Genomic DNA, 144,179 nt, shown 5'->3' with positions numbered 1-144,179 from the left:
CATGATTGGTAAGGTCTCATAGAGTAAGCTATTAATTGATTATCTTGGTTCCACATCTTGTTTAGTGTACAAGTTAGTACTGTCCTACACAGCACCACTTTCAATTTGATGCTTTTACACGAGTTGCATTGCAAGATCTCACCTGGAGTTGTCATAGCAACTGCTAGGTATGCCATTCATGACATATAGAGAGACAAACAGGCATTCTAATAGGTGTTGGATGGTAAAATGGGGCCCTTAAAATATCGAGATATCACTTCTCAGTTATATCCACAAGTGGGAATCTAATCAGTTCTCTGGGTTCATAGCAGAGCCCTTAAGGCCACTGCACCAAGGCCTCACACATATTTGATTTAGGAACTTCATATCTGCAATAAAAAATATTTTATACGGTTGTCTACAACTATAATTGTGATTGAAAATACAATAGAAAGCTAAACAAGAGAAAAAACACAGAAAGCGCCTGCTAAACTAGGTGCTATCTCGTGTTGGTGTAGAAGCTGGTCCTGTCCTATGCCTAACTCCGCAGCTGAGTCAGCGTCACTTTCAAGTGTTTTATCTGCGCAAGTTGCGTTGCAAGATCTCACCAGGAGTTGTCGTAGGAGCTGCTCCCATATTATGGTGAGAATATATGTAAAGAGACACAAACACGATAATGTGGTGTGATATTAATTGATGAACTCTGTTTCTCTTCATGATTAATGAAGACCACGTGCTGGCATATTTCACTTCAGTATGATGGACATATATTTGATTGTTAGGGATCGATCTCCCGTCTTTAAACATTTCAACGAAGATACCATCACTCTGTAAACGTCTGTATTCTTTAATGGTGCACAATTGATCTCATCTCTCGAGAAACTGTTGGCTGTTGAAGGTAAAGAAGATGCGTGAAATAAACTAAACCACAAGGTGGTGCAATTTTTTTGTATTCATAGCCAACCACAAGCCTCCAATTCTCTCTTTTAATTGACATGACTGGTAAGGTCTCACAGAGTAAACTGTTAATTGATTATCTTGGTTCCACGTCTTGTTTTGTGTACAAGTAAGTACTGTCCTACACAGCCCTTCAGCTTAACCGGGATCACTTTCAATTTCCTGCATCTACAGGGGTTGCATCGCAAGATCTTGCCTAGAGTTGTCGTAGGAGCTACTCCGTATGACAAAGATGACTTGTAAAGAGAATAACAGACATTTTAATTGGTGTTGTATGGTAAAATGGATTCCTAGGAACTATTGAGATATCACTCAGTGATGTTGGCTCCAGACGGGAATCTGTCTCAGTTCTCTGGGTGCATAGCATAGCCCTTCAACCCATCAAGGCCTCACACCATATTTGATGTATGAACTTAATATTACGAATGCTTATTTTTTAAACGCTTTAATACAGTTGTCTGCAGCAATCATTTTGATTTCACGATACAATGGAAAGCTATGTAGGATAGAACAAAAAGCAAGTGCCTGCTTAAGTTAGTCCTGTCCTATACAGCTCCTTAGCTGAGCCAGCATCACTTTCAATATTCTGTCTGTACACAAGTGGCGTTGCAGGATCTCACCGGGAGTTGTAGTGGGAGCTGCTCCATATGACGGTGAATACATGCAAATATAAACAAACACGTGAATATGGTTGTGATTAATAACGTCTGAAATCGATTACTTTTGATCATTTATGCAGAATGTCCTAGAATATTACACTTCAGCGTTTGTGATGGTCCCACAGTTACAAAACCCTCCATTGAAACATTATTTATTTCCAAACGTCTTTGGAGTCGGAAATGAACTTTCCACGGAGGTTGTTGGCTGTTGCAGCTAAAGAAGATACGAAAAAATAACCATCGCTTAATCACAGTGTTGTGAGTTCTATTTTTATTGTGAAATTACCAAATCGCACCTGCAGTTCTCAATAAAAAATAGATGGGAATGTTGAGGTATAATGGAATAACGTATTAATCGATTTAATTTCATAGGGGTGAGTTTCAGTTTAAAAAGGTTTGTGATGTTATTATTTTTCGGAAATATATTGATATCATTGAACATTTGGTTATATTGCCCTGTTTTTTTATGTTTATTTGTCTTTCAGCAAGAATGTTACTTAATGCCGTGTGACACCATTTTAATTGAGAAAACAACAAGACCACGTCCTGGAATATTTCACTTCAGTATGATGGACATATGTTTGATTGTTAGGGATCTAGCTCCTGCCTTTAAACCTTTAAACTCATATACCATCAGTCTATAAACGTCTGTATTCTTGAATGGTGCACAATTTATCTCACTTCCAGAGAAACTGGTGGCTATAGGTCAAGTAGATGCATGAAATAAACTCAACCACAAGGGGATCCATTTTATTTGTATTCATAGCCAATCACTGGCCTCCAGTTCTCACTTTTAATTTACATGACTGGAAAGGACTCACAGAGTAACCTGTGAATTGATTATCTTGGTTCCACTTCTTGGTGCTGTACAAGTTAGTACTGTCCTACACAGCTCTTCAGCTTAGCCAGCATCACTTTCAATTTGCTGCACCTACACGAGTTGCATCGCAAGATCTCACCTGGAGTTGTCGTAGGAGCTGCCCAATATGACAAAGAGGACATGTAAATAGACAAACAAGCATTTTACTTGGTCAGTTTAACACGTAGGCTTTCGCGACCATCACACCGCACATAAATCTACTCTTATCAAGACGCTCATTCATCGAGCTAAAAAAGCGTCAGATGGTTACAGTCTGAGAAGTGAAATTCAACATGTTAAAGAAGCGCTGCAAATGAACGGTTACAATGATGCACAAAACAACAGGCCACTGAATACCAAAACCAAATAAAATAACAAGAGCATTGAAACTGCGAGAGTAACTGATAAACTATCCAGATGTTTGGAAAAACAAAACATCCGAGTAAGATTTGGCACGGTACATAAAATACAGAAATTAACATCGGGTACAAAAGATGTATTACCGAAGCTATCAGAAGGCGTGTACAGGATTAACTGCAGGTGTGGTAAATGTTACGTTGGGCAAACAGGACGAATGATCAGCACGAGACTAAAAGAACATCAGAGAAATATTAAATTCTCTCAAATGCAACTGTCAGCAGTAGCAGAACACGCGCGCCAACAAGGACACTCAATTGATTTTGATAATGTTGAAGTTTTGTGAAAAACTAGCTACTACTGGCCAAAACTGATTAGAAAATTTATCGAAATTGAAAGAAATCAAAATAATTTTAACCGTTCGGATAGCTACCGCCTTAGTGCTGCGTGGAAGCGAATCATCAAATAATAAATAATTAAATACATTCCGACAAAGGGCAACGAACCTCAATAGCGATTACCGTTGGTAGGGCTATTATAATAAACACAATAGACAGGAAAGACAAGTTCAAAGGGCTCGCATAATGCACATGCATAATGTACTTTGCCTTAGTAATCCCCCCCCCCCCCAACATTGTGCAAGAGCGCAGAAGGGAGGTCAAAACATCTACGCCTCTATAAAAGGAACGAAACAGGTGGACTTCTCCACAAATCTGACTGTCGCCTGATGAAGCTAGTTGTAATTACTGGTGAAACGTTGTACTCAGATTGTAAATGTCGTGGCTTGGCTCTCCAACACACCAGTGCGCTGTACTAGTATACTACACTATACACTACACTATACACTACACACTAGTGCTGTACTAGTGACGAATTGGCACGTTTTGTTTACGTGACAACCCTTACTAGTTGGCTGTGTCAGGTGGTGGTGGGTTTTAACGCCACATTTATAAATTTACGCGATCTAACCTAAAAACCTCTATTGTGGATTTTAATTGGTGTGGGATGGTAAAATGGGGTCCTAGGAACTATTGAGATATCACTCAGTGATGTTGGCTCCAGACGGAAATCTGACTTAGTTCTCTGGGTGCATAGCATAGCCCTTCAACCCACCAAGGCCTCACACCATATTTTATGTTTTAACTTAATATTACGAATGTATATATCTTTTTAAATGCTTTAATACAGTTGTCTGCAGCTATCATCTTGATTTCCAGATACAATGGAACGCTATGTAAGATAAAAAAAAACAGCAAGGGCCTGCTTAACGCAGCGCCATCTCTTGTTGGTGTAGAAGCTAGTCCTGTCCTATATAGCTCCACAGCCGAGTCAGCATCACTTTCAATATTCTGCATCTACACGAGATGTGTTGCAAGATCTCACCAGGAGTTGTCGTAGGAGCTGCTCCGTATGATGGTGAATATATGTAAAGAGACACAAACACGTTAATGTGGTGTGATTATTAATTGATGAACTCTGTTTCTCTTAATGATTAATGAAGACCACGTCCTGGAATATTTCACTTCAATATAATGGACATATGTTTGATTGTTAGGGATCGAGCTCCTGGCTTTCAACTCAGATACCATCACTCTATAAACGTCTGTATTATTGAATGGTGCACAATTTATCTCGCTGCTAGAAAAACTGGTGGCTATAGGTAATGTAGATGCGTGAAATAAACTAAACCACAAGGGGTCCATTTTATTTGTATTTATTGCCAATCAATGCCTTCAGTTCTCACTTTTAATAGACGTGACTGGTAAGGTCTCATAGAATAACTTAGCAATGGATTTATTTATATCCCCATTAATATTGGTTCCACATCTTGTTCAGTGTCGAAGTTAGTGCTGTCCTACACAGCACTTAAGCTTAGCCAGCATCACTTTCATTTTGCTGCATCACAGTAGTTGCATTGCAAGATCTCACTGAGATCTAACTCAGTTGTCTGGGTTCATAGCACATCACTTCAGACAACTAAATAAAAGCCTCACACCATTTTGACATGTAAACTTAACATTACAAATGTATATTTTAAATAATCTTTTAATACAATTGGATCCAGTTATAACTTTAATATGAACATACAAAGGAAAGCTACTTAAGATACAAAACATGGCAAGTCCCTGCGTAACTCTGTGCGACCTCTTGTTGGTGTTGAAGCTAGGCCTGTCCTATACAGCTCCTGACCCCGGCGAGCGTCACATTCAATATTCGTTATCTACACGAGTTGCGTTGCAAGCTCTCACCAGGAGTTGTTGTAGCAGCTGCTCTCCACGACAATGCAGACATGTAATGAGACAAATAGGCATTTCATGGTGAAATGGGAACAATGCAGATATCACTACTCGGTGATGTTAACCATGGACGGGGATCTAACTTGCTTATTGAGTAACTGTACAGGTTACTGATAGACAGCCAGTTTTGTTTTACCATGTTTAGCTTATTTTTTCACACACTGGTTTCCTGCTATAAATTTTACCCACCAAGCAACATAGCAGGAAGCTGTTTATTCCTGACCTGCTTTTGTGCTTTTACCATCTACATGGCAGAGGCTCGGTCTCATTAGCAGCAGTTGGACTTTAAACAACTCTGGCACCCCCCCCCCCTCTCAGCCAGTCTACATAACAAAGGCTCAGTCCTTTGTTATGTAGACTAGCCGTAGTCTCAAGCCGCACCTTACCATAATAAAGGCTCAGTCCTTTGTTATGTAGACTAGCCGTAGTCTCAAGCTGCACCTTACCATAATAAAGGCTCAGTCCTTTGTTATGTAGACTAGCCGTAGTCTCAAGCCGCACCTTACCATAATACAGGCTCAGTCCTTTGTTATGTAGACTAGCCGTAGTCTCAAGCCGCACCTTACCATAATAAAGGCTCAGTCCTTTGTTATGTAGACTAGCCGTAGTCTCAAGCTGCACCTTACCATAACAAAGGCTCAGTCCTTTGTTATGTAGACTAGCCGTAGTCTCAAGCCGCACCTTACCATAATAAAGGCTCAGTCCTTTGTTATGTAGACTAGCCGTAGTCTCAAGCCGCACCTTACCATAATAAAGGCTCAGTCCTTTGTTATGTAGACTAGCCGTAGTCTCAAGCCGCCCCTTACCATAATAAAGGCTCAGTCCTTTGTTATGTAGACTAGCCGTAGTCTCAAGCCGCACCTTACCATAATAAAGGCTGAGTCCTTTGTTATGTAGACTAGCCGTAGTCTCAATCCGCACCTTTCCATAATAATAAAAAGTGGGCCGTTCCTGGCCCATCACCCCCCACCCCTGACCAGTATATATACGGGGTAGTATCTCTTGGAATCTCTCATTTACTTGATACAGCAAGCGTGCTGTGACGGTTCCACCTGAAGATGGAAGCTTGTGTTGCCTCCGAAACGTCGTGATTTTAATTTTATTAGACTTTTATTAATTTTATTTTTTACCTACGTGACTTTACCGAAAAAACCTAAGAATATCTAACTTGCTTCGCTGGATACATCGCACCATATCCCCATACCAGATTTCACAAATTATCGCAGAACCCGAGGTACTCTGGCTGTTGTAGGTAAAGAAGATAAGTGAAATAAACTGAACCACAAGGTGATCCGTTTTACTTTCATGAATAGCCAATCACTAGCCTCCAATTCTCACTTTTAATTGACATGATTGGTAAGGTCTCATAGAGTAAGCTATTAATTGATTATCTTGGTTCCACATCTTGTTTAGTGTACAAGTTAGTACTGTCCTACACAGCACCACTTTCAATTTGATGCATCTACACGAGTTGCATTGCAAGATCTCACCTGGAGTTGTCATAGCAACTGCTCCGTATGCCATTCATGACATATAGAGAGACAAACAGGCATTCTAATAGGTGTTGGATGGTAAAATGGGGCCCTTAAAATATCGAGATATCACTTCTCAGTTATATCCACAAGTGGGAATCTAATCAGTTCTCTGGGTTCATAGCAGAGCCCTTAAGGCCACTGCACCAAGGCCTCACACCATATTTGATTTATGAACTTCATATCTGCAATAAAAAAAATATTTTATACGGTTGTCTACAACTATAATTGTGATTGAAAGATACAATAGAAAGCTAAACAAGAGAAAAAACACAGAAAGCGCCTGCTAAACTAGGTGCTATCTCGTGTTGGTGTAGAAGCTGGTCCTGTCCTATGCAACTCCGCAGCTGAGTCAGCGTCACTTTCAATGTGTTTTATCTGCGCGAGTTGCGTTGCAAGATCTCACCAGGAGTTGTCGTAGGAGCTGCTCCATATTATGGTGAGAATATATGTAAAGAGACACAAACACGATAATGTGGTGTGAATATTAATTGATGAACTCTGTTTCTCTTCATGATTAATGAAGACCACGTGCTGGCATATTTCACTTCAGTATGATGGACATATATTTGATTGTTAGGGATCGATCTCCCGTCTTTAAACATTTCAACGAAGATACCATCACTCTGTAAACGTCTGTATTCTTTAATGGTGCACAATTGATCTCATCTCTCGAGAAACTGTTGGCTGTTGAAGGTAAAGAAGATGCGTGAAATAAACTAAACCACAAGGTGGTGCAATTTTTTTGTATTCATAGCCAACCACAAGCATCCAATTCTCACTTTTAATTGACATGACTGGTAAGGTCTCACAGAGTAAACTGTTAATTGATTATCTTGGTTCCACGTCTTGTTTTGTGTACAAGTAAGTACTGTCCTACACAGCCCTTCAGCTTAACCGGGATCACTTTCAATTTCCTGCATCTACAGGGGTTGCATCGCAAGATCTTGCCTAGAGTTGTCGTAGGAGCTACTCCGTATGACAAAGATGACTTGTAAAGAGAATAACAGACATTTTAATTGGTGTTGTATGGTAAAATGGATTCCTAGGAACTATTGAGATATCACTCAGTGATGTTGGCTCCAGACGGGAATCTGTCTCAGTTCTCTGGGTGCATAGCATAGCCCTTCAACCCATCAAGGCCTCACACCATATTTGATGTATGAACTTAATATTACGAATGCTTATTTTTTAAACGCTTTAATACAGTTGTCTGCAGCAATCATTTTGATTTCACGATACAATGGAAAGCTATGTAGGATAGAACAAAAAGCAAGTGCCTGCTTAAGTTAGTCCTGTCCTATACAGCTCCTTAGCTGAGCCAGCATCACTTTCAATATTCTGTCTGTACACAAGTGGCGTTGCAGGATCTCACCGGGAGTTGTAGTGGGAGCTGCTCCATATGACGGTGAATACATGCAAATATAAACAAACACGTGAATATGGTTGTGATTAATAACGTCTGAAATCGATTACTTTTGATCATTTATGCAGAATGTCCTAGAATATTACACTTCAGTGTTTGTGATGGTCCCACAGTTACAAAACCCTCCATTGAAACATTATTTATTTCCAAACGTCTTTGGAGTCGGAAATGAACTTTCCACGGAGGTTGTTGGCTGTTGCAGCTAAAGAAGATACGAAAAAATAACCATCGCTTAATCACAGTGTTGTGAGTTCTATTTTTATTGTGAAATTACCAAATCGCACCTGCAGTTCTCAATAAAAAATAGATGGGAATGTTGAGGTATAATGGAATAACGTATTAATCGATTTAATTTCATAGGGGTGAGTTTCAGTTTAAAAAGGCTTGTGATGTTATTATTTTTCGGAAATATATTGATATCATTGAACATTTGGTTAAATTGCCCTGTGTTTTATGTTTATTTGTCTTTCAGCAAGAATGTTACTTAATGCCGTGTGACACCATTTTAATTGAGAAAACAACATGACAAAATGTTATTAATGTCACTTCCCTTTCTGGAATAATCCCCAAAAATGAAATTCTGCTTCATCTCAAAACGGATCTCAGCATGATTTTCATATCCCTATATCCTTCCATGCCCATTCAACTTGAATCCAAATTTTGTTGAGCAAAGATGCTCATCCCGTCCTATGCGTCTGCTCGGCCGAATCAGAATAGCTTAAAACGTGCGACGTAGACACGAGTTGTGGTGCGTGATCTCACGGGGAGTCGTGGTTGCTGCTCCGTATGATGGCGATTACATGTAGAGAGACACAGACAGAATAATATGCCTTGTTTATTCATTCCTGAATAATACTGCTATTCATGATTCATACTGAATATATGTCCTAGAATATTTCACTTCAGTGTTATGTACAATAATTTTTTGACAGGGAAAAACGTTTATGCCTCGACAAAACTAAAAGCTAAAATACCATTACTTTCCAAATGTGTGCTTTATGGATCATAAACAAACTATATTACCACCAGTGCAAATAGGGGATGTTACAGATAATGAAATGTGCAAGCATAAAAAAGTCATGATCACAAGGTAGTGCATTTCCTTTTTTTTATGATTGTTGAATGTGAGTCTTCAGTTGTCAGTAGTAATACAGGTAATTGTTAAGGTGTCATGGAATACCCAATTAAATATATTCTACAGTGAGGGAAAAAAGCATTTGACCCCCTGCTGATTTTGTACGTTTGCCCACTGACAAGGAAATTATCAGTCTATAATTTTAATGGTAGGTTTATTTGAACAGTGAGAGACAGAATAACAACAACAAATCCAGAAAAACGCATGTCAAAATGTTATCAATTGATTTGCATTTTAATGAGTGAAATAAGTATTTGACCCCCTCTCAATCAGAAAGATTTCTGGCTCCCAGGTGTCTTTTATACAGGTAACGATCTGAGATTAGGAGCACACTCTTAAAAGGAGTGCTCCTAATCTCAGCTTGCTACCTGTATATAAGACACCTGTTCACAGAAGCAATCAATCAATCAGATTTCAAACTCTCCACCATGGCCATGAGAGCTCTCCAAGGATGTCAGGGACAAGATTGTAGACCTACACAAGGCTGGAATGGGCTACAAGACCATCGCCAAGCAGCTTGGTGAGAAGGTGACAACAGTTGGTGCGATTATTCGCAAATGGAAGAAACACAAAAAAAACTGTCAATCTCCCTCGGCCTGGGGCTCCATGCAAGACCTCACCTCGTGGAGTTGCAATGATCATGAGAACGGTGAGGAATCAGCCCAGAACTACACGGGAAGATCTTGTCAATGATCTCAAGGCAGCTGGGACCATAGGCACCAAGAAAACAGTTGGTAACACACTACGCCGTGAAGGACTGAAATCCTGCAGCGCCCGTAAGGTCCCCCTGCTCAAGAAAGCAGATATACATGCCCGTCTGAAGTTTGCCAATGAACATCTGAATGATTCAGAGGATAGCTGGGTGAAAGTGTTGTGGTCAGATGAGACCAAAATGGAGCTCTTTGGCATCAACTCAACTCGCCGTGTTTGGAGGGGGAGGAATGCTCCCTATGACCCCAAGAACACCATCCCCACCGTCAAACATGGAGGTGGAAACATTATTCTTTGGGGGTGTTTTTCTGCTAAGGGGACAGGACAACTTCACCGCATCAAAGGGACGATGGACGGGGCCATGTACCGTCAAATCTTGGGTGAGAACCTCCTTCCCTCAGCCAGGGCATTGAAATGGGTCGTGGATGGGTATTCCATCATGACAATGACCCAAAACACACGGCCAAGGCAACAAAGGAGTGGCTCAAGAAGAAGCACATTAAGGTCCTGGAGTGGCCTAGCCAGTCTCCAGACCTTAATCCCGTAGAAAATCTGTGGAGGGAGCTGAAGGTTCGAGTTGCCAAACGTCAGCCTCGAAACCTTAATGACTTGGAGAAGATCTGCAAAGAGGAGTGGGACAAAATCCCTCCTGAGATGTGTGCAAACCTGGTGGCCAACTACAAGAAACGTCTGACCTCTGTGATTGCCAACAAGGGTTTTGCCACCAAGTACTAAGTCATGTTTTGCAGAGGGGTCAAATACTTTTCCCTCATTAAAATGCAAATCAATTTATAACATTTTTGACATGCGTTTTTTCTGGATTTATTTGTTGTTATTCTGTCTCTCACTGTTCAAATAAACCTACCATTAAAATTATAGACTGATCATTTCTTTGTCAGTGGGCAAACGTACAAAATCAGCAGGGTATCAAATATTTTTTTGCCTCACTGTACGTCTTGTTTCGTGTAGAGGCTCGGCCTGTCCTAGAGTGAATATTCACAAGTTAGTGATCACGTTCCTGCCTCTACACAACCACTGATTGACAAACACTGAGCGGCCGTGCTTACTAGCAGTCTATGTACATGATTAACACAAATATACCACGTAATAAATACAACAATTTACATACGTATTGTTTGATCATCTGTATAACTAATACATTTTTATCGATTAATAATGCTAATTTAGACGTATATCCCGGTGTTGTGGCTGCACGTTGTTTTACTAATCACGTTTCCTTCTTTACAAAACCTTTATAAGATATAATAATATCAACTTTAAACGCCTTCTCATCCACTGCTGAGGAAAGGTTTAATTCATATTTATAACCCTGAAAATATTGTTTAAATATATCATACGATTTCATTTTCAAATCCCACAAAGATAACCATGGTAACTGAACTTATCTGTGGTTCATATATATTTGCAACAACATAGAAGCATATGCATCAATAAGTGCAGTAAGAACCATACTCACCACAATCCGGGCCATAAAAGGCTCCGTAGCAAATGCACGAGTAGGGGAGCCAAATGTCCCACTCAAACGTCCACCCCTCTATGCAGTATCCTCCGTATTGGCACGGGTTCGATGCACACGCAGGGACTGCAGATACAGGTATCACAATAATGCCATGGATCTGGTTATTCTTTGCATCTCATAACGTCGTTGATTCGATTCTCTGTTGCAGCATCGGTTAAACTTGACAATTTGAATCACTCAATACTTATTTCGGCCATTGTCAATCCAAAGCTGGAATAAAAAAGTCTGACTGTATTTCACCATGCTCGTCAGTGTTGCATGGTAAAAGGAGGGTGGGTCTGGGAAAAAAATTTCAGGATCGCATCAACGATGTTAGCCATGGTCTGGGGATCTAACTCCGGTCAATAGGTTTATAGCACAGTCCCACGAATGGACCGTATTTGCCGCCCATGTATTAATTAACTAGAAAAATTGGACAAGTCCTCTACGTTGTCTATTGTCAGAGAGGTGAACTTTTACATCTAATACAGAGCTGTATAAGAAAAGTAACTGCCAAGTGCCTGCTTAACTCGGTGCTATCTCTTGTTGGTGTGGAAGCTAGTCCTATCATACACAGCTCCATAGCTGAGTCAGCATCAATTTCAATATCCTGTCTGTACACAAGTTGCGTTGTAAGAGCTCAATGGAAAATGTACCTTCAGCTACTCCATATGATGGGGAAGACATGAAAAAACAAATCGACATTTGATGGTGCAATGGGAACACCACCATTTCAGACATCACTCGATGTTTACCGTGAACAGGGATCTAAAGTGGCGATACAACGCCACCTATGAACAGAAAGTGCGAGGGAAACAACAGCAACAACAACAGGGATCTAACTCACTTCGCTGGGTTCATCGCTCAGTCCTGCATAGCACTGCATCAAAGCCCCCGCACTGCATCTGCTTTCCGAACTTAATATCGCAAGTCAACATTTTTTATGAATCTTGTTTTCTACAGTTGTCTAGAGTGATATATGTATTTTGATATATACAGAAGAGTAATATAAGGACAAGAATCCGCAAGTGCCTGCTAAGTGCTATCTTGTTGGTGTAGAAGCTCGTCCTGTCCTACACAGCTCCATTAGCCGAGTCAGCATCACTTTCAATATTGTGTCTGTAAACAAGTTGTTTTGCATGAACCCACCAGCAGTTGTAGTGAGAGCTGCTCCATATGGTGAATACATGCAAAGAGAGACAAACACGTACATATGTCTGAACGCTATAACTCGTCATGATTAATGCAGAATATTTGTCCTAGAATAAAAAAACTTAAGTGTTATATGCCAAGGTCCCACAGTGGCAAAACACTCTATTGAAACATCATTGCTTTTAATGTATTTTTGGAGACGAGTGGAAAAATGTAAAATAATCCAATATGCCGAATTAATTGGGTTCCACATCTTGTTTGACATACAAGCTAGTCCTGTCTTACGCAGCTGTTCAGCTTAACAAGCATTACTTTAAATAGTCTGCATCTGCAAGAGTTACATTACAAGATCTCACAGAGAGTTGTAGAAGCTGCTCCGTATAACACTGAGGACATGTAAAGAGACAGACGCTCTAATTGGTGTTGGATGGTAAACTGGGGTCCTCGGAACTATTGCGATATCACTCCCATCAGTAATGTCGGCCACGAACGGGAATTTAGACTCTGGGTTCATATCACAGCCCTTCAAGCCACTACATCAAGGCCTCACGCTATATTTGATTTATGAACTTATTAATTTAAATGGAATTTTTTTTTATTCTATTGTCTACATCTATAATTGTGATCGGACGATAAATTGGAAAGCTGTGTAAAAGAAAAGAATATAGCAAGTGCCTGTGGAAATAGGCGCAATCTCCTGTTGGTATCGAAGCTAGGACTGGTACACAGCTCTTGAGCTGAGTCAGCGTCACATATAATATTCTTGATCTACACAAGTTGCGTTGCAAGATCTCACCGGAAGTTGTCGTAGCAGCTGCTCCGTACAACAATGAAGACATGTAATGAGACAAATAGGAATGTGAGAGTGAAATGGGAACATAGCACCAATTCAGATATCACTACTCAGTGATGTTAACATGGACAGGAATCTAACTCACTTTGCTGGGTTCATCGCACAGTCCTGCAGAACATTGCACCACAAAAAATGTTTAAATGTTATTTTCTATAGTTGCCTATCGTAATAGACGTTGTTTGAAAATGCAATGGGAAGCTAGATTACAAAAAGAACCAGCAAGTGCCTGCTTAACTAGGTGCTACCTTGTTGGTGTAGAAGCTAGTCCTGTCCGACACAGCTCCATAGCTGAGTCAGCATCACTTTCAATATGCTGCATCTAAAAGTTGTGTTGCAATATCTTACCGGGAGTTGTTGTAGCAGCTGCTCCGCATGATGGTGAATATATGTAAAGAGACACAAACATGTTCACATGGTGTGATCATTAAGTGATGAACTCTAGTGTTCCAAAGGATTTATGTAGAAAATACGTCCTAGAATACTTCAGTATGATGCTCATTCTATTGCTCGGGGTTGTGCTCCTGCTTTTGCAAACCTTTCAAGTCAGATACCATAACTTTATAATCGCCCGTTTTCGAGAATGGTGCACAATGTATCTGACCTCCCAAGAAACTGGTGGCTGTAGGTAAAGAACATGCAAAAAGAAACTCAACCACAAGGTGGTCCATTCTACTTGTATTCGTAGACAATCACTGCCTCCAGTTCTCACTTTTAATTGACATGACTGGAAAGATCTCATAGGATAAGTCCATGGATAAATAACCATGGACTGGAATCTAACTCAGTCCTTTAGACCACTCATAGCACAGTCTTTCAGACCACTGCACCAAAGCTCCAAAACATGTTATTATATCATGGGACCCTTTTGCCAGTATCAAAATAAAAACAATAAGAATAGGTTTTACCCTTTCTGACAATACAACAGGTGTTAAGATGTCCACACACCAAATATTAACCTTTGCAGGGAATGAAGTCTGTATTAATCACACGTTCTTGTGGTGAACGTACAAACATGCTCTAATAATAGATGGCTTTGTCTTTGAAACTGATTGGCCTACACCAGAGACAGCCTTCTCTATGGCCTAGCTTCACCAGCGTTAGACAAGAGAATGCCAAAAGGCGAAAAGTACAAAGACAACGCACATATCGGAGCATTTATACGTTTTTTTATGAACATATTTTCTAAAATAATAGTTTTTCTTATTATTAAACTGTCGTATGCAAACTTTGATTTAAAGCTTTCGTGACTGCAGGGATTCATATTCTTGGTTCTTTCGGTAAAGTCACGTAGAAGGGAAATAATAAAATAATAATACAATTATAAAAAATATTGTTTTATATTAAAAAAGTATATAAAAATATTGTTTAATATTTGTATTATTTTATTATTTCCCTTCTGCGTGACTTTACCGAAAGAACCAAGAATATGTCGTATGCAATTGCCTATCGTTACAGATGTGAACTTGAAGATACAATGGAAAGACATGTGAACCTTATGGCGGGACCCCGGGGTCCCATAAGCCCCCGGCTCTCGCATAAACTGCGTTGCGACGTCATTTTGTCTGTTGAAGGCGAACGATACGAACAATCTATTCCTCTCGACGAGCTCTACGCGATGCGCTCAACAAGGTTTCAACGTTTTGTTTCTTCTGCGCATTCGTCCTCGCTGCGCTTGGACGACATGACAACAGAATGATCCGCACCAGGTGGGTCGCGGCGTTTATGTGCATGGTGGGGCGGAGTCGCCAAAATACATTGACTAATTACGATTCTGACTTCCGTTTATTCGGAACCCCAGGGTCGCTCGTCCTGTCCTACACAGCTTCTCATCTGAGCCAGTGCCACTTTAAATATGCCGTGTTAACACACGTTGCATTGCAAGATCTCACCAACAGTTGACCACGGAGCTGCTCCACATGACGATGCATACATTGTATTGCAGTGTCTAGACGAGGAAAGGGAGCCCGAGGACCAATTCAGATACCACTCGTCAATTATGTTAACCATGGACTGAAATCGCAGTCCTTGAGATCATTAGTAGCCCAGCCCTTCAGTCCCCCACACCAAAGCTCCAGCCCGTTTTTGTTTTATGAACAGATTGCCACAAATTTCCATTTTCTTTAAATGTTTTATGCAATTTCAGATAGTTCTCGGTGTGAATTTGAAGCAACAATGGAAAACCTTGTCAAAACAACTATCAACATGTGTCTGCTTAACTAGCGATATGTCTGGTTGATGTAAAACAGGGGTCCTCAAACTACGGCCCGCGGGCCACATACGGCCCGCCGAGGACATTTATCCGGCCCATGGTCACTAATTGGGCTGCGCTTGTGAGCACTAATTGGGCTGCGCTGGTGAGCACTAATTGGGCTGCGCTTGTGAGCACTCATTGGGCTGCGGTGGCGAGCACTGATTGAGCTGAGGCGGTGGGCACTGATTGAGCTGCGGCGGTGGGCACTCATTGGGCTGCGCTGGTGAATGGTTCAATGGGCCAATTGACTGGACTTGCCCCCCAGGCCTAAGGCTGCCAGCCCTCCCCTGGCTGCGCTTGACTGGCTCTCCCTCCCTCAGCTCCCTCACTTGCCCCTCGGCTCCACTCCCAGTGATATTCCTGTGTGCTGGGGATGTACTGCGATCTGTGAACAAAACTGCAGGTGTAATTAACTTTTTAATGGCACCCGCACCAGTGTGAGCCTGGGGTAAAAGCGGAGTTCCCCCAATCAGACTGCATTGATGGGCAGTGCAGTCTGTATGTCTCTGTGTGGGCAAAGTTATTGCTGGTATATTGTTTTTGTAGCGCTGTATATATATTGGTATTTTACTAATAGCAATTTTGAGTCCCTAGGAAACAATGATGTCAAGAAAGAGAAAAAGTAGACTCGGAGTGTAGGATATTCAAAGAAGAGTGGACTTATGATTACTTTTTCATGCAGTACAAGGAAAGAGCTGTGTGTCTGATATGCCAGAATATAGTGTCTGTGTTCAAAGAATACAATTTACGTCGACACTATGAAACTCAACATAAAGATAAATATGATTGTTTGGTCGGAGAAGTGAGAAAAACTGAAAAATACATTAACAACTCAGCAAAATACTTTTGTGAAGCAGAAGCAGCTAAATATTTCATCACTGCGAGCAAGTTTTCAAGTTGCCAAGCTAATAGACCATTCGTGGAGGGAGAATTTGTTAAAGAATGCCTTCTTTCTGTTGCCAAATAGATGTGTCCAGAGAAGGTCGATTTATTTAGTACAGTGAGTCTTTCAGGACCTACAATTACACGGAGGATTGAAGAAATGGGAGACAATTTGCATCGGCATTTGCAAAACTCCACAAAAAAACTTTCCTATTTTTCCTTGGCACTCGACGAAAGCAATGATGTTCGTGATTCTGCACAACTTCTAATTTTTATTCGTGGGACGAATGACTATTTTGAAGTCACAGAAGAGCTTGCTGCACTGCAAAGCATCAAAGGAACAACTACAGGAGAGGATATCTATGAAAAAGTTTGCCAAACTGTGAATGGTTTGGAGCTGAACTGGGCTAAACTAGCCAGTGTGACAACTGATGGTGCTCCTAGCATGGTGGGGTCTAAGAAAGGAGTAATTGCTCGCATTAACCAAGAGATGGACAAACATAACCATTCTCATCCAATAGCCATATACTGCCTCATCCACCAACAAGCACTGTGTAGTAAATCACTGAAGTGGGACTCTGTTATGAAAATTGTGGAATCTTGTGTTAGCTTCATTAGAGCTCATGCACTAAACCACAGACAATTTCAGGAATTTCTGTCTGAACTAAATGTTGACTATGAAGATGTTCTGTACCACACAGAAGTCCGTTGGCTGAGTCGAGGGAGAGTTTTGAAACGTTTCTATGACTTACTTCCACAGATTACAGCTTTTCTGCTTTAAAAAAACAAAGAAGTACCAGAGCTCAATGATGCAGAATGGAAATTGCACCTTGCCTTTCTGACAGATGTAACAGAGCTACGCAACAGTTTCAATGTGCAACTTCAAGGAAAGGGGAAGCTCATCTGTGATATGCAATCACATGTCAAAGCATTTGAAGTAAAATTAGGCCTCCTCATCAAACAAGTTAAGGAGGAAAACTTCTGCCATCTCCCCACAACTCAAAATCTGTTAGTGGAAAAACCATTGGTTGCGATTCCCAAACAAAACATGTGTGGATTCACTGGAAAAATTGCAAAAGGAGTTCCAATTTAGATTTAAAGAGCTTCATCTCCATGAACAGGACATACAGCTTTTCCGTAACCCATTTTCTATTGACATTGAAAATGTGGATACAATTTACCAAATGGAACTGGCTGAACTGCAGAATTGTGACTCTGAAAGACGCATTCAAGTCAAGCAGCCTTCATAATTTCTATGCATCTCTCCCCTCTGAGACATATCCTCATCTCAGGAACCATGCACTCAAAATGGCAACCATCTTTGGCAGCACTTATGTCTGTGAACAGACTTTTTCCAGAATGAAACATTTGAAATCTCCAACCAGATCTAGACTAACGGATGCACACTTGCATCACTTGTTACGACTAGCAGTGACAAATATGGAACCAGACATTGACCATCTCATTAGCCAAAAGCAGGCCCATAGTTCCCATTGAAATACTGGCAAGTTTGTTGATTTAACTTTACTTGTTCTTCATTTTAAATATTGTATTTGTTCCCGTTTTGTTTCTTCACTTCAAAATAAGATATATGCAGTGTGCATAGGAATTTGTTCATAGTTTTTTTTAACTATAGTCCGGCCCTCCAACGGTCTGAGGGACAGTGAACTGGCCCCCTGTTTAAAAAGTTTGAGGATCCCTGATGTAGAAGCTTGTCCTTCCTACACAGCTCCTCATCTGAGCCAGCATTTTCATAAGATGCATTATTGCGTTTTGCCTAAGATGCATTGCAAGGTCTCACTGGAAGTTGAAGTGAGACCTTCTCCGTAGCATGGTGGAAAAATGTTTTATTTTATTTCTAACTACGTGACTTTACCGTAAGAACTAAAGAGTATGGTGTGCTTGCTATTGGATGACAATACAGTTAATCATTGCTCAGCACGGGTTCTGGATTTGTATATTCGCGAGTTACAAAATGGATACGAATTCCTTATTCGCGACCTGCCAGGCTCGAGTATGCACGAGTGTACGTAGTGCCAGACCACCAACACCGGGGAGATGCATGTGTAGTGGTGACACGCAACGTTTTATATTTGAAACTATCTGCGAAGATTCGGCATGCCCGCTCGGCTGCCCACTTAGTCGTGAAGTCTCGCAGTGATCCCGCTCTGAACTCGCTATTGTGCACTTTTACTTTATAGGTACTTACAGTCGACTCGTTTATACATTTTGGAATAAACGAGTCCACTGTGAGGTCTATTACAAATGGGAATGCAATCAAGGAAGGTGTTGCGGCTAGCGCTTCCCAGTGTTAAGATTATAAGAACGAAGCATTGTTATCAAACACCTGCATCTCCGGAGCAGTCATCCTCTTGAATTCCTCACCGTCACCACCACCACCACCGTTTCAAATCATCATCATCATCAAAGGTGTCCCAAATACTGTGTCACTCCATCTAAAAATCTCAGTTCATCATATTATCTTTCAGGCCTATAGTAAACATTGCAAGCATAATTTGTAAATGTCTATATATATTCCTTGATTTGGTTTTAATATCCTACAAAGATAAGTATGGTGACAGTTAAATTGTATTTCTTTTTTACGTTTTAACATGACCTAACACAAAATATCCCAATTATTAATTCTAACTCTGGACTTGGAGTGACCACGCCCGGCCGTCATTGTCTCCCCAGTGGTGATATTCGAACACCACACTAGTTACTCGATTGAGGCTGAGTCGACATAGGGGAAGCCCAGGACCGGTTAAAATAATCGTCAACGGTGGTGGCCGTGAGCGGGAATCGAACTCGGCTCGCCGGATTCGTAGGGCAGCGAGCTAACCACTACACTACTGCTCCCCCCACACACACACACGCGCGCGCGTCCATGGGTACACATACACGCGCGTCCATAGGTACACATACACGCGCTTGCTACAAACACACACAACTTTCAGGGTGCGTACGGCAGTAAACGACTGAAATAATAAAGCAATGCTGCGCGAAGAACGCCTTAGAGCTGCAACACGCGGAGGGTTGGGGGGGGGGGTGACATGAGCAGGCACACTCCGTTACTCTTCCGCATACGGGTCACATGACAGAGATGAGACGTCACAGCTCACTTGGCGTGCAAAATATATGCATTATTGCGCCCCCCCCCCAAAAAAAAATATATACAAAAGTGTCTTTTTATAATATTTGTATGGTGTACAGTCTGGAAAGTACCCACATGGCAAATTTAAAGTTGTTTGCATGTCGGGAAGTCCACTAAACATTTTGAACAGACACACATAATCACAAATTTCCCTTTTATATATGTAGATTTACAAAAAGACAAACACTCATGCACAACGAAGTACAACTGGAACCATACTCACACCAATATTCACAATCCGGGCCAGACCAGAACATGCTGCAGTAGCACCAGTAGGGCCGTGGAGGGTCCCACCCGAACGTCCACTCCGCAATGCAGGTCCCGCCGTTTTGGCACGGGCTCGATGCGCATGCAGATCCTATACATACCGGTACCACAATTATGCTTTGGATCTGGTAGTTTTTTTCATCTCATCATCAGTTCACGCAGTATGCTGTCTGTAGCAGCGTGATTTAATCTGACAATGTCAGCCTCTTAAAAGTAGGAATAAATGTCAGAGTTTGTCACTCCACTGCTTGATGAAAGCCTCGGGGTTGTCTGACCATACCTCACCGTGCTGATCAGTCATGGTTGGTGACCAATGCAGACATCACTCATCACGGATTTTAGCTATGGTCAGGGATATAACTTAGTTGGCTGGCTTCATCGCACAGTCCTGTGAACCAGTCCACCACTGCCGCCAGGGCTGTCCGTAGGTGGGGGGGGGCGGGTGTGGGACCCGGGGAAAATGCCACTGTCTGGGTCCCCCGACGCCTTCCAACTAAATTGCAATGATTACATCTCACACCATGACTTCGAAACGCGGGACCCCCCAAAGCGCAGCGCCTAGGGCGGTCGCCCCGATTCACCGTACCCGAGGGACGGCTCTGCCTGCCACCCCGCCCCTTCCATTACACTCATATTTGTTTTATAATTTTTGTAAATTAAAACTATAGTAAGCTACATTCATTTACGCACAGCCCCTCAGACCACGGTACCAAGGCCTTAGAGCGTATTTTTTTGTGAAATTTACATTAAAAAAAGTTTTGGTTTTAGATAGTTGCCTCCAGTTATACATGCAAATTTGAAGATGCAATGAAGAGCTATGTATGAAAAACAACCAGCAGGTTCCTGCCTCTAACCAGGTGCTATCTGTTATTGGAGCAGAAGCTAATTCGGTCTGATACAACTCCTCAGCTGATCCGCAATCACTTTACATTATCTGCGTTTACATCAGTTGCATTGCATGAACTCACCGGGAGATATCGTGGGAACTGATCCATATGACGGCGAGTGCATGTAAAGAGAGACAAACACATTAGTATGGTGTGATTATTACATTCTGACCTCTACTGCTCCTCATTATTTATGCATCATATTTGTTCTAGAATATTACACTTTATTAGATATGTGCAAGTATTCTCGTGTTATTGATCAAGCTCCTGTCTTCATACAAACTGTCAGCTGAAAAAGCATGACTTTCCAAATCCAGGAAAGCCGCACTGAGTTGTAAGACTCTTTTTCAGGAGGGTCCTGCTGCTGTATTGGGTTTTCATTTTCAGATGTTTTCATCCAATTAATGATGAGTTGTGTTTATTATACAAGTGGGGAGTAAACCGGAGAACCCGGAGAAAACCCAAAGTGACAATGTTCTATCTCTGTACAGATGGAAACAGATGGTGATTAGTCCTAGTTGCTATACTGCCTTCTCCTGGCGAGCTCGGGTATGGCTCCTCCACGCCCACTGGAATTGAGTTTTACAAATCTCTGTTTCATGATGTGTGCAAATATGCTCACCACCAATGGTATTGGTGGCCATTGCAGCCAATTAAGATACATAAAAATAACAAAAGAATAACACGAGTTTGTAGTTCTCATCGTGAAGATGTGATTGAAGTCTCATGGAATGACATGGATGCTATTACATGCCCATTTAGCTGGCTTCCAATGCTAGTTTCGTATAGAAGCTCGTCCTGTCCTACACGGCTCCAGATCTGATCCAGCATCACTTTCAATTTGCTGTTTGTACACAGGTTGCTTTCAGACAAATCTGTAACTAACGAGAAAACCTATCATAGAAACATAGTGTAGGCCAGAATACCATAAGTTAAAAAACACTCAGAAATATGTACAATAAGCACTGAGCCTTTATGCACTATGTAAGAACTATATCAGAAATTCCTGGAGAACTGCTTTGTGATTCTCTTGTCGAGATGTTAACTACCTCGCGTGGTTTACAGGAGGTCGTGGGTTCGATCGCGACTAATGCCTGTATATTGGGAGATTGCATGTTCTCCCCGTGGTTGCGTGTATTTTTCACCATTATTCACTGCTGCCAAGTGTGGAAACAATATATGTAGAGTCCCTACGTTTACACTATGCGACCCATTAACTTGTTTGAGAAACGTTATCCATCCTGTGATTTAAGGCAATCATCTGTTTGGATGATGTTCATGATGTCCCTTTGAAACGTTTATTTTTCTAGATCAATATTTTATCTCCTATCGCTACTCGTTAATCCTGTTATCGGTCTCAGTATGGCTATTTCAAATATTCCTCACATCTGGTTGACTTCCTCTTTCAGTGTCTAGGGTTTTGCATTGTACAACGGTTAGTTTCAAAGAACACACAAACGTCTACAAATTGTGCATCATGAAAAAACCATGAGCAGTTCCATTGTGGTTCCCTCTTATCTGAGGTCACCAGCAAAATAAATTTGAGCAAATGTGACCCGAATGACAGACAGCAGTGATACAGCAACGTAAACTCAAATGTATTGTGATTGTGACCTATTACAAGCCAACCAGAATTCACTTCTTCAGGAACTGATTATGTTTTTTGCATGCTGTGCAGAGGCCGAGCACTTTTTTCACGTTTGTGTTATTGAAACATGTTTTTTTGGCCTGCACAATTGTTCTATTGATGGGTTTTACTCCTCGCTTACAGATATGATGATTGTACAATTGGATGGATACAAGAAAGATATAATATAGCCTAACGTTTAACTTCCTTCCAATTTATTTACCATCCAAAATAACTGCAGTGACAGTAAAACATTATGTATAGTTAATTTAAGACGTACAAAAAAAAGGAAATGCACTATAATGTACAGTATAAGTGCATACTCTTAGTTTTTTCGGTAAAGTCAAAAAACTAAGAGTATGAATCCTTGCAGTCACGAAAGCTTCAAATCTAGAAGTATAAGTGCACTTACCGGGATTTTCGCAATATTGTCCATACCAATCTGAGGGACAATTGCACCAGTAGTATCCTGCGAAAATCCAGTCTAAATCTTGGCAGGTTGCTCCATTGAGGCACGGGCTTGATTGGCACCCCACGGCTAGAAACGGGAATCATAACAAGGTCAGCCGCTTAATGAAGGTAATTACAGTCATAAGAACTGACCCGTTCCCATCGGCTGGTCAGTGTAGCTTAGTTCAGATATCACTGGTCACTGGGTCACTGATGTTAAACGTGGCCTGGGAATTTAACTCATGTCGCCGGATATTCACAGTGCAGTGCATTTACTATTATAATGAGTACAGAAAGCTAAAATCAGCCTCGTCTGGACTGACATTGGTGAAGCAAAATATTGTTTTACCACTCGGGACACCAACGTATAAAACCGAAATCGGTTAACTCAATTCCACGTCTGCACTCAACAATATAAATCAATAGAGGGAGCGTGGGGTCGAGTAAGAAAAGTGGGCGCAGAGGGGGGCGAGGACAGGCGTTGCGTGGATGGCAGCATGGAGGACAAGAGGGACCGGAGACAAAGCAATCACCGAGGAGAGTTTGTGTGTGTGCACGTGTGAGCACGTTGTGTGAAAGTGTAAATGTCAACACTGCAATGCAGTATTCAATTGTTAAACATTCTTACCCTGCAATATCCCCTGAGCACCCTCTGCTATTTTACCGATCCTGCTGATTCCATGAATGGCAGAACCAGAGATACTGGGAAATCAGAGGCCATAGTTTACGTGCGATGAAGGCGGCTTTTAATTACCATACTTCACCATGCTGGTCAGAGCGGGCTGACAAACATTATTTGCTGGCAACGGAACTCACCATGATAGACAAGCCAATCTCCAATGTACCCTACTCTAGTATTCAAGTGTGGGTTATTCTTTCTCTTCAAATCATGTAATAAATATCTACAAACTCTCAGTGATCTCCAGTATTATTTTTTTCCCTTCATTTATTTTACAATGTACTTTTGTCTTCATGGACTCCCTGTAATCCTTCCCATTCTACTCCCACGGCCATTTCGGTCTGCACAAACTATCAGTCTTTGTTCAGGTACATCCATGCACTAATTTTCGAAAGGCCTCCATAATTTCATATTTCCTGTTCACTACAACCTGCCTGCATGGTGCGTAGCCTTATACCATTTTGAGCATTCCATCTTCAGTATTTCATGTCACCAAAATCAAGCTTTGATCCACCCTCTACATCTATCATATCCTATTTAAGTTACTTGCTTAGAATGACTCCCACTTGAGCTTTCCTTGTAACCACATCCTTTACCCTATCTCCTTTATCTAAGCTCCATTCCACCTGGCGTCTTGGATACATTACACATTTATTGTACTTTTGAGTACATCAAAAATCTCACAATCCTTACCAAACTTCACACATAACAACTGCAATTTCCAACTCAAGAATATATTTCGGTACATTCGTGACATAACCATGGTGCACATTTTGGTGAGTGATAGCACTCACCGCTGGGGGTGAGAGTTGAAGACGCTGCTTCAGAGAATGCAGTGAAGACGTTTCAAATAGACAAGTACACAAACACATGGCTATGAAGTTAGTACAGTTTTATTATAACTATCAGGAATCGCTAAAAAATGTATGATACTTACGAAGGTTCTTTTTGACAGGGAGTGAATTATTTGTATGTAGATGATACAGTTGTTGTCAATCCTACGCGACAACGAATATTGAAATGACGTAAAAGTCAATTAAATTTAAGGGGAGTAGATGACTGATACGAGAAAGGACGGATGAAGCTGTCAGCGACGTAAGTGTGGGTTGAGGCAATGCACATCAGGCAGTGATGTTAATAAAGTGATAACGTATTTGCGAATAGGACGTAAAAAGTGGAGACATAAATCTGAGTATTACTGCAATGTATCAAGGCTCAGCCACGCAGCTCAAGAAAGGAGTCGTCGTCGATAGCTCATAAACCGCGTTATAGGGGGGTGCGTTCTGCGTCGCGTGAAGTGGAAACGCGTTGTGTGTATGCATATCCCCCATGATTTTTAGTTTCTCGTGATAAGCATGTCCTACTTTTTCAGTGTTTTGAGATACAGCTACATTTAGACACTACTTGTATATTAATAAGTATGGTACTGTATTGTCTTTACAAAATGCCCAGTTTGATATACATCCTTGAAACTGCATGAAAACTCTTACCGGTAGTTTGAGCTTCTCCAAATGAAGGTGGATGCATATGAAAAACACAAACACGCATACAGTGATCAACGCGATACATTTATACATTTGAAAGGGCTACGAAGGGAGGCTTTTATATTCTGTATATACCGTGAACGCCTGACTCTCAATAATCTGCTTCAGGAGGGTCCTGCCAAGTATTCACAGTAGGTGGCGATGTTGCTATGTGTCATCCTAAATGAGTACGGTAATTTTTGAGCATTGGGATGTTTGACCAATACCAGTTACCTTGTATAGTTTTTTGTTCATATATATGGGAGGAAAATGGAGAATCCATAGAAAACCCATTCAGAACAGCGGTGGGGGGGGGGGGGGGGCGCTTACAGCCCTCTACAAAGAAGGCGTCCAAGTCAGAAATTCAACCCAGGCCCTTCTTATAGTGCCTTATTAATTATACAGTGTCCAAAGTCGTGTATAGCAGCACTACGCCCCGCTGTTCAAGTGGGTACCACGTGTGCTCCACTGGCCATCGTCTGGCTGCTCGCGGCACTTTGGATTGGCGGGCGCGTGGGTGGGAGACGACGCTGATTGGTGGAACGGTTTAAAAAGGCTCAAAGCACGGGAAATGTAAGCAGAAAGTGAAGGGTCCTTTGATTGACTAATGGTGAAATCTATTGATAAGGTTCAGCCACGCTGGAGACGGGTATGTAAGGGTTTGAATACAGCATATCTGGGCTCATTCGGGACTGTACTCCATTTTCGTTGTTAACTACGTGCTTGGGTCTTTGCACATTTGTCAGTCAAGGCCGTAATTATAATATATATTGGGGGGACACATCCCCCCCCCCCCAATATTCAAATATGCTCAAAATGTCCCCCCCAATATATTGCTATAAAAAATGTGCTTTGCTATTTAAATAAAGACAACAATTTGCTTAACCTTGGCCACAATATCTGGACTTGTCTTCACATAAATCAATGCGTAGATTTCTGTTTATATGATTGTGGTTATGGTTGTACTTTATGAATCCCTAATCTCTGCCATTACAATGAAACAAGAAATGGTAAAAAAGTAAAAACAGAGCAATGTAATACAATACACTGTTAGACATAATTGTTAAAAAAAGTCCATCCCATGTGTTCGTGAAGTTTAAAATATTTTAGGCAGGAAATTAGTTTTCAAATGTAGATATTTTTCTGGGTTGGGACCCCCAGACACCCTGGAAAGTTTGGTCCCCCCCAATGTTGACTCCATGGCTACGGCCTTGTTGTCAGTTATAGTATGGTGAAACGGTCCTTAAAAATGTCAAGGTTTCACGTAAAGGAGGCCTTCATCCAGCAATGGATTGAGCATGGATAATGATGATGCCAATGTCACTTTAATGTTGAGCGAATTAAACTACACGAGGATGGGAATTATCGCCAAAATTTCCACCATTTGTCGAAGAGGGGTCCATCCCATGTTAAATGACATAATGGTTATGTATCACGTGTGATGTCACTACGGATTGATGGACTTATCCTTCAGGCTCATTGTGTGTGCAGTAGTTTCCGCTTGTGATTTAATGACGTGAAAGTCCCACCCACTACACACAGAAGCCCCGCCCACTACACACGGAAGCCCCGCCCACTACACACAGAAGCCCCACTACACGCAGAAGCCCCGCCCACTACACACAGAAGCCCCGCCCACTACGCACAGAAGCCCCGCCCACTACACACAGAAGCCCCGCCCACTACGCACAGAAGTCCCGCCCACTACACGCAGAAGCCCCGCCCACTACACACAGAAGCCCCGCCCACTACACACAGAAGCCCCGCCCACTACACGGAAGCCCCGCCCCATTGTGCAACTTGTTTCAGTCATTGGGGAGGGATTCTCGACTCGACCTTGGCAGGGAATTCGATTTCACGCCCTGTACGATCTTGTTAACTGTGCTCTATCCAAATGAGTAGCTACTGAGCTTATGCAAGAGGGTATGCGTAATGGCATGTATGTGCCCCCCCCCCCCCCAATGATCCGATCGAAATCCCTCATTACGATCTGATCAATGGGTTTATTAGTAATAGATCAGAATTTTACGACCCCCACTGCCACTTTGTAGCATATTATTACGTGCCAGGGACTCTATGAGATAATCGGACAATAGTCTGAGTCAATTGGCAATAAGTAATGGAAAAGCAGTTGTAAGTGACTCATAATTGTGCGCAGTTGCGTATACAGAGTGCACGACTTCCCTGAAGGCAGCAAACACCTTCAGCGAGCGCGATGCCGATCACACAACATGGGTAGAATTCGACCCTCGATCGATGGCTGCGCCATCGCCGCACACGCGGCGAATACAAAGCAAGGGACAAGTCCTTACTTACTAACAACTCCTTACTTACTAACAACTCCTTACTAACAACTCCTTACTCACTAACAACTCCTTACTCACTAACAACTCCTTACTAACAACTCCTTACTCACTAACAACTCCTTACAACTCCTTACTAACAACGCCTTACTAACAACTCCTTACTTACTAACAACTCCTTACTCACTAACAACTCCTTACTCACTAACAACTCCTTACTTACTAACAACTCCTTACTCACTAACAACTCCTTACTCACTAACAACTCCTCTATCATTTTTCATTGCTGGAGGGGTTGCCCCCCTCCCTGAAAATCCTGGCTCCGCCATTGTATGTGCCAACATGTATTTCGTGGGATACTTTAAATTAATGATAATACTTTACTGCTGAATTACACCACTTTAGTCGCGCGCAAAAAACGTGAAAATGATCACACAATGTCGAATTCTTGTCGACGGAAGAAATAAGTTATTTAATAGTTGTGTTCGTCTGCTCAGTTGTATTGAAACAGTGCGATGGGCGTTATGTGACGAGACGAGCAATCCATTGGGAACTCTCGTAGCTGCGCAGGAGGGCACACTCGTCTATGAGACGATGAGAGAATGGGCAGTGGGCCATTGCACGGCGCTGGTGCCCTATGCTCGAGATGTCGTGCATATGACCCTCATCATTACAGTCGTGTTATTATGACAACATGAGACCGTTTTGTTATTCCTCCCACACAAGGCAGAGCACACTTTCCTACAACCGGCCTGCTGCTTGAGTACTCGACTCGACTCGGATACATTCTCATTTGCGATCCGAACAGGTGGTGTGAATTTCACAGCTGTAATGTAACCCATTAAACGTTTTTTTTTACAATAATAGCAATGTGTGCTATAATCATTGGTAACCCGGTTAACCATCAACTCACTCCACTTAAGAAGCGGTTCAATCAGAGTTGACTGAAACTCGCATTTAACCCCGGTAACTCAGTGGTGGTTGCTGATTAAGCGCCCTAACTAAACACTCTGAGCTACACAGGCACCTCGTATCTCAACAGATGTCGACATGCATCTGCATGAATGCTTTTGTAATATGAGGATATATCCGGCTCACTGACGTATCACAAATCGTCATGGTGATTGGCTCTGCCGGTCCTGGTTTACAGCCAATGGGGGGAAGCCTGGGGGCATGGCCCTGACGTGATGGAAAGGTGACAGCTATAAGGATTGGTTTTGCTGGCTTTGGCCACAGCCAATGGGGAGATGAGTCAGGGGCGTGGTCCCGGGAGCTGACGAGGGAGCCTGGAAGATTCCATGCAGGCTAACGAGGATTGGCGGAAACGTACCACGTGACCCGGGTATTAAATAGGGGTGGAGACGAACGACACGTGGTCAGAACGGGAACGAACGGAGGAAGGGGGCCACGCGGGAGCGGGGCTCCGAGTTGTCACGTGGCAGTGCATCTCTCTCTCTATCTGTCCCTCTCACGCTGCCTATCAGCAGCGTGAAGTAACTGTAACATAAGTTGAATAAAAGACGGATTCCAGAAGTCGTTTCAACGAGCATTATTACACTTTCAACAAGACATCTATTGTTATATCGCTGCCCGAATAGGGATGTTGGTCGTCGTTAAGCCGCTCTACACCCCTACCGACCCCGCTCACCACTACGCCTGACCCCGCCCACCACTACCTGCTTGGCCCCGCCCACCACTACCTAATGGCCCCGCCCACCACTACCTGATGGCCCCGCCCACCACTACCTGCTTGGCCCCGCCCACCACTACCCCTGACCCCGCCCACCACTACCTAATGGCCCCGCCCACCACTACCCCTGACCCCGCCCACCACTACCCCTGACCCCGCCCACCACTACCTAATGGCCCCGCCCACCACTACCCCTGACCCCGCCCACCACTACCTAATGGCCCCGCCCACCACTACCCCTGACCCCGCCCACCACTACCTAATGGCCCCGCCCACCACTACCTGCTTGGCCCCGCCCACCACTACCTAATGGCCCCGCCCACCACTACCTAATGGCCCTGCCCACCACTACCCCTGACCCCGCCCACCACTACCTAATGGCCCCGCCCACCACTACCCCTGACCCCGCCCACCACTACCCTGACCCCGCCCACCACTACCTAATGGCCCCGCCCACCACTACCCCTGACCCCGCCCACCACTACCTAATGGCCCCGCCCACCACTACCCCTGACCCCGCCCACCACTACCTAATGGCCCTGCCCACCACTACCTAATGGCCCCGCCCACCACTACCTAATGGCCCCGCCCACCACTACCCCTGACCCCGCCCACCACTACCTAATGGCCCCGCCCACCACTACCTGCTTGGCCCCACCCACCTATTTCTCCTTAGGGGCCATCCATTTAGTATGTACGCAAAAATCTGTCAAAACTTGACCCCTCCCCTCCCTGTATAAATGCGTACTTTTCGACCCCCCCCCCCCACCACCTGTGTACGTATTCCACGCAGAAACGATCAAATATTTCCTCATCCACATCAATTCCATACACCCAGCCATCAAATTCACCATGGAGGTGGAAAAGAATGGCAAGCTACCATTCTTGGATGTTTTAATCGAAAAGAGACCAGATGGCTCAATGGGCCACTATGTGTACAGGAAAGCCACCCCATAAGGGTGTCATTATGGCAGAACACTGTCCCGGCATAATGCTACGCTTTCAAGTAATCTCGATTCACTTCGGGGTTTTGTTTTACAAAGGACATTATACGAATTGTAAAGCGCATCATTTTCATTCACACATGTAACTAATAACGTGTAACTAATAACATAATATCTACGAACAGAGAACAATAAATGCACCTCTCGCTAATGGCTCGTGGATACTGCACCCATGCGATTGATTAGAAGTGATTCACAAACACGAGCGTTGTAATCTTTCATTTAAATTACCTACGTTACACATGTATACATACAAAGACAAAATACCCTGTTACAGCCTTATATTTTTGGGGCAAGTGCTGTTAAGCGAGCACATATGAAGGCCGGAACGGCACACGAGGGGGTGGGTCGCCATCACCACGCCCGGCCGCCTTTGTCTCCCAAATGTCAATGTTTACACACCGCACCAGGTACTCCTTTGAGGCTGAGTCGACAAAGGGGAATCCCAGGACGGGTTCAGATAATCATCACTGGTGTTGACCGTGAGCGGGAATCAAACTCGGTCGGCCGGAATCGAATACAGCGCGCTAACCACTGCACACATATACATATCCACACACATATATATGCACACACACACATATACACACAAATATATACGTTGTATTGAAGCCGGCAGAAAGTGCGCTGTTGTTGGTTGCATATAAAAGCCCGTGAGTTGTATGCGCGTGTGTGCATCTTTACCTGCCACAGCACGAACCACCAGGACACAGGTGAGAAGGCACTGGACGAACCACATCGTTGATAATTAGTCGAGTAGCTGCGTTGCACCAGTCAGTGTTTGTTGGAGGTAAAATATGGAACTGGGTTGAAACTGAGCGCGGCTTTTTTTTATAATACCTCACCCCTGCACCCCGCCCCACCCCGAAAGACTTCAAATTACAACATCGGTGTGGGTGCGCGTGGTGTGGGCCACGTTTAAAGGTCTTGGAAGATTTGCGTGAAGTAAAAAAATGGTAACCACGCAGGTAAACACGATATTTCGAAATCCGTGTAACTACTCCTAATGTGCCGTGGGTGTTCGGCGTGATTAATCAATTGCCGTCATTTAAACTGCCTCCTCCGCCTTCGGCGGGGAAGTTGAAAAAAATAAATAAAGTCACAGTGCGCATTGCGGCGACAAAATTGCGGCCCCTTTTTGCAAGCCCTAAAAATATTTCACGCACGCTTAGTCCACCGCATGGATCCATTTCCACAAGCCGCTGTGCGAGTTCATTCAAAAATAAGTCTTCACGACATTTACATCAATACTAATTTAACTATACAAAAACATACAGTATATAAAACCTTAAACTGTGGGTTCAATTCTGGCCTTGTATATGATGCAGGCAATACGCACAGCAGCTAAATGCCAAAGTCGAGGTCTGCTGCTCGCCACAATGAGAGGGCGGCAGGAGAGAGAGAGAGAGAGTTCCTGTCGCTTCACTGCTCCTGCTCCATTGAAGGAGCGCAGGCTGCAGGGGGCTTATTGTGTGATCCATTGTTTGTGTTGCATGGCCACAACCACACTACTCTGGCTTGTGTCTTTAATTTTCCACCCAAGAAGGAGATGTGCGCATCGGCCAGCGTTGTGAGATGCAGTTTTTCATGAACGACGCTATTTAAAATGTTATTATCATTATTATTTACCGTTCCACCAGTGTCTTCCAGGAGGAAAAAAAGCCAGGAGGTGCGATGTTTGTCTCTCGAACGAGATGTTTAAATTTGTATTTTCACCCTTATTTGAATAAATTTTAGTTCTGAGAATTAATATATATCGATGGGATTGTCATGTGTCAATCTCCCAGTCGAGTGGAGGGGCAAGTTGCGATACCTGCCCTGTTGTGTAAACAATGAGAGAGCCGGTGACAAATCTTCTACCCATGCATTCTACGAACTGCCGCTAGGCATGCGAGATTATAAACATTCTTTCCGCTTTAGTGGATACAAACAAGTCGACTTAATTGATTCAGAGCATGAGGACAATTACTTTTAATAATGATAATGTAGTGCAATTACGTTCATCTTGCAGTGACAAAACAGTGTCCGATAATTGTTCACATTATTTCGTGATGTAAGTTTTTTTTTTAACCAAGGGTGATAGTGGCTCTGGTGATGGCGATGGTGGTGCCAGTCGTGGTCGTGCCGTCGGTAGTGAGAGCTGCTCCATACAATGATGATTTACATTTTCAGTAGAAAAAAACACGCGATAAACTCAATTCCAGTGATAATGGCCTTCCAACCAATCACCAACAGGCAGGGCAGCATTGTCATCCAGGCAGTTATGTTTGCGTGTGTGGAAAATACCACAACAATAATAATCATTCTCAACACTTTATCAATATACTGCTGGACTCCTTCATTGACGATTACCACTATGTAAAAATAAATACTGGTCCTATTTATTTAGACGGTCCTGGCTATAGGATAGCAATAACGTGGAATCTACTCGACTGGCTCATGAGGACTATTTAATAAGTGATGGCCTGTGCTCGTTCGAACACGAAGATACGCTGAATTATTGGACGGTTGGACAAAGAGTGAGGTATGCATCTACTGCACGGGCTATTTTAACTGTGTGTAGTAGTGGTGGCACAACAGCAAACTGATCTCTGAATGCGACCTCAATTCCATTCCCCACCCAAGGCTAACACAAGTGGCGAAGTATATCTGAACTCCCCCGGCTCTGCCACCACGACGCCCCCCATCACCACCCAACTTATCAACAACCCTCACTGACCAGCATGGTCAAAGTATTGTCAACAACAACAACCGCCGTTCGTCATAAAGTGGCGGTGACGTCACCACGGCGCTTGAGTATGGTCAAACAAACCTCATGACCAACAGGTTATGAGGAGGCCGTTATCCTTAACCGGAATGATGGTGTGCAACCAGACAGTGCAGTATTGTTTACTTCATTATTATTTAAATATATTTACGTGAATGCATACCACGTTAGGTGTAACCTATACCACATTGTGCTCCAAAGAATCTGTGTAATGTATACGGCATTGTATAAAACTTTAAGTGGCATCCTTTCTGGCATCCTCTCTGTGTTTGGAACGAGCGAATCGCATGTTTAGATTCCAAGTGTATGATATAATTGGTTACATTTCACAACCACAAAACGGTGTTGCCCAGTACATGCAGCTATCATTACAACCCTCATGTCAACGTCACTTGATGTTAAGAGGTCTTACCGGCAGTGGTGACAGTGCTGCTGCTGCTGCTGGTGGCGACGGTGGAGGTACTGCCAGTGGTGCTGGTGGTGGTACTGGTGGGGGTGGTGCTGGTGGTGGTACTACTGATGGGGGTGGTGCTGGTGGTGGTACTGGTGGGGGTGGTGCTGGTGGTGGTACTGGTGGGGGTGGTGCTGGTGGTGGTACTGGTGGTGGTGGTACTGGTGGGGGTGGTGCTGGTGGTGGTACTGGTGGTGGTGGTACTCGTGGGGGTGGTGCTGGTGGTGGTACTGGTGGGGGTGGTGCTGGTGGTGGTACTGGTGGGGGTGGTACTGGTGGGGGTGGTGCTGGTGGTGGTACTGGTGGTGGTGGTACTGGTGGGGGTGGTGCTGGTGGTGGTACTGGTGGGGGTGGTGCTGGTGGTGGTACTGGTGGGGGTGGTACTGGTGGTGATACTGGTGGGGGTGGTGCTGGTGGTGGTACTGGTGGGGGTGGTGCTGGTGGTGGTACTGGTGGGGGTGGTGCTGGTGGTGGTACTGGTGGTGGTGGTACTGGTGGGGGTGGTGGTGGTGCTGGTGGTGGTACTGGTGGGGGTGGTGCTGGTGGTGGTACTGGTGGGGGTGGTGCTGGTGGTGGAACTGGTGGGGGTGGAGGTGGTGGTACTGGTGGAGGTGGTGCTGGTGGTACTGGTGGGGGTGGTACTGGTGGTGGTACTGGTGGGGGTGGTGCTGGTGGGGGTGGTGGTGGTGGTACTGGTGGGGGTGGTACTGGTGGTGGTGGTACTGGTGGGGGTGGTGGTGGTGCTGGTGGTGGTACTGGTGGGGGTGGTGCTGGTGGTGGTACTGGTGGGGGTGGTGCTGGTGGTGGAACTGGTGGGGGTGGAGGTGGTGGTACTGGTGGAGGTGGTGCTGGTGGTGGTACTGGTGGGGGTGGTGCTGGTGGTACTGGTGGGGGTGGTACTGGTGGTGGTACTGGTGGGGGTGGTGCTGGTGGGGGTGGTGGTGGTGGTACTGGTGGTACTGGTGGGGGTGGTGGTAATGGTGGGGGTGGATCTGGTGGTGGTGGTGGTGCCAATGGTGGTTGGAGCTGCTCCATATGATGACGGTGACATTTGCAAAAGAGAGAAACAGGACAGACTCAATTCACATACTCTTTGGTTCTTTCGGTAAAGTCACGTAGGTATAAAAATAAATAATAAATCACGACGTTTCGATCGCAACACAAGCGGTGGTCATCAGGTGGAAAGATACAGCAGTAGAACTGCTGAACAAGAAAGGGCTGCTGCAACACGAGGTTATATATAGGTTTGAGGTGGGTGTCACCCAAGGATAAGTAGGCAGGGTCAGAGATGGAAAGGAGTTCCGTCACCGCACGCACGCACAGCAGCTGCGTTAAAGGGAGAGATTGGATTCATGCAGTCACAAAAACTTCATATCAATTCACATGTTAATAGCCTTCCCAACTATTGCACAATGCAGAAGAATATTTCCATCCGGATAGTGCTGTTGTCCTGTGTGGACATGATGCATTACGAATGACAACTTTCAGCCAGTGTTAGTCCACTTCTGGAGGAAGTCCCCCCCCTTGCCCCGCCATGGTCGTATTAATCATGGTGGTTTGATTGACTATACATCACCACGCTGGCCAGTGGAGGGATATCAGTTGAGATATCACTGGCCACAGATGTTAGCTGGTGGCGGTGATTGAACTTGTTGCTGGATTAAAAGTGCAGTGCCGATCACCATTACGCTAACACCATTGCCCACAGGGACATTGTAAGAATGTGTGGACGTAGTGCTGTGAAATATTGATTTCGTTAGCAACAGTGGACAACTTAAACTTATTAAATGTCAGGAAATGTTAAACGCTTTCTTTTTTCAGAACGAGCAATAAATAGATGGTGACTCAATGCTCAAAGGAGTCTTGGGTGCAGTTCATCTTCTTCGCCATCCCTGAGGCAGTGGTGGACATTTCACAACCCCACACAACAAATTGGTACTCTGCAATCAATGACGACTATTCAGCGGCCTTCTGATTGGGATTTTTAATTTGGAACTTACAGCTAGAGTTGCGGCGATATGATTTTCCAAGATTTTCACGCTACACCTCTCATTGCAATACAAGTTTCCCATCACTTTTAGAAATAAATATCGCTATTTTATTGCATTTACTTTCCAGTTTTCTGTGCTTCCAGTACAAATAATGAAAATAATATTGTTTGTCTTTTCATATATAGCGGCGTCGTTTATGCAAATTGTATCTCACAATCGTTGAACCATAGACAAGCTGAAAGACAGCCAGGCGGTGAGCTAGCGCCAATAGTTGCCCAAGCTTTACAAACCTCGATATATTAAATTATTTAATTTAATTTCTACCTTCGTGACTTTACCGAAAGAACCAAAGAGTATGAATGAATGAGTGTTTATACATATGGCAGGAAACCAGAGCAAGCCAGAGTATGGCACCTCCTCGATGCCCAGAGGAAGGAAGTTTCGCAACACGAGTGTGATCACCAACCCTCACTGCCCCTCCACAGTGCTGAGTTACCGGCCATTCGGATAACCTAAATATTACATACTTAAATGTTCTTCGACTGCAGGTATTTCAATCATTCCAACTATACATCCTGAATATAGCTGCCGTTTACTCAGACTTTACCAGAAGTAGTGCGAAGAGCTGCTCCGGATGATGTCGATGATGTAAGCCATTTGAAAACGACACGCACACACAAGCTTGTGTTAATAATTCGCACGAACATTGAGAACATCATCCCGTTGCATTGTGGAAATATTTGCCTTCATTGATGCGCATCCATTGCTCAGGTGAAGGAGTGGCCTCAATGTTAAATAACATTATCCTATGGGTCAACCTTAATGCCATGGGTATGATTAAGGCAATAAAATATCAATGCAGTAAACAATATATACAATGTTGTGTATGCAATGAACATTCATTATGCAAGTATGATCCATTTATATGTAAATACCGGCTGAATAAATGTGACATTTAAACTGAAGGCTAGCAAGCTTTAGCACGTAGGCTTTCGCGACCAATTTTTTCCACCTGATAGGCACACATTGATGACATTATCTTGCTCTATTTAAGACCGGAAGCAGGAAGAAGTCTTCACAATTCTGCCAAATTGCCTGATTAAGCTGGTTGTAATCACCAGTTAAACGTCGTACTCAAAACAGTAAATGCTGGTTTACTCTCCAACACACCGATGTGCTGAAGGAGTGACTAATTGGCACGTTTTGTTTACCTGACAAACCTGACTAATTGGCAATGTCGGGTGGGTTAAGGACTTTATTTTATTTACGCGATCTAACCCAAAAAACTTTAATATGAATAAAGGCTTGTAACTTTATTTTTATGTGACCAGTGCATGACTATTATTTTGTCGACAAATTGAGTTTTAAATGGCAGTTTCTTATGGATTGTGAACATAAATACATAATTGAAGATCAATACCGAGTGAGCAGACGACGGAAGCATCTTCCACATGGCTGCAGTCGTGCGTGCCCCAGCCGTTTTGTCTGCACTGCGAGAGTTGAGACTCGGAACCATTGCACTGCACGTTGTCCATCCAGATCCGGCCGCTGCCCGCTCCGTACCGAGCATTTCCCGGAGCTGACACGGCGGAGCCACAGCCCAGCTGACGGCAGACCACCTCGGCATCCTGCAGCTCCCAAAAGTCGTCGCACACCGTGCCCCAGAATTTTTTGTAGAGCACCTCCACGCGGCCCTGGCATGCGTTGCCTCCGCCAACCAGGCGGACTTCAACGCCTGAAGAAACAAAAACACACACATATTTCCAACGGACCACATTGAACACAATATGCCTGGAAACTAATATAAGCCTCCAAGGTGTCATGCTTGTGGTAATGCCACAAGGTGTGGATTGAAAGATAAAATAAGCAAATAACATGTCGGTAATTATACTTTAATAAGAAAATTTTTGAATTATGTATATAAAAATCTCTTCCAACGCGGGTTCATGGAATGCGTGTTTCGGCTGTACACAGTTTACCTAATGAGGTCTGTTGTCCGGAACACGCGAATGATGTTTCGGCTGTATGCGGTTTCACGCTGCTAAGATTATCGTCTCCGCGTCGAAAAGTAGTACCACGAGGGTGCTGCATCCGTTGGAAGTTGTGAGTGAATCGACTGAGAACTATTTATGAACCATATATGTTCTGTGTAAGTGTTTTAGTGTGACAATGTAACACACTCAACACGCACAATTGCACAACGCAAATGTTCACACATTGTATATATGTATCCATGTTGAGCTTCTATCGCACCGTACCTAGCTAACCGTGCTAATCGGAGGTGCGGGGGTTGGGCAACAAACTAAACACTTAACGCAGTTGTTAAAGAAATGAGTTTTCAATTGCTACATCCATTTAGCCGTCCAGATGTTGAGGAGGTTAGGTGGACGCCTCAATGGTGAATCGTTAACATTCAAGTGACAGTGTCAGGAGCAAGTGCTGAGCGTGAGTGCCCCGGTGCAGGAAGAGTAATGGAGATGGGGGTTTTGTGTCAAGGTGAAGTTGAAATAAAGAGTGCGCACACAATCAATGTAGAGCAATTCAGCATCCTTTAGTACAATAACAACGGTGGAAATCGTGTAGAGACATTTAAACAAAGAGGGAGAGGGTGATAATTTCGGACCCAGGAACACAACCCTATTTTGACCATGCCTATAATTTGTCAAATGCAGTTTGCCCAAAACGGTATTTTCCAGGAGCACAACGCCCACTTTCAGCAAGGTCTGCCTGTAGTAATCTATGAAGTATGGTCAAACAACCCACACGACCCACACGGCATGGGGAAGACATTCATCCAGCAGTAGATTGACGACTCTCAATTAGAATCATCGCCAAGATAGAGTTAACAGTTGGCAGACCGTATTAGGTAGACAGTATTCTAGAAACTATCTCATGTAAAAAGTGGATCAGTTGGTGGATTTTAATTTCTATGAGGCTTCTTATGGTTTCACACTAAAAAAAAACATTTTACAAGACTTGTGCAAAAATATCTCATTGTCCACGACAATCGCAACACCTCGTGAGCAGATGACGGAAGCATCTTCCACATGGCTGCAGTCGTGAGTGCCCCAGCCGTTTTGTCTGCACTGCGAGAGTTGAGACTCGGAACCGTTGCACTGCACGTTGTCCATCCAGATCTGGCCACTGCCCACTCCGTAGAAAGCGTTTCCCACAGCAGACACAGCAGAGCCACAGCCCAGCTGACGGCAGACCACCTCGGTATCCTGCAGGTCCCAAAAGTCGTCGCACACCGTGCCCCAGAACTTTCTGTAGAGCACCTCCACGCGGCCCTGGCATGCGTTGCCTCCGTCAACCAAGCGGACTTCAACGCCTGAAGAAACAAAAACATGCACATATGTTTCCAACGGTCCACACTGAACACAAGATGCCTGGAAACGAATATAAGCCTCCAATGTGTCATGCTTGTGGTAATACCACAAGTTGTGGATTGACGGATATAAGAAACAAGTAACATTTCGGTAATTATACTTTAATAAGGATATTTGAAGTTTTCGTGACTGCAATGATCCATACTCTTTGGTTCTTTCGGTAAAGTCAGGTAGGTGAAAAAATAAAATAAACTAAAAAATAAGAATACAAATTAAAATTAAAAATAGAAATAATCAAATTTAATCACGACGTTTTGGAAGCAACGCAAGCGTCCGTCATCAGGTGGGACAACCACAGCAAGAAACAAAAAAATACTGTAGTGGGCAAAGAGAGCTGTTTGTGACAAGCGATTATATAAGGTAAGAGTGGAGGAGGAGCCAGGGTGGAGAGATGCAGTGGGCTCTCATGATATTGTTTTTTTCCGAGACCAAGATACTCTGCAAACCTTCAGGCTTTACCGAAAGAACCAAAGAGTATTTAAAAAGGAGATTTTTTTATTATGTATAGGAAAATCTTTCCCAACGCGGATTCATGGAATACGTATTTCGGCTGTACACAGTTTACCTAATGAGGTGTGTTGTCCGGAACACGCGGGTGATGTTTAGGCTGTATGCGGTTTCACGCTGCTAAGATTCTCATCTCCGCGTCGAAAAATAGTGCCACGAGGGTGCTGCATCCATTGGAAGTTGTGAGTGGATCGACTGAGAACTATTTATGAACCATGTATGTTCTGTGTAAGTGTTTTAGTGTGACAATGTAACACACTCAACACGCACAATTGCACAACGCAAATGTTCACACATTGTATATATGTATCCATGTTGAGCTTCTATCGCACCGTACCTAGCTAACCGTGCTAATCGGAGGTGCGGGGGTTGGGCAACAAACTAAGCACTAATAGCAGTTGTTAAAGAAATTAGTTTTCAATTGCCACATCCATTTAGCCGTCCAGATGTTGAGGACGTTAGGTGGACGCCTCGATGGTGAATCGTTAACATTCAAGTGACAGTGTCAGGAGCAAGTGCTGAGCGTGAGTGCCCCGGTGCAGGAAGAGTAATGGAGATGGGGGTTTTGTGTCAAGGTGAAGTTGAAATAAAGAGTGCGCACACAATCAATGTAGAGCAATTCAGCATCCTTTAGTACAATAACAACGGTGGAAATCGTGTAGAGACATTTAAACAAAGAGGGAGAGGGTGATAATTTCGGACCCAGGAACTCAACCCTATTTTGACCATGCCTATAATTTGTAAAATGCAGTTTGTCCAAAAAGGTATTTTCCAGGAGCACAACGCCCACGTTCAGCGAGGTCTGCCTGTAGTAATCTATGAAGTATGGTCAAACAACCCACACGACCCACACGACATGGGGAAGACATCCATCCAGCAGTAGATTGACAAAGACTCTAAATTAGTATCATCCCCAAGATGGAGTTAACAGTTGGCAGACCGTATTAGGTAGACAGTATTCTATAAGATATCTAATGCAAATAGTGGTCCAGGTGGTGGATTTTAACTTCTATGAGGCTACTTATGGTTTCACGCAAATAAAAAAAAAATACATTTTACGAGACTCGTGCAAAAATATCTCATTGTCCACGACAATCGCAACACCTCGTGAGCAGATGACGGAAGCATCTTCCACATGGCTGCAGTCGTGAGTGCTCCAGCCGTTTTGTCTGCACTGCGAGAGTTGAGACTCGGAACCGTTGCACTGCACGTTGTCCATCCAGATCCGGCCACTGCCCACTCCGTAGAAAGCGTTCCCCACAGCAGACACAGCAGAGCCACAGCCCAGCTGACGGCAGACCACCTCGGCATCCCGCAGGTCCCAAACGTCATCGCACACCGTGCCCCAAGACCTTCCGTAGAGCACCTCCACGCGGCCCTGGCATGCGTTTCCTCCACCAACCAGGCGGACTTCAACGCCTGAAGAAACAAAAACACACACTAACGTTACAGCGATCACCATAAGAGTAACGGAGTGTATCCCTGTGATGGTGCCTCTTCCTTCATCTTGTGAATCGGGGAACTGAGTCGTTATATGTTCGACAGTTCTGTTCTGTGTGGTGAACACAGACTGCTGGAGAGATTAAAATGCTCCATTTGTGTATCATCATCAAATAATGGCATTTACCAATGAATCCAAAATCAGACGCCGTGATTAAATTATTTTCCGAAACTTCGTCGCAGTGTAGAATTCAAAGATGTACACAATGCGTTCTGCTCGTTTCCAAATGACCAATGCATGATTAGATGTTTAACTGATACTTTAGTAACGACTCCGGCAGATTGCACTTTTGCATGAGAGTTCTGCAAACAGATATTTGACCATTTAACTTTCGCTGCAACCGGAAAAACACTTACGATGAGCACACGTGTCCAATGCTGACTGGATGCAAGGTTGCACGTTTGATTTTACATCATGCAATTATGATTCTTACACGTGACAAACTTGTCTCTTTCTTTAATATTTTCAGTCACTCATTTAGTTCACACCACGTGAGCGATTTTCATCGTTGCTAGAGGGAAAACACAAGGGTACGAGGGCAAATTGCATGGGGTAGGTAGCTACCTCACGCATATACCGCAGTGGTGATGTTAACTATATTGCCTGGTGTACAGGAGATTATGGGTTCGATCCTGACCCTGGCACCTATATATTTTGAGTTTTCGTTGCCTCTCTCCCTGTGGTCGCATGGATTTTTCTACAAGTCCTCCAGGTTTTCCCTCCACATTTAGAAACATGCGTTCAGAGTATTTGGCTGCTATAAATTTCCACGTGATAGGCCACTTCGTTGAGCTATCATTTGTGGCCAGGTCGCTTCGGAAAAAATAAATATATATCTCAGTGGGTCTTACCTAGTAAAATAAAATAAAAAATTGAAGCCCGAGACAGACCTCGGTACAGAGGAGAGCGCAGGTGGCGATACGTGCAAAAGGAGTGAGCATTACCTGGAGCTAGAGGTCATGGCCCACGTGAGACCATGTGGACCACCCCAGAGACGCGACTGGGTGCACAGTGGCCGTGTGCACAGTGGCCGTGTGCACAGTGGCCGTGTGCACAGTGGCCGTGTGCACAGTGGCCGTGTGCACAGTGGCCGTGTGCACAGTGGCCGTGTGCACAGTGGCCGTGTGCACAGTGGCCGTGTGCACAGTGGCCGTGTGCACAGTGGCCGTGTGCACAGTGGCCGTGTGCACAGTGGCCGTGTGCACAGTGGCCGTGTGCACAGTGGCCGTGTGCACAGTGGCCGTGTGCACAGTGGCCGTGTGCACAGTGGCCGTGTGCACAGTGGCCGTGTGCACAGTGGCCGTGTGCACAGTGGCCGTGTGCACAGTGGCCGTGTGCACAGTGGCCGTGTGCACAGTGGCCGTGTGCACAGTGGCCGTGTGCACAGTGGCCGTGTACGAGGAGCAACACACGAGCCAACTGAGCTGCCACAACGGGGTTGCTTTCTCGTGGGCAACGCACGTGTCATGCGATCGGTGTTTTTGAAGACTTTGAGTAAGGTCGTACACACAGCAACGCCTGCGAGGGCATCAAGGATCTGGACTTGGTCGAGACGATTGGTTAAGAGAATGATTGGGACCATTGCAATTTTATGCAGAGTCACATGAGTGTTGGAGGGTTGTGTGTGTGGGATGGTAGCGTAAGTGCAACAGTCCGCGCACTGCGCTACGAACCTAGTGAACGGATTTTAATTTCCCGCTCGCGAATATTTGAACCACGGTTTCAGGCCACCTCTAGGTCGACTTGGCTACAAATGGTGCGATGTGTAAAACATCAACACTGGGAAGACAAAAGCGGCCGGGCCTTGTGCTGGCCTCCCACCCCGCTCGTGTGCCATGCCGGTCTTTGTAGGTGCTACACGCTAACTGCACTTGCCCCAACAGTCTGTTGTATGTATGTTGAACTTCTTTCGCACCATACGTAGCCAACCATAATAATTGGAGGTGCGGGACATCGGAGGTTAAAGGCAATATGGGAGCTATTTCTCTTAGAGTGTGCACCTTGCACGGGTGACACTAGTTGTGGGGTTTCCCCTTGGTGTCAGGAAGCCTTCAACCGCCCATTAACATTCCTAGCACTTCCTACTCTGTGGCCTCTAAGCGTGTTGTTTTTTGTTCCGTGGCCTGTCGCGATGCGCTATCAGATGCCGTCCCACGCAAAACGGGCACCGTTTCAAGCGTAAGTAACCTGATAACCCTATGGCATTAAATAATAAAAGATGACGATGCTCTACGACCTCTGACCTAGGTCAAAACATCGCGACTAAAATGTTTTCACCATGTTAATCGTACTGACGAGCGTGGTGAAGTCTGAACAAGTCCCATGCTCAGTGAGGCATAGAGAGGGCTATAAGTTATCCTTCATTGCAATTGTGGTATACCAGTGGGTAGACAAAGCAGTGTTCACTTTAATCAAAAATCTGATCACTCGGTGGACTGGGAAAGCCAATAAGGCTTCATGTCACTCCATTGATGGCAGTTTTATTAAATTATTGCGAATTGCAAGCCACCCCATCCATATAAACGGGATGGTACCAGCTTGCTGGCACACGTGCAGGGACACCTTTTACGAGGCGCCTGATGCAAAGATGCACCATAATTAATTAATAGCCACAGCAAACGCAACACCTCGTGAGCAGATGACGGAAGCATCTTCGACGTGGCTGCAGTCGTGAGTGCCCCAGCCGTTGTGTCTGCACTGCGAGAGTTGAGACTCGGAGCCGGAGCACTGCACGTTGTCCATCCAGATCTGGCCGCTGCCCGCTCCGTAGAAAGCGTTTCCCAGAGCGGACACAGCAGAGCCGCAGCCCAGCTGACGGCAGACCACCTCGGCATCCTGCAGGTCCCAAACGTCGTCGCATACCGTGCCCCAAGACCTTCCGTAGAGCACCTCCACGCGGCCCTGGCACGCGTTGCCTCCACCAACCAGGCGGACTTCAACAACTGAAACAACAGATACCATGACTTTCAATTTACATTGCTTAAAAGATATACATTTACAAAGCATATATATTGATGTGGGTCGCATAGCTCATTGATGAGCATCATGCAGCCTTGTTATAGGGCAGAGTTGTCTTTGGGTGTTAACATTGAAGGTGTGATTCGCAATGTCAGCGAGTCACGCTGCTCTGTGGGCTTCCCAATGGATTCGTTGTCTCACAACACGATGCCAATATCACACCTTGGATGCAACTGCAAAAAGCAGCAACAACAAAATCTCAGAACGCGACTCTTGTTGAGTGTAATCTCGACCATACTCTGCACTGACAAAACTTATGATCATGTGTCCAGCCATGTAAACGGTACCTGGACCATAATCTATAGTGGCGCTGGAATGCAACCTGATAGATAATGTCATGACAGAGACTGGGTGTTCTACAACAGCGAAGTATTGTTCTGAAAGAGTCCGTACTTATAAATGAACTGCAGTGAGTCAAACGTGAGCTTCCTTACCAGATGGGATTGCAGTAGGGGCTGTTCCAGTCACCAATGGCCGACATGTTAAGAAAGACAAATCACACACGGTTAAGATTGCCGAGTTTATCTTGTGAATTGATGTACAGTCTAACTGATATTCACTAACTAGATAGCATATATGATACGTTACAGATTCATTATATCTGAACCTGCGCCACCGCTCGGCGGAGAGAGGCGAAAATTTATATCCACGTCTCCAGAGTCATAACTGAACATTTTTGGTTGCCCTCAGCTACGGCAAATCCATGCTTATCTCTCAACATCCGTAGAGCTGCCTCGGCCTCGAACACAGGTGGCCGGGATCAGAGTGGCAGTGAAACCAAAAAGTGCCAATCTCTCCACTCCCCGATATTATATCGCTGCTCGCCATTATGCCACCACTCCCAAATCCAATGATCTACCGTAAAGATTTTTCAGACTTGGGGCAAGTACTGTTAGCGACGACCTATCAAGGCTGGCACGGCACACGAGGGGGTATGTGGTTAACCCCACGCCAATTTCTCTCCACAACGCATCAGGCATTCACTTAAGGCCGACTCAACCTAGGCGAGGCTCAGGACTGTTTCAAATATCGCCATTCTCACACTGAAGTTAATCAATCACGCGCACTAATATATGCACACGCACGCGCGCACAGGCAACCTTGTGAGCAAACGACGGAAGCATCTTCCACGTGGCTGCAGTCGTGCGTGCCCCAGCCGTTTTGTCTGCACTGCGAGAGTTGAGATTCGGAACCGTTGCACTGCACGTTGTCCATCCAGATCTGGCCGCTGCCCGCTCCGTACCGAGCATTTCCCGGTGCGGACACGGCGGAGCCACAGCTCAGCTGATGGCAGACCACCTCGGCATCCTGCAGCTCCCAAAAGTCGTCGCACACCGTGCCCCACGCGCCGCGGTATTGCACCTCCACGCGGCCGTGGCACGTGCCGCCACCTACCAGGCGCACCTGGACATCTACCCGCACCCCCACCAATCAAAAGTTTGATCAACAACATTGTGATAATTTATTCTTTAAGTTCATTGTTTATCTATTATCATTGTTCATATACATGTGTATTTTTCCTTCTCAGATGACATTTAAAAATGGGGGATATTTTTTTTACTAAAGATTAACGATATTCTTTGGGTCTTTCGGTAAATACTCTTTCGTTTTTTCGGTAAAGTCACGTAGGTAAAAAATATTATATAAATTAAAATGAAAACAAATAAATTAAATTACGACGTTTCAGAAGCAACACAAGCAACCGTCATCAGGTGTTGACTGCTCCAGCAATATTACTGAGGCGTATGAAGAGAGTTATTACGAGACAACGTGTTTATATGGGGTGTTAGGGGGGGGAGGAGTCAAGGGGTCGGGGGGGGGGGGCATGTGGCAGGCCGTGTGGACGGTTGGGCACGGGATTAGCATGAGTTAAGCCGATAGATAACCATCTGTGTTCTTTCGTGATGTCAGGGGAGGGGAGTTTGTGCATCAGTGCAGTGCCTGCACGACAAGTGATGGTGGTGTATCAGGCTGGGAGTAAAAAACTGGAAGAAATGGATATGGCTGTAAAATTATAGGGCAGCTAAAGTTTGACTTGGTTGATGACATCTTTCCAATGATTGCTTAATGTAAAACCATCCTCTCGGTTGAAGTTGTGTCTATGTTTGTATATCTGGATGGCTTCATGGACAGATCTTTGGTCGTATCCGGGAGGTTTACAGAGTACTTTGGTATCGGAGAAAACAATATCATGAGAACCCGCTGTAATGAAACAATGATCAGCTTCGGCAAAAAAAATCGTTCTGCCGTGTTTCAAATCTGACTTGTGCTCGCGAATTCGGTCAGAAATATGTCGTTTCGTCTCCCCGATATAGCAATCACCACAGGAACAACTCAGTTTGTAAACACCGGGGAAATGTAAGTCAGGAATGACATCCTTTACGGATGGGATCAGATCACGGATTTTGTGTACTGTATTGAATCGGACCTGGATCTTGTGTTTGTTTAGAATTTTGGAAATCTTTTTGGTAATGCCTGCTATGTATGGCAACGTGATGATTTTGATCGGAGTTTCAGGAGGTTGTTTCTGCATGGTGGGAGAAACAGCTTGGCGGATAGCACGGTCTGAGTATCCGTTCATCTTGAGGGCCAGATGTACATGTTTTAATTCACTGGCCAGGTGGTGTTGGTCAGAGATGCAGGGAATTATTTTGAGCCGGGTGGTGGTGGGAATCAGGCTTCAAGTAGGAATCTGTGTGGGTGGCTTTCCTGTAGACAGAATGTCCCAAAGAGCCATTCAAACAGAACATCCAAGAATGGTAGCTTGCCATCCTTCTCCACTTCCATGGTAAATTTGATGGATGGGTGTCTGGAATATTTTGGTTAAGACACGTAGAACAATTTTTTTTTACAAAAAACTACGAAGTTTCGATCGCAACACAAGCAATTGTCATCAGGAGAAAAAAGAGCGGGAAGCTACTGAGGCAGGCTATTTTAAAGGTTTGAAATGGGTGTAGCCCGACGGTCATAAACGAAGTGGGCGGGGTTAGTGATGTTAAAGTGAGAAATTTGCATGTAAATATAAGATCAGAGAGCTACCTCCACGATGAGCTGTCATCTTTAAAAAAAAGTCTTAAATTGATTTCGAAAGATAATTAATGCATCATGCATGAATGTTTATGGAAGTCAGTTTGAACATTTGTTAAAATAAATTAAATAACTCTCTGTGATTTCTTCAAGTAAATATAATTACCATGAGTCCTGACTTTTGGGCCACCTGTATAGCGGGGAAGGGTCGCTCTACTGTACAAGAAGCGTGTTTATTATTTTTTTCAATGCTCTCAATAGTGATGTTTGTTCCTGACCGCTTTACACTAGAAGCTGTTGGGCCTATGGCCAGCAACAACAGTGATGTTGTTGATTTAATATCTCACCTGGTGGTGACGTCACAGTAGCTGCTCCAAACCAAGTGGCGATGGCATTTGAAAGACACACAAAGCACGTGTTGGTCAGTGTGCACATCTGGTCAATGCATTATTAGACCTCGCTTAGCGCTCAAGATGCGTTCCTGTAGATGTAGGCGCTAAGGTCTGCCTGTATTATAATTGCGTAATTAGTATGCATATAAAGTCAACATCTGGTTGTAAAATATCTATGTTTTGAAAACGAACGCCATTCAAAATGTAAAAAAACCCTCACGTTTCACTACTTAAGCAAATATACAATATAATAATTAGCGTCGTTGGTGAGAATATACATGTGCTGTCAGGGAACACCGATGAAGGCCGGAGGGGCACATGAGGGGGTGGGTGGTCAGTACCGCGGCTGGCCGCCTTTGTCTCGCTCGTGGCGATGTTTACAGACCGCACCTGGCTGAGTCGACCTAGGGGAGGCTCAGGGCCGGTCCAAATGTTCCTCACTTGTGTTGGTCGTGAGCGTGAATCAAACTCGAGTCGCCGGGTACGTGGCGCAGCGCACTAACTACTACACTTGCCACTCCCTACACATGAAGCCAACACACAGCACACTCTGCACACTCAGCACACTCAGCACACTCAGCACACACAGCACACTCAGCACACTCAGCACACTCAGCACACACAGCACACTCAGCACACTCAGCACACTCAGCACACTCAGCACACACAGCACACACAGCACACTCAGCACACTCAGCACACACAGCACACTCAGCACACTCAGCACACACAGCACACTCAGCACACTCAGCACACTCAGCACACACAGCACACTCAGCACACTCAGCACACACAGCACACTCAGCACACTCAGCACACACAGCACACTCAGCACACACAGCACACTCAGCACACTCAGCACACTCAGCACACTCAACACACTCAGCACACACAGCACACTCAGCACACACAGCACACACAGCACACTCAGCACACTCAGCACACTCAGCACACACAGCACACTCAGCACACTCAACACACTCAGCACACACAGCACACTCAGCACACTCAGCACACTCAGCACACACAGCACACTCAGCACACTCAGCACACACAGCACACTCAGCACACTCAGCACACTCAGCACACACAGCACACTCAGCACACTCAGCACACTCAGCACACTCAGCACACTCAGCACACTCAGCACACACAGCACACTCAGCACACTCAGCACACTCAGCACACACAGCACACTCAGCGCACTCAGCGCACTCAGCGCACTCAGCACACTCAGCACACTCAGCACACTCAGCACACTCAGCACACACAGCACACTCAGCACACTCAGCACACTCAGCACACTCAGCACACTCAGCACACTCAGAACACTCAGCACACTCAGCACACTCAGCACACACAGCACACTCAGCACACTCAGCACACTCAGCACACACAGCACACTCAGCACACTCAGAACACTCAGCACACTCAGCACACTCAGCACACTCAGCACACTCAGCACACACAGCACACTCAGAACACTCAGAACACTCAGAACACTCAGCACACACAGCACACTCAGCACACACAGCACACTCAGCACAATCAGCACACTCAGCACACTCAGCACACTCAGCACACTCAGAACACTCAGAACACTCAGAACACACAGCACACTCAGCACACACAGCACACTCAGCACACACAGCACACTCAGAACACTCAGAACACTCAGAACACACAGCACACTCAGCACACACAGCACACTCAGCACAATCAGCACACACAGCACACTCAGCACACTCAGCACACTCAGCACACACAGCACACACAGCACACTCAGCACACTCAGCACACTCAGAACACTCAGAACACACAGCACACTCAGCACACTCAGCACACTCAGAACACACAGCACACTCAGCACACTCAGCACACTCAGCACACTCAGAACACTCAGCACACACAGCACACACAGCACACTCAGAACACTCAGCACACTCAGAACACACAGCACACTCAGCACACTCAGCACACTCAGCACACACAGCACACTCAGCACACTCAGCACACACAGCACACTCAGCACACACAGCACACACAGCACACTCAGCACACTCAGCACACTCAGCACACTCAGCACACACAGCACACTCAGCACACTCAGAACACACAGCACACTCAGCACACTCAGCACACTCAGCACACTCAGCACACACAGCACACTCAGCACACTCAGCACACTCAGCACACACAGCACACTCAGCACACACAGCACACTCAGCACACTGAGCACACTCAGCACACTCAGCACACTCAGCACACACAGCACACTCAGCACACTCAGCACACTCAGAACACTCAGCACACTCAGCACACTCAGAACACTCAGCACACTCAGCACACACAGCACACTCAGCACACTCAGCACACTCAGCACACTCAGCACACTCAGAACACACAGCACACACAGCACACTCAGCACACTCAGCACACTCAGCACACTCAGAACACTCAGAACACACAGCACACACAGCACACTCAGCACACTCAGCACACACAGCACACTCAGCACACTCAGCACACACAGCACACACAGCACACTCAGCACACTCAGCACACACAGCACACACAGCACACTCAGCACACACAGCACACACAGCACACTCAGCACACTCAGCACACTCAGCACACTCAGAACACTCAGCACACACAGCACACTCAGCACACTCAGCACACTCAGCACACTCAGCACACTCAGCACACTCAGCACACTCAGCACACACAGCACACTCAGCACACTCAGCACACACAGCACACTCAGCACACTCAGCACACTCAGCACACACAGCACACACAGCACACTCAGCACACTCAGCAAAACAACAACGACGACGACGAGAACCTTGAGAGCAGACGACGGACGCGTCCTCTCCGTGGCTACAGTCATGAATCCCCCAGCCGTTTTGCCCACACGCGGAGAGTTGAGATTCGGTGCCGAGACACCGAACGTTGTCCATCCATATCGGGCCACTGCCCTGTCCGTAGCGCGCTACGCCCGGGGCCGAGGAAGCGGAGCCGCAACGCAGCTGGCGGCACACGACCGCGGCCTCCTGGAGATCCCAAAAGTCATCGCACACTGTGCCCCACGTGCCGTTGTAGAGCACCTCCACCCGGCCATAGCACGCGCCACCATCCACAAGCTGAACTTGACCATCTGGTTTGAATCATTCAATCGTACGGATAATGGAGGCTGTTAAGGTGCAGTTCAACGTGTGCGCGCGTGCATATGAGATAAGTTGACCCCCTCCACCCATCCAACCTTGCAATTGTGGGACCAGCGATTTTTCCCAAGACACAGCACAACGCTGTCCGGTCGGTCATCTCGTCGCCCCTTTGGATGCCGTTTCCACGTATAGCGCTTCTTGGCCAAACTCACCCGCAAATCGCCAGACTTCATCATATCTCATCAGCTATGGAGCCTGAATAGCGGCTGGATGCGCGATCACCGTGCATAACAGGTATTATAGGCTGTGGGGGCTACGCGATGTGTAGCAGATTTCAGTACGTAAACATCACTTGTTGTATGGTAACGTATGCGCTTCCACGTGTACGCCCCACCCTGTTTATAAAAACCCGCACTGACAAGGGTGGTGAAGTATGGCCAAATACCCCCCATGACCCACACGGCGCGGAGAGACTTTATCAGGTACTCATTTGAGGCTGAGTCGACAGAGGGGAGGTCCAGCACCGGTCCAGATATTTGTCACCGATGTTGGCTTTGAGCGGGAATCGAGCTCGCGTCGTCGAGTTTAAAGCGCAGTGAGTTAACCACTGCACTACCGGTCCCCACAAACTGGATAAATATCCACACACATTTACATATTTAAAAAAATACGAAGACACAAACACGTACACATCTACACACCTACGGGATAAATAGGCGTGCTTAACGCATGTCCCAGGTGCATTTATGGCGCGCGCATACGCCGTGCCTGCGTGCGACATTACCTGTTGCTAACGCACGTGATACCAGGAGACAGGTGATGAGCAGCCAGAGAGCGCGGCGCCAGCTGGCGACCATCACCACGACCACCATCATCAATCACTCTGGAACTGATTCGCAGACGGCCCTAGCTGGTTGAACGCGGCGCGTCCTAACGCACACACCTGCCTGGTCGTTGCAGTGGCTCACGAAACGACACCCAAGAGGGATGCTGATGCGCCCCCAACCTAACTAGCGAGGGCTCCCTCGCGCTCTCTCTCCCAGTATCGATAAGAAATGCTCAAGGTTGTGATCAAACGCCATGTTGCTCAATGTGTTAGGCGTGCCGGTCGCACTATTTTTACGCGTGCATTCCACGACGACGCAATATGAATCACACAACGCCAAAGCGACGGGGGCTGATGCCTCGGGGAATGCCGTCATCTCGGGTGTTTAACTTTGACTAATACATCTGGGTAGGTGGCGTAAATAGACTTGGCCACCAACTGTATATGTGTGTGTCTATTCCGCGCCTTTGCAAGTGGATGTGCGCACTTGCGGAGCCAGTGGGAGAAGGGGGGGGGGGTGGAGTTCACGTGCCCCCCCAATGATCCGATCGAAATCCCTAATTTCCATCGGATCATTGGGGTTTATTAGTAATACATCGGCATTTTGCGACCCCCACTGCCACTGTGTAGCATATGATTAGGTGCCAGGGAATCTATGAGATGATAGGACAATAGTCTGAGTCCATAATTGGCAATAAGTAACGGCAAAGCAGTTATAAGTGACTCGCATAATTGTGCGCAGTTGCGTATAGAGTACACGACTTTCCTGAAGGCAAACATTTTCAGCGAGCGCGATGCCGATCACACATGGTTCGAATTCGACCCTCGATCGATGGCTGCGCCATCGCCGCACACGCCACGAATAAAAAGCAAGGGACAAGTCCTTACTCACTAACAACTCATTACATACTAACAACTCCTCTGTCATTTTTCATTGCTGGAGGGGTTGCCCCCCTACCTGAAAATCCTGGCTCCGCCATTGGATGTGCGGGGTGCATAGGCAAGTGGTAGTGGAACACAACATCAGACCCGCTCATTAAATTCAGTATTTTGCAAACTATATCACGATGCAGTATTCAACAACGACTCAATGCGTGCTACTAGTTTCAAACAATGAGAACCTTTAACTGCATTGTGTGAACAAATCCCCGCAGTTATCTCCCTCACCTGCGACACTGGAGGTCATGGGTTCGATCCCAGACACTGACGATCTCTGCAGTATATTTGGAGTTCACGTGTTCTCTCTCCCCGTAGTGGCCCACAATTATAAACATGTGTTGAGATTATTTGCCTTCTACTATACATTTCCACGCCGGATGATGATATAAGCCACTTAGATAAGCTATCATCACGTGTGATCAGGTCACTTCTGAAAAATAGTGAATAGCTCAATGGGCATTGCCGAGTACACAAACTCGTCAACAAAATAATACCGCGGCAGTGGTGACGCGAGGCATCAGCACACAAAGCCAACTTCGAAGGGGCCCCGAGAAGCTCCAGGGGATTCACGATAAAAGAGGGGTGCTTACACAACGTATCCGCTCAAATTCAGATCCTAATAAATAAACAAATAGCCAGTGAATATGAGAACGAATTAATCTAAGCTCATCTTCGTACTACCGGGAGTGCTATTCTCTCAGCTCATCTCCCTGTCTGTTGGTCATATTTCCCTAATCTTGCTACATCTTTATCTCTCGTGTGTATATACTTTATATATGCCCTCCTCTAAATTTAGACTTAAAACGTTCGTGACTGCAGGAGTTCATATTCTTGGTTCTTTTGTTGAAGCCACGAAGATAGAAAAAATAATAAATTATAAAATAAATAACAACTTTAACATTTTTTAAGCAAAAAAAACCCACAATCAAAATAAAAAAATGTACCCGTAAAAACAAAGTTTTTCACTATAAATCCTTTATATGCGTGGCGGCTAGAGTCCTTTCGTCCTCTGGCTTGAGATAGCTGCCACCTATAGGTCAGATGATTGCCTGCCACCATTAATAAAAATTGGTAATTAAAAAAAAATCCTAAAAAGTGTAAAAATTTGGAACAAAAATGTTCACGAAAATTAATTGTCACGCACAACGAGTCTGTGTGCAAAATGTCAGCTCGATTGGATCACGGCAAGTAGCTTAAAAAACGACCGAAAGATTTGCACGGTCGTAAGCGCACAAGCAAGCAAGCAAGTGAACTTAATATAAAGGATTTTAAAAGAGTAAAATTTCATAAAAATTACATTTTTTAATTAAAATTAATTGAAAATAATAAAAGCAAAAAAACCCAAGACGTTTCGATCGCAACACAAGCGGTCTTCATCAGGCGGAGAGAAAAGAGGGAGCAAACCTCCAAATGCAACTGCTTATAAGCTGCGCGAGCACAACGATCTGCGTAGCAAGCCACACGCTAATGCAGGAGCACAACAAAGGGGGAGTTGGGAGGAGGAGGTGAGCTTGTGCAGCGCAGACAGCATGGGCGGGGCAGCCGATCAGCCAGCGCTAATGTCGGAGCAGACAATGGGGGGTAGGGGGCAGAGACAGGGGGAGAGAGAGGACGGCTGCTTGCGTTGTGGCCGAAACGTCGTCAGAATTATTTTATTGTTTTATTTGTATTATTTTATTACTTCCCTTCTACGTGACTTTACCGAAAGAACCAAGAAGATGAATCCCTGCAGTCACGAAAGCTTTAAATCGAAAAATGTGTTGAGTGTTTTATTTTCTGCCGAGAGAATGGTTGGTTGTGTGAACAAAGGGCAGGTGTTAGAACTCGCCCTCGAGCTGATTGATTGTCGCTTGCAGTGCAGCTGTGAGGCGCCCATGCCGCTGTAAACGTCGAGATTTAAGGCAGTGACTGTTTTTACACAAACCAATCACTCGAGTCTACTACCAACACCGTCATTGCCGGCGCCTTGTTGCTTATAGCTAAGGCTCCGGTTTTCGGCACGGATATTTTTAGTAGACTTCACGGCCGAGGTGCGGGTAAAACGATAGTCCATAGGGGGGTGCGGGGCCCGGAGTAAATCACACTGTGGGCCCCCCGAACCCTGCAATGCCCTCCAAAGTTTGGGGCCCGGGGCGGTCGCCCGATTTGCCGCAAGCCTAGAGACGGCTATGATATTATGTTTAAGAAAAGAAAATATCTTTAACTATATTGCTGGGCATGGGCTAGTGCCTATCATACCTTAATACAGTACCAATTTATTTTCCATTCCAGAGGTCGTATGTTCAGTTGTTCCTGTGTCAATGATGTCACCTTGGTGTGTGATCTGTTGGATGTACTATGCTGCCCTGTGCTTTGCCGTTTACCTCTGTCAACTGTTCGTTTAACGCTATGTCAGGAGAAGCAGATAATTAACGTTGTTTTGGTGTTATTAGGGTTCGTTAAGGTTATGATAATGATACACTTGGGAAATTTTATTCTGTCACATTTACTGTCAGCAGAACTGTGACGGGATCGGTGGAACAAAGGTGCGGGTTGACGGAGCTCTGTCTGTGAATAAAAACAACAACAATAGGCATGCACTGTGTCCTTTAGCACATTCGAAACGTATAGGCATTGCTCGTGTGTACGATCCACCACATTTTCAGAGATCTCAACACGAAGCACGGTATGTATACGCCATGAACAGCCCCGGTTATCTATCCACTGCTGGACAAGTGCATCCCGACATCGTGTCGGGGTCGTGATTCGTTGTGGATTTGTGAGGGCAGTGAGCATAGACGTGGGAGTATTGTACAATACAAGTGGATTTGTCTGCACTTACTCTCTGCTTCTCTGCACATCGTAGCCCCCCGCAATAACCTGTACCGCCTGTAGAATGCATGTGCTCACCCATACAAGCACTATCCATCCAGCCTCAATATTGCTCATAAGAGTCCGAGATGTGATGAAATCGGGTGTTATTTGGTCAGAATCCAACAATTATAATTATTATTATAAGAATGAGTATCACGGTTAACTCCCTACGGTGTCAAAGAAGGTCAACATATATACACGATAATTACAATTTCAATAGCGCCGTGACGCAGCAATTAATTGCAAGGGCGTTTGAGATGAATGTGTCCGTTTTACCATGAGAGCCTCTCACTATTTCTGGAGGATCATTGCTGCTGATGATGTTTCGCCGTTTCATTGTGGAGAACAGTTTGTCCGTCAGAGAGATCGTGGTAACAATTGTAACCGGATTAAAGTCACCGTGACATGTTTGCCTCAACACTTCAAACGACATTAACGTGGGGACTTTAAGAACACTCGAGGCGGGGGTGTTTGCAGAGATGTTAAGCAAAACAAGCGATGTGTGTAGCAATTCCTATGATGTTCTTTTTTTTACAAATGATCTAGCCATGTGTTTTCCCACAAAATGCGCAAGTTGCGATGGCCGGTGGTGGTGGTCAACCACAGTCTCGTTTCTCCGTGGCATTTTGTGCTGAAAGCTATCGTACGTTGAGAACTGATTGTGTTTGTTGTCCTTCCCCAGCACCTCCGATTAGCATGGTTGGCTACGTAGGGTGTGGAAGAAGATCAACATACATACAACTATACTATTTGGTTCTTTTTAATACTTCAGCAGTTTGTTCTTGATGTGGTTGTCCCACCTGATGACGATTGCTTGTGTTGCGATCGAAACGTCGTGATCTATTATTTTTCTACCTACGTGACTTTGCCAAAAGAACCAAAGAGTATGGATTCCTGCAGTCACGAAAGCTTCAAATCAAGACATACAACTATGTTATTTGCCTTACGCGAGCCAGCCTTGTACGTGAGATGTAAAGGTGCGGGATCAGATTCAAGCCCCCAGAGCACAATGAGACTTGCAACAGAGAAGGGTGAAATCTGTATGTTGAGATGATCAGGAATTTAGAAATTAATTAATAAAACGACCTGTTTATGGCAGCAAATATTTCACCTGTTGCTTGCACATCAACATGATGTCGTATTTCATAGATCACGTAGACTGTCGTACATCATCAAGTGGCATATTGCGGCATACGTGCCAACAGTCACTTCACAGCTTTACCTTTCTTGCCCAAATGGCCGGAAGACAAATTATGAAATGGCGTGCCTTTTGTTGTTGGCAACGCTATTGCTGTAATCTCTATACAGCGACACCTTGACTTCATCCACTTGACTTTCGTCGCTTCGCTCTTTCGGCCGTTTTCAATTATAACCACATTTCACATTTCGTCCACGCGCTTTCCTCTTTCGTCCAATTTCATTCAACGACGTTCGTGCCACGCGCCATCTTCTTCGTTCAGTCGTTGAATAGAAGTCGTTCAGTGAGCATCTCTTATATTTGTGTTCATTCATACATTATGAATACTGTACTTATTTTTGTGATGATACTGTAAACAATTCATAGTTATTTTTGTGATAACAGTATAATTCTATCGTGTTTTGACATTCGTCCATTTTTGACATGCGTCCATGCTCTGGTCCCTAACCAGACGAAAGTGCAAGGTGTTCCTGTATTCATGAACATATCTTATTGTGATTTTACATTCATTGTACTATTTAACTCATATGTTATTGGCATTTACATTATACATGCCCACATCCCAGAACTTGACTCAGTTATAAATCAAAATCCATTTTATAATTTTTCGGTGATGCTGATACTGCATTGGCAGTGGTGCAGAAGCAGAATTAACAGCAAAAAAAACTCAACATTCATGAATAACACTGTAGTCTTAAAATAAAATATATAATTGGAGACGTTTAGGCGATGGCCCTTCTTCATAGCACAACTGCTATTATTATAGAACCTTAATATCTTAGGGCAGTGTTATTATCTATTATTGGAGGGCTTGTACAATATGTAGTGCAAGAAGTGGCACAGCGATTTGTGAATCTGGCCACCAGGGTTCGGTTCCAGGCCACAGATAACATCGCTGCGGAATATTTCAACCGGCCTTGCCGCCTTCATCAGCCAGCGCTGACCAGCGTGAAGTATGTTCAACATTCAAAGCAAAGTAATTTTCTCTACTGCCACCTCATAGCCATCTCGCAGGCCAACGGACTTGTGGAATTCTCTACGCGATCCACCAGTCCTTGCCTCCGAATCACCGGATCGCAGTCGTAGGCCACCGTGCCAGTCCTTTAATTTGTCACACCCTTATTTTTTCTACCTACGTGACTTTACCAAAAGAACTAAAGAGTTTTCAAAATAGCATTCCGCTGAGACTCATTCAACCCTAGGCGTGTTCACTTCGAGCCAACTTTAACTATTGACTTACGAGGCAGTGTACTGCACTAAACAAACGTAAACCACGACTGTGCTTCCATTAATACTGTTTTATCCCCCCCTCTCCGTTTCGTTGTTTAGCCTTGAAACAGAAGACGAGAACCACGCACGCACTTGTGGGCCACCTGCGTTGCCACTGGCACCCGACCTTTGTGCATTAGGCAGCAAACAACACAAAAAAACCCCAGTACAGTGACCAACGCTCACTGTTGCCAAGTCTGCCTCTGGGAGACTACACGTACAGAGCCCCCCACACGTACAGAGCCCCCCACACGTACAGAGCCCCCCACACGTACACTGTGGGGCCAAGGATCATTGCATTGTGGTCCGAGCGGCTTTGGTCACCATCAATGAGAAAATAATCCCGACTGACAGGCAGTAGCGAGACGTGTTTGTGTTCGCCGACGCTCCCGCCAAGTATTAAATAAGGCTGTTAACCGATAACCGATTTAAGAAGCTTGCCCCATTGTTTTTAGCTGCCGAGACGGACTCGAATCAGCAACCCCTAGGTTGCGAGCCCACTGTGCGAAACATTCCACCACTGTGGCAGCTCCCTGCAATGCTCAATGGTAATGTTATAATATTTATTAAAGTCTGTATTTTGTAATTCAAGTTTGACTTGTATACCAACAATCCCCAATACACTATTAACACTTCATATATGACATTTCCATAATTTATTATCGAAGTTTTGAACTCCATCCTTTCTCATTTCAAGTGTGTCTTTGTAAAAATGTTCAGAAGGTCTGTGATTATAAATACTTACTGCTGACTGCGCTGACAGCGTCCGGTCGTTTAAAGGTAGTGCTGTCACCAACAGCATCTGATAAACCGATGTACGTTTCGCAAGCTTGACTACTGTTCAGAGTTAATTTACACGTTGTACAAATGCCGTTGATTAATATGAAAATAGAGGCTCAATGAGACTCGACCATGGTTACACCAAAAGGACACGTTTAATCAGTCAGTAAAAACACAAAACCGTCAATATGTACAGAATGCTTGGCATCTTTAACCCACAGGTGTGCATTCATTGTACCATTCACGAGCACTCTCAATGACAAAACACAATATTAAACCAAGAGTATGTGCTCATAAAACATGCTTTAATTGGGTTATTCAATGCGAAGGGAGACGACAATTATGACAGATCTTACTTCCCATGTCCCCCAGCCCTGAATTAATACCGTATTTCTGAAAATCACTACGTGGCAATATAGCTAAATATTTATTTTGTGATTAAGTTGCCGTAAACATTTAATCGCAGTGCGATTCACCACCACCATTGACTCTGCGTCATGTTGTGTTGTGCCAACTGTGGTCAGAAAAAGGTCCACTATTCACGAATATTGCTTTACCGTCAACATACATACGCACGTACAAAAGTAAAGCTGCCCTGACATAAACTAAAATTGATGTACCAGCTAAAGCCCAATGAGCTGTGAGTTCTTTTTCATAGGCGACCTGGCCACACGTGACAGCTCACCGAACTGGCTTTAATAATCACATGTGGGAATTTATAGTAGTAGCCAAATAATCTAAACATGTGTTTGTGTGGAGGGGAAAATCAGAGGATGTCGAGAAAAATCTACGTATCCACCCCAGAGAGAGAATTTGTGAACTCCAAATATCCAAGTATCGACAGGGTCTGGGATCGAACCCACGTGTTTCTGCATACCAGGCGAGGGAAATAACTCACCCACGGTGGCGTCACGGTTACTGACTTGGGGCTAATGGTAGCACTATTATTGGCAGTCGTAGTCATGACATTTACATGCTTGTGTCTGGCACATGTTGCGCTTCTGCTTAACACGCCGGGCGCAACTTTGCTGTCTCCGAGCCACTACAGTCGGTGCTGCTGTGCGGGGAAATTCCCACGATTGTCTCTTTTGTAGAATTGTGATTCTGTAAAAAAAACCTACGTGTGCAAACCGTTTGAACTTCTGCATGTCACAACCAGAGCTCAGAAACTTAATTATGTCTAATATAATCATTATAACCTGTATATAATGTGTAGACGAAAAAGATGAGCATACAGATAGAAAAGTTTAAGTTTACCGACCCACTATATAAGCATCTCTCTCCAAGAGAAAAAAAAAACCCATCTCTTGATATAACCTTTTGGGACAAGTGAGCACCTATTAAGGTTGGCATGGCATACGAGGGGGTGAGGAGGTGTGGGGCAGTCCAGGCAAGATCTCTCTGATTGGCTGGGAGAGCAACAGCAGAGCTGGTAGCAATCTGCAACTGGAATGCTGACCATTTGGGTGCAACTCCCGGCCACAGACAGTGGGTGGGCAATTGTTATTTAAACATCACCTGGGCCTCCCCATATTAACTCAGCCGAAAATAATTGCTGGGACCGTAAGCCGAAATCGACACTTGACAAGCGAAACCTGACAGTATAGATCTGCATGAAGTTGGCCTCCATAGGGTTGAGCACTTCCTAGGTACAAGAAAACAGCATACCTCATGGGAAAATGAATATCTCACAACACCGCAACAGGGGGATGCACTTCATGTAAATGATTTGTCTTGTGACCTGGTGAATTGTTCCACAATTTACAAAAACCTGGACATTTAAAGTCCTGAAAAGACTCGTAGATTTCCCAGGACAGCAGCAGCAGCTACCACAATAAGATCCCCATATTATAATGGCAGGGTCCTTGCCTGTAAAATCGGTAGTTCACCAGTATTGATTCAAATAAGCAAGCCTGAACACTGCTGATCAGACACTGTATATCGCAACCAGTCCACATTTTCCTTGCCTTTAAACGATACCGCCAAAATAAGGCATTCACACAAAGCCGTGCGGCTTGTGCTGGGTTGTGGGAAAAAAACTTGTTTTTGTTATGTTGAGAGATAGATACGTGAGGGATACTAAATCGGTTTTCTTATTTAGTTTCTTACCTCGAAAAGAGGATACTCCTGGGAATATCAGGACACAGTGTGTTAAGCCTAGGGCCCCACCATTACTCACTTGCTACTTGACTTGCTATACCAGACTTAGCAGGTGCTGGTGCTCGCGTGCACCTATATGAAACTATACGGGGCACCGCTGATCCACGGGAGACACTTTAATTTTATCAAGAGACCGATGACCAAAGCGGTTGCCGCCGCGCCAGCCAGGGCTGCTGGCACCGCGTACGCTGCCACTGGCACGCTGCTTGAAGAACCTGCAATAGCAGCAGTGCAAGAAGCACAAAGAAAATCAAGCCAGTCCATACAGTGAGGCTCCACAACATTTTACAGGATTCTCAATTTACCAAAACTATTTTTTTTTCTTGGGGGGCGCAGGGGATATCGTGAGTTAAATATTTCCAGGGGGACACATGCATTATTACACATGCATTATGTACAGTGCAGGTCACGACGAAATAAGAGAGGCGGTGAAACGTACAGGTGTGTGTGTAGGTGTCGGGCAGGCTGGCACGAGAATTTTGACAATACAATAAAGTTGGCACCCACAACAACAGAAATGCTACTCCACCGAGCGCACAATTGATCTAGTGGGCGGCTGGCTGAAGCGCAGTAAATGGAGAGTCCACTCTATTGGGCGTTACGTCGTAAGGTAAAGGTACAACCCTGCAATGTCTTGCTCATGGCACTGCTTGCAAGAGGTCCTCCACTTGGAGCATTCGAAAGAGCCTCTCTATAATACATAGGTGTGGTGGCCCGCTGTTTTACGCCAGCCAGACTTTGTGGAAGAGCTGGAAATTACCCACATTTTACCCACCACCACATGCGACTGATTTTACTCCTGGTACAGTGCATGTACAGTACAGTATATATCTCTCTCTATTGGCTTATAACCTTTCTCAAAGACAATGGCGATCAAGGCCTTCCTTCCATTCAGCTTTGTCCGTGATAATACTCAAGAACGTATATTCTATTGTATTCTATGAACAAAGGACAATGGTGATTATAATCTATGGGCAATGTAAGTATATGGGGTATGTTAGTCTCTGGGCAATATCAGTCTATCTCTCTCTCTATGCGAGCTGTGTCTTTTCTCAAAGACGTTGGTGACCATGACCTTCCTTGCATTCAGCTCTGTCCATGATATTTACTCAATAACTTTGCATTAGATTCTCCCAGTTATATTCAATAATTCAGATTGTGTCTGTAACTTAATTCAGTCTTCTTTGTTTTTTTGTGACACCGCTAACTTTCCTAGTCAAAAGTACATTCATATTCAGTCTATTGTGTTCTCATTACATGTGGATATTTAATTCAAATACAGGATGGCCTAAAAGTCAGGACATATAGGATAATTGAATGTATTTATCAAATCATATAAGGTTATTTAATTATTATTATTAACAAAAGTTCTAACTGACTTCCACTAACATTAATGCACGTATGAATTATCTTTTGAAAATAATTTAGGAATACAATGAAAAAGATCAGGTATAATCTACGAACATTTGTGAATTACGTTTAGTCTCAATTCATTCAGGGATCTTGGTCGAGTTTTGTAAACGACGAATTTAAGGCGACCCCACATGAAGAAGAAAAATACAAGTTGATAATGATAGTAGATACAATATTATCTTAATGCCAGTGTTAACATAAATTCAATAACCCGATGTGTCCTGACGTTTGGGCCACCCTGTATAATAACCCCATGTGTCCTGACTTTTGGGCCACCCTGTATAAGTGAAACATGACCAAGTGTGTGCACTCACCGGTGCTCCTTTTGCGAATCGATATCGGTCCTTGGGAGAGGTCCACGTTGTGCTCAGGGCGAGTGCCGCTGGCCCGGACGTCCCGCACCGACCGCTTGGAACGCACACACCCTCGCCGGCACCGTGAGTTCACGTCCGACTTGTCGCACACACGCACGTTGCACTCCAAGTACACCTGCTATCAAGTCAACATCGCCGCCACCACCGCCGCCACAGTCGTCGTTATATTCGGCAGATGTTTGGATCTTTATTGAGCTTATCTTTATATTTGTAGAACGTGCGTTTAAGCTCAAGGCGTGCGCTCTATAACAGAGTTTAAAAGTGGTAACAACAATGGAGTGATTTAGATGGTAAGGGGCATGCAAGAGCCAAAAAATGAGTGACCATAACAGAGGGCACGTGGAAGGGTCACGAAAGGGCTATAGGGGAGGGACAGGAAGGAGTGGAGTGGTTAGTGGAAGGAAGAGGAAGGGAATGGGCAATGGGGAATTGAGGCTTTAAGAGGAATGAAATGCGGTTAGGAAGGAGGACTGCTTAATATATAGGGAAAGTTGATTCCAGAGGAAGGGTGCAAGGAGGGAGACAGATTGAAAAGATCAAACTGAAAGTGAATGCTGGCGTAAAATAAGTGTAATTTTGTCGTAATAATCATCAGCAGCCATGGTCAATCAACTGCTGAAGGTCTTCCCCCAGGTCGCCACCCAATGCCTGCATGTCAGCTGACGTCACAGCTCCTCCATCTTCGAGGTGGAAGGCCTCTCTGACGCGTTCCATCTCTTTGGATGCCACTGCATCACTACTCTTGACCATCAAACTGTCACGGTTACGTTATTTTTAGCCCAATGATGTTTACAAAAGTTGATTTGTAAGCTGCATTAAACTACCGTGTTGGGAATGCGATATATACGTACACAAAGTCCTCACTTAACACGTATTCATACAATGCGTTTTCACTATTACGCCGTTCTTCTATCAGGGAATACTTTTTGTACAACGAGGAACGTGCCTTTTATAACGCGGAACGCACGCCGTTATAATGCAGCTTCTGAATTGTCGACGACAAACTACTTTCTTGAGCCACATGGTTGAGCGGTATGGGAATTCTGGGTATTCTGCTACAGTACGTAGTGTACCTCATCTCATTTCTTTGTCCCGTCGTAAGATGAATGCAGCCTCATTTTATAATGCAAATGAGATTCACATTTTCTTATTCCTGCTTTGTAATGTATATACGATCATTCCTAGCATTTTTACTCTTCAGAAACGCATCGACTGCATTAAACAAGGAATTGTCGTATAAATATTGCATCGATGTGTAACCCGGGGCTGTAGAAATGTAAATGGTATTTGCCCGTTGCCCTCGGCGTTGCGTCAAGCGATTTGCGAGGGCAGTATGCACCTGTGAACTGCTGTTTAGCTCGACGCTCTGGAAGCTGAAGCGCTGCCTCTTGTCGTCCCCACTGGTGTAGGTCACGTAGGACGTGTCCACTTGACAACTGCAATCATTAGGCACGTGCCGTCAAGCACTGTCAATACTCTCTGGACTATGGACACTTGGCACCTGTAGTTAAGATTCAATTACACATAGAGGTGTGCTGTTCACAACCAGCAGGGAAGGCACAATCCCCATCATGCCTTGCATGCAAGTTCACACGACCACCGCATTGCATGTGCAATGCTTGCTTCTCAGCCTTGTCTCAGCCACTAGCTTGGAAGAGCTGAATGTGTGGTGGCCATGTACATTGTTTAAAAACCACCAAATCAACACTTGGGTTGGATTAAAGTGGCCATCACAACAATGGGCAGCGGTGAAAAAATGAGACAAATATTGACCGGTTTCATTCTCAGTAGGACTCATCAATAGAGTACGGTCATAAATGCTGACAGCAATCTGATGCCTCCCATATATGGAGAGGGCTTACCTTCTTTACACTATGGAGACCCCATGAGCACTTGCCTAATGGCAACACTCATTTAAATCTAACACTTTCACTAAATAATGCGAGAACGCATCATAATAGGAACATGGCACTTGCAGTGCTGGTAATTTAAGGACAGTGAGTAAAAGCCGGAGATGCCAGCTCCAGTCCTCATGCTCCAGCCTGGATCAAGTGAATATAATACGCATTTCAAAATGAACTTGACATATGTCAATGTGGAAAGTCAGAGAATGGCAAGGCACAATGTATTTTCAGAATGAATTTGATCAACGATTTCTGCTGTATGATCCAAATTCGAAGATTACACACGCAAGTTACTCAATCATATACACGGAACAATCATCGACAGCCTACTGGTAGACTAACGGCCCCGTCTGCAGGCCAGGTGCCAAGTCGCCTTGTGCCACACAGGGACAGTTGCTGCCACTGGGGGTGCTCTTTCAAATGTGTTGAGATGATGAGATGACATCAAGCACTCTGAGACGCGCCGACATATGGAAGTGTGGCTCTATCAAAAGAAAAACAATACCCCGATTTAATTCTCCCCCTTTTACTTTGTTTCGCAAATACGTCATCACTTTATTAACACCACTACCTGATTTGCGTCGCCTCAACCCACACTCACGTTGCTGACAGCATTATCTGTCCTTTCTCATATCCCGTCGGCTCTCAGCCTTCGCCTCCACCTACCCTGTAAATGTTTTTGATTCACGTCGTATCGATATCCGTTGAATGCATACGACGACGTAAACCGGGGTATTACTGTAATTCTCGCTATTATTATCATTATTATTATCACAAGCACGGCCCATCCATGTACCCGCTTTGTACGATGATGTAAGATGCATTGTCAGGGGCTCCTGTGTAGGGGGATGCCTTGCATGTCTCCAGTAGCAGCTGCAGGTTGTTATCGAAGGAGTTGAGCAGGACCTAGTGAACAAATTGTGGGACATTAATGAAGAATGCTTGGATGGAAAAGGGGACACATGATGGTTTACACCTTTATTCTTAATAGGCACAACGATGCACAGCTGCAACATAATCACAGACAGCTGTCGACAACTGCAAGTTGATAAAACACCAAACTGTTGATAGAAAGAAAAAAAACTACGACCAAATCCCCGCAGAGTAACGTGTATTATCCCATCACTTCTGTGAGCATGCAGATGACATGGCCAATCACGACCCAACTATTTTCGTGATGTTCAATTAGTCAAATTATCAAACCCATAATCTGTTCTAGATTTGAAGCTTTCGTGACTGCAAGGATTCATATTCTTAGGTTTTTTCGGTAAAGTCACGTAGGTAAAAAATTAAAATTAATACAAATTAAATAAAAATTAAATAAAAATCACGACGTTTCGGTCGCAACACAAGCGTCCGTCTTCAGGTGAGAAAATTATCTGCTGTGGCTTTATATAGGCACGGGAGGGCATAAAACTACAAACAAACAACAACAAAAATCCAAGACCTTCTCAATGATGGCAGCTATACCAAAATCAACAGAGACTCTACCAATACCTTGGCGACTAAAACCAACAAAATCATCACTAATTCGACTTCCCCAATCGAACGCACCAAACAGCTCTCTCCAAAATCTTCAGCTGCTAAAATCTGTTGTCAATCACTTACATAGTCCAGCTCTCATCCAATTAGACAAACCGAAAACTGCACTGATAGAGGCATACCAACACCGATCGTTTTTGTGATGTATTTAAAGCAAGACAGTATCAAAATCTTTATATAGACTGTAGGAATCCGATGAGCTATGAAGCTCTTTTTCCCAGATGTCCAGTATGGGCGGGCCAGCCAGTTACAGGCACACAATACAATACGCATGATAGGAGGGCAAAATAGAGGAAACGGTAAGCAAGTCACTAAATATAAATAAGTAACTTGATTCATGATATAAGTACAATTCATCAATATTGGGAAAGGCAGCAAAAACAACAACAAAGCAGTCCCAAACAACACCAAGATAACAGACAGTAGTCCCTTGCGCTGGTGCCTCAACGCAATAAAAAAAACAGTGGCCTTGCGATGTTTCGTCACCTTAATGAATAACGTTCACGAGTTGCGCATGAAGTTGCTGTAGACAACTTAAAATAAACGAGACGAGTGAAGATGAATGGGCTCAGAGGATGGGTCAATGCCACTCACTGCATAGAAAACAAGAAGGCCTGTACTTGAGCAAGAGAGCAAGGATAAGGAGGAGGAAGTGAGGAGCTGCATTGGTCCGGAATGGCATGAAATGTATTTCTTTTGTGAAGGCAGAGATTGTTTTGTTTCGCATGACAGGAATGTGTCCAGCACGTCTGGTTTGAATCACTGTTCGAATTGTCAATATGTCACTACTTGGTTTTTATACTTCTGCATTCATGACAGAAATATGGATGTTGGGCCTTGGCCAAACACCACCTGGAATGTGCCCAAACTGGTCAGACCTCAGAAGCTAAGCAGGGTTTAGTCTGGATCAGAGGCTAAGCAGCGTTTAGTTTTAATCAGAGGCTAAGCAGCATTTAGTCTGGATCAGAGGCTAAGCATGGTTTAGTCTGGATCAGAAGCTAAGCAGCATTTAGTCTGGATCAGAGGCTAAGCAGCGTTAAGTCTGGATCAGAGGCTAAGCAGAATTTAGTCTGGATCAGAGGCTAAGCAGGATTTAGTCTGGATCAGAGGCTAAGCAGGGTTTAGTCTGAATCAGAGGCTAAGTAGGGTTTAGTCTGGATCAGAGGCTAAGCAGAATTTAGTCTGGATCAGAGGCTAAGCAGGGTTTAGTCTGGTTAATGCTCTCACGGGCGACCACCACGAGCAAGCAAGATAGTCGTAGGGCTGTGGATCCACATGGTGGGTGATTAGAGGTCAATGCAGCAAAACCATCGTTTCGCTGTACTTCTCATGCTTCCACGTCTCGCTCGCCACCTTCACTGACCTACATCGACCAGAGTGGTGAAGCATGGCTATATGATCGCCCCCCATCCCCCCATGCCGCGGAACACGGTGGAAAGATGCTCATTTAGCAGTGCGATGGACAAAAAAACCAACGTATATGTCCATTGAAGATGGGCTTTTGAAAAACAAGGACACTTAGGGACTGCAGTGTGAACACTCACGACATCTATATTTCAGTCCGGTTCTATGATGATGGCAGCAGCTATGTGGTACAGTAGCTGAATGCCAATGTCGAGGTCTGCTCCTAGCTATTAGCAGGGTGCCACGGTGGCGAGATGTTAACTACCTCGCCTGGTATACAGGAGGTTGTCGGTTTAATCCTGACCCTGACGTCTGTATATTTGAAATTTGCATGTTCTCCCCGTGGTCGCGTATATTTTTTCTCCGGGTCCTCGGTTTTTCCCTCCATATTTATAATCATGCATTTCGAGTATTTGGCTGCTATATATTTCCACATAAGCCACTTTGGTGAGCTTTCATTCATGGCCAGGTCGCTCAGTGGGCCTTGCCTGGTAAAATAAAAATTGTTTAGTTCATAGAGAAGGCTTCAGGAGACAAGAGTTTGTGTAGTTTTGCGATTCCTCCTCCATCGATTTAGCGCATATTACAATGGGTTTGTTTAGTCCATGGTCCTTAGTTTGGGTTGCTTGGCCACAGTCGCACTACCATTCATGGCAGAGATGTATGCATCGGCCTCACCAGAGAGTCTCACTCTGCTCACTATCCTTCCGCTGCTCATGCCATTCCCTCTCTCACCTCCACGTAGATGGGGGACCCGAGGTCCACCTCAAATGGGTAGGAGTTGACGGCCTGGCTGAAGGCCTGGTTGGTGTAAAGCACCATGCTGAGGTTGAAGGAGCCAGAGCTGTACTCATCCACCACCCTGCAGGCAAGAGCGGTAAAGGTGACGTCGTCACATATGACACAGGGCACACATGACATCTCTTTCCACCACAGAGTGTTAGCGCAGATTCGTTTTCAGTAACAGCGGTATGTCAGACGCCACGAATTTTAACAGTACGGTAAGTCCTCGCTTAACACGCTTTCACACAACACATTTTCACTATATGAGGGAACACTTTCATTCCATGAGGGGACACGTTTCACACAACGTGAAATACGCTCAGTATAACGCGGTTTCTGACGAACTACTTTCTTGAGCTGCACGGCTGCGCAATACAGTGATATAGTACACACAATGATACAGTAAAGCAGCTGCGTACCCTCAGTTTCTTGTCCCGCCATCTTACTGTGTGTGTGTAGTAAATTGTATCTCGACAAATTTTATTGTTACATTATTTATGATGTCGCTAAATGCGGCACTTTTCCCGAACGCTTGGATCTGTGTGTTTATCAGTTGGAATGAGTGACAATGACCGTAAAAAATGAGAATTGGTAACGTAAAATATTCAGAACAAATTTGTACATTGCATTATTCGTTTAAACCCAATCTTGGGGCACGTTGTGGGCAAAGTTACATTGTCGACAGAAACTAGAACAAAAACATTGAAATCAAAGACAATCTTCATACTACGCCAACAACAAAATATAATTATCCTTGGAAAATTCAGTGGAAAGATTCGGAACGCTGGAATACCAAATTCCAAACAGGTGGCTGTAGTAACAAAAGTCAGGAACAACTGAACTCAGCCAAAGAACTTCTTCCTGTGACAGCATCACAATCTAATGTAATTTATATTCTTCGAGTGCCTTCACCTAAGGCGCTTGACATAGATTACAAAACGATGACAATGGAATGATGGAGTTGGGAGGGGTGTACAAGGTTTGGGGAATGAGTGAAAGCAAGAGAGGGTAAATTTTGATTCAAAGCTTTCGTGACTGCAGGGATTCATATTCTTGGTTCTTTCGGATAAGTCACGTAGAAGGGAAATAATAAAATAATATTAATATAAAACAATAAAACATTTCTTGCTGTGGATTTCACACCTGATGATGATTGCTTGTGTTGCAGTCGAAACGTCGTGAGAATTTTTATTGTTTAATATTAATATTATTTTATTATTTCCCTTCTACGTGACTTTACCGAAAGAACCAAGAATACAAGAGAGGGTACTTATGGATCATGGAAGGGTAGGGGAGGGACAGGAAGGAGTGGAGGGGCGAGGGGAGGGAAGAGAATGGGCATTAGAAAAGAGGTGAGGGTTTAAGAGAGGAACAGAAGGAGGTTAAGGAGGGGGACTGCTCAATGTACAGGGGAAGTTTATTCCAGTTGGAGCTGTGCAAGGAGGTAGAAGGACCGAAAATGGTATTGGGCAATGGGAGGAGCGATAGAGAGAAAGAAAGATCATATTTGAAAGGAAGAGGACGAGAGGGGACACGGTAGGTAATGAGAGAGGCAAAATAAGGTGCTGGGGTGTGGCTGCACGTTACCTGGGAGCAAAGCTCGCGATGACCTTCCCTTCGGAGCCGATGTAGCAGTGCATGGGAATGCGCAGTTTCTTAGCCCTGGTCCCCGTCACGTAGCCGTACGCAGAGTTAGTGTACACAATGGTGTCGCCGTGTGCCTAAGAGGGAAGGCATGGGAGACGTGGGGGTCGGTGGCACGGTGGTTAGCTCGGTGAGCTGAGTTCGATTCCCGCTCATGGCCAACATCGGTGACGGAGATCTGTACCTATCCTAAGCCTCCCCTAGGTCGAATCAGCCTCAAATGAGTACCTGGTGCGAGGTGTAAACAGCGCCACTAGGGAACAAAGGCTGCCGGGAGTGGTGCTGGCCACCCAACCCCCTCGCGTGCCGTGCCGGCCTTCGTAGGTTCTCACTAACAGCAAGTGGAGCTCTGAGTTGCATATGAAGGCTGCAGGTAGCAAGGCCGGAACTAGGGGTGGTGCAGGAGTGGCACTGCACCACCACTATTTCCCTTTGGCTCTGTACGCACAACACAAATTCACTCTCCCAATAGTGAATCACTGTTATGGTGGCCTACACGACAGCTATACTGCCTGCTCCCCATCCGAGAGGACCTGGAGCCAGGCCGCCTCGATAGTTAGGTCGTGCAATCTCCGGTGTTAGGTGTGGGTAGTGCACTGCGTGATAAATAGGTGTGGGGTTTGTGCAGAGCAGTGTCAAATGGAAACCAGAAACTGAAATTGGTAAGTGGAGTTAGCCGCTAATTTCCATGAAATGAAGACCGAACCTATATTCCATTTTCTGCTCTGTAACAAAAATATTATTCAGTCACCAGTGAAATTGGCAATTATCACTTGGCCTAATTCATTGTTATAACACGAGAGAACCAACAACGAACGTGGTTTTCCAATTAAACATGATTTACATATAAAAACAACCACATTAAATGTTTACCTCAGCATTGCCATGTTGGCTCGTGACCTCATTAAACCAATTTCAGTGATGTTGGATGTGCAACCAAAACAATAATTTTAATTGTATTTTCCCACTCTTTCAACCCATGATAAAGCAATGCTGTGAGCTGGGCTGTCCATAGTGGAGTGCAGGGCCCGAGGCAAATCCCACGTTGTATGGGTCCCCCGACACCTTCAAACTAAACCCGAAGAGTTACATCTGACGTGACGTCTAAGCGCGGTCACCCCGATTCACCATGCCATAGGGACAGCTTTGGCTGTGGGTGTTCTTGTGAGGTTCCAGATCGCAGATGTTTGGTGTGAACCGTCTTGTCGGATCCCATGTGTGGGTAGGCTCTTTGAGTGGTTGGAGGGGGGGAACCTTGGTACCAGTTGAATACCTCGGATGTGGTGCCACAGGCCTTCAGGTTACTGCGCAGAATCAGATAATCCCCCGATGAGGAACCGTGGCACGAAGGGTCCTCCAGATGGATGTTGGCCGGGTCGAGGTGGAGGTTTTCTAGTACACTCAATGAGATCTGCAGCTCAACGTAACTTGAGGTGCAGTTTAGGTGGGGCGATACTGAAACAGAAATGTCATTAAATGCGCAACGTTTTCTACATGAAGGCACACATTCAACAGGTGATTTCTTGCTAAAATGAGCACCGAGGTAATGATCAAATCCCGTTTTAAAGCCCCTGAGTCAGTGGTAAAAAAATCTAAATTGCCATGGTGGAGGTTTCTTTAAAGCACAATCATTGTTGACTTCCTCATAAGTGGTAGCTATTGTATCGACCACTGAGCTACCAGTCCTGTTATATAGACCATATACATGGACCCTCAGATCTTATGAAAGCTGAGCAGGAAACCTATACAAAGTTGGAGAGTTTGTGGCGGAACGGCACTTCTGACTTACTCTAGCAGTTAACACACTCAGTCCCTTCTCACCGATGTGTTCACAGCGGTCGCCCACCCAGCCGGGCTTGCAGTGGCACTTGTAGCTCCCGGCGTCCACCCCATCAGTGCTGCAGTCACCCCCATTGATACAAGGGTTCGGCTGGCAGGGCCCTGCCACACACAGATGTAATGGGTAAAGGGGGTTCTCGCAAGTCTATGTTGCGAAAGGCAGCCCATACGAGGAGATCGTTGGACTTTATTGAAGCTCCTCACACTACGACTCATAAGCACCGGTAGGAACCTCTTCAGGAGCCCTGGGCACGTTTTACACACCCCTTATATACCCTCTGCCCCCACATTTTTCCAGAACATTCCTCTTACTCCCTTTTCCCCACCAAATCTCCCTCCTCCTGTCCTCGGCCAATCCCCTGCCCTCTTCTTCCCGGCTTCATTCTCTTTATTTATTTAAATATTTTGGGGGTGTATCCCCGTGTCCTCACCTAACCCCAATGTCCCTTAAACGACCCTTACAAGTGTGTATACAATATTTGTTTGCTTAGTAATTTAACCACTGTTGGCTGAGCACAGGCCCAAGGGCCAAACATGTCAAGCGGCCAGCAACAAGCAGAACGATCAAAGTTGTCACAGCATTCAACTATGAACCGTGTAGAAAACCACTGTAGGAGGAACAGCAAAACTACACGGCCTTTGCTGATGCCCTCTCATCATGGCCAGATGTGCTGCAATGCGCAAACATAGAATTATTGTTGTTATGTAAAAATGTATTGTGCTACGGGCATGGTACCCTGCCTATGTAAGACACGTTAGAGATGCTGGGCTTACCGGGCGAGGCAGATGTGGTCTGCACTGTACAGTCGCGTTTTTCGGTCCGTGGGAGCACATGGAACGGAAATACATGAGCACGTGGCCATCATTAAGACGTGCTGTTGCACCATAATTTCTGGCGACTACCTGATGATGCTGGTTGTCACTATCAGCGAAACGTCTACACCCAACAACAACGCGCCGGTGGTGCTGCTGAAGCAGTAATAACATTAGCCACGTTCGTTTGTCACGTGATATCTTTATTCATTGGCTGTGTCGGGTGGAGGAGGGTTCACGACCCACCTTTAACCGAATGCGATCTGACCCAAACAACTATTACGAATCGCAATATCGGTCGCAAAAGCGTGCACCGTGTTAAATCTGTTGCAACACGTAAAATTATTCAGTGTAGGCGCGCCATCTCCATGCGCATCTTGAACAGAAGCTCATTTACAACCCACAAGCACGTCAAGTCTCATATAACCCTGTCTGTAACAATGTTGAGCGTCCGCTGTAGAGTGTATTTTACATATGTATATACAAAACTCGTACAATCTGCATTACCCGATGTAGTGTGCACATGCACACAGCTGGATGAATCGAGTCCCGGGTATTATTTGACCACTTAACCAGTCAGTGCGGGGTTTGGTCAAGTCGGGGAGCATACATTTTGGAAGCATATATGTACAATCTTGATTTGAAGATATATGTACAGTACAACAATGCATTTTCATGCACTGCCCTCTGTCTACTACTTAGGTCCCCCGCAAGCACTTTGGCAACCTGTTCGCGCACATCTGTTCTTGCCCAGATCATACGGGCGTCCTTTTTTTCACAGCGCAGTGGTTAGCACACAACCCGCGTTCCGTTCTCCACTCACGGCCATCATCAGCCACGAATATTTTAACCTATCATCAGCCTCCCCAAGGTCGAGTCAGCCTTACATGAGTAACCAGTGCGGTGTGTATTAAGCATCAGCACTGGGGAGACAAAGGCGGCCGGGCGTGGGGCTTGACCACATCAACTTGATACGTGACTATGCCTTCTTCAGCGGAAGCTTCTAAGCTAAGCTAGCTAAGCTATTTTTATTTATTTTACCAGGTAAGGCCACTGAGCGATACAGCTCTTTTTCAAAAGCGACTTGGCCACAAATGATAGCTCAACGAAGTGGCCTATCACGTGGAAATGTATAGCAGCCAAATTCTCTGAACGCGTATTTTTTAAATGTGGAGGGGAAAATCGGAGGACCCGGAGAAAAATCAACTCGACCACGGGGAGAGAAGCACCCCAAAGTCCAAATACACAGCTGCAGGCATCGTCCGGGCCGGGATCGAACCCACAAGCTCCTGTACACCAGACGAGGGAGTTAACATCTTCTAGCCACCGCGTCTGCCTACCCGAATCGGATTCCTCACCGAGCCGTATATTATATATGCCCATCATTGCGTGGGGAAAGGGGGCCTAAATATGCAGCAAATATTGATACATTTGTATAGTTGTCCCATTGTGTGTGGTCCAGTAAGCCTATACCTGACGTGCGTGCTTTACCAGCCGAGCGCATGTAGCCTGCATGCTCTGTGCGGCGAGTAACGCAATGCGATGCATGATACACGTCTATTCAATGACTGTATATAGTTCCTTCACATGTATAACTATACACAGAACAGTATATACATCGCACGTATAGTGTAATGAAGAACTTCAAGATGTTCCACAGCGCTGCAACGACCAGTAACAGCGAGAGTGCTAGGTAGCCCGTGGGCACGCGTGCAGTCTACGGGTACTGTCACAGCGCCTGCTGAGTCAATGTACCTGTGGTTGTTGCAGTGGCAGGCACAGCGAAGCAGAGGACGACGAGGCAGTGAGTGGCGAGCCACGAGGGGGGCAGCATCATCCCCATTGGCAGGCAACGTGTGGTCGACCCTCTGCTCTAACTTGTCCTTTAAACAACAGACGACGCGCATCATCGTCACCACCACCGTGATTCGTAAATCTCGGGGGTGTGCGAAGCGATTATTGAGCTCGCTCGCTCGCTCGCACCACGTGACGTGGCAAATTCAATAACTCAAAAAACACGAGGTGTGGACAGGACGGTGACGGCTCTGTGTTGTGTTTCCTCCCCTCGTCCCCCGAATTTGAATAGAATCTGTGATACGCTGATGCTGCTGTACACAGACAGAAAAGCGCCTGGGCAGGGTGTGACCACGTAATACCTCTTGTGAGGTCGGTGTGGCCGTGTGATTGGCTGACAGCGGTTAGTGAAACATAAATAGCCGAGCGACCGGCCGCAGCCCGTGCCAATAGCCACGCGTCACCTTTTATTCGTTTGAGCTGAATCGCGCCGGTTACTTGCAACAACGTCGCACCTTTTGCTTGAGTGTCCTTTGAGTCATTTCACTGGAGGGCATTTCACTTGCTTAACTCCGTGTTGCAATTTGTTGCCATCTAGAACGTCTTCTACGATTTCTTACCACTGTGTATTTAATTAGAAAAAAAACACTCAACACATTTGTCACTAGCACTGCCTTAAAAGTAAAAAAATGAAAGGCAATCTGTCGAGCAACGAATGGTAATGAATGCCCCTTCGTAGCATAAGGAATAAGGGCCCATTTGCACCACTAACAGCGGTAGTATCACCAAATATTTGTTTAAAATCTAGGACCATTCGCTGTTGCTTAACGCTGTACTTTTGTTGTACTGTCGAACATTTCGTCTATTTTATGCTTGCCCAGATATTTTCAGAAAAAAAGATGTTGCACTCGAGGAAACGTTCGAGTTGTTTAACTCTGTCACTATGAAACATATTACTGATGTGACCGTTTGCTGTCTTAGATGTTAATGTCTGCCTCCAATTTGTGGCATGATCAGACCCGTTTGGCTGTTATAATGTTTAATACTAAGCTTACATTTTAGAACCTTTTTGGTTTAAATGCCTTTGAGCCAGCTCTCTGTCTTGAAATTAAACACATTTCTACTCTCAATGGTGGTCTAAATGGACTATTTAACCGGTCTGAAATAATATAGAAAACATAATTGACAAATTACATCACTGCACGCGTGTTGTGACCATCAACGTGATAGCACTCTCTGGGCGAGGTGTGGTGCTCCCATTTTAACCTTAAATGTTGAGAAACTCCCTATTCGCAGGCGTCGAGGTGTCATACCCTGGTACTCGCCAAGATAAGGCGGTACAGCAAAACTGCGGACTCCTCTTGTTTCGTCTGCACGTGGGAGGGTGTTCCCCCCTGGCACGCATGGTTTTTTTTCTGAGTGCTCCAGTTTCCTCCTAAATGTAAAAACTCGTTAATTGAACGATGACATTTTAATTTCGAGGTGACCGCAGAGCTTGGGCAGTTGGTGGTGCAGCTCATTGCTGCTGCTGCCGTCCCGCTTGTCTGTGGTTTCTCCTCGCGCCTCTGAGTCGCTCTCTCTCTTCGAGAGTATGTGTGTTGAACTTCTTTCGCACCATACGTAGCCAACCGTGCCAATCGGAGGTGCGGGAGAAGGACAAACTAAATACAAAAATCAGTTTTAAAGAACACTGCGCAGTGCGTTACAAGTTGAAAATATGATGTTTGTAATAATGTTCTGTTTTTGGCTTAATAGTGGAAAGGTTGACATCTTTCAAATATTTTAACACATCACTAGTAGCGTGATAACAAACATCTCAATAGACCAATATAGGATGATGATGACTTGAAAACATTGTAATTCAGCCATTCGTAAATATAAGCCCGCTAGCTATCACGACCAGTCAATTATTCCATAAAACATACGTGTTTGCCCGCTTACCCCGGTATAAGGCCACACATTGTCAAATGTAACATTTCAGATGAGTTTGTGTATTCGCTCTTTCTTGTACTTTGTTGGTTTGCCTGAGTGATAACAAAGTAATATTAGTGTGATAATATTTTTCGCGTGACTCATGTTGATGTAGAGTAACAGCTATCATTTTATATTGAGGTGGTTGAGCTCGATGATTTCGTTAGGACTAGCGGAGTAGCGAATCGCTGCGATGCTTCCTCCTTCGTCTTTGTGAAGCAGGCATTGATTTGTGATATGTTTTATGGTTCTATTCTGTGCGATAACTGTCTGGCATTGTTATCCATATGAAACCATATATTAGATACGAAATAGCGCAACCATCATTTTTCTTATGCTGCCTTTAAGAACTGGCCTTACACTGTTCGCCGGCACTCAGCTGTCGTCGGAATCTATAAACTTTTAAATAACAATTGATTTTGCCAGAAAAAACATTAACAAGTTATGTGGATAGTGCATGCATGTTTTTCACACAGACTGTATGACGAAGTATGAACAGTTTTTCAAAGTGAGAAAAATGTGCTATGAGGAAGTGCCTGTTGTTGTCGGATGTGTTGTTTTTATTAAGTGTGCTTGCACACCTCTGCCAAAGCTGCATTACCAAAGAGCTAGCCAGCTACATTGTGCTGTGCGACTTCGATCACAGTGATGCTCCTACGAATGCATTCCGTCTTCAGAAGAGTGGCATTGTGGTAATTTTTGTCTGACATTTTACACAGACATTCAATTGTGTGGCTTGACAGTTGTTTCAAATTAGGCCTGTAAAATTCTGACGCCGCGTGTTTTGCAATGAAGCGTGCCAAACAAATGTCGTAACTACATTTTGACGGACGCTTTCTGCAGGCGCGTTTTGACCTATGATGTTTATTTGTGAGAATTTTTTTATGTAAGCCTCTTCCAGCTTCAACGGTGCATGGGTTTGCACTATTAGTATTATGATTTACTGTTCGGGTGATGAATTAGATGTTTGGAGGTAGGATTCTTGGTTCATATTATGGGTATGGCGTTGGGGTCGGCTTCATTTTATGGTTAGGGCTATTTATATGGTTAGTAGGGATAGCGGTGGAGTGGAAAGGCTTTCATCCATTGGTGGACAATGGACAGTGATTAGGAAAATGTCACCCTTGTGTGTCTAAAGTTAAGTTTGTATTACGGATTGCATTAGCCCTTTGGAGTTGAGTTTATAAGGTTATGCATAAGGCTAGATACAACTTCAATTAAAGCGAAAACATATTCAGGGGAAATTTAACGATGTAAAGCATGTAAAGATCTGCAATACCTCCTTTAGACATCCCGTGGCCTTTGTAGGTGGGTATCTTAAGACCAGGACATACACTGTGTGATCCACCTACCCCAGCTCGAAATAAGCTGCTGCGTCCAGCACTAGAAGGTAACATTTAACCAATTCAGTAATTGATAATGAGGTCATTGAGTGACTTGGAGTGCTGTTGTCAAGAGTGGAAAGTCAGCTTGACTGCAATCCTGGGTTTGAATCTAGGTTCCAGCTACATGTGCTTAAACTGGGATTCTCGAGTGCAGCCACTTCATGGATGGTCTCAGACTAATAACAAATAACTGCACAATATTAAATTTGGCTAAATTCCAGCTGCGACAAATTTAATAAAAATAACGGTTGCTCGTCATTATGCAGGTGTAGTGGCATAGAATAGTGTAGCAGCATAGCGCTGGCTGCTGGCAGGGAAGGGGATCTGCGGCTTACGGCAGCCCTGACGTCAGCAGGCCAGGTTACACACCAGAGGGGGGGTCTAGGGAAAAGGTCACAGAAGGGGCACACCAAGAACCTGCTGGTAGGTTCTAGTAAGGGGGCGTGGCCGGGGGCGGAACCAGTCCATGCTGACAGTATAAGAAGGGCCCCTGTGGGGGACCTCAGGGCTGTTGATTGTAAGTGGGATCCCCGTCGTGATGCTCAAGTCCATCGTCGTCGTTGTCACCATTCTTCTCTTAGCCGCCGCAGTCGTCATCGCTTGATATTGCGCTGTTATACAGTTGTTGGCTGTATTGGTCAGCGCCATCGATGTAAGACGGCTAGTGTTGTGTATAGGCTAGGATGTGTGTAGCCTAGGCGACTGTAGGGTATGCGATTGAGATACTAAGTATAATAAAAGTGCCTTCAAGAATTACTGCCTCCGTGTTGAACCACTACACAGGAATGAACGCCAATCCCAAGTGCGCCCTCCAATGTGTAAGGATACAAAGGGCATGAAAAAATAAGAATACGTTTTACCCTTTCTGGCAATAAAACACGTGCCAAGATGTTCAAACACCAAATAGATACCTTTTGTAAAGAGCACTTGCAGAGTTTTTACAAATTCAGTCAAAATCTTTAGGGCAACCCCTTCTCAGCTCTCTGTTCGCAATGCTCCAAGTTATTTTACAGTTCGATTCTTTGTCTCATAACATGAACAGGGTACCGATAGCGTACCCAGCAGAGATGGGTTGGGGAATACACTTGGGGAGAAAATAAACAATCGGAAGGGTACAGCATTTAAAAAATCAGCTGAGTGAACTTAAATTTGTATATTTCCCAGAAGCATATGGACCAAAATCGACGTTTTACACCACCAACATTTGTGGCCTGATAAATTATTTCTACTTTGCTACCTTATAGCATAAAAATGTGTCATGTTTCTTTAAAAAATATGTATTACTTATAACTACATATTCATCATTAAAATGACACCTTTATTCATCATGTGTCATTTTGCTTACTCCAGGGTACTTTGAGGAGGCTCGTCTACAACAATAGATACCTGAGCACCCAACTGCATTTGAGGTGAGCCGAGCTGAAGGTCAAATTTAAACCCCAGGGGGCTTTCCTTCGAGGGGACTTGCATAACAGCACCCACATCGATAAATACCCACGTAACAATAATTATAAAAGTAACTCGCGTGCAAACTTAATGTCTATATATATTTAGGTGCGGCACTCAGACTTCAAAGTTGAGACGCTGACGCGATACATTAATAAAATAAGTGTACTCTTTCAGGTTAACATCCTGGAGCAACGTGTGATTGTTTCCTTCGCATTGGTTTCAGCTGAGCCATCATAATGCCGGACGCATGCCGGTAAGGTTGGCCAACGTCAAAAGAACATTGTGTTTCGAAATCTGACCGTTTGAAAACATCTATAAATAAAGTGCAGGTAAAAAAATGTGGCGTGCAATTATAGACCAGGGACATTTGTAACAAAAATGGTTCTTTTTAGAGTTTATAGCGACAAAAATAAACACAACTCTGATGGACCAATATTTCAGTTTCCGATCACTTCCCTTCCAAGACATAAAATAAATTAACATAATGCATTTTCAGTCACAATCATTTATCCACATTCCCGGCAAAGTCCTCACAATAATGTACATCTCAGAGTAGATTACGTTGGCGATTTGCAACCGCCGCTCTTAGCGACTTCCTCACACCCGCCATGTCGCACACAATAAGCGAGTGGTACTTGGCATTCCGCTCTGCCGTAACAAAGACAGGAATACACTCATACACCCTCGAAATGTACTGCGTTGGCCAGGCACTATAACATGTTATTGTACTTTTTGGACACGGTACAAATCATGGCAATGTTTGTAAATGTTTACAAAACACGAAAAAAATCACCAGAGCAAAAAATGTTAAATATATGAGGGCATACAGGGGAGTTTAAAAGTTTTGCATAATATCCATGAAACAACCATAATGAGGGAACAATAGCCACAAAAATCCTGAGCATCAGCAAAAAGTCACAGGGTAAGGTCCAGCAACTTTCCTGAGCAGAGGGGTTCAGGGCCAGTCCGCCATCCAGCCTCCCAACACGTAAGCTCTACTATCCATCCCCACAAGTTAGCAACTCATGCCACCGCGATGCAAGAAGAAGCGATGGTATCCCAAGTGTCCCCCGTGTTTCGATGCATTGAGTCGGGACAGTGGTTCTCCTTTAGAGGCCGGCGCCCACCATAGTGTTGCACACTGGAAATGAAGGACGTCGGCAAGTGCTCCAAATCGAGGGCAAACACATGAATTGCTATAATCTGTAAAATGCAACAGCACGTGTTACACACAGCAATCCTCAACCGAGTCGCCATCTATATATATAAAATCGTGCATGTCTGTCTGTGTGTGTGTGGATTTCGGACCATACGCACTTTCATTGGACGGCGGTTGCCCCTGGCAACGGCTAGCGACGCCTTCGCCGCTTTCATTGGACCTGGCAACGGCTAGCGACGCCTTCGCCAAGGGCTGCAGTTTCATTGGACGGCGGTTGCCCCTGCCAACGGCTAGCCACGCCTTCGCCACTTTCATAGGCTCCGTAAATAATTAAATAATAGCTATTACACAGTATTGTTCGAGCGCTGAGGGGGGGGGGAAGGCACGCCACCCGTACCCTGCCTCTGCCGGCTGGACAATTTTGGCGAGGCCGCAGGCTCTGCACGCTACTAGGCCTCGACACCCACCACGCCACTCTGAGGTAAATTCATCAAAGTTTTTCCTACTCTTCACTCCACCCCCACCACAATGTGTGCAATTTATATTACTTTTAAACCCAACGCGCCAACAATCGATTACTTAAATGTTCACTGTACAAATAGTCATTAAGCTGGGTCAGCGTACTGCCAGTCTATCATGTAGACTGTAGCCTGCTTATTAAACTCGGTGAGCGTACTGCCACTCTATCATGTACACTCTAGCCTGCTTATGAAGCTGAGTGCATGTACTGCCAGTATATAATGTGGACTGTAGCCTGGTTATTATAATCGATTCTTTATATGTTCTTTGTACAAATAGTCATTAAGCTGGTTGAGCGACCCCAGTTCCATTCCAACTCACGCCCACCACCGCTGACGATTATTTGAAACGGACCTGGGCCTCCCCTAGGTCGACTCAGCCTCAAACGCGTAACTGCTGTCGTGTGTGAACATCGTCACTGGGGAGACGGCGGCCGGCCATTGTGGATCCAAGTCTCGGGCGAAGCCGGGTCATGTGTATGTGTGTATGTGTTTATGTGTATGTCTGTGTGTCTCTATGTATGTGTGTGTAGAGGTGTAATTGCGCATGGCTACGAATGTTGAGGTGTGATTATGCATGGCCACGGATGGCCAACAAACACAAGGGGCGGGGTTACGGCCGTACACAAGGGTGGCGCTAGCACCGACGTCCGCATGTGTATCCCCCACGGGCCCCCCCTCGGGGGCGAGTCCTATAAAAGGTGATGAGCTCGAGGGCTCGAGGTCGGGACTCAGCTTTAACCAGAGAAGACGGAAGACCAGCTAGTGTAGGCCCCAGAGCTCCCCTGGCTCGCTGTCCTTATAAGGGCCGACCAGGGCAAGCCGGTGGCGTGGCCCCGAGAGCCCAGACGAAGCTGGTCTGGTGACTCAGGGAGCCGGGATCCCAGCTTAACCAAGCTGGGACAGATAGCCTCCCCTAGTCCCGTAGTGGAGGAATTGGTATAGGTTAGAGGGGTTAGCTGTCGAGAATCCCTGTAGCCAAGTGACCTGTAATAACTGTGTTGGTGTAATAAATAAGTGTGCCTCCGATCCTGTCGTCAAGCCTCCATATATACTTACTACATCTGGGGTCAGAAGTAAACGTCCAACGATGGACACACGAGGGACGACACGTACCAGGGAGTCGGAGATGGAAGACGCCGCGGCCGAATCACCACCAGAGATGGCCGGGGTCGATTCGGAGCAGCCGGGGCCGAGTACGCCCGCGCCGCTACGACAGGAGGAGGGGGATGCGTCGGCCGATTGACTCTGGCTGGCCCACTCCCGCCTGGCGGACCTGCTCTACGCCGCGGCCGCCGCGTTGGAGGAGATCACGCGGCTGGGGGCTGGAGGAGCAGCGCGGGTCGACGACGGCAGCCGGCGCGGGGCGACGTTTCCCGCCACCCCGACGCGGCTCGCGGTCAAATTTCCCGCCATATCTACAGTACGAGCGGAGGGCGGGGCCGGCCCGCGTCACGTGTCTGCTGAGCGCCAAGCACAAGCCGTGACATCATCAACGCCGGCCGGCGCGTCAACATCGGAGCGACCGGCGATGCCATGTGCACGGCCCGCCCACACTGTATCATCGGCGGGGAGCGACGGAGAGCGTTCTGCGGCCACGGACGCCGCCTTACAACAGCGTCTGCCGCCTCTTAAAGAATTTGTCGGCGCTGACGGAGATTGAGGCGGCTTCAAGAGGCGGTTCATCGCTCATCAAGAGATGGCGAACTGGTCGGACGCCGAGGCCCTACGCGCGCTGCCAGCGATGCTGGACAATGACGCCCTGGCTACCCTCACCTCGGCGCCGAGGGAAAAGCGCGCCACTCTACACCTGGCGTTGCAGCTGCTGTCAGCCGTCTATGGGCCGCCTTCGGACTGCAGGCAGCTGTTCCACGATCGGAGTCGGGGCGCCAACGAGTCACCCCTGGCCTTCCGGACGGCCCTCCTGGCTCTGGCGAAGGCTGCTTTCCCAAGGATGGACGAGGAAGGAGTGGATGCCATGGTGGCCGAGAAGCTGCTGCTACTCGCTGACGAGCTGGACGTCAACGTCCTGGCTCAGGACGACGCGGAGATGTCGTCCCTGCTGGTCGCGCGCCACATCCACGGGGGCTTGCGGTCCCTGCGTCGAAAGGCGGCAAAGGGGGCGGCCAGCCATGCCATGGCGGCTACCGCCCTCCCATCGGAGGAGGTCTGCGGGGTGGAGCGGCGAGGGGAATGGAGAGCGGCGGCACCACAGGCTCGGAATGGACCGAGCCGCCAGGAGCAGCCCAGGACATCGGGGGCGCTCACACGCTGCTACAACTGTGGCCTGCAAGGCCACGTTGCGTCAGGATGCCGGGCTCCCCGTCAGCGCGGGGCGACACCTCGTCAGGACGCCACGCCGTCTCCTCCCAAGCTCCAGCAGAGAAATACGGCGAGTCGCGGCACCTCACACGTTTGGCCCACGCACACATCCGACACACACTCACGCGCTCAACCAAACAGGGCTCCAAATTCCCCGTCCGTCGCGCGCGATTGTTCTATAATGCGGCGAGCGCTCCAACCGGGTCAGTGGTCGGAGCTCGCCCATCGTGTCGTTGCTGCGTCGGCGGGATCATCGGTTGTGGTCGGTCATATTGATGGGGTAGAGGTGCGGATTTTAATTGACACAGGGGCATCGGCGACCATTATATCTGATTTGATTTATAACATCCTTCCCGTTCAAAGTCGTCCCTTGCTCCCTGTTGACGTGCCATGCTATGCTGCTAACGGGGGCTCGCTGGGCATTATTGGGCAAATCCGCGCCACTATCTGCATTGGAGACATTAAATTATCCGGGCCTGTTTTGGTTTCCTCCTCACTCGCGGTTCCGTGCCTGTTGGGGACGGATTTCTTGGCCAAAATGCCCATCCGCATCCTGATTGACCAGGGGTGCATTGAGCTCCCATCGGGCCGACGCGTTACATTTTTGTCTTCCCCCACCACGGAGCGCCGGGCGTTTGCCACCGTGCAGACGCTCGTGACAAAAACTGTGCGCGTACCTCCGGGGGCTCAGATGCTCGTCCCTCTTAGGTTGCGTCGGCCGTTTAATGAAGGGGTTGCGGATCGGGGGGTCTTGTTGGGACCATCTCGGGCTGGGGTAAATGGACCCGATTTGCTCGCGGCTCAGACCATGGTGAGAGGGGATGGGGACCCCTTCATTGCAGTCCTTAATGTGGGATCGCGAACGGCCGTGGTTCCTCAAGGGACCGTGCTTGCACACGCAACGCCGGTACCCTATGAGGAACCACTCGTGGGTCAGGTATCCACCGATCCTCCGTCGCGACCGCATTCGGACTGTGATGACGGATGGCTGGATGCGCTTTGCGCGGGTTCAGTGGACCTGTCCGACTCGCAGCGCGCGCAGCTGCGAGTTCTCCTGAGCGAATTTGCTGACGTTTTTAGTCAACACAAATTTGATATTGGTTGTACTAAATTGCTGCGACACCATATTGACACGGGTGACAGCGCGCCAATCCGCCAAAATCCCTTTCGGTTGAGTCCCGCCGAAAAGGATCATGTCAAATCGGCTGTTGATGACATGCTAGCCGCCGATATCATTTCCCCTTCCAACAGCCCGTGGGGCGCGCCGATCGTTTTGGTGAAAAAACATGACGGCTCACTGAGATTTTGTGTCGACTTTCGGCGTCTCAACAAAATCTCTGTGGCAGATGCGTACCCGCTTCCTCGGATGGATGAGTCGCTCGACGCCTTGGCCGGTGCGCGATTCTTTTCCACCCTCGATTTGCTATCAGGATTCTGGCAGCTTCCTCTGGATGACGAATCGAAACCTAAGACTGCTTTTCGTACACCGCAAGGTCTCTTCCAATTTAACCGCTTGCCGATGGGGTTACATTCTGCGCCGGCAACTTTTCAGCGGTTAATGGAATTGGTCTTGGCAGGTTTGCAATGGGATTCGTGTTTGATTTACTTAGACGATGTCATCGTCTTTAGCAAATTCTTCGAGGAACACCTCCAGAGGTTGCGTGCTGTTTTTCTCAAAATGCGGGCTGCCAATTTGAAATTTAAACCACAGAAGTGCCATTTACTCCGCGAATCGGTGCGATATTTGGGTCACATTGTTGGGCGCTCGGGGATATCCACTGATCCCGCCAAAACGGAATGCGTCAGCTCCTGGCCGACTCCCACCTCGGTGGGAGAGGTCAGGAGTTTCATTGGGTTCGCGTCGTATTATCGGCGATTTGTGGCTGACTTCGCTACGATTGCGAAACCATTGCATGCCTTGACGTCCAAGGGAGTCAGGTTTCATTGGGGGCCGGAGGAGGAGGCTTCTTTTCGCGCCCTCCGGAATGCTTTGGTGGGGGCTCCGCCGTTGAATTACCCGGATTTTACACAACCCTTCTTGCTCGATACAGACGCAAGTAACACGGGCATCGGGGGCGTGCTGTCCCAGCTCATTGGGGGCGTAGAGCATGTGGTGGCTTACGGTAGTCGGGTACTGTCTCCAGCCGAACAGCGGTACTGCGTTACCCGTCGGGAATTATTGGCGATTGTTTATTTCATTCAGCAGTACCGCCCGTATCTGTACGGTCGGCGGTTCACCGTCCGTACGGATCATGCGGCCCTACAATACGCCCTGCGGGTTCAACAACCATCGGGCCAGTTGTCTCGATGGTTGGAGATTCTCCAAGACTATGACTTTGTCACCACATATCGTAAGGGTCTCCGCCACACGAACGCTGACGCCCTGTCGCGATTGCCACCCACTTCGGAGTGCGCGTGCCTCTTGGGTTCGGGGCGTTGTAGGTCTCCGAACGTCACCACCGATTCGTTCCTCGTGGCCGCTGCCGATGCGCCTTCGGTTTCGGGTCCTATCGAGCAAGAAGGGAGGGATTCGTTGCTGGGGTTGTCGGTCGCGGAATGGGGTCGCCTCCAAATGGAGGACACCTCCCTCCTCGCTCTGCGCCGTCGCGCCGGGGGGGTTGGCCAGGGGGTGAAAAACGTTGACTCGTGGGGGTTGTTCCAGGGACTTTTAATGCACTGGGATGGTAAAACCCGGCGCCAGCGGCTCGTGGTGCCTGCTGCTTTAAGGGGTAAGGTGGTATGGGCTGTTCATGAGCGGCTTCTGCACTTGGGGGTTCACAAGACCTTTGCCACGCTCCAGCTAGATTTTTTCTGGCCGGGCATGGAAAAGGACGTGGGGGATCTCCTGGGGTCATGCACGCAATGCGCGCAGAGGAAGCCACCTGCTAGGGGGTCCAACCCTCCGCTGCAGTCCATAAAAGTTTCCCGGGTTAACGAGCTCGTCGCTCTGGACATACTTGGCCCATTTCCCGCTACACCCAGGGGCAATAGGTATTTACTAACGGGGGTTGAATACTTCACGAGATGGCCTATGGCCTGGCCCCTGGCGAACCAGTCGGCAGCAGCCATCGCGGAGGCCTTTGTCCAGGGCTATGTCCTCGACAAGGGTGCCCCGGAACGGCTGCTTACTGACCAGGGTAGGAATTATTCTGGTAAACTCCTACGTGAGGTGTGCGACCTCTTGGGTACGGAGAAGGTTCGGACGTCTCCGTATCACCCACAAACTGACGGGATGGTGGAACGGCTGCATCGGACCATCACGTCCATGCTGTCCCAGCAGGTGTCGGTATCCCAGACGGATTGGGACCTCCGCATAGCCGGTGTGTTGCAGGCCTACAGAATGGCTCCCCATGCGGCCACCGGATTTTCCCCTTTCTTTTTAATGTATGGGCGCGAAGTTAACCCCCCTGTGGCGACCCAGCTGAAGCTCTCGGCGCTCCAGGCGAAGTCTAATTTGTCCGAACACGTTAAATTTAACATCGCTCAATTGTCTGAGGCGCGGGAAGCGGCCGTGCAAAATTCCGAACTCCGCCAGAAGGCGAACGAGAGGCTTCGGTTGGGGCGGGTGCAGGTGGTCAAATGGAAACCAGGGGACAGGGCGTGGTTGCACTGTCCCCAGGTGCCGCTGGCAACCTCGTCAAAATTGGTACGGCCGTGGCGGGGGCCAGTGGAGGTCGTACAGGTCTTGCGGCCGCAATGTGTTCGCGTCAAATGGGGGAGGCGCCGGTGGTATGTGCACCCCTCAAGGTTGAAACCATTCATCGCGCCGCCCCGTGGTTCACACACACACACGCATGGCCAAACGTGTGAGGGTTCCGCCGACTCCCCGACGTCGCTGCACTCGCCTAACCCGACATCAACTGTTCCGTCCCCAGGTGCAACAGGAGTGACGGGTCCACACCCACCAACCCCTCCCGGAGGGGTCGGGGGTCACTCGGCAGCGACGCCTGACTCTCTTGCACCCGGACCGTCAACAACCGTCACTGAGCGTGCCAGGACGGGCCCTTGTGACGGGCCCGCCGCGAGAACGCGCGCCAAAACGCGCAGACTATTGTGAGGTCGGCCGTTGGGGGGCCTTGCGGACAATGGGAGGGGTGGCGTCCGGAGTGTGTGTATATATGTTGGTTTTGGGGTATTTATTCGGGGGGGGTGCGTCGGGTTATTTTTTTTCTCTCTCTCTCTCTCTCTTCCTGTTGTTGTTCTTGTTAAGGTTCTCTTGTTCTTGTTAAAAAAAATTACGCGAGGCACACACACGGGGTTTTTGTGAGGGATGCACCTTTATTCTGATTTTTTTTGCAGCCAGGGACGGCTGCGAGCTGTACAGGGGGGGGTGATGTAGAGGTGTAATTGCGCATGGCTACGAATGTTGAGGTGTGATTATGCATGGCCACGGATGGCCAACAAACACAAGGGGCGGGGTTACGGCCGTACACAAGGGTGGCGCTAGCACCGACGTCCGCATGTGTATCCCCCACGGGCCCCCCCTCGGGGGCGAGTCCTATAAAAGGTGATGAGCTCGAGGGCTCGAGGTCGGGACTCAGCTTTAACCAGAGAAGACGGAAGACCAGCTAGTGTAGGCCCCAGAGCTCCCCTGGCTCGCTGTCCTTATAAGGGTCGACCAGGGCAAGCCGGTGGCGTGGCCCCGAGAGCCCAGACGAAGCTGGTCTGGTGACTCAGGGAGCCGGGATCCCAGCTTAACCAAGCTGGGACAGATAGCCTCCCCTAGTCCCGTAGTGGAGGAATTGGTATAGGTTAGAGGGGTTAGCTGTCGAGAATCCCTGTAGCCAAGTGACCTGTAATAACTGTGTTGGTGTAATAAATAAGTGTGCCTCCGATCCTGTCGTCAAGCCTCCATATATACTTACTACATGTGTATGTATGTGTGTGTATGTGTTTGTGTGTATGTGTGTGTGCATGTATGTCGGTTTTTTTGTATGTCTTTATGTGTATGTCTGCGTGTCTGTATGTATGTGTGTATGTACGTGTGTGCATGTGTTTGTGTGCATGTATGTGTGTGTATGTATGTGTGTGTATGTGTTTCTGTGTATGTATGCGTGTGTATGTATGTGTGTATGTATGTGTGTGTATGTGTTTGTGTGTATGTCTGTGTGTATGTATGTGGGTTTTTTTGTATGTGTTTATGTCTATGTCTGTGTGTCTGTATGTATGTGTGTATGTACGTGTGTGTATGTGTTTGTGTGTATGTGTGTGTATGTATGTGTGTGTATGTGTTTGTATGTGTTTGTGTGTTTACGCTCGCATTACACAAATGTGTTGCAGGTCTAAGGCGTTCCTCGCGCAGCATTGCCGCTTTATTATTTCAGTCGTTTACTGCCGTACGCACCCTGAAAGTCGTGTGTGTCTGCAGCAAGCGCGTGTATGTGTACCTATGGACGCGCGCGCGTGTGTTGTGTAGGGGGAACGGTAGTGTAGTGCTTAACGTGCTGTCTGTGTCTGTGTGTGTGTCTGTGTGTGTGTCTGTGTGTGTGTCTGTGTGTGGTGTGTGGGGAGCGGTAGTGTAGTGCTTAGCGTGCTGTCTGTGTGTCTGTGTGTGTGTGTCTGTCTGTGTCTGTCTGTGTGTGTCTGCGTGTGTCTGTGTGTGTGTCTGTGTGTGTGTCTGTGCGTGTGTGGTGTGTGAGGAGCGGTGGGTGTAGTGCTTAACGCTACGCTGCGCTACCAACCCGGCGAACCGAGTTCGATTCCCGCTCACGACCACCACCGGTGACGATTATTTGAACCTCCCCTAGGTCGACTCAGCCTCAAACGAGTAACTGGTGTGGCGTATTAACATCGGCACTGGGGAGACAAAGGCGGCCGGGCGTGGTGGATCCAAGTCCCGGGCGAAGCCGGGTCATGTGTATGTGTGTATATGTTTGTGTATGTCTGTGTGTCTGTATGCATGTGTGTATGTATGTGTGTGTATGTGTTTGTGTGTATGTGTGTGTGTGTATGTATGTGGGTTTTTTTGTATGTGTTTATGTGTATGTCTGCGTATCTGTATGTATGTGTGTATGTACGTCTGTGGATGTGTTTGTGTGTATGTATGTGTGTGTCTATGTATTGTGTGTATGTGTTTCTGTGTATGTATCTGTGTGTATGTATGTGTGTTATGTGTCTGTCTGTGTGTCTGCATGTATGTGTGTGTGTATTGTCTATGTTTTTGTGTGTATGTATGTGTGTGTTTGTGTGTATGTGTATGTCTGTGTGTATGTATGTGTGTGTATGTGTGTATGTGTGTGTATGTATGTGTGTGTATGTGTTTGTATGTGTTTGTGTGTTTACGCTCGCATTACACAAATGTGTTGCAGGTCTAAGGCATTCCTCGCGCAGCATTGCCGCTTTCTTTTTTCAGTCGTTTACTGCCGTACGCACCCTGACAGTCGTGTGTGTCTGCAGCAAGCGCGTGTATGTGTACCTATGGACGTGCGCGCGTGTGTTGTGTAGGGGGAACGGTAGTGTAGTGCTTAGCGTGCTGTCTGTGTGTCTGTGTGTGTGTGTCTGTGTGTGTGCGTGTGTGTGTGCGTGTGTGGGGAGCGGTAGTGTAGTGGTTAGCGTGCTGTCTGTGTGTCTGTGTGTGTGTGTCTGTCTGTGTGTCTGCGTGTGTCTGTGTGTGTGTCTGTGCGTGTGTGGTGTGTGAGGAGCGGTGGGTGTAGTGGTTAACGCTACGCTGCGCTACAAACCCGGCGAACCGAGTTCCATTCCCGCTCACGGCCACCACCGGTGACGATTATTTGAACCTCCCCTAGGTCGACTCAGCCTCAAACGAGTAACTGGTGTGGCGTATTAACATCGCCACTGGGGAGACAAAGGCGGCCGTGCGTGAGTGGTGAGGGAGGGAGAGTGGTGAGGGAGGGAGAGTGGTGAGGGAGGGACAGTGGTGAGGGAGGGAGAGTGGTGAGGGAGGGAGAGTGGTGAGGGAGGGACAGTGGTGAGGGAGGGAGAGTGGTGAGGGAGGGAGAGTGGTGAGGGAGGGACAGTGGTGAGGGAGGGAGAGTGGTGAGGGAGGGACTCAGCCGCAAAACGAGTAACTGGTGTGGCGTATTAACATCGCCACTGGGGAGACAAAGGCGGCCGGCCGTCGTGGATACAAGTCCCGGGCGAAGCCGGGTAGTACAGCTAGTTAACTATGTAACTGGTGTCCAGGTCAGGTTACTCAATAACCCTGCCAGCCACCTACAGGCCTGACTCAGTATCGCATGCTGGTGTAGACGTTCATTTATGTACTGTACAGCACATAAGGACCTTCACAAAACCACACTTTACTCCATTGCTGCTGCACGAGGAAATAATTAAAAGAGTGGTCCATTCCTAATGTGCCAGAATAGTAGTGTGAACTTCTCACCGCCAGGGCTCAGCGGCCGTCAAGGGAGAGTGAATGCCACCAAACGCTCGCTTGGGCACTCGCTGCATTATAGGAAGCCACTGAAGCTACGCACTTTGAAATCTCGATTGTAAAACTAATTTCTTTAGAACAGTTTTTTGTGTTTAATTCGTTGTCCTTCCCCCTGCACCTCCGATTAGCACGGTTGACTACATAGGGTGCGAACTAAGTTCAACATACGTACCTATAGAATGCAACATTTTTTGCCGACAGTCCTGAAAAAGGCAGTGCAGTGCCCAATGGTGTCCTTCTCAGAAGCACGCATCATCACAGGTCTATACCAGAAGCTCACTGGCAGGTGCATTGGGCGGTTTCACTCCCAGCCGACACACGCACCCAGACCCGTGTTTTTGTCAAACGCCGGTACAAACGAAGTGACGGAGAAATACGAATGTTGAACGGTTTATTTGTGCAGGATAATAGGAAGCAGGCGAAAATCTGTTGGACATCCCTTTTCTTGCAAAAAAAAAATCACGCTGCATAATAAAAACGAACTATTTCAACAGGACATGTTCCGCATAAGTGTTCAGAATTACTGATAAGTTAAAAAGAGTAATTACTGATCAGTGTAGTAGCGATAAAATGGCACTGGAGAGAGTGCAGCGGTTGCATCCAGTAACTTTTATTGAAATGTAAAATGATCATCATGGCCAATGCAGTCGATGCCTTCAAATACCGCCACCGTTTCCATGCATCCACCTGGTTCAACATCTGGTTCACAGTCACTTGACGACACTCAAAAGGTGTATTTTTTGTACATAAGATCTTTGCAAAATAGAGGGGACTGGTTGTCTCAGGAGTCCCGCCCAACACTGCTGGACATCTTGCTTAAAACCCCCACTTAATTCTTTTGTGATTAAGCCGAATTCTCAATTAAAGTGAATTTATTATCTCAGCCTGGTCACCAATCACTGCATATAAAAACCGCCACATTTTTTATTAATTTGGCTAATATTCCAGCTTTGATGACTAGAAATATGTATTTTTATGCTTTACATAAAGTCTCCTTATACGTGTTGGAAAGTGTTCTCTGATATATTTCCCATGAATCGAAAATCAACCATTCTTTACACACGCAACTAGATGTAAGCCTTAAGAAGCAATGTTGTTTAATTAATATAGGTATCTTCACACCTCTGGCAGTTAACATATATCTCAATGATACCTGAATACACTGCGAGCTCAATAAATGGTTGCAACTAACCAGCTCTACTCTATTTGAATCAAAGTTAAAATAAATGGCAAATTAAAGTGAGACTTACGTGATTTATGGTTAGAAAAGTACGTGGTGCAGCTCATAATTTAAGCAAAAAGAGCGCACGGCCTGTTCAGTCATTCATTCATCAGCGGTGGAGAGTGGGAGATACCGAATCCTGGTGGTGCGAAGCCGGTAGATTTTCACCGTGGCCACGCAGACGGCACTGATGGCCAGGGTGGCAGCCAAGGCATACACTATGCCCGTCCAGCCGGGCATTCCAGAGCTGCCTTGCTCCAGAGAGGCTGTGGCGGGTTGTCCAAAACGCAATGCAAAGTGGATTTATGAAATGCACAACAATGCAATCACATCTGCAGACGCTGTAGACAAACGGTGTACTTATGCATCAAGTATAGAATGCAGTCGTGGGCCGAGGACAAAATTGTGTTTGTGTCTGGACCTGAACAGGGGCAGAAAATCGATAGCACTGACAGCAGGGGTAAAGTCAGTTTCAGAGCATGGGCGTAGCAGAGCAGAATGAGTGACCTCCCACCTAGGGTTGGTTGACTGGGGGCTTCAGCAGAAATAATAATGAAGGTGATATACACGGTCCAATTTCTGCCCCCCCCCCTTCTCTTCCCCCCCCCCCCCTGCAGCCGACCCCTCCAGTGCTGCTGCGGTGGCCCACTTTACTCCAGTGACCCGGTTGCTACTGCGGGGTGCACTTTCTGCCCCGCCTCCTTCCCCCCCCACCCCCTTCTCTCCTCCCCCCACTGCCGAGGCCTATATAACCTCATGCCACGGCAGATCTCTCGCCTACTTCAGCAGTTTTTTTATTGCTGTGGTTGTCCCACCTGATGACGATTGCTTGTGTTGCGATCAAAACATCGTGATCTATAATTTTTTCTACCTACGTGACTTTACCAAAAGACCCAAAGAGTATGGATTCCTGTAGTCACGAAAGCTTCAAATCAAGATTGATATACACGGTTAAGTCCAGCATTTTAACCTTTTTTTTATAATTTTTGCTGTATTCTTTTTTGCTGTTGATGCAATGGCGCCTTGGATGGCGGATCTATAAACAGACAGGCGCCACAGATGAATAACAAATTAAATGTACTAGACTCGGCGATATTGGCAACAAGACAGGCAGCAATAGCAGCAACAACAAAACGCATCGGCAGAAACATTACCAGTAACAGAAGCAGCGGTGGCAGGAACAGCCTCAGATGTTGCATCAGCAGCAGTAAGAGCGGCAGGAGGAGGAGGAACAGCGATCGTAGCAACAGAAGCAGCAGTAGAGCAGAAGTGAAACGCTAATGATACCCATTTGATCATCATGTATGTGAGGCTGTGTCCACTTATATTTCAGTTTTTGTTGATGGACCACAGACAAGTGAAAACAGTTTTTTTTATCTATGGAACAGTCGTGATGTATATCAGGCTCTCCGATCTTACATTTACATGCAAATTCCATCTCTAGCCCCGCCCACTTACCCTTGGGGGTTGCATCCATCTCTTATAGCAGCAGCTCTCCCGTTATATTTATCCTGCCTCAGCAGTTCACCTGCTGTATTTTTTTTCACCTGAAGACGATTGCTTGTGTTGTGATCGAAACGTCGTGATTTTGTTTCTATCTTTCTATGTGACTTTACCGAAAGACCCAAAGAGTAGTCATGAAGAAATAAGGAAAAGAACATGGATTAGGATGCTGTTATTAAAGCAAAATGAATTAAATGGAATGAGCAGGCCATGCAATGGTAACACCGGACGTGAGATGGGCAACTTTAACGACGGGGTGGATACCAAGAAAGAGAGAAAGAGCAAAATAAGCAGAGGACAGCAGCCGAAGAGAGAGTGAGATGCAATCAAATAATTCGGAGGACACTACTGAACAAGAGGAAATAGCAAGGCATGGAAGCAATTGAAAGAAGCCTCATTCCCCAGTGGGGGAAAGGTCCAAGCCGAGAACAACACACAGACTGCCGAAATCTGTGCGAACACATTTGGAGGACGAGGCCGGGGAGAAGCGACACTCACCGTCCCGTTGTTTGCGCAGCACGAGCACGGGGCCCTGGGACAGGTCGATGGGTTTCTCCGCTGCCACGTGCGGCTCCTCTCCAACGTCGCGTGCCGTCCGGTTGCCGCGCTCAATGCAGCCTTGTCGGCAGCGCGAGTGCCAGTCCAAGGCATTGCACACGTGAACAGTGCACTCCAGATAGACCTGCATGATCCAGGCTAAGCATTACTTTGTGTGTGTGTGCGTGTGCATATAGGCAGCGGTCCGCGTGCTACGTTACGAACCCGGCCACCCGAGTTCGATTCCCGCTCACGATCACCACCAGTGACGCTTATCTGAATCACTCCTAAGGCCTCCTCTAGGTCGACTCGGCCTCTATGTAAACTCCTTTGTCAAGGCTCTCTCCTCCTCTCACCCAGCTTAAAATACGCTGCCAAGCTTAGCAGTGTTCATTAAGACGCGGTCTTTCCCACAGCTCTGTTTCTTCACCCGAGGACGGCTGCTTGCGTTGTGGCCGAAACGTCGTGAGAATCATTTTATTAGGTTTTATTTTAATTATTTTATTATTTCCCCTCTACGTGACTTTACCGAAAGAACCAAGAAGATGAATCCCTGCAGTCACGAAAGCTTTAAATCGAAAAATATATCGGGGATCTTTGTCTTTCTGCTGCAAGCAATCGTGATCCAACAACAGTGGAGGGCAGAAGTGCATTGCTCACAACAACTAGCGCAGTGATGGGCGGATAAATTGTACAAGGTGGTGCTTCTGCCAGTCATCTCATTCAGTGAACCCATGCCACCTGGGTCTGTCCCATGACCTCTTCGTGATATGCACTCCAACAAGAGGAGGACCAAATCACCCGGAACGAGCCTGATGTTGTCAGATCTCGGAAGCAAATCAGAATTGAGCCTGGCCAGTGGCTGGATGGGCGACCACCTGCACTCAGCAGGCTGCTGCGGGGCGGTGTCTGTGAGCACCAGAGGGCAGTGCAGCCAAATGTATTCTTGTGCAAGTTTCCCCGACTTCAGTTTGTGAAATTTCGTGTACTTGTGGCGAACTTATTTATACCCAAACACGCTATATGCGGTTTTAATTCACCCACATGTGTCTATGCGATAAGACAGGAGACAACATTGTGTGGACTGTATGTGCTACTCAGCAGAAAGCTGTCTCCTCGTGCACTGCATTGTAGTCAGGGTGACGGTAGTTTATGCTTTGCACTTTGTAACACATCAACTATCGCATAAAGCGAGGGAAACATGTACTGCATTATGTTCCCAGAGCTACGCTTCCACGACTTCCAATTCCAGAACTGACCAGTGTGGTGAAGTATGTTCCAATAACTTCCACGACCTGTATGGCATGGTGAGGCCCTCATCCAGCAGCGGGTTGACAAATGGGCCCTACGAAAACTACCACACGAAACACGTTGAAACGTAAATGTGTTTCGCGTGTCTCCTGTGGACTCTCCTAGTCCACAGGCGCCGCGGTGGTGAGATGTTAACTACCTCGCCTGGTATACAGGAGGTCGTGGGTTCGATCCCTACCCAGACACCTGCTGTATAGTTCGAGTTTGCGGGTCCTCCAGTTTTTCCTTCCACACTTAGAATTAACATATGTTTAAAGTATTTGGCTGATAATAATTTCCACATGACAAGCCACTTTGTTTTGCTATCATTTGTGGCTAAATCGCTTCTGAAAAAGAGCTACATAGCTCAGTGGGCCTTACCTGGTAATATAAAAAATAGTTTATAGTTTGAGTGGCCGCAGCTGCGTTCAATGCAATCGTTGAAAGAAATAGAGCACCTGTGCACCGTTGCTCATCTCCAAGCTCTGGAAGCTGAAGTGCTTCTTCGTGTCATCGCTGCTCGGGTAGATGTCGTAAGAATGGTCCTCAGGGCACCTACAGCCAACAGAGGGAATGCACGCAATCCTGGACTCTCCAATTGACACAGCATTTATTAATCTCTTTACGAGAATAGTGTGCAAATCATTGACTTCAGTTTTATATACACACTCTACGAAGAAAATAAATGCTCACACACGTTCTTCGATGCATGTATCATGGGATTAAGACAATTTCAGATGAGGAGGTCTTGTTACACGCCTATAAGACAGTTGAATAGATGTCTTGTTACACCCCTAAAAGACAATTTCAGTTTAATCGATGTCTTGTGACACTCCTATAAGACAACTTCAGTTGAATAGATGTCTTTTGACACGCCTATAAGACAGTTGAATAGATGTCTTGTGACATGCCTATAAGACAGTTTCAGTTGAATAGATGTCTTGTGACACTCCTATAAGACAATATATGTCTTGTGACACGCCTATAAGACAATAAGCCATGTTGTGTACCCTTCTCTGAGCAAGATGTAGGAGTCACTCTCCGAGGCCCCTGGGTAGGGGGAGGCCTTGCACGTGACCAGCATCAGCTCTTGGTCATGTTCGTAGGAGTTGAGCAGCACCTGGTGAAACAACAGACAGATCGAAGCTCCAATCATTTGTCCAGAACCAGTTTGTGTCAACGTATTACTAACAACATCATACTGGATATCTGTTAAAAAGAGCTTCATAGCTAAATCGGATTCCTCCAGTCTAAATAAAATAAAGATTCTGATTCTAACATCAGCACTTGGCCTCCCTTTCACCAACTCACACTGATCAGTTATGGCGAAGTATGGCCAAACCTGCATGGCTGACGCATGGGAAGGCCTTCATCTAGTGGCAAATTGACAATGGACTGTAATATTTTCAACAGAGCAAACTATATGAAACAAACGATTCTCCATCCATCCATCACATATATGAAGTTGGTGGGATGGGGGAGGGTAGACTTTATTTACCCATATTGCCTATTCGACTTTAAAACCCAGTTCAACAAATTGCTTATTCGATGGTACTGTAATAATGGTTAAAACAATAGCTGATAGCCAGATATAATTGTTTATTATTGTTTATTGCAGACCAAAAGCAATGAGAGTTTATTCAAAGTTAAAATGTTAAATGTAAGCACTTGCACAATATCTGGAGACTCGAGCATACATTGTGCAACAAAATTAAACACATTGTATTTTATGATGCTGCATTGACAGTGGTGCATAAGCTCAACTCACAAATAAAGTCACATTAATCAATAACACTGCTTTAAAAGGAAACAATGTATAATGAATAGTTGATGCTTCGGGCAATGGCACACATAGGCCTAAAAGATAGTGCGACAAAGTTGCCCCGCTTACGTCCAACTTCAGAGATGAGGATTGCAGATTTCCAAAACGCCACCTACCATGCGATTTGTGTTGTTTTTTTGAGAGCACAGTCAACCCCTCGATGGTGGAATCCGTCCTCACCTCCACGTAGATTGTATCTCCGAGCTCCACGGAGAATGGGTACGAAGAGATGGGATGGTCAAAATGCCAGTTCGTGTAGAGCTTCATACTCAGTTCAAAATGGGCCGTGCTGTACTGGTCGTGAACCCTGCCATGAGAACACAGGGATGTTCAGAGGCTCTCTTACAAAAAAATAAATGTAAACGGATCTAATGATTCGCCCTCCCAAGTCAGGGTGGCGATTTTATTCAAGAAAATATTATTTTTAATGTTGCGGTGAACGTAGCGGTCTCTAGTGGCTGGAGGCTTAACGCGACGTGCATTGCAACTTACACGGATGAATCAAAATAACATATTTCTACTAAGTCATGTATCTCGAGCTTAAAGAATAAATATTAAAAATGTTGATGCCCTTCATACCCTGATTTGTAGATACAGAAAGATAACACGCCATCAGCAAGTCATTCTAATGGATACCTTGTACAGTGCTGCTCCTTAATTTGAGAGCCAAGTCACAGCTGGAAGTGTTACGGTGTGGTTTATGATAACATTTAGGTTTAGTTTTGAATTTTGGAAAAGCTTATTCTAATGGTTAGGAGTTAAGATTGGGCTAAGACAAATACAAATGAATAAGCAGGGTTGAGCCTGGATAGTGCTTGGATGTTGTTATTATCCTGTTATAAGAACGATAGTTTTTATTTGCCAAGCTGTCTAAATACTAATTACACTTTATTTCACCAGAATAACCACCTTAAGATTCGCATCTCATTTCCAGGGAGGTCCTGGCAAGATGGAAACAATTAATTAGTTCCAAATTGAATGTATCGATCCCTGTGGGCTTCAACAAACAGTCTCTGCCACAGGAACGTGGAATGTCCAATCATTATGTTAGGGCCACCAACTGAGATGAGCGCCACCCATTGTCAATTTGAATTTGAGGAACACACTTGGACAATAGCGGTGTTTGTTCTGATTGAGTTAGGCTGAGGGGCAGAGTTTGAGTCAGAGCATTCGATGGGAACTATTGCTGTTTTCATGACAGTATCCCTGCATATGGGTGACGTTTTGGTGCTGCAAAAAAAAACCCATTGCTGTACACTACGTCTGCATCTTTTCTTTCCACAGACTTTTTATTTGATGGACAAGAGGCTTTTTTGTTCATCTACCAAGCATGCCAAGTAGGGGGAGATAACCTTCCTCCTCCTCGTCGTGTCCCAGCTTTACTGCCGTCACCTTGGAGCAAAGCTGGCCACGACCGTTCCCTGGTTGCCGACGTAGCAGTGCAAGGGGATGCGCAGCTTCTTGAACTTCGTGCCTGGTATGAAGCCGTACGCCGTGTTCGTGTACACAACGGTGTCGCCGATTGTCTGTTGGGGAAAAGCGAGACGGAAGCAATGCGGTGCACCCACTGTTGTGGTTACAGAACTTGCACCACAAACGGAGGGTTGCGAGTTCACTATTTTCGGGCGGGGGTAAACTTGAGTCTGTGTGGTTTGGTCAACAGTGGTCATTTTAAATACATATTTGTTCTTACCATGAGAATGAGGATGGTTTTTCACTGGGCAAGGGCTTCCAACAGATGACCACTGTTGGTAACTTATTTCAGCAAATTTCAATTTAAATGTTGACGACATCTCTAAAATTCATGTACACACTGAATATTTTCTACTCATTATAAATAATCAAAATGTGTCATGGGGTGGAAATATTTCCTCCAGAGCTCCCTTTAATGGAAAAATTAGACATCTTTATCGTGATGATCTTGTCAGGAAATGAAATATAATACTATAAACCCATCTCAGTCTCTTCAATAAGTCTCTTACCCAACATCATCGTGGGCATTATTTAAACAGAACATTACAACTGCCACTAACAAGTATTTTAACATTGTAACCATGCACAGGTCTAACAGAAAATCCTAGAAACGCATGCAAATATTCATTAACATTATAAATCACACAGATAAATACATTTCACTCAAGACAGTGATACAACTAGCTTTAGTGTTCATCTTCTTCAATAATAGGTGTTACAAATATTTTACAATTGGGTTTGACTTTGATTAAAAACTAAAAAATCTCGATCAGTGAAATTGCTGACAATCAGGATCCATTTTAAATTGAAAGGCATGCCAATCTATTTTACATATTTCCACGTTGATATTCCAATGCCAGCAAATTTATACATGGAGCGCATTGTTTTTGTTATGTTCGGTGAAATGGAGTTAACCTCCATCCTGAAAGGACTTTCCTTCTGCAATAATTCATAATGCATCCAGTTCCGATAGTCACAAAGTGACACATGATGTACGTGCTTCATAATGGTCATTATGATCCTCCCAAGCTACTCAGCCACTTCGGACTCAATTTTGATTAACGTTGACCATGATTACAGACCACTTTTACAATACCAACAGGTCAACCCAAATATTTATTTATCAATTTCATTTTCACCTAATCATATGACGAGGTATGTACAGCTGCAGCTACCACCACCTCCTATTAAACCCACAATAAGATTTGAACTTAATGTCCCACACAAGAGGGGTGAAGGTCCATGACATCATGTCTTTTGTGAGTGAGATATTGGCTCTACAGCCCCAATGGGTGGTGGACGATAAAGTCCCATGTCCTTAGTCTTGGCTCCCAGGTACGAGTGTGAATGGGTTGCCATGGTAATGTTCTAATTGGTTGCCAAGCTACCTGTGTGTACGAGTAGGGATCTGGGTCTGGGCAATGAATACTGTACCTGGCTCGTGGTGCCACAGGCCTGGAGGTGGGTTTGCAGGACCACGTAGTGTCCGGTGGAGTATCCCCGGCACGAGGGGTCCTCCAGGTGGACATCGTAATTTGAGAGGCCGAGCGAGTTCACTTTACTCTGCGGGATCTTAAACTCTATGTATTCCGAAGTGCAGTTCACTTGCAGTGATGCTCCATCTAACACATTTGTACAGATTAATAAGCGCACGCGGCTTTATCGAGGCACAAATAAAATATCTCACCCTCAACACCATTACCACCCCAGAAACTCGATGTAGGGAGCCTTTCATGCAGCAGTTGATTGATAAAGGGCAGTAACTACCTTTGTGCTCGTATAAAAATGCCAACTCAAATGCCAAAATGTGGGAACGCACAATATAAATATATCACTTGCTTACGTTGCATTGACAGTGGTGCACAAGCAATGACTCTTATTCATCACGTAGCAATAACAAATATTAATTACCTGGGCTTGGTGTCGACCGTGAATAATCTGGGAATCAAACAAAAATATCAGACATGTTAGTGATTGAAAGGCAACGGGAAGATACTGTACATTTGATTTAAAAAGCCTTCTGCCACTTTCTGCAGAGTTTCGTTAAAGCTCATGTATACTTCAAAGTTAATATTATAGACTGACATCCTAAGAAAAGATGATCAATTTGCCGCGTGTGTTGTTTATTATATATACAATCTCAAAACCGTCGTCATAAACCATTTTAATCATTAATAGTTTTCACAACATTGACCTCCAGTTTCTTAAGGTTGAGAGAGACCAAGAAACCCAAGGATGTTAATAACTCATAACACGTATACTGAATGCATTCTTGCAAGCCCGCAGGTAAAGTCTGCTTACCATCGTATTGGCAGATGTCGCCCCAATAACCTGCGTAGCAGTAGCAATGGAAGTTTTCAGGATGCCAAGACTCGTAATCCACGCAGGTCCCACCGTTGAGGCACGGGTTCGGTTGGCACTGATCTGTAGAAAGTATGTTTTTAAAACGAATTTAAACCGTCCGTATGCTAATATTGGGTGGTGAATGTCTACACACGCCTGCAATTCACTATTGTGGAGGCAAAATTGCTGGATGTTGTGAAACTCCCTTCCCGTGGGCGTCGAGGTGCTCTACCCCCTGGCTCGCTAGAAGGCAACGCAGTGTGGCGGCTGTTGACCCTCGCACGCGTGGATTTTCTCTGGGTGCTCCTATTTTCTCCCAATTGTATGAGCACAAAAAAACAATCGGTTGAAAACATCTTAAAATAAAAACCAAATGTAGCAGTACTTTCCTGAACAAGAGTGTGGCTTTCCATTGTGGTGAAGTAACTCCCAGGGCAGAGAGAATGTGAGGAGGCCTTCACCGAGCAGTACTCGTTTTAAATGGTAACTCACAAGCCAACACGTGCGCAAGCACAAAACACATACATCTCACCTGGGCTCGGTGTCGACAATGCATATTCTGGGAATAAAAAAAGAATATCACACACGTGATCAGTAATGCAAAGGCAACGGGAAGATAACCAGGTGGCCTATTAGCCAGCACTTTACAGATGTGGTTGTTGGATCACGCAGACGTCATCATGCATGCGAGACAATCAATCTACAGTAATGATTATCCGGCAAGATTTCCCAAACTCCACTCCCCCCAGTGTGTGTGTGCACGTATTTACACGTGCCGCAGATGGCGTTAGTTGCTTAGTGCATCACGTGGAACTTGTTTAAAAATCATTGAACGCGTGCAGCGTAGAACGAGTTCATTTGTATTTGAATGGAGAGTAAACTAGTGAACTCAGAAAGACGTAGTGTGGTGGGTCGCGAGGACTGCAGTTTGAGAAACCCTGCTATGCGGTAATACAATCAGCAGGCTGCCTGTCTATACCAATACATTTTGAAAAGGACTGAGCTTTGTCCAGGTGCTGTTGTCCTCCCACAACACAAAGGCGAACTTGTAAGTAATATGAAGGAAGGTTTTTACTTTTTACGTCATATTATTTAAACCTGTGGAAGCTTTATTGTTTAAGGCTCACCAGGCACACTACATAAGGCCAGGACAAACTGATTTGACTGAGCAGAGTGTGACTGAGGTTGTAGATCCTCATAGTTAACTGCATCTATTATTTCATAAATATAACCCAGTGAGTGGATGAATCAATCTGAGGGTTTGGCATGCCCGGATACTCAGGCAGTGTGTCATTGGTTAATGTCAGCTCCAGGTAATAGTTAAGGCAGCCAAACTGGCAAGCTTGAACTGCACGGAGCAAGCCTAGAGAGAGAAGTCCATACTGCAGCTGGAGTCCACTTGAGCCTGATTAAGAGTAGCAAACCGTTTATAATATCTACTTATTCAAATGAACAGATGTGTGATACTGAGGCACAAATAATCTGAACCTATAATCCAAGACACAACAAACAAGGTCAATATCTGGCGTCTTTAAAAGTATATTCAACTCTTGATCAAAATAGAGGGGCCATGTAATTATTAGTCCTTCTCGCAAACAGAGGAAAGAACTAGGATTCTCAATGCATTATGCACATATGCAGTCTGAATACTTCTTAAGGCTTGAGTTCCCAATCATATAAGCTCTCCCAGTACCCACACTGTAACATTAACCTCGAAATAAGCTCAGGACTTGCCTGTCAATCAATAATGTAAGAGTCACTATTGTCTAATTGTGAAATATATCATCAACACTCAGCTCCTTCATCGTTTGACTGCTTTGTCTTCGACATTATTTCTTCTCTTTATGACTTATTATTTCCACTCACAATATGATACATTCCTCAAATTCCAAGATGAAAGTGACAGAATTAGTGGCCAAATTCAAATAAACTTCGCTATCAATCACAGCTGATTGGAGTGACAAAAACCTGATCACTTAAACTAATAAACCCAGCCAATGATAATATTATCTTCTTGGTTCTTTCGGTAAAGTCACGTAGAAGGGAAGTAATAAAATAATAAAAATAAAACATAATAAAACAATTCTCACGACGTTTCGGCCACAACGCAAGCAGCCGTCCTCAGGTGAAAACCAGGTCCGTCGAGGCGACAGAGTCTGAATGAAACAGCACACGGGCTTGGAGCATATATATAAGCTGGGCGCATTGACAAAGGAATTTGCATATCAACAGGAATTTAGCATATTTATGGGAAATGCAGGAATGTAATTAGTACTGCATATGCATGTGCATTATGCAGGATTAACAGCATCAAAGGGAGCTGCAGTTACTGCTGCTGCAGTAGTTGCTGCTGCTGCTGCAGTTGCTGCTGCTGCTGCACTTGCTGCTGCTGCTGCACTTGCTGCTGCTGCTGCACTTGCTGCTGCTGCTGCACTTGCTGCTGCTGCTGCTGCACTTGCTGCTGCTGCTGCACTTGCTGCTGCTGCTGCACTTGCTGCTGCTGCTGCACTTGCTGCTGCTGCTGCAGTTGCTGCCTTATCCATTTTAATATAACACTATGTATTATTCTACCCACCCTAATGTGTATCATACTGCTATATGTTTACTGTACAATTACGACACCATACATTACTCTGCACACTGCACCATGCCAGTGAGTGGAACGCGGTCTGAAAGTCACCGTTAACGTGAACACAATCAGTTAAGATCCGAAATGGTTTATTACGTCCTTCCAATGATTGCTAAGCCAGAATCCATCTTCTCGGTTGAAATTGTCTCTGTGTTTGTATATGTGGATCGCCTCATGAACGAATCTCTCATGATAGCCAGATGGCTTGCAGAGAACCTCTGTCTTGGAGAAGTCAATGTCATGTGAGCCCACTGAATTGTAACAGTGATCTGCCACGGCTGAGGTGTTTGTCCTACCGTGTTTCAGGTCTGCCTTATGTTCACGGATGCGGTCCGAGACATGTCGTTTGGTTTCTCCAATGTAACTGCTACCACAGAGGCAACTTAGTTTGTAGACGCCAGGGTACTGTATGTCTGGAACCACATCTTTTACAGACGGGACCAGATCACGGATTTTATGTACTGTGATCTGGTCCCGTCTGTAAAAGATGTGGTTCCAGACATACAGTACCCTGGCGTCTACAAACTAAGTTGCCTCTGTGGTAGCAGTTACATTGGAGAAACCAAACGACATGTCTCGGACCGCATCCGTGAACATAAGGCAGACCTGAAACACGGTAGGACAAACACCTCAGCCGTGGCAGATCACTGTTACAATTCAGTGGGCTCACATGACATTGACTTCTCCAAGACAGAGGTTCTCTGCAAGCCATCTGGCTATCATGAGAGATTCGTTCATGAGGCGATCCACATATACAAACACAGAGACAATTTCAACCGAGAAGATGGATTCTGGCTTAGCAATCATTGGAAGGACGTAATAAACCATTTCGGATCTTAACTGATTGTGTTCACGTTAACAGTGACTTTCAGACCGCGTTCCACTCACTGGCATGGTGCAGTGTGCAGAGTAATGTATGGTGTCGTAATTGTACAGTAAACATATAGCAGTATGATACACATTAGGGTGGGTAGAATAATACATAGTGTTATATTAAAATGGATAAGGCAGCAAGTGCAGCAGCAGCAGCAAGTGCAGCAGCAGCAGCAAGTGCAGCAGCAGCAGCAAGTGCAGCAGCAGCAGCAAGTGCAGCAGCAGCAGCAACTGCAGCAGCAGCAGAAACTGCAGCAGCAGCAGCAACTACTGCAGCAGCAGCAACTGCAGCAGCAGCAGAAACTGCAGCAGCAGCAGCAACTACTGCAGCAGCAGTAACTGCAGCTCCCTTTGATGCTGTTAATCCTGCATAATGCACATGCATATGCAGTAATAATTACATTCCTGCATTTCCCATAAATATGCTAAATTCCTGTTGATATGCAAATTCCTTTGTCAATGCGCCCAGCTTATATATATGCTCCAAGCCCGTGTGCTGTTTCATTCAGACTCTGTCGCCTCGACGGACCTGGTTTTCACCTGAGGACGGCTGCTTGCGTTGTGGCCGAAACGTCGTGAGAATTGTTTTATTATGTTTTATTTTTATTATTTTATTACTTCCCTTCTACGTGACTTTACCGAAAGAACCAAGAAGATGAATCCCTGCAGTCACGAAAGCTTTAAATCGAAATGATATTAGTTACTAGGCTTTTCCAGTATGGAATGACCTAATCAAGATATGGCTGGATACAGGGTGTATACTGAAGAATGTCATTCCAAGTACTGTGTGATAGAGAAATGCACAAACACATGTTTAACAAGATTTAAAGTTTGTTTTCCTGTTCTGTATTTTCTACATGAAGTGGTGTACATTGATATCCAGGCAGGCATTAACATGCGTCACTGCCAGAGTTTGCATTCTGAAAATTCATATAATTGTTCTCATTATTTTCTAAGAGTTCAATTACTCAAACCGATTCCACATTTGACATCCATTCATGAACAAATTGGTCTCACTGGATCCCTTTTCCCAAGTAAAAACCATACGACCTCACCGTAGTGGTCACAGTAGGGTCCAGTCCAGCCGGGAGGGCAGTAGCAATAATAGCCGTTGTTGTAGTGCCAATGCCATTGTGGGTGCCAATGCCAGTGCCAATCCAATTCCCAGCCCGATTCCCAGCCAGAGTGCCAGTACGGGTGCCAGTGATTCGCACAGATCCCTCCATTCGAACATGTGAACGAGTTGCATACGTCTGCAAGAAAAGATCCTGTTATTCATTTTTGGAATCATCAAACGCCTTCCTTGTTTCACCACCTCCATTTTAATGTTTCGCATACAGTTTTCTCCTTAACTTGCACAATGTCCTGCAATGCATGGCATATAGATCACACGATCAGTAAGATTGTTTCAAACCAACAATCACACACCCGAAAATATTGGAGATACATCTTTTCTATATCCTTGGGTAGGTTCTTCACCAGGCAATGCTATCAATATAATAAGAAGATACGAACACAAATACAAGGTTAACATTTCGATTTAAAGCTTTCGTGACTGCAGGGATTCATCTTCTTGGTTCTTTCGGTAAAGTCACGTAGTCATGTGCAATTTCTAAATACTGTAGAGTTATCCTGTGCACAATTATCCGGCTTCCAACAGGCTTGATTTCAGTGCCAAAATTATATACAGGTCATTATACACTACATAGATACAACTTAAACAATGAAAACATTGCACATATATACATTTTCATTACTAATAACTACAGAGATAAAAATATAAAATACAGTGCGATCCGGCGAAAGTTTTGTATAATTCGGCGTTCGCTGGTCTAAAAGACTTCATCAACGATCGTCAAACACATGTTGCACTCTGCAATATTGGAGTCGTTAAATACGGTAAAGTAAATACGGTAACTTTTTGAAAGTAGGATATTTATTGTGGTCTTTGTTTAACACGTAGGCTTTAGCGACCAATATCATCCATAATATAGGTTTTTTGGGTTAACAATGCGCGAGCATCTATCGAAATTGAGAGAAATAAAAATAATTTTAACCGTTCGGATAGCTACAGGCTTAGTGCTGCTTGGAAGCGAATCATCGAATAATACATTGCTTATATGCATGCAGGTCACCATACATAAATGTGGATTACCTGTACACAGACAATAACAGGTACTGCTATTTTATTGCACGCAAATTACAGGAGGTACAAGAACAATGTGCATGCATAATGTTCATTCATAATGTACGTTGATTACCATATGAATAACCCAACCGGCAATTGCTAACCATTGTCATTTATGAATTAATTAATCTCCCCCCCCCCTTCGCACAAGAAGGGCTCATAAGTGACGTAATCACATCTTTCCCTCTAAGTGATGAAACAGGATTTCTCCACAAATCTGGCTGTCGCTTTGTGAAGCTAGTTGTAATTACTGGCGCAACGTCGTAATCAGATTGTAAAGGTTGTGGATTTTCTCTCCAGCATACCGGTGTGTTGTACTAGTAATGAATTCATCTTCTTGGTTCTTTCGGTAAAGTCACGTAGAATAACCAAGAAGATGAATCCCTGCAGTCACGAAAGCTTTAAATCAAAATTTAGTAATGAATTGGCATGTTTTGTTTATGTGACAAACCTAACTAATTGGCTGTTTTGGGTGGTGGTGGGTTTAATGACACATTTATATTTACGCGACCTAACCCAAAAAAACTATATTATGGATGTTCACTCATGCAAATTTCAATAGTAAACACATGTAAAACACAAAAAAGACAACACCATAAAACATGTTATGCAGGCATATGAAAAAATAAGGTATTTTAAATAATGTGATTATGCGGCGTTTAAAAAAATCCTGGTGCATCCTTTCCCCCGAAGCCGCCAGATAATCGACGGTGTACAGATGTAGTGACATCGCGGGATGTCAACGTGCAGCAGAGGTCGCAACCGGGTACCCGATACCCGTACCCTACCCGATACGGGTACGGGTACCCGTTTGCGACCCTGGTGCGGCCGGGTACGGGTAGACCGTGAGTCACTGGTGAGTAACCATTTGTCACTCATTTCCCAACGTCTTGTCTCTTCTCACAATTCAAGTTCCTAGAATCAACCCACCCGCGCCTGCAACATGGCTTCATCCCAGAGGTCGCAATCAGATACCCGATACCCGTACCCGGCCGGGTACGGGTAGGGTATGGGTATCGGGTACCCGTTTGCGAGCCTGGTGCGGCCGGATATGGGTACGGGTAAGGAATCAAAACCCGTTTGCGACCTCTGACGTGCAGAGCCGGCCCTAGAGAGGCACGGCGTGCGGTGTAACAACATCGTGGATACCACAGTGGTGTGGGTGTAGTACCAGCCCTAGAGAGGCCCGTTGAGCGCTCATTGATAGCGCTGGATGGCACCATGCTTGACGTGCAGTGCCAACCCTACAGGACATGGTGTTTGAGTGCCGGCCGAAGGGTGAGGTTACTAAAGGCCATGGCACTCTGGTTGACCCGGGAGGACACGTAACCAGTTAAGTCTACAAAGGGGCCCCAAGTGGGGGCTAGGGGTGGTCACGTGGTTGGGTTCCCAATCCTTCCTGAGGATTCTGGAAGGTGGTCGTGGCCAAGGGCAGAGCCAGCCACGCTGCAGAGAATATAAGCCAGGTCCCGAGAGGGACCAGGGTTGTTGTTCATCCTGGAATAAACCTTCACCTACCTTCTCTATTCAACGAGTTTTCAACACGTGGACCTGGACCCAAGCTGTTGGTCCCGGTCCGTAGTAGCAGTTACGTTGTAATTAGTATAGTTAACCTGGTAGTCACCAACATAGGTTGCTATTCTGTTAAGGGGAAAGTTACCCCGTGTGTTGGAGTTGAATAAATGTGTTGCCTCCAAGTCTATGTCTGCGACTCAGTTGAACTCACTACACATATATTGCACTGGCATCCACAGCGTTGAACTTGCATGTAGGCCGCTCGTCTGTATTGGTCGTTTGACTGTTGACTAGAGGCAACAACATCATCCGGCAGCACCCTGAGCGACCAAGCAGCCTTTTCAATGGACAGCACTGCTTGCTCCTGATGGAGAGAGGCCGAGAAAAGGTGGCCTAAACAAAGCTTGCCTCAACTCACCCGGTTGGCTTACTGCAGCCAACGGGCATCTCTTTACGTTGTCAGAAAGAAAGAAAGAAACCAAACTTCTCAAAATTTGAATGCTGGAAAGTTGGCACAACGATAGACTCAGATAAAAACAACCGACGACAAAGATGCTCGGCTCTCGTGACAAGGGAGCTTGTGAAACTTGACATTGACATCGCAGCACACTGCAAAGTTGGCTTCGCAGAGCAGGGATCCCTGACTGAGCACGTGATGAGCTACACCCGGTTCTGGTCAGGGAAAGCCAACAAGGAGAGACGCCTTTCAGGCATTGGCCTCATGATGAAGAGCACCACCGCTGGAAAGCTCTTGAGCCTTTCAATTGGCCTGATGTCTCTACGGCTACCCATCCAGGGTAACCAATTTGACACCATAATCAGTCAAATTTGATTTGGAGCTTTTGTTACTGCAGGAATTACTCTTCAGTTTTTTCAGTAAAGTCACATAGAATGAGAACATAATCATCAGTGTTTATGCACCAACCTTACAGGCTGATCAAGATGTAAAGGAATAATTTCATCATGACCTCAGAACTCTTCTCCGGGAGGTTGACCACAAAGACAAGCTTCTTGTGATGGGAGACTTCAATGCAAGAATTGGTCAGAACCATGACCTCTGGAGGGGAGCCATTGGAAAGCATGGGCTTGGCAACTGCTACTACAATGGTCGTATGCTACTGGAGCTCTGTGCCGAACACAACATTTGCATAACAAACACATTGTTCAAACAAAATCCAGATATAACCCCACGTGGAGACACCCATGCTCCAAGTATTGGCATCTACTGGATTACATCCTTGTATGCCAAGAGGATGCAAGGAACATACTACACACCAGAGTTATGCCCAGCACTGACTGCTATGCAGACCACAGATTGGTCAGAGCAAAAGTCACCCTCAGGATCAAACCACCACCCAATAATAAAGGTCTTCACCCCAAGAAGCTCCAAGAAGAGAAGCTTCCCCTGTTAAGGCAGAAATTCCAGAATAAGCTTAAGACCAGTTTCAGTGAACATCAAGACCCAGGCATGGATGCAGACCCTGAAGAGCAGTGGAAACATCTAAAACAGCTCTTCAGGACACAGCTGCGGAGGTGGTTGACTTCTCAATAGGGAAACACAAAGAATGGTTCGATGAGAATGATCCGGAAATTGAATCACTCCTCCAGACGAAACGGTCCTGTCATTCCAGACTACCTTCTTGTCCCAATTACCAAGTCACAAAAGCTGCATACAGTGCTGCGTACAAAAGCTGCATCAAGCGCTGCGTGCAAAACCTTGCAAAGAAAGCTGAGAGTCCTCAAAATCAACTGGTGAATAGACCTCGCAGAAAAGACACAGCTATATGCAGACATGGAGGATACAAGAGCATTCTATGAAGCCCTATGCTCAGTGTATGGACCCTCGCACCGGACACAGTCCCCCATAAGATCATCAGATGGCACAACCCTTGTGACAGACAAGGAAGCTATCATGCATCGATGGTCAGAACACTTTAGCGGTCTCTTTGTAGACAAGCAGACAGTCCAAGAAGCATCCATAGCCAAGATCTAACAGCGCGAAGTGAGGACTGAACTGGGCACACCACCAACACGGGCAGATATTGTATCTGCCATCAAGAAACTTAAATCACACAAGGCACCTGGTATCGATGGGATCCCAGCCGAAGTGTACAAGGAGAGAGGAGATGGACTTCTGGACAGCCTCACAGACCTTTTCTCATTTTGCAGGGAGAAGGGAGCAATACGCCAAGATCTCTGGGATTGAGTAATTGTCTCCCAATATAAGAACAAGGGGGTGTAATCTGATTGCTCCAATTACTGTGGAATCACATTGCTCTGTATCGCAGACAAAATTCTGTCCATGGTCCGACTCGACAGATTAGATGTCCACCATTGCCAAAGAAGTCCTTCCTGAAAGCCAGTGTGGCTTCAGGTCAAGGAGGGGAATGGCAGATATGGTTTTTGTTCTGAGACAATTACAAGAAAAGTACAGCGAACTGAACATGGGCCTCTATGCTGCATTCATTGACCTGAACAAGGCTTTTGACACAGTCGGTCGTGATGGTCTCTGGAGAATACCGTCAAAACTGGACTGCCCTCCCCGGTTCCGTACCATCGTGCAGCAACTACACGTCAGACAGAAAGGCCAGGTCAAACACAACGTAAGCCTCTCAGACAGCTTCCCCATCAACAATGGGGTCAAGCAAGGTTGCGTGCTGGCACCTACACTCATCGCCATATTCTTCAGCCTGATGTTCCAGAAGGCCAATGAGGGGCTGACAGAAGGCGTCTACATCCGATTCCGGACCGATGGCAGTCTCTTCAATCTTCGGCGTCTCTTTGCCAAGACCAAAACCACAGAGCAACATGTTCTGGAACTGCTATTTTCAGATGACTGCGCACTTCTTGCACACATGGAGAAGGCCCTAGAGCTCATTGTGAACTGTTTCTCTGATGCGGCTAATGCTTTTGGCCTGACCATCATTCTCAAGAAAACAGAGGTGTTATTCCAGCCCCCATCTTGTGGAGTGTACACCACACCATCAATCGCCATCGACAACACCCATCTCAACGCAGTGGAACAGTTAACATACCTGGGCAGCATAATATCCAACAACTCATTCATCACGAAGGACATTGACAACAGACTTGCCAAGGCAAACTGCTCCTTTGGCAGGTTCCACAAGCGTGTCTGGCAGAGCTACTCACTTCGTCTCACAACAAAGATACAGGTATAAAGGGCAGTTGTAGTAACCACCCTTCTATACAGCTCAGAATCCTGGGTCCTGTACAGGAAACAGCTGAGGCTGCTGGAGCGTTTCCACCAGCGCTGCCTGCCCTCTATCACGTACGTCAGATGGCAGGACTATGTCACAAACAACAGTCTTGGAGAGAGCTCAAACACCCAGCATTGAATCCATCCTGCTTCTTCATCAGCTACGCTGGGCTGGCCACGTCTCATGCATGGAGGACAACAGGATGCCCTAAGCGGTCATCTACAACAAGTTGTGTCATGGGAAGGGAGACAGGAGTGGACCTCGAAGACGCTTCATGGACCAGCTCAAACAGCAACTGACTGTTGTAGGTATCGATTCCCGAACCTGGGAGCTCAGGGCCGTTGAGAAAGACCGCTGGCGCTCCACAGCCAAATAAACAGCTAAAATTGCAGACCGCACGAGGCACAAAGCTTCAACAGAAAAACGGAGGCACAGAAAGACTACCACCATGGACACGTCCCCCACTCTGGCCCCGACTGGTTAGTAGTTCAAATGAACCACCTGCCACAAAATATGCAAATCAAGGACCGGCCTGTACAGCCACCAGCGTGCCTATCAACTACATTAATCTCATATATCCTCCCTGATCTTCGCAAGTAAAGAACCAGCCGACGACGACGAGTCCATCTATTTGTCCTTTGTGAACTCAATCTTAATTTTGGAGCTTTCGTGACTGCAGGAATTATTCTTTGTTTTTTTCGGTAAAGTCACGTATAAAAATAAAATAATATAATTAAATAATAGCATACGACGTTTCTATTGCAACACAAGCAATCATCATCAGGTATAATGAAATAGCGACATAGAATATAACCAGAAAACTATAGACAGACATATAAGCAGACAGATATCACCAAGATACACAGAGAGAGCAACCCAGGTACAGAGAGAGGTGATCGTCTCTGTGGGGTGGCCTTAAATAGACAGAGGGGGGCGGAGGCAGAGAGAGGGAGGGGGTAGGGAAAACATTTACATGTCAATGAGTACGAAGGGAGGGGAGTAAGGTAAGCAGGCTTAGAGGGAGACAGAACACACTAAATTAAATAACCTAGCAAAGTATCGAAATGTTATGTAAAACGACACAGAGAGTCGGTCAACACACAATTACACTCGTTTTGTATCGTTCTTAGGTTCTGCTCTGTCTGTGTGTCTCCGTTCCTCTTTTTTATGTTTAGTCTTTCTTTGGAATTTTCACACTTAAATTCTAACTTAGCAATCTTTGAAATACGTAATCGACCAGGCAATGCGTTAATTGTGTGTTGACCGACTCTCTGTGTCGTTTTACATAACATTTCGATACTTTGCTAGGTTATTTAATTTAGTGTGTTCTGTCTCCCTCTAAGCCTGCTTACCTTACTCCCCTCCCTTCGTACTCATTGACATGTAAATGTTTTCCCTACCCCCTCCCTCTCTCTGCCTCCGCCCCCCTCTGTCTATTTAAGGCCACCCCACAGAGACGATCACCTCTCTCTGTACCTGGGTTGCTCTCTCTGTGTATCTTGGTGATATCTGTCTGCTTATATGTCTGTCTATAGTTTTCTGGTTATATTCTATGTCGCTATTTCATTATACCTGATGATGATTGCTTGTGTTGCAATAGAAACGTCGTATGCTATTATTTAATTATATTATTTTATTTTTATACGTGACTTTACCGAAAAAAACAAAGAATACTTTGTGAACTCCTTGTGTGATGCTAAATGGCCATGCTCATAAAAACAATGTAATCTGCCATCTTGAGAGGAAATAGTCCTTAACAAAGTCCTATATTTTGAGGTCGTTTGACTTCAGTGATGTGTGATGCACATTTATTACATTTCATTGAAAGTCTGTGTGCTGTATTTGTACACATTTTATATTTAACCTGCCCTGTTGTCTGTTTATATTCTTTCAAAGCTTTGACGTTTAATATATTCGGATCTACCAAGGCTAACGAGCTGAAATTTTCTACACAAACTCGTCTCATGTGACAATTTAAGATTCAATTCAACCATGATGATGGTTACAAATTGAGTAATCATTGGAAAGATGTGATTAACCATGCAAAAAAGATTTAACTACACTTATTTGGACCATCTTATTTGACAGACAACTATTACAGGTTATTGATAGACAGCCAGTTTTGTTTTACCAGGTTTAGTTTTTTCTTTTTTCACACTTTTGTTATGTAGGCTAGGTGTAATCACAAACCGCACCTCTCCATAACAAAGGCTCAGTCTTTTGTTATGCAGTCTATTCTTAGTCGTAAGCCTCACCTTACCATATTAATAAAGAGTGTGCCGTACTTGGCCCTTCCTCTCTTCAACCTTTATATATACGGAGTGGTAGCTCTTGTAATCTCTCATTTGCTTGATACAGCTGTCGTGGCTGTGGCGGTTCCACCTGAAGACGGAAGCTTGTGTTGCCTCCGAAACGTCGTGATTTTTATTTTATTTTACTTTTATTAATTTAAAAAAATATTTTAACTTCGTGACTTTACCAAAAAAAAACTAACAATGTGATGGATTTGATCTGTGAATTTGATGGATGGGTGTATGGAATTGATGTGGTTGAAAAATTGGTTCAATGCTGGCAGGCCATGTGGCCAAATGACAAAAGTGTCATCTACATATCTCTTCCACAAGGAAGGACGTAGGGTGGATATCTGGATGGCATCTGTTTCAAATTTCTCCATGAAAACATTAACTATCACTGGTGATAAGGGGGGAACCCATAGGGGTACCTTCATTTTGTTTGTAGAAAGTACCATTCCAGGTGAAGTAAGTGTTGGTAAGGCAAACCACCCACTTTTATTCAACGCATCAAATTTGATTTATCCTGGGAACAAAATAATGTGTTTTCTACTTTGAAGTGCAAATTAAAGTGTGTGTATTGAAAAACTAGTTTTACCTATTTTTCTATTTAAATGATTTCCACTGCACGCGTAGAAGATGCCGAGAAGCAATCCGCGTTCATTACGTAACTGGTAACTCATCACGTGGATGACGTGGTCCGCGAGCGAGTACAGGATTGGCTGAGGAAAGCAGACGAAAGTGCAACGCCCCGGGAAAGCTCAGAGGAGGGAGGGGACAATGTTAACAGTTTCCAAATAAACAGGTACCCTGCGATTAGCTGTAGTTGAAGGTGATGACATCAATAAATCTTGGTTGGGTCACATTCTGATGAAGCCATGTTGGTTTAACCAGCCATACAGTTTGTTTTGCTCTTCATAACAAGCACTCTTTTAACCAAATATATTCTGCATAACAAGTGAACTAAAACATACACATTTAATTTGCCAGGTAGTTACATACATATCTATGTTTATGTACTTTGTGGGTGTTAAGGATAACGTGATATAAGCTTAGCTCACCTGTGCTTGGTGTCGACCATGAATAATCTGGGAATTAAACATTTCAAACATGGTCATTGATGGAAAGGCAGCAGGGAGATCACTGGGTGTGGTGGCCTCTGAGCCAGCACTTTATAATTTTTATGTTAAAAATCACCGATGATATCGAAACATCTCAAACAACTGTACATTAATAGAGACATAAACAACTCACAAGTGTAAAAAAAATCCAACAGGAAATATACATGCTGAAACAAATAACAATACTAACAACTTGCACTATAAATCATAGTAATCATCATATTCGTGATCATCAGTATTGATTCTACCAAGCACACTCTACAAGTGACCTGTTTGCTTGTGACTTGTATTTGGAGAAATATAAATTATTAGATAGATACAGACAAAAGCAATTTGGAGTACGTTTGGAGAGTTTATGCTGTAAAGTAGTATGTGATATTCCTAAATAAGTAAATAGAACAAAATATAAAAATTGTTAAAAAAGTATGGAGAATTGCATGCTTGGAATTACACTGACAGAAAGAAGAAAGCGTTAGAGAACGTATGTAGATTAATATCATTCAGCCGTTTCGAAAAGTGGGATTTGGCAGCCATAATAATTAAGTGCCAGTCAATGAATGGTATACGTCTGAGTGAACGTTTACCATGGAGACAAAGCGATGAAATCATGTACATTCATATTCATTTGATTCCTAAAGCCTTTATAGTCAAAGTGCATGTCTACTTCAAAGTTAATACTGTATTATAAACTGATATCCTCAGCAACGATATAATCAGCGGGTTCCAGGGGCTTCCCGATGAGGTCTTCCGTGACCCTAGCCCCAGTTCCTCTGCCCTGCTGGCACACCCGTGGAATTGCTCAACGGCGTGTGCGCTAACTGTCCACCGCAGTTACCGGCGCTATGTCACTACACAAATACTGAATGTAGTTTTGCAGGCCTGCAGGTAAAGTCCACTTACCATAGTATTGGCAGATGTCGCCCCAATAACCTCCATAGCAGTAGCAATGGATGTTTTCAGGATGCCAAGACCCGTAATCCACACAGGTCCCACCGTTGAGACACGGATTCGGTTGACACTTATCTGTAGAACGTATAGCAAAAAATAACGAAATTAAACTGTCCTTATGCAAATATTGGGTGGTGATTATCTACACACGCCTGTGATTCAGCATTGTGAAGGCAAGTTTGGTGGATCACACAAATGTTGTGAAACTCCCTTTCCGTGGGTGTCAATGTGTCATACTGTGGCTCGCTAGGAGAAAGCAAAACAGCAAGTGGACGAATCGCTGTTTCCATTTGTACGGACATCGTGTTGCCCCCTCGCACGTGTGGGTTTTCTGCAGGTCCTCCGATTTTATCCCACTTGTATGAACGCAAATCATTTAATTAACTGAAAATCTCTTAAAATAAAAACCCAATATTGCAGGACCTTACTGAGTCAAGTATCCTACGACTTCCTGTGGCTTTTACAGATGAATAATTAAATGATTATTGTTATAAGGTGGACATAACCCCCAGGACAGACAGTGTGGGGAGGCCTTCATCTAGCAGTGTTCGCTTCAAATATGAACTCATATGCCAACAAATGTGCATGCACAATATAAATATAGCTCACCTGGGCTTGGTGTCGACAAAGAATATTCTGGGAATTAAAAAAAAAATCACACGTTATCACTGATGGAAAGGCAACAGAAAGATATCCAGGTCTGTTGACTTCTCAGCCAGCACTTTACAGGTAGGGTTGGTGGCTCACACAAGACATCGTCATGCGTAATAGACAATATAAGGTGGCACTTTATGGCAGAGTTTCTGAATCTCCAGGCGTCCCAGTGTGTGTGTGCACGTGTTTCCACGTGCCGCAGGCGGCGTTAATTGCTTAGCGTGAAGCGTGGAACATGTTTAACAATCATCTGGCACGTGCTGTGTGAAACGAGTTAATTTGATTAGGGAGTAAATTAGTAAACGCAGAAAGACGAAGCGTGGTGGGTCACAAGGACTGCAGTTTGAGAAACCCTGCTATATGGTAATACAATCAGCAGGCTGCCTGTCTATACCAATACATTTTGAAAAGGACTGAGCTTTGTCCAGATAATTTAAACCTGTGGGATATATAGTCTTTAAGCTCACCAGGCATACTGTAAATCCAGGATAAACTGGTTTGATGGAGCAGAATGTGACTGAGGTTGCAGACCCTCATAGTTTACTGCATCTGTTATAAAAAAAAATTTAACCCAGTTATTTGATTAGTCAATTGGAGGGTTTGGTATGCTTGAATACTCAGATGCTGGGTGGCATTGGTTCATACTAGCTCTATACAATATTTAAGGCAGTCAAACTGGCAAGATTGATCTGCAATCAGCGAGCGAGGAGCATGCGAAAGTGAGGAGTCCACGACTGCTGCTGGAGCTCCACTACTGCAGCTCCGACTTGATTTATTCTTGGCTTATTATTTACATTCATAATATGATACATTTCCTAGCTAATAAAAGTACAATTTGTGCATCATTCTTTTAAATTGCAAGCTGAAAGTGACGGACAATTAGCGGCCCAACGCGAATACACTTCACTTTCAACCACAGCTGACTTGAAAACAATTATTGATTGGGGTGACGAAAACCTGATCGTCAACTAAAAAACTCAGCCAATGATAATATTAGTTATGAGGCTTTTCCTGTATGGAATTACATCATTAAAATGTGGCTGGGTGGAGGGTGTTCACTGCAGAATGACGGGAAAACTGCCATATGATAGAGACATACACAAACATGTTTTAACAAGATTGTGTCAGATTCAAGGTTTGTTTTTCTGTTTTTGTATGTTCTACATGGAGTGGTGTACATTGATAGCCAGGCAGGCATCATCATACATCACTATCAGGGTTTTAAATCTGAAAATTCGTTGACTTGTGTAGACTGAGAAAATATTCACTTGATTTAGTTTGAGTCAAATGACTCCAACCGATTCCACGTTTGACATACATTTGCATGCAATAACTCCAACTATTACTGAACAAATAGGTCTCACTGGATTCATTTACCCAAGTAAAACCATACAACCTTACCATAGTGGTCACAGTAGGGGCCAGTCCAGCCGGGAGGGCAGTAGCAATAATAGCCGTTGCTGTAGTGCCAATGCCAAGCCGAGTGCCAGCCTGATTCCCAGCCCGAGTGCCATCCCGAGTGCCAGTACGGGTGCCAGTGATTCGCACAGATCCCTCCATTCGAACATGTGAACGAGTTGCATACGTCTGGAAAAAAAACATCCGGATGTTATTCCTTTTTGGAATCACCAAACTCCTTCTTGTTTCACCACCCCCATGTTAATGTATTCACATACAGTTTTCTCCCTAATTTCCACAATGTCCTGAAATTTATGGTCTATTCATCGCACAGTTTTATGTTAACATTGTTTCAAACCAACAAGCACAACACCCGAATACATTGTGAGACACATCTTTCCATATCCTTGGGTAGGTTTTTCACCAGGCGATATCATTAATAGGAAGATATGAACAAAAATACAAGGTTAACAATTTTGTATTAGTTTATGGAAGAGGGAAATGTTCCATTTTTAAAGGTGATCAGATAAATAAATCTTGGTTGGGTAACATTTTGACGAAGCCATGTTGGTTCAATTACTATCACAATTTTCTACTTGCTCCTCAAAAAAAACACTCTTAATACGGTCTAAACCAAATTCATCATATATCCCGAGTTGAAAAAAAATACTTTTGAGGTAAAAAAAAAACCGGCACATGTATTGTTTGTAGATGTTAGGGTTAATAATCTTAGCTAACCTGTGCTTGGTGTCGACGTTGAATAATCTGGGAATTAAACATTTCACAGACATGGTCAGTGATGGATGTGATGGTCTCCGAGTCTGCACTGTATAATAATAATAATATTTCTTTGGTTCTTTCGGTAAAGTCACGTATAAAGATAAAATAATAAATTAAATAATAGCATACTACGACGTTTCGATTGCAACACAAGCAATCATCATCAGGTATAAAAGAAATAGCAACAAAAATCTAACCAGAAAACTATAGACAGACATATAAGCAGACAGATATCACAAAGATACACAGAGAGAGAACACGTATCGGCACAAAGAGAGAGATCGTCTCTGTGACGCGGCCTTAAATATAGAGAGGGGGCGGGGGCGGAGAGAGGGAGGGGGCAGATAATAAATTAGCATGTCAATGAGTTGACGACGACGTGGTACGGTACGCAAGCTTGAAAATTAGGAGAAAGACATACTAAAATTAAATAACCTAGCAAAATATCGAAATGTAATGTAATGCAACACAGAGAGTCGGTCAATACACAATTAACGCATAGCCTGGTTGATTACGTATTTCAAAGATTGCTAAGTTAGAATTTAAGTGTGAAAATTCCAAACGTCTCTGTGTGTCTTTGAGATATCTGTCTGCTTATATGTCTGTCTATAGTTTTCTGGTTAGATTTGTGTTGCTATTTCTTTTATACCTGATGATGATTGCTTGTGTTGCAATCGAAACGTCGTAGTATGCTATTATTTAATTTATTATTTTATCTTTATACGTGACTTTACCGAAAGAACCAAAGAATAATTCCTGCACTCACGAAAGCTCCAAAATTAAGATTGAATAATAATATTCATTTCATAAAGCACATTTCATATCAAAATATCTCAAAGAGCTGTATATTAAGAAAAAAAAACTCAAGTATAAAAAAAAAACACGACAGAAATAATAAAAGTAGAAACAAATAACAATACTGACACTCCAGTTGCACTATAGATCATAGTGATCATCATCTAAGGGATCATCAGTATGGATTTCCCCAAGTATGCTCTACAGGTGACCTGCTTGCTTATGACTCATATTTGGAGTTCAAGTCCTGCACATTTTGGAGAGAGATTCTCGTCCTTGACATTTATAAACCATTTTATCATGTCTCGTATCGTTCATTATTTGCTAAGCTACCATGTTTTGCAGTCCACTAATCTGCAAACTTTGATTTTAATCTTTCTGGCTGATAAATTACATACGCAGTATTTGGTAGTTATTTGATATTTCACCATACACAAGGCTGCTTAGTCTCCAACTTACTATTTCCACTCACAATATGATCGATTACTTAGCTGATAAGAGTACATTTTATGCATTGTATTATTTTGAATTACAAACTGACACTTTTAGACAATTTGCAGCCCAATGCAAATACACTTCCCTATCAATCATAACTGACTTGAAAACAATTATTGATTGGGGTGACACAAACCTGATCGTCAACTAATAAACTCAGCCAATGATAATATTAGTTATAAGGCTTTTCCTGTATGGAATTACATAATTAAGATGTGGCTGGGTGGAGGGTGTTCACTGCAAAATGACGGGAAAACTGCCGTATAATAGAGACATGCACAACATTTTTTTAACAAGATTGTAATGCGGTTGTAAACGGCCCTTCTGAGGTGCCGTCAGGGGGGGAGGAGTTAGGTCACGTGGGGGGAGAGGGGTTGAGTATAGAAGGAGGGGAACCGGAAGAGCAGGGGGAGTGACGGGGAACCAGGAACAGAGGAAGGCCACGAAGGGCGAAGCGGGGTGTGGCGAGATCGCCACGAACACGGGGGGGAGCGAGGATCGGCACCGTTGGCCAGCGGTGACCGACCCGAAGCAGCGAGGAGGCTGCAGTCAGCAGCGGGGCTGCACAGAGAGAGTGGGCAGCGGGTCTGCATACAGTGACAGCCAGAGGGTCTGCACATAGGGGTAGCAGCAAGTCTGCAGGGGGGAGGTTACAGTAGATGAAGCAGAGAGTCAGAGGGGTGAGGAAGCTATAATAGCAGTGAATAGCCGGGGGCTACAAATACAGGAGTTATAACAGAGTGCCGTGTGGGTAAAGACGTGAACCTGAATAAAGACACGAAGACAGAAAGAAGTGTTCGAGTCCTTTTATTACACTGGAGTCAGAAGTGAAACGGCATGGCGAAACAACTGAGGAAGAAGAATATCCCATCTCCGGCGTCGGCTTCATCATCGGACGACGACGATCTTCCTCCTGAGGTCGGCTTCACTTCGGCGGAGGGAGAGATCCGTGAGGGCCCGGGTGTGGAGGAGGTTGCCGCTGCGCCCGACCCATCTGCGTTGAAGGACGAAGATTTAAGATGGACCCGGATGGCGGAGCAACTGGCGACCCTAAAAACCGTCATCACGGAGTTGTGTGACCTTGTCACGCCAAGGGCGGCGTTGGAAGGTGATGGTGGTGATCGGCAGGAGCCCGGGTCGTCTTCGATGGCGCCGCCATCGACCACGCGGCGTGAAGACGCCATCTTGGGCGTGGCGCACCACGGAAGGCGGGAAGCCGCCATCTTGGGGCCGCCACGAAGATCGTCCGCCATCTTGGCGACACCGCGTTGCGACGCCTTGCTGAACTTGCCGCCGGAAGAGTCGGTGACGGACGGAAGCAGGCCAAGGAGCCGCAGTCGTCACCTTACAACTGTTAAGGAGTTCTCCATCGGGGGCGATTGGAGTGCGTTCGCTTGTCGATTTTTGGCGGCGGTACGAACGGCAAGGTGGACGGACGCCGAGGCGCTGGAGGTGCTTCCGACTCTCCTTGACGATGAGTCTGTTCGTTTTTTTCGCTCTATAAAAGCTGCGAAGAAGAAAACATTGCGTGGAGTGTTCGACGAAATGGCGGACGCGTACGAGCCACCGGATGACGCCCATCGCCGCTTCGTGCAGCGGCAACGCGCACCGGAGGAGTCGCCTGTAGCGTACAGGGGCGCCGTGCTGGAACTCGCGATGGCCGCTTACCCGGAGACGGAGCCTGACCTGCTGGAACCTCTCATCTTGGGGAAGATGTTGGAGTTATCCCGGGATCTGGGCATTCCTATGCCGGCTTGCGGTCACGAGAAACTCACGTCCCGGACCGCGGCTAAGTGTTTGGACGCCCAGTTCAATCTCCGCCACTGGAAACAAGTCACGGCGTGGACGGGCGGTCCTGTCGTCGATGGGGGGGCCGTAGGGTGGGACCCTACAAAGGCCGTGTACGTGCCGGATGCGACCGGCCCAAAGGAGCTGTCGGCCGCCTCCACTCCGTGGCCGGCTCGAAGCGAGCCGGGGCCGCGGGCTCCGCCGCCGGCACGGCCACGTCGGGACGGGGTGCCTGCTGCGCGCCGACCCGACGTCGACTGTTTCTGCTGCGGCCGTCGGGGCCACTATGCCAGGGACTGCTGGGCCCGGGTTCCGGGGCCGCCCCAGCAGGAGGCCTCGATCGCGGACGTCCCAAAGAAAGACCCTCCGGCACAGACAAGCCGGCCGTGACAGCGCAGGGAGGAGGACCTTCCGCTTGTGGGACGCCGACCGGAGCCGCAGAACCCACGGGACCTGCAGCTCTTCCTATCCCTCCGCGGACGCGAGTACGGGATGTTTCTGGACGCGAGCGGGACAGTGGCGGGCCTCCAATGGCGACGGAAGATTTTGCGCCCGTCGCCCCTAAAACCCTTCCACGTTCCCGCTCGGCGGGTGGGCCGCCGACCGTCCGGGACGGCCCGGCTACCCGTACTCGCTCGAAATCCCTCACGTTTCGTTAGATTGTGTTGTGTTGTGTTATTGTTATAATGTTCTTCAATGCTTCGTGTCTTTTTGCGTGTTGGCCCTTTACACCCGCATTGCTTTTCAGGTTGCAATTCAGCCGAGGTCGGCTGGATTTTCTTTAGGGGGGAGGGTGATGTAATGCGGTTGTAAACGGCCCTTCTGAGGTGCCGTCAGGGGGGGAGGAGTTAGGTCACGTGGGGGGAGAGGGGTTGAGTATAGAAGGAGGGGAACCGGAAGAGCAGGGGGAGTGACGGGGAACCAGGAACAGAGGAAGGCCACGAAGGGCGAAGCGGGGTGTGGCGAGATCGCCACGAACACGGGGGGGAGCGAGGATCGGCACCGTTGGCCAGCGGTGACCGACCCGAAGCAGCGAGGAGGCTGCAGTCAGCAGCGGGGCTGCACAGAGAGAGTGGGCAGCGGGTCTGCATACAGTGACAGCCAGAGGGTCTGCACATAGGGGTAGCAGCAAGTCTGCAGGGGGGAGGTTACAGTAGATGAAGCAGAGAGTCAGAGGGGTGAGGAAGCTATAATAGCAGTGAATAGCCGGGGGCTACAAATACAGGAGTTATAACAGAGTGCCGTGTGGGTAAAGACGTGAACCTGAATAAAGACACGAAGACAGAAAGAAGTGTTCGAGTCCTTTTATTACAAGATGGTGTCAGATTTAAGGGTTGTTTTCCTACTCTTTGGGTCTTTTGGTAAAGCCACGTAGATAGAAAAATAATAAATAAAAAATCACGACATTTCGGTCGCAATACAAGCAATCATCAGGTGAGAAAATTTAGCGGGAGAGCTACTGAGGCAGGAAAAAATATTTTGTATTATTTTTCTATCTACGTGGCTTTGCCGAAAGACCCAAAGAATATGAATTTCCTGCAGTCACGAAAGCTTTAAGTCAAGGTTTGTTTTCCTGTTTCTGTATTTTATACATGAAGTGGTGTACATTGATAGCCAGGCAGGCATCATCATACATCACTATGAGGGTTTTAAATCTGAAAATGCGTTGACTTGTGTAGACTGAGAAAATATTCACATTATTTAGTTTTAGTCCAATGACTCCAACCGATTCTACGTTTGAAATTAATTTGCATGCAATAACTCCAACTATTCATGAACAAATTGGTCTCACTGGATTCATTTACCCAAGTAAAACCATACAACCTTACCATAGTGGTCACAGTAGGGGCCAGTCCAGCCGGGAGGGCAGTAGCAATAATAGCCGTGGTAGTAGTGCCAATGCCAATCCGAGTGCCAGCCTGATTCCCAGCCCGAGTGCCAGTACGGGTGCCAGTGATTCGCACAGATCCCTCCATTCGAACATGTGAACGAGTTGCATACGTCTGGAAAAAAACATCCGGATGTTATTCCTTTTTGGAATCACCAAACTGCTTCTTGTTTCACCACCCCCATGTTAATGTATTCACATACAGTTTTCTCCTTAACTTCCACAATACATTGTGAGACACAAAACATGCTAATTCATCACTAGTACAGCACACCGGTGTGTTGGAGATTTCTCTGGCTGTTGCCTGAAGAAACTAGTTGTAATTACTGGCGAAACGTCATTTTCAGTTTGTAAATGTTGTGGCTTGGCTCTCCAACACACCGGTTTGCTGTACTAGTGACGAATTGGCATGTTCTGTTTACGTGACAACCCTTACTAGTTGGCTGTGTTGGGTGGTGGCGGGTTTTCACGACACATTTATATATTCACGCGTTTTAACCCAAAAACCTCTATTATGGATTATTATCATTTGTTTAGCGATCATTGACTCCAACTGATTCCATTTTTGAGGTTCATTTGCACGCAATGGCTGCAACTGGTCATTTGCAAAACTGCTTTTCACTGGACCCATTTGTAACGACTCAGACAACGTTGCAATCAGAGCCACTTTATTTGGACACAGCCACAATGCGGGACCCTAGGCTTTGTTCTTGTCTAAAGCTTATGACCTCCTCCAAACGTCCCCACTCCCTGTGCTCTCCCCTTTTATATTCCTCGAGCCCCCTTTCTGGAACTTTATTGTTTTTCCCCCAAGCCAATCCCTGTCCTTCCCCTCTAACGGATCCTCTTTCCATACTCTTTGGTTATTTCGGTACATGACTTTACCGAAAGAACCAAAGAGTATGGATCATTGCAGTCACGAAAACTTCAGATCTAGATTGGATCCTCTCTCTTTACCGCTTAATCCAGTTAAAACTTTATTACTCCAATCCCTTTAAAAGTCTGCCTCCAGAGCAATCACCGTGGAGGTCGCTTTCTACCAATCCGAGACCTTTGTTTATTTTCAAATAGCCGTTAGGCTGCATATTGGCTTGAGGTAATTTTTCAGTCATTACACATTTACCAAAGTAAAAACCATCCAATCTTACCGTAGTATTCACAGTAGGGGCCATACAAGCCTGGTGGGCAGTAGCAATAGTAGCCTTGATGCCAGTTCTCGTGCCAGTGCCACTGGCTATGCCAATGCCAGTGGTGCCAGTCGTTTGCACAGATCCCTCCATTCATACATGAGTATGAGCCGCAATAGGCTGCAAAACACAGGTCCTGATTTGTCATTCACTGCATCAGATCTCACGCAATAATGAGTTTATACATATTGCTTTTATATAGAACAAATAGATCAGCTCACGGGCCGGAGTGAGATGGACGTTGGCATCTCAGGGAAATGAGAGATGGTGACAGCATGGGGAGGTCTTTATTTAGAAGTAGGTAGACAATGGGATGTGATGACGAGTACAATGATGAATCTATGTGTCCAAAGTTCCTATCTGCTCAAGTGAGCATGGTATAGCAACAACAAATGGTTCAAATAGAGAGGAGATGACTTAATATTAGAGTTACAAAACACTCGCGATACCTTCTGAATAGACTACATCCTGCACCCCTAATTACTAAAAGAAGCCATACACACCTACGTTTTTGAAGTAGAAAATACTTGCGTATGTGTTTATGTATTCTTTATAGACGTTGAGGTAAATGCGGTGGGATAAATTGTGGATACCTCTTTCACAATGCCTAAACTTACCAGAGTGCCATTTCTGTTCTTGCCGTGAGCTTTCTGTGGAGTAGAATTAATACATTACAAATTAATATTTTACAAAATGTGCTAATGTTCAATCCACAACAGGATTTCGTAGCATTTAGCATTGAATTGTGGTGCCCCGGTAGCAAGATGTGAACTACCTCGCCTAGTATACAGGAGGTCGTGGGTTCAATCCAGACCCTGATGCCTGCTGTATATTTTGAGTTTGCATGTCTCTCTCCCAGTGGTCACGTGGATTTTTCTGCGGATTCTCTGTTTTTTCAATCCACATTTAGAAACATGCAGTTAGGGTGACTAGCCACTTCGTTGAGCTATCATTGGTGACCAGGTCGCTTCAGCCACATCTCATTGGGTGTGGAGCCACATTCACACCACACGACTGTTACTCGCACTTGAGTTTTCGACGGAGTAAATACAAATGTACTCTCCCGTAAATGAGTCTGCATTGTTTTTAGACTTCGAGGTTAATGTTGCGGGATACATCGTGGGGGCCTCTATCAACGCCATAACTTACCCGCTGTGTGCCATTTCTCTTCTTGCTGAGAGATTTCTAGAGAACAATACGTTACAAATAAGTCAAGAAAGTTCTGTAATCTACACAAGCTTTATTTTCATTTGCTGATTAATTCGTATAGCAATATACATTGGGTATATTTATAGTTTATAATGATCAGAAACCATGCACTCAGACTGTCAGGATGTGATATGGTCAACACATTTTGGTTGGGTCAAAGATGAAGCCAAGTCGGTTAAATCAGCCGATCACAATGTTTTATTTGTGCTTCACAAAAAGCACTCTTGATAAATTCTGAACCAAATATATCATACAAAGCTAGCTTTAATAACATGCACACTTGATTTGTATAGTTCTTACATTTGAATGAATGCTTTCCTGTATTGTTTGTTAGACATTAAGATTAATGCGGTGGGATACATTTTGTGTCTTTATCACAATGCCAAAACTTACCAGTTGTGTGCCATTTATCTTGCCTAGAGTATGCTGTGGAATAGAAATAATACATTATACATTCTTTTGTAAGTGCTGTGTTGTAGTGTAATCGACAACAAGATTTATTTTATATACACAAATTGCAATCATACATTTCACAGGCAACATACATTCGTGGCAGCTTTCTTTTTAAAATCTTTGGGTGTCTGTTTCACACATACTGTACATTATAAAACTGATTAATACGTCACAACTAAATTATACTGAGGAGTATCAAAACCGGCGCACAGTTGTCGTATTTAGTGACACAAATACTACTGGAGAACAATGATTGGGAATAATTTCGTCGATATCCAGATGAAGACTTTTTACAATTCAACAAGCTCGTCGCCTACTCAAGCAATAATTACATAATATAAAATATCAGCCCTTTGCCTTATTGCCGGATGAAGACCTCCCAGCAACACAATGCACTTGTCGGGAGGTTCGATGAAGGAGAAGAAAAGCCAATGATCACCTCATATCACTTGCCCACTGACCTCAGTTGTAATTCTGACAACTGGCTCAAAGTGCAGTGCACAAAATACTGCACCACTCTTAAGTGTTTTTACTATGATTATAACTTAGTATGAATTGCATTATATAAGTTGCATGAATCGGCCGGTGTAACAGGTCTATTTCTCTAATTTTAGTTGTTAGTATGCACTGCCTGAATTATGACAGTATTGTTATGTTTTAATGTTACACTTTTATCCAGGAAAACGTTACTGAACCTCTGAACTCTTTTGTTTAGGAAGGTTTTGCATTGGGATATTTGGCCAATTTCATCAGTGAATATTTGGCTTATGGTAGGTTACCATAGAATCTGGAGACCGCTCCTACCCTTGGGGTGGTGGAACGCTAAGGTTCTACACAGGATGTGGAAGAACAGTAATGCTATATTGACTACCTCGCCGACTCAAGCCAGCTCCTGACTACATCGCAGCTCAAGCTTATCCAGCACTTGCTATTCCCAAGCAGTCTCCATTTCCAGTACCGTAGAGTACTAACCAGACTCAACCCCGTTTAGCATCTGACATCCGACGAGATCGTGCACATTCAGGGTGCTTTGGCCAATCCGCACATTGTGGAGTGTGGCTCGTGACAGATCCTGAAAGTTGAGCAGGTTGAGCCTCCATAGTGCTCGAATGTGCGATCACAATTCATTACAAGTTTGTTTGGTATAATTCTTTGGGCTATCTACTGAGCAGTAGACAGTGTAACAAAATCCATTGTTGTGTTGTACTTATATGCTTCCCTTTTACCAGCACACAATGATCCATGGGAAGCTTGAAAACAATCTCCATGATCTATGCGGCGTGGGGAGACCCCGTGCAGCAGTCGATAGGGACAAAGGCTGTACGTGCACGACAATTATCTTAGTCAACAAATAACACTTGTAAAAGACATTCTTACCACATTGCTGAGTGGCGAGAAGCAGGAGCACCCAAGCTACACCATGCAATGGAGGATGCATCTTCATAGAACTTTCACAGCATGGGGTTTTCACCCCGAAGTACAGACTGAAAAAAATACACGGGGTTTTAATGCTGCACACAGCTGGAACCCTACATCAAAACTCCCAGGTATTTGCATGGTCATAAAAAATTACCTTGCTGTGCATTAGATAATTTGGCTCGATTTTATTGATTTTTAAATCAATCATGTTTCGAGGCTAAACAGGTGTGGAGTTGACAATAACATCAACACGTGTATTAGTATTGTAAAAAAAAGTCCATGCTGCAATGTGTCATGGTTATTGGGCAGGGCACCTTTGATGTTGCTGTGTAACAATCCATCCAGCACCTGCACTCGAGCTGACTCTATTTCCACTGTGTATGTCCCCTCGGGGAGGGGGGTTCTCCTGGGAGAAATTCCGACGGAAACGGATTGATCATGGCCAATGATGACGATATTGATACCCCTGATGTTGGCTCAAAGTCAGTGGTTCAGATAATGTGTTTTGTGCCAGACACACAGCTGGCACCGCATGTCAAAGCTCCCATCTGAGGCAGTGGTTGAAATTCTACTTTTGTAAGACAGGGAACATTCACTCTGTATAAGTGACTTCTGACGTGCAGAAAAATATTGCATAGTCTCACCATCCAGTATTCATATTATCGACTATTGGTGGTGATTATGATGATGGGGAGGATGGGCCAATCTTGTTCAGAAATTCCTTTACCATTATAGTATCAGCGAAGATCAATCCATTGCTGGATAAAGGCCTCCCCAAGGCGTCGCCATATTTTTCGGTCATGCTATTCAACATCCATCTAGTTGCTGCACAGGAGCTGATTTCATCGCTCCATCTTCACAGTGTACATATTTGCAGGTGTCTTTTATACTTTGTCTGCCACTCCGTTGTTAGTCTGGACCGTTGGCTTATCCTTTTCTCAGAACATGCCCTGCATAAGCCCATTTTTCTTAACAGTTAATGTGGTTTCTAACAAGCATATGTTCTCGAATCTGAGTTTATGTTTCGCTGTGGCTACAGCACTTGACTTAAAATTTAATCAGAATCTTTATTTAGACTGGAGGAATTCGATGAGCTATGAAGTTCTATTTCACGGATGTCCAATATGGGCGGGTCAGCAAGTTACAACAGAAAGCAATACAAAACATTTCAATGCCAAATTGTAGTTAAAATGCGTACTAGTTTGGCGTAAGTGCAGCCCATCATAATACTGCGGTAAATACAGGAATACCTTGCACTTTCGTCTGGTTAGGGACCAGAGCATGGACGAATGTCAAAAATGGACGAATGTCAAAGCAGAGCCTTTATTTAGCTTTGCTCATTAAGTTTGATTATGTCAAGCTTTTTTTGCAAATTTAGAACCTTATGGGTTCTTTTATCTTTACTATGACCACACTTAGGACCCATTATGAATATTAACCTTATGGCGGGACCCCGGGGTCCCGAATAAACGGAAGTCAAAATCACAATTATTTTATTTATTTTTTGTGACTATGTCCCACCGCGCACATAAATGCCGCGACCCACCTGGCGTGGATTATTCTGTTGTCATGTTTCCAAAAATGCAGTAGTCATAAACAAAACTTTGAAACTTTTATTAGCGCACAGTGTAGAGCTCGACGAGAGGAATAGATTGCCGTATCATTCGCCTTCAACAGACATAAAATGATGTCGCAACGCAATTTATGCGAGAGACGGGGCTTTGGGGCCATCTTTTTAGTATGGAGGGGGGAGGGGGGTTTACCCAAATGCGTACGCTTGCGTATGGAGGGTCTACTGACAATATACGTACAGTGAGGGAAAAAGTATTTGATCCCCTGCTGATTTTGTACGTTAGCCAACTGAAAAAGAAATGATCAGTCTATAATTTTAATGGTAGGTTTATTTGAACAGTGAGAGACAGAATAACAACAACAAAATCCAGAAAAACGCATGTCAAAAATGTGTGGTGGTGGGAATCCTACTTGAAACCGGATTCCCACCACCACCCATCTCAAAAGAATTATCTCATCAAAACGCTATACCACAGAGCCCATGGCATTTCTGACCAACACCACCTGGCCGTTGAATTAAGACATGTACATCGGGCCCTCAGGATGAACGGATATTCTGACCGCACTATCCGCCAAGCTGTTTCTCCCACCACACAGAAACAGCCACATGAAACTCCGACCAAAACCATCACGTTGCCATACATAGCAGGCGTGACCAAAAAGATCTCCAAAATTCTAAAAAAACATAAGATCCAAGTCCGATTCAGTACAGTGCATAAAATCCGTGATTTGATTCCATCTGTGAAGGATGTCGTTCCTGACTTACAGTATCCTGGAGTCTACAAATTGAGTTGCATTTGTGGTGATTGCTACATTGGAGAAACGAAACGTCATGTTTCTGATCGTGTCCGCGAGCACAAGTCAGATCTGAAACACGGCAGAACTGATTCTTCGGCCGTTGTCGATCATTGCTACAACTCGGTGGGCTCTCATGAAATTGTCTTTTCCGAGACCAAGGTTCTCTGCAAACCTCCTGGCTACCATCAAAGGTTTGTACACGAAGCCATACAAATATACAAACACAGACATAATTTCAACCGTGATGACGGTTACAAACTGAGTAATCATTGGAAAGATGTGATTAACCATGCAAAAAAGATTTAACTACACTTATTTGCCAATCTTATTTGACAGACAACTATTACAGTTTTACCATGCTTAGTGGTTGTCTCCCTGTCACAGGTTGAGTCACAAACCGTACCTCTCCATAACAAAGGCTCAGCCTTTGCTATGCAGTCTATTCTTAGTCTTAAGCCTCACCTTACCATATTAATAAAAAGTATGCGGCCCTTGCCCCACCATCTTCTCCAACCATTATATAAACGGAGTGGTAGCTCCTGCAATCTCTCATTTACTTGATACAGCTGTCGTGGCTGTGACGGTACCACCTGAAGACGGAAGCTTGTGTTGCCTCCGAAACGTCGTGATTTTTATTTTATTTTACTTTTTAATGTTTTTACCTACGTGACTTTACCGAAAAAACCTAAGGACATAGTAGATGTCACTCGAGGGAAGCCACAGTACCCAGTGACAAGGGGTGCTGTAGGGGCATCGCCGAGTAACGGTGAGAGTGAGCACGTGAGAACATGGCCTTTGGGTGAACCCAGAAGGACACGTGACATGACGAGGTGGAAGGGGGACGAGAGGAACGCCGTAGCGGATATAAGCCGGTGCGGAGAAGCCGGCAGGGTTGCCGTCGTTGGAGTGCTGTCGGAGAGAGATGGGACCTGCCCGCCAAGTCTTGGATCCTCGGGCGTCGGGAGAAGTTGTCAAGAGCCAGGCAACGTGTGAGCTGACCAGGGAGATTATATAGTGTTACCGTGTGTGTTATGTAGCTATATAGGGTGGTCACCACCCTTAGTCATTATTCCGTTGAGTGTAGACTTACCTGTTGTGTTAGTGAATAAAGCGTGTTGCTTTCATACTCAAGAGTGCATCTCAATAGAACACACTACATTATTAATCCTTGATCGTTTCTGCGTGGATTAAATATCGGCCTTTCTATAGGATTCGGGGGGGGTGTACATGGAGAAGGGGAGGGGTCAAGTTTTGACAGATTTTTGCGTACGTACTAAATGGATGGCCCCGGGGTCCCGCCATAAGGTTAATATATTAGAGCATAAGTATTTTACAGTAATCACAAAAATAAGCATAGTATGAATACTGTACACGTGTTTTATAATCACGAAAATAACTATGAACACTTGTATTATACTGTTATCACAAAATTAACTTAATTAATTACAGTATAATCACAGAAATAAGTACAGTATTAATAATGTATGAATAAACACAAATATAAGAGATGCTGACTGAACGACTTTTATTCAAAGACTGAACGAAAAAGATGGCGCATGGCGTGAACATCGTGGAAGATTTGGGATGAAATCGGACGAAAGAGGAAAGCGCGTGGACGAAATGTGAAATGTGGTTATAATTGAAAACGGCCGAAAGAGCGAAGCGACGAAAGTCAAGTGGACGAAAGTCAAGGTGTCGCTGTTAGCAAGGACCGTCAGAAACTAGTTTGAGCATAGAGACAATTTGGCTTGGAATTTAGGGGAGATGGGGGTGTTATTGAAAACTGTGGCTGCTGGTAAATATGGGCAAACGAAACTACTCAATAGCTTTTGAAACAGACTTCCCATGACATTTCAGGTCGAGTCATGGCAGTGAGACCAAGTAGGGATCAGGAAGTGAATATTAGGAAGTGTCTCGCTGCCTGGCCTCGTCGCACCTGGCGGGAGCAGTTCGACATAGACACGGACCTCCCTGCTTCGGAGGCACGGACTGCAGCTGTGAGTCTACCATTGGATTTTTCTGTTGCGCGTAGGCACTTTAAGATGTTTCTTGTTCATGTTTTTGTTGCGGTTGCACCCGATTCAAGAGCCGCATGGCTCACAGGGCTATACCTAATACATGAACTGAACTGAAATAAACTGAACTGAGTGGCCAGCAAAATGGAGGGCACCACGAAACCTTTTTGCTGGTCATGTGCAACGGTAGAAGTACCATCGCCACCGGAAAAAAATAGCGTGTGTGCTGGTTGTAACCCTAATCTTTGTTGATGAACCTTCACATCACAGCTGGTGAGAATGGAACAGGTGCGGGGGGGGAGGGAATGAGTCACATAACGATTTGGCGAGACGCGTATTTACACCAAGTTTGCATATGCGTCATGGAAAAACATCCAAATACGCCATTGATTTATGTTATACATAATCTAATATATTAATACTTTTTTAAGTCCTTTGTTATAGTCATATGCTGAATTAGGTTTGTACATATAGGCCTTTGTGTCTCTAGAGACAATTTCTTTTGCGCCTTACGAGGTCAGCTGTAGGTTTTGCAGCGCCTAGACTGACTTAGTAGGCCAATCCTTGAGTGACAATCCTTGCCACAACAATTGCAAGTGAATGCGGTGGCAGCTCTAGAGGCGTTTGTTTGCTTGTTCTTTACGTCGCTCCCTCTTGGTTTGCCAAGCGGTGTGTCTTTTCTCCTCGCCTCTCCTGAGGCCTGTTGTCACAGCCTGCTGCCAGCTGAGTCGGTCACTGGCAGTTTTCTCCCAGTCATTTGGGTTTATGTCGAAGTTGTTCATGTCCCTTTTACAGACATCTTTGAAGCACAGGACTGGGCGACCAGTGACCCGTGTGCCTGATGCCAGCTCGCCGTACAAGACATCCTTGGGTGTTCTGCCATCCTGCATGCGATCTTGCCATCTGATACCGAGGATGCGCCTGAGACATCGGAGGTGGAATGTGTTTAGTCGACCTCGACGCCCACAGTGTTATAGTCATATGCTGAATTAGGTTTGTAGACGATATCTTACCATTCTGGGCAGTGCGAGGTTAATGAATGTGGGACTAGGAGGTCCGAAATATTGCTCTCCGCAAATGCTACTGACACTGCATCCGAGTTTTATCTGCTGCTTTTGATGCCATACACGACTTCATCCTCTTCGAGTGTCTCCATAACTGTGTAGGTGTCTTGGCAACACTTTGATAATGCTTTTGCTCGTATCTCTCAAACCACTCCTTATATGATTCGATACGAGGACCTCCTTTACAAAATCATATTCAGTTTGAATGCCGGTGGTTAAAATACATGCCCACATGTCAGGAACCATGCTATCTATAGGACTGACAATGATGGCACTCCACCAATAGTGAAGTTGATTATGATCAAAATCAGAATCTTTATTTATCTTGGACAAATCCAATGAGCTATGAAGCTCTTTTTCACAAATATCCAGTAAACGAGAGGAAGATTGACTTGATATGGGTGTGCAATTTTAACTGTGAATGGAAATATTGCTCATTTATCATCAAAAGCCATGATCAATCCAGTGCGAGATGAAAGCCTATCCACACCATCACTATCACTGTTCTAGTTCCATAATTTCACTCCTGCATTCGAGCTAACGTCATCGCTCCATCTCCATGCTAGCCAAACTATGGGACGTGTATGCTCTTTTGACTGCCATTCCATCACCAATCTCGGACACCAGCAATTATGATTTCGATTTGATCCACGTGTTTCTCTCTTTTAGCTCTCATTGTAATTTCCAATAATCATATCTCCACGCTTCGTTATTTCCTTTTAAGTTGTGTTTCCATGATTGTATTTGTCAGTATTCATGTTGCAATGTATTGGTCTGATCGGGCAGTATATACTGAATAGCATCGCTCATTAAGCACGTTAAGTATGCTTAATTATATGGCAATATAATTGCATTAAATCTTAATTTCCAGAAGCGCTCCAACCAGCTCTTTCGTGGTTTTCATAATTGTGTAATAGCACAGCATTTATCCATCCCTTGATAGCTAGTTTTATTCATGTCTCCACGTATAATCGCGTAACCTGGCAACATGGCACTTCCAGTCGTATGCCTTGCAATGCAAACGTCTTTAATCAGTAACTTACCATTATAGTGGGCACTTTTTTGGCTACACAATATCATATAAACACAGGTCAAGCGGAACCAAGTGGTAAACATTCTCTCGTAACGCACAAGCAGAACTTGTGGTTGAGAACTCCCTGTAGCGGGGCAGGACAGGCTTCTACCTAGCTGAATCAGGCGGAGTCTGCCATTGGATGAGTGCGACGAGAGGCAACGCACCGTGCCATGTGCTCTCAAAAACTTGACCAACGCAGGCAACAAGTCAAAGTTGAACGCCCCGAATGCTCTTAGTGTGCTGCTTAAACAGCCCCCTCCAATGTCACCACATTGCCACCTAATTGGCCCATTGCTGATTACATGACCCCTGTTGCGGTTGTGAGCTACCAGTGCCAGCCGGTGGTGGCTATGCACGTGGCCTGTAGTCCAGCACTGTGGAGGCGCGGGTTGGTGGATGACATGTTGCAAAAACTTTTCCCGAAGGAATCGAGGTGCAATACTCTGGCTCGCCAACATAATTCAGTACAGCAAAGTTTTAACCGATATCATCTCTTCTTCTGTATGGGATAGTGTTGCCCCCTCGCATGTGTGGGTATTCTCATCGTAATATATAGAGAACAGCAGAGCAATTGTTGGCGTCGGCTCACTGCCTGGCAGCCTTCTAGCTTGTCTGTGATTCTTCGGCGATTGTGAGATGGAATTTTCATGAACAACGACGATAAATAAAAAGATTAGATTTTTATTTTTAGACCTCATCCCAAATTTGACACATCTTTGGAATTTTCCCAAAATTTCCTCCCGTCTCCAGACCGCTTGAGTTAGGCTCCCAGCCCAGCCTGACACCTCACCCCATTTAACAACACAATACACATCTATTTCCATAGATGTCTGCCACGTGTGGGGCACATGATTCACTGTCCATGACACCCCCCCCCTTCTTTTCCTTGGTTCCATCCTCAGAGCCCACAAGGAATAATAACTATTTTTTTTTCAAGTAGATCGCAAGCCCCATGCACCCACGTCAGCAACCCTAACCAAACCAATTTTCACACAAACATTTTATAGATCCCCAAAAAATAATTAAAAAATGCACTAATATTTAACCCACAGAACATATTAACCCCGATTGCTTGTAGGCTTGCTTGACGCTCACTCTAAAGGCACTCATTTACTAATTTCCATATTGAGTACTGGTGAAGTATTTGTTCACTTGATGTTATTTATCTTACAACCTATTCCAACAATTGGCGTTACCCCTCCCTGTTTATGGCAATCCTGGAGTGAAGCAGGGATTAACACATTTCAGGACATTATCTTCTTTCCTAAATGTATTTATTTCCAGGAAGTAAGTACAGTACTCTATTTCACCTGCCTCAACAATTTTTTTTATAAATCAATTAAATTTAATCGTGAATACAACCCGAATTGAATTTGTTAAACACCCAATATCCATTTACCTGGCTTAATAGACATATTAAAAAAACACACACACAATCTCAGAAAGTCCCGTGAGTACTCAGATTAGACAATTTACAGCCACTGTGTGGAGTTATGTCACATCCCAGGACATTTAAAGTTAGGGTTCGATCCCGACCCTACCGCCTGTATGTTTAGAGTTTGTACGTTCTCCCGGTGTTCGTGTGGATTTTTCTCCGGGTCTTCGGTTTTTCTCTCCACATTTAGAAACGTGTTTAAATTATTTGGCTGCTATAAATGTCCATATAATAAGTAAATTCATTGGGCTATCATTTGTGGCCAGGTCGCTTCTGAAAAATAACTATATAGCTCATTGGGCCTTACCTGGTCAAATAAAACATTGTTTAATATTTCGTGTCTATTCTGGAATGAATTATGGAACTCTGCCTGATTCAGTTTCAAAGTTTGCATGGTACTTAAAACAAACTAATGAAGGTCTGAACATGCCTCAAGGTCATGTCCAGAGATCCATAATTTTTTCATAATTCTTGAAATTATTTTAGTCAAGTGTCTTTCACTATCACTGCTCTATTGATACACCTCTTCCAGATATCACTCCCCAAGGTCTATCTGATCATCACAGCGTACTAATCCACATCTACTGCACTACAACTAAGCTCCTATTACGATTTTTTTTAAATCATGTACTTTTATCTTGGGAGACATGAGTCGGCAACATGTTTATTGTAGAATAATTCAAACAAATCAGCTACTCAAATGATAACATCATTTTTGCAACATTTAGTTATATTTTATCTCTACACCTCAGTATTTTTCCAATGACATTATTTTGCACCAAAACAAATATTTTAGTTAGATGTAGTGGCTTACTGTATGTATATAGGTTATCCTGGAGATCCAAACAAGTAGTTTACTGGACTTGTTTGAGAACCGGATTCGAGTGATATGTATGGTGTTTGCGATGACATGACACCACATTTGTGCCAATGCATTTTAAAGCAACATTTGGCAAGTGTATATTCATGCCCTCACTTATCTAGCTCTGTAGACGCCACTTTGTTATGCTCATGTATTTGAAGTGTAAAACGTCGTCAATACTGGCTACAATTTTCAACTCTGAATTCCTGTTTTGTGCATCTTGCTGCACGATTTTGTGTATTTACTGGAAACCCTTGACAAAACATTTATGAAAATTACTTTTACATGTTGCTTGCATTAGTTAAAAAGCAACATTAAGCCTGGTAAGTTGTACATTAATATGAAGTGCTGAGCGGTTGGTATTGGATCCTGGCAGCGCGGTGGCGGTAAATTTTCACTGTGGCCACACAGACGGCACCGACGGCCATGGTGGCAGCCAGGGCGTACACCATGCCTGTCCAGCCAGGCAACCCATCGCTGCCCTGCTTCTCCAGAGAGGCTGTGGGTGGGAGGGGGGTCCACAGCAGCACCGATACCAAAATCAGAAGCAGCAGCACCATTGCCAATAAGTTCAGCAGCAACAAAAACAGCAGCAGAGACGGCAGCAGCACAAACAAAACAGTAATTTAATTACGACAATCTCACAAGTTCCCCAACGTTTTATGAAATGATCATTGTCTGAAAAGTGATCCTCATTTTAAATGAAGAAATTATATGTATCGATGTGTATATATATAAATAAATCCCCTTTATCCACAGAGACCATTCTCAGCATTGGGATGCTCAGTCGGTGTTGCAAGAACGTTTTGCAATTGGGTGGGAATTGGAAAACCCTGGACAGACCCCATACATACGGGGAAGAATCACACACAAGTGTAAAACGAACTTGCTCTGCTGCCACATCCTGGCCACCTTGCAGCGCTCCAGAATCAGAATCAGAAACGGTTTTAATCGCCATGACAGTTTGCACATACACGGAATTTACTGTGGCCGGAAGGTGCATACATACAACATGTAGGAATCTTAAAAACTTAAATAAGTGATATACCGTCTAACTATACTAACGTTACAAAGTATAACTAATACTAACGGGCTAAAGTATGTAAAATTATGAATAAGTAGACCATATAAAATGTGTGTAAGGCTCACGCACAGTGATTTCTGCAAGGGCCACAAACGCCTCCTCCAAAATTGTAATTACAGGAATGTACCTACACTGGCCAGCCAGGTGTTGAATAAGGCAGAGCCATAAATAGTTACCATTCACATAACGGCCCAGTACCAGATGAGTTTTAAATAACAATCAACCTATGCATCATAATTTGTGCAAGCGGACACCTGCAAACAAAAGTTTTCTACCATTTTATTTCAAACTAAAAGTCACAAATTTGTAACGTGACACTTTTTCCCTTGATTCAAAGGTGTTCCCTTCAGAGAGAAACCACAGACACATGGGATGGCAGTCAGATCCAGCACCAACAATTGCCCAAGGTCTGGCCCTATATTGCCAATTCCATTAATGAGTGATTATACATGGGTAAGGGAACCGGAGCACCCGGAGAAACCCCACACGTAGAAGGGAGGGTTACACTAATTGGTGAGTAAGTGGTAAGTGAGTGGTGAGTAGGTGGTGAGTGAGTGGTGAGTGAGTGGTGAGTAGGTGGTGAGTGAGTGAGTGAGTGGTGAATAAGTGGTGAGTGAGTGGTGAGTAAGTGGTAAGTGAGTGGTGAGTGAGTGGTGAGTAGGTGGTGAGTGAGTGGTGAGTAAGTGGTGAGTAGGTGGTGAGTGAGTGGTGAGTAAGTGGTGAGTGAGTGGTGAGTAGGTGGTGAGTGAGTGGTGAGTAGGTGGTGAGTAAGTGGTGAGTGAGTGGTGAGTAGGTGGTGAGTGAGTGGTGAGTAGGTGGTGAGTGAGTGGTGAGTAGGTGGTGAGTGAGTGGTGAGTAGGTGGTGAGTGAGTGGTGAGTAGGTGGTGAGTGAGTGGTGAGTAAGTGGTGAGTGAGTGGTGAGTAAGTGGTGAGTGAGTGGTGAGTGAGTGGTGAGTGAGTGGTAAGTAAGTGGTGAGTGAGTGGTGAGTGAGTGGTAAGTAAGTGGTGAGTGAGTGGTGAGTAGGTGGTGAGTGAGTGGTGAGTAAGTGGTGAGTGAGTGGTGAGTAAGTGGTGAGTGAGTGGTGAGTAAGTGGTGAGTGAGTGGTGAGTAGGTGGTGAGTGAGTGGTGAGTGAGTGGTGAGTGAGTGGTGAGTGAGTGGTGAGTAAGTGGTGAGTGAGTGGTGAGTGAGTGAGTGAGTGGTGAGTAAGTGGTGAGTGAGTGGTGAGTAGGTGGTGAGTGAGTGGTGAGTAGGTGGTGAGTGAGTGGTGAGTAAGTGGTGAGTGAGTGGTGAGTGAGTGGTGAGTGAGTGGTGAGTGAGTGGTGAGTAGGTGGTGAGTGAGTGAGTGAGTGGTGAGTGAGTGAGTGGTGAGTGAGTGGTGAGTAAGTGGTGAGTAAGTGGTGAGTGAGTGGTGAGTGAGTGGTGAGTGAGTGGTGAGTAGGTGGTGAGTGAGTGAGTGAGTGGTGAGTAGGTGGTGAGTGAGTGGTGAGTGAGTGGTGAGTGAGTGGTGAGTAGGTGGTGAGTGAGTGGTGAGTGAGTGGTGAGTGAGTGGTGAGTGAGTGGTGAGTGAGTGGTGAGTAAGTGGTGAGTGAGTGGTGAGTGAGTGGTGAGTAGGTGGTGAGTGAGTGGTGAGTGAGTGGTGAGTGAGTGGTGAGTGAGTGGTGAGTAAGTGGTAAGTGAGTGGTGAGTAAGTGGTGAGTGAGTGGTGAGTAGGTGGTGAGTGAGTGGTGAGTGAGTGGTGAGTGAGTGGTGAGTGAGTGGTGAGTGAGTGGTGAGTAAGTGGTGAGTGAGTGGTGAGTGAGTGGTGAGTGAGTGGTAAGTGAGTGGTGAGTGAGTGGTAAGTGAGTGGTGAGTGAGTGGTGAGTGAGTGGTAAGTGAGTGGTGAGTGAGTGGTGAGTGAGTGGTGAGTGGTGGGGAGTGAGTGAGTGAGTGGTGAGTAGGTGGTGAGTGAGTGGTGAGTGAGTGGTGAGTGAGTGGTGAGTAGGTGGTGAGTGAGTGAGTGAGTGGTGAGTAAGTGGTAAGTGAGTGGTGAGTAAGTGGTGAGTGAGTGGTGGGTGAGTGGTAAGTGAGTGGTGAGTGAGTGGTGAGTGGTGGGGAGTGGTGGGAGTGAGTGAGTGAGTGGTGAGTGAGTGGTAAGTGAGTGGTGAGTAGGTGGTAAGTGAGTGGTGAGTGAGTGGTAAGTGAGTGGTGAGTGAGTGGGAGTGAGTGGTAAGTGAGTGGTGAGTGGAGTGGTGAGGTGATTGGTGAGTGGTGGGGAGTGAGTGAGTGAGTGGTGAGTGAGTGGGTGAGTGAGTGGTGAGTAAGTGGTGAGTGAGTGGTGAGTGAGTGGTGAGTGAGTGGTGAGTGAGTGGTGAGTGAGTGGTGAGTAAGTGGTGAGTAAGTGGTGAGTGAGTGTGAGTAGTGGTGAGTGAGTGGTGAGTGAGTGGTGAGTGAGTGGTGAGTGAGTGGTGAGTGAGTGGTGAGTGAGTGGTGAGTGAGTGGTGAGTAAGTGGTGAGTGAGTGGTGAGTAAGTGGTGAGTGAGTGGTGAGTGAGTGGTGAGTGAGTGGTGAGTGAGTGGTGAGTGAGTGGTGAGTAAGTGGTGAGTGAGTGGTGAGTAAGTGGTGATGAGTGGTGAGTGAGTGGTGAGTGAGTGGTGAGTGAGTGGTGAGTGAGTGGGGATGAGTGGTAGTGAGTGGTGAGTGAGTGGTGAGTAAGTGGATGAGTGGTGAGTGGTGGTGAGTGGTGAGTGAGTGGGTGAGTGAGTGGTGAGTGAGTGGTGAGTGAGTGTGAGTGAGTGGTGAGGTGAGTGGTGAGTGAGTGGTGAGTGAGTGGTGAGTGAGTGGTGAGTGAGTGGTGAGTGAGTGGTGAGTGAGTGGTGAGTGAGTGGTGATGAGTGGTGAGTGAGTGGTGAGGAACTGGTGAGTGGTGGTGAGTGAGTGGTGAGTGAGTGGTGAGTAGGGGGAGTGAGTGAGTGAGTGGTGAGTGAGTGGGGAGTGAGTGTGAGTGAGTGGATGAGTAAGTGGTGAGTGAGTGGTGAGTAGAGTGGTGATGAGTGGTGAGTAGAGTGGTGAGTGAGTAGAGTGGTGGTGAGTAGAGTGGTGAGTGAGTGGTGAGTGAGTGGTGAGTGAGTGGTGAGTAGAGTGGTGAGTGAGTGGTGAGTGGTGAGTGGTGAGTGGTGGTGAGTGAGTGGTGAGTGAGTGGTGGTAAGTGTGAGTGAGGGTGAGTGAGTGGTGAGTAGGGTGGTGGTGAGTAGAGTGGTGGTGAGTAGAGTGGTGAGTGAGTGGTGAGTGAGTGGTGAGTAAGTGGTAAGTGATGGTGAGTGAGTGGTGAGTTGAGTGGTGAGTGAGTGGTGAGTGAGTGGTGAGTGAGTGGTGAGTGAGTGGTGAGTGAGTGGTGAGTGAGTGGTGAGTAGGTGATGAGTGAGTGGTGAGTGAGTGGTGAGTAGGTGGTGAGTGTGAGTGAGTGGTGAGTGAGTGGTGAGTGAGTGGTGAGTGAGTGGTGAGTAAGTGGTGAGTGAGTGGTGAGTGAGTGGTGAGTAGGTGATGAGTAGTGGTGAGTGAGTGAGTAGTGTGATGAGTGAGTGAGTGGTGAGTGAGTGGTGAGTGAGTGGTGAGTGAGTGGTGAGTGAGTGGTGAGTGAGTGGTGAGTAAGTGGTGAGTGAGTGAGTGAGTGAGTGGTGAGTGAGTGAGTGGTAAGTGAGTGGTGAGTGAGTGGTGTGGTGAGTGGTGAGTGAGTGAGTGGTAAGTGAGTGGTGAGTGAGTGAGTGGTGAGTGAGTGGTGAGTGAGTGGTAAGTAAGTGGTGAGTGAGTGGTGAGTAAGTGGTGAGTGAGTGTGAGTGAGTGTGAGTGGTGGTAAGTAAGTGGTGAGTGAGTGGTAAGTAAGTGGTGAGTGAGTGGTGAGTGAGTGGTGAGTGAGTGGTGAGTAAGTGGTGAGGGGGTGGTGAGTGGTGGTGAGTGAGTGGTGAGTGAGTGGTGAGTGAGTGAGTGAGATGGTGAGTGAGTGGTGAGTGAGTGGTGAGTGAGTGGTGAGTGAGTGGTGAGTGAGTGGTGAGTAAGTGGTGAGTGGGTGGTGAGTGAGTGGTGAGTGAGTGGTGAGTGAGTGGTGAGTGAGTGAGTGGTGAGTGAGTGGTGATGAGTGGTGAGTAAGTGGTGAGAGAGTAGTGTGGTGAGTGAGTGGTGAGTGAGTGGTGAGTGAGTGGTGAGTGAGTGAGTGGTGAGTGAGTGGTGAGTGAGTGAGTGAGTGGTGAGTGAGTGGTGAGTGAGTGGTGAGTGAGTGAGTGAGTGGTGAGTGAGTGGTGAGTGAGTGAGTGAGTGGTGAGTGAGTGGTGAGTGAGTGGTAAGTGAGTGGTGAGTGAGTGGTGAGTAATGAGTGAGTGGTGAGTGAGTGGTGAGTGAGTGTGGAGTGTGAGTGAGTGAGTGAGTGGTGAGTGAGTGGTGAGTGAGTGGTAGTGAGTGGTGAGTGAGTGGTGAGTGAGTGGTGAGTGAGTGAGTGAGTGGTGAGTGAGTGGTGAGTGAGTGAGTGAGTGGTGAGTGGTGGTGAGTGAGTGGTGAGTGAGTGGTGAGTAGTGGTGAGTAAGTGGTGAGTGAGTGGTGAGTGAGTGGTGAGTGAGTGGTGAGTAAGTGGGAGTGAGTGAGTGAGTGGTGAGTGAGTGGTGAGTGAGTGTGAGTGAGTGGTGAGTGAGTGGTGTAAGTGTGAGTGAGTGGTGAGTGAGTGGTGAGTGAGTGAGTGATGTGAGAGTGGTGAGTGAGTGAGTGAGTGGTAGTGTGAGTGGTGAGTGAGTGGTGAGTGAGGGTGAGTGAGTGAGTGAGTGGTGAGTGAGCGGTGAGTGAGTGAGTGGTGAGTGAGTGGTGAGTGAGTGGTGAGTGAGTGAGTTGAGTGAGTGGTGAGTGAGTGGTGAGTGAGTGAGTGAGTGGTGAGTGAGTGAGATGAGTGAGTGCAGTGTAGTGAGTGATGTGAGTGGTGAGTGATTAGGTGATGGTGAGTGAGTGAGTGGATTGTGCGTGCGTGAAGTGGAGTGGTGAGTGAGTGGTGATGAGTGAGTGAGTGGTGAAGTGAGTGACAGTGAGTGACTGAGAGTGAGGTGGTGAGGACGTGATGAGTGAGATGAGTGAGTGAGTGAGTGAGTGGTGGTGAGTGAGTAGGTATTGAGTGAGTGGAGTGAGTGGTGAGTGAGTGAGTGAGTGAGTGAGAGAGTGTGACCGTGAGTTGTGAGTGAGTGAGTGGTGAGTGAGTGAGTGAGTGAGTGATGAGGTAGTGGTGATGAGTGAGTTGAGATGAGTGAGTGAGAGTGGTGAGTGAGTGAGTGGTGAGGTGAGTGAGTGAGTGAGTGTGTGAGTGAGTGAGTGTGAGTGAGTGGATGATGTGAGGTGAGTGGATGAGTGGATTAGTGAGTGGTGAGTGAAGTGAGTGAGTGAGTGCCTGTGAGGTGAGGTGTGAGTGAGTGGTGAGTGACGTGAGATGAGTGAGTGAGTGAGTGAGTGAGTGAGTGGTGAGTGAGTGAGTGAGTGAGTGAGTGAGTGAGTGGTGAGTAGTGTGAGTAGAGTGGTGATGTGAGTTGGGTGAGGAGTGAGTGAGTGAGTGAGTGGTGAGTGAGTGAGTGTGAGTGAGTGGTGAGTGAGTGGTGAGTGAGTGGTGAGTGAGTGGTGAGTGAGTTGAGAGTGGTAAGTGTGTGGTGGTGAGTGAGTGGTGAGTGAGTGGTGAGTGAGTGGTGAGTGAGTGAGTGGTGAGTGAGTGGTGAGTGAGTGGTGAGTAAGTGGTGAGTGGTGAGTGAGTGAGTGGTGAGTGAGTGGTGAGTGAGTGGTGAGTAAGTGGTGATGAGTGGTGAGTGAGTGAGTGGTGAGTGAGTGGTGAGTGAGTGAGTGAGTGGTGAGTAGTGAGTGAGTGGTGATGAGTGGTGAGTGGTGAGTGAGTGGTAGTGAGTGAGTGAGTGGTGAGTGAGTGGTGAGTGAGTGGTAAGTGAGGTGAGTGAGTGGTGAGTAAGTGGTGAGTGAGTGGTGAGTGAGTGTGTGAGTGGTGAGTAAGTGGTGAGTGAGTGAGTGAGTGGTGAGTGAGTGGTGAGTGAGTGTGAGTGAGTGGTGAGTAAGTGGTGAGTGTGGTGAGGGTGAGTGAGTGAGTGAGTGGTGAGTGAGTGGGAGTGATGAGTGGTGAGTGAGTGGTGAGTGAGTGGTGAGTAAGTTGTGAGTGAGTTAGTGAGTGAGTGATGATGGTGGTGAGGTGATGAGTGAGTGGTGAGTGAGTGAGTGAGTGGTGAGTAAGTGGTGAGTGAGTGGTGAGTGAGTGGTGAGTAAGTGAGTGAGTGGTGTGAGTGAGTGGTGATGAGTGGTGAGTGATGGTGAGGAGTGAGTGAGTGGTGAGTAAGTGGTGAGGAGTGAGTGAGTGGTGAGTGAGTGAGTGAGTGGTGAGTGATGATGAGTGGTGAGTGAGTGGTGAGTGATGAGTGAGTGATGTGAGTGATGAGTGGTGAGTGATGTGATAAGTGTGAGTAAGTGGTGAGTGAGTGTGAGTGAGTGGTGAGTGAGTGGTGATGAGTGGTGGAGTGAGTGTGGTGAGTGAGTGGTGAGTGAGTGGTGATGATTGATAAGTGGTGAGTGAGGAGTTGAGTGAGTGAGTGTGGTGAGTTGGTGAGTGAGTGGTGATAGTGGTGAGTAAGTTGATGATTGTGAGTGAGTGGTGAGTGAGTGGTGAGTGAGTGGTGAGTGAGTGGTGAGTAGTGGTGAGTGAGTGGTGAGTGAGTGGTGAGTGAGTGGTGAGTGAGTTGAGTAAGTGGTGAGTGAGGTGAGTGAGTGGTGAGTAAGTGGTGAGTAAGTGGTGAGTGAGTGGTGAGTGAGTGAGTGAGTGGTGAGTGAGTGGTGAGTGAGTGGTGAGTGAGTGGTGAGTAAGTGGTGAGTGAGTGGTGAGTAAGTGGTGAGTGGTGTGATGATGGTGATGAGTGGTGATGGTGAGTGAGTGGTGAGTAAGTGGTGAGTGAGTGGTGAGTGAGTGGTGAGTAAGTGGTGAGTGAGTGGTGAGTGAGTGATGAGGAGTGGTGGTGATGAGTGGTGAAGTGGTGAGTGGTGGTGAGTGAGTGAGTGAGTGGTGAGTGATGGTGAGTGAGAGGTTTATTAGTGAGTGAGTGAGTGGTGATAGTGGTGGGTGAGTGTGTGAGTGGTGAGTGAGTTG

General features: G+C 45.6%; 5 protein-coding genes and 1 long non-coding RNA gene across 10 annotated transcripts in view; all 6 read right to left on the bottom strand.

The window, feature by feature from the left end:
- LOC133341972 (uncharacterized) overlaps positions 1–30,990 on the bottom strand; it is an 84,073-nt gene extending 53,083 nt beyond the window's left edge. The window contains exons 1-16 of the mRNA XM_061550811.1: positions 30,838–30,990; positions 25,124–25,135; positions 22,917–23,042; positions 20,959–20,976; positions 19,947–20,081; positions 13,782–13,799; positions 13,380–13,397; positions 12,581–12,598; positions 11,390–11,515; positions 8,829–8,843; positions 8,016–8,033; positions 7,047–7,064; positions 5,061–5,078; positions 4,195–4,212; positions 2,555–2,572; positions 1,557–1,574 (exon numbers count right to left, since the gene is read on the bottom strand). Coding sequence (XP_061406795.1) covers positions 1,557–1,574; positions 2,555–2,572; positions 4,195–4,212; positions 5,061–5,078; positions 7,047–7,064; positions 8,016–8,033; positions 8,829–8,843; positions 11,390–11,515; positions 12,581–12,598; positions 13,380–13,397; positions 13,782–13,799; positions 19,947–20,081; positions 20,959–20,976; positions 22,917–23,042; positions 25,124–25,135; positions 30,838–30,892 — 649 coding nt within the window. The 5' untranslated portion in view covers positions 30,893–30,990. The remainder of the gene's footprint in view (positions 1–1,556; positions 1,575–2,554; positions 2,573–4,194; positions 4,213–5,060; positions 5,079–7,046; positions 7,065–8,015; positions 8,034–8,828; positions 8,844–11,389; positions 11,516–12,580; positions 12,599–13,379; positions 13,398–13,781; positions 13,800–19,946; positions 20,082–20,958; positions 20,977–22,916; positions 23,043–25,123; positions 25,136–30,837) is intronic.
- A 4,226-nt stretch (positions 30,991–35,216) lies between these two features.
- Positions 35,217–43,720, bottom strand: LOC133341961 (deleted in malignant brain tumors 1 protein-like). Its single transcript, XM_061550802.1, has 6 exons — positions 43,387–43,720; positions 40,363–40,677; positions 38,377–38,693; positions 38,065–38,089; positions 36,783–37,088; positions 35,217–35,263 (listed from the first exon to the last, which is right to left on the bottom strand). The coding sequence occupies exons 1-6, from the start codon at positions 43,718–43,720 to the stop codon at positions 35,217–35,219; spliced, it is 1,344 nt and encodes a 447-aa protein (XP_061406786.1).
- A 213-nt stretch (positions 43,721–43,933) lies between these two features.
- Positions 43,934–51,275, bottom strand: LOC133341950 (deleted in malignant brain tumors 1 protein-like). The gene is made up of 5 exons (XM_061550795.1): positions 51,151–51,275; positions 50,045–50,356; positions 47,152–47,172; positions 44,863–45,189; positions 43,934–43,950 (listed from the first exon to the last, which is right to left on the bottom strand). Exons 1-5 carry the CDS (start codon positions 51,239–51,241, stop codon positions 43,934–43,936), a joined length of 768 nt encoding a protein of 255 aa, XP_061406779.1. The 5' UTR covers positions 51,242–51,275.
- Positions 51,276–58,362: 7,087 nt separating this feature from the next.
- On the bottom strand, positions 58,363–74,194 carry LOC133340964 (CUB and zona pellucida-like domain-containing protein 1). Of its 3 annotated transcripts, none has more exons than XM_061549522.1 (10): positions 73,863–74,194; positions 72,069–72,092; positions 71,277–71,396; positions 70,729–70,910; positions 69,399–69,532; positions 67,764–67,890; positions 64,879–64,988; positions 63,518–63,614; positions 62,120–62,293; positions 58,363–60,619 (listed from the first exon to the last, which is right to left on the bottom strand). In XM_061549522.1, exons 1-10 carry the CDS (start codon positions 73,948–73,950, stop codon positions 60,464–60,466), a joined length of 1,212 nt encoding a protein of 403 aa, XP_061405506.1. In that variant the 5' UTR covers positions 73,951–74,194; the 3' UTR covers positions 58,363–60,463. The 3 variants fall into 3 exon arrangements, with proteins under 3 accessions (XP_061405506.1, XP_061405498.1, XP_061405516.1); XM_061549514.1 differs by having other exon boundaries at positions 62,120–62,296; positions 73,863–74,192; XM_061549532.1 differs by having other exon boundaries at positions 58,363–60,606; positions 62,119–62,296; positions 73,863–74,190.
- A 16,281-nt stretch (positions 74,195–90,475) lies between these two features.
- Positions 90,476–127,207, bottom strand: LOC133340808 (oncoprotein-induced transcript 3 protein-like). Of its 3 annotated transcripts, XM_061549223.1 has the most exons (22): positions 127,096–127,207; positions 125,659–125,691; positions 125,206–125,241; positions 124,674–124,706; positions 124,018–124,176; positions 122,811–122,984; positions 117,862–117,888; positions 117,127–117,312; positions 115,681–115,707; positions 115,024–115,146; positions 114,064–114,090; positions 104,846–105,043; positions 100,821–100,847; positions 100,247–100,369; positions 99,857–99,883; positions 99,380–99,567; positions 97,865–97,998; positions 96,653–96,779; positions 95,661–95,770; positions 95,109–95,205; positions 93,322–93,505; positions 90,476–91,586 (listed from the first exon to the last, which is right to left on the bottom strand). In XM_061549223.1, the coding sequence occupies exons 1-22, from the start codon at positions 127,160–127,162 to the stop codon at positions 91,423–91,425; spliced, it is 2,271 nt and encodes a 756-aa protein (XP_061405207.1). In that variant the 5' UTR covers positions 127,163–127,207; the 3' UTR covers positions 90,476–91,422. The 3 variants fall into 3 exon arrangements, with proteins under 3 accessions (XP_061405207.1, XP_061405224.1, XP_061405216.1); XM_061549240.1 differs by lacking the exon at positions 104,846–105,043; XM_061549232.1 differs by lacking the exon at positions 117,862–117,888.
- Positions 127,208–135,746: 8,539 nt separating this feature from the next.
- LOC133341358 (uncharacterized) overlaps positions 135,747–144,179 on the bottom strand; it is a 9,456-nt gene continuing 1,023 nt past the window's right edge. Inside the window, exon 2 of the long non-coding RNA XR_009755034.1 lies at positions 135,747–136,457. This is a non-coding gene — a long non-coding RNA (uncharacterized LOC133341358). The remainder of the gene's footprint in view (positions 136,458–144,179) is intronic.

This window comes from Lethenteron reissneri, chromosome 2 (genome assembly GCF_015708825.2).
Source record: "Lethenteron reissneri isolate LAM-NWPU_2019-01 chromosome 2, ASM1570882v1, whole genome shotgun sequence".
Taxonomy (NCBI): Eukaryota; Metazoa; Chordata; class Hyperoartia; order Petromyzontiformes; family Petromyzontidae; genus Lethenteron; species Lethenteron reissneri.
Note: the sequence above shows the minus strand (reverse complement) of the source record. Positions and strands in the feature narration are given on the sequence as shown.

Bases quoted from the DNA above. Each gene is read 5' to 3' on its own strand.
- LOC133341961 (XM_061550802.1), bottom strand. From the start codon at position 43,720: ATGGTATCTGTTGTTTCAGTTGTTGAAGTCCGCCTGGTTGGTGGAGGC. The intron at 38,090-38,376 runs GTTGCGATTGTC...AGATTACTACAG, and splicing joins CCGTCATCTGCTCACGAGGT to GCAGACCTTGCTGAAAGTGG. The intron at 35,264-36,782 runs GTATTGATCTTC...CCACTGCCTCAG, and splicing joins TTCCGTCGTCTGCTCACTCG to GGATGGCGAAGAAGATGAAC.
- LOC133341950 (XM_061550795.1), bottom strand. From the start codon at position 51,241: ATGATGGTGGTCGTGGTGATGGTCGCCAGCTGGCGCCGCGCTCTCTGG. The intron at 50,357-51,150 runs GTAATGTCGCAC...GATTCAAACCAG, and splicing joins ATCACGTGCGTTAGCAACAG to ATGGTCAAGTTCAGCTTGTG. The intron at 45,190-47,151 runs GTGAGATATTAA...GGGTGCGGGTAG, and splicing joins TACTGTGACGTCACCACCAG to ATGTCCAGGTGCGCCTGGTA.
- LOC133340964 (XM_061549514.1), bottom strand. From the start codon at position 73,950: ATGGGGATGATGCTGCCCCCCTCGTGGCTCGCCACTCACTGCCTCGTC. The intron at 72,093-73,862 runs GTACATTGACTC...GCGACTGTACAG, and splicing joins TGCCACTGCAACAACCACAG to TGCAGACCACATCTGCCTCG. The intron at 69,533-70,728 runs GTATTCAACTGG...CTTCCCTCTTAG, and splicing joins CCTGTGGCACCACATCCGAG to GCACACGGCGACACCATTGT.
- LOC133340808 (XM_061549223.1), bottom strand. From the start codon at position 127,162: ATGAAGATGCATCCTCCATTGCATGGTGTAGCTTGGGTGCTCCTGCTT. The intron at 117,889-122,810 runs GTAAGGTTGTAT...TTTAATTCCCAG, and splicing joins CCCCTACTGTGACCACTATG to ATTATTCAACGTCGACACCA. The intron at 100,848-104,845 runs GTGAGGTCGTAT...TTTTATTCCCAG, and splicing joins ACCCTACTGTGACCACTACG to AATATGCATTGTCGACACCG.